General features: G+C 40.3%; 4 protein-coding genes across 7 annotated transcripts in view; 3 read left to right on the top strand and 1 right to left on the bottom strand.

Moving 5' to 3' along the window:
* PIK3CG (phosphatidylinositol-4,5-bisphosphate 3-kinase catalytic subunit gamma) overlaps positions 1-4,314 on the top strand; it is a 36,694-nt gene extending 32,380 nt beyond the window's left edge. For all 3 annotated transcript variants that reach the window (XM_035334939.1, XM_035334930.1, XM_035334942.1), the window contains exon 11: positions 2,291-4,314. In XM_035334939.1, coding sequence (XP_035190830.1) covers positions 2,291-2,572 — 282 coding nt within the window. In that variant the 3' untranslated portion in view covers positions 2,573-4,314. The remainder of the gene's footprint in view (positions 1-2,290) is intronic.
* Positions 4,315-27,933: 23,619 nt separating this feature from the next.
* Positions 27,934-111,743, top strand: PRKAR2B (protein kinase cAMP-dependent type II regulatory subunit beta). Of its 2 annotated transcripts, XM_035332423.1 has the most exons (12): positions 27,934-28,598; positions 45,495-45,545; positions 56,716-56,751; positions 91,325-91,377; positions 92,458-92,541; positions 103,044-103,150; positions 103,981-104,134; positions 105,523-105,624; positions 106,775-106,849; positions 107,685-107,750; positions 107,904-108,042; positions 109,484-111,743. In XM_035332423.1, the coding sequence occupies exons 1-12, from the start codon at positions 28,283-28,285 to the stop codon at positions 109,615-109,617; spliced, it is 1,317 nt and encodes a 438-aa protein (XP_035188314.1). In that variant the 5' UTR covers positions 27,934-28,282; the 3' UTR covers positions 109,618-111,743. The 2 variants fall into 2 exon arrangements, with proteins under 2 accessions (XP_035188314.1, XP_035188322.1); XM_035332431.1 differs by lacking the exon at positions 45,495-45,545 and having other exon boundaries at positions 27,936-28,598.
* Positions 111,744-118,427: 6,684 nt separating this feature from the next.
* On the top strand, positions 118,428-136,291 carry HBP1 (HMG-box transcription factor 1). The gene is made up of 11 exons (XM_035332413.1): positions 118,428-118,573; positions 122,164-122,356; positions 123,509-123,743; positions 124,925-125,057; positions 125,829-125,940; positions 126,068-126,180; positions 126,515-126,671; positions 127,237-127,381; positions 129,749-130,078; positions 133,390-133,531; positions 135,185-136,291. The coding sequence occupies exons 1-11, from the start codon at positions 118,559-118,561 to the stop codon at positions 135,200-135,202; spliced, it is 1,593 nt and encodes a 530-aa protein (XP_035188304.1). The 5' UTR covers positions 118,428-118,558; the 3' UTR covers positions 135,203-136,291.
* Positions 136,292-136,442: 151 nt separating this feature from the next.
* The window catches only part of COG5 (component of oligomeric golgi complex 5), a 183,528-nt gene continuing 175,791 nt past the window's right edge, over positions 136,443-144,179 (bottom strand). Inside the window, exon 22 of the mRNA XM_035332406.1 lies at positions 136,443-137,148. Coding sequence (XP_035188297.1) covers positions 137,034-137,148 — 115 coding nt within the window. The 3' untranslated portion in view covers positions 136,443-137,033. The remainder of the gene's footprint in view (positions 137,149-144,179) is intronic.

Genomic DNA, 144,179 nt, shown 5'->3' on the forward strand with positions numbered 1-144,179 from the left:
TTTCATTGCTAATCTAATAATCTCTTCTGGATGGACCATTTGTTTCCAAAATCACGTGTATTTGATTGTCAAGTAAAGGTGACAGAAAGAAGGAAGATGTACAGTTCATCACTGAAAAATACTTGTTTTGTAGTATACGGTACAGGAAGGAAAGAGATGACCTATATAACAGAACTTGGACGGTTTATATTATAAAAGTGCTTGACCTTTAGGATACTAACACTTATGGCAGTTTCAGGCTGTGAAATTAATCAATTGTTCTTTGTTGTCTGTTGGATAAGGGGGGTTGGTTTCTCCTCAGCTCCTCTCATTTTGCCTGCGGCTTTATATTAGTCAACAGTTTTTTTCCTAATCCCATGGTATTCAGATAGCCTTGACACACGCATCTGTGTTACTTCTGATTCTCTCTGCCTTTCTCAGAAGTACAAAAATGACTTTTCTTGAAAGATGTTAATTCAAACCTCCATTCAGTTCCTGCCTGTATAAATAACTGTAACAAGCAGATGCAGATTTTTTAAAATCTTTTGAATTCTTACAAGGACTGCATTTGAGATGTAGTGATGCCAGTTTCTTGACTGCATAATTGTTTCTCTGTCTTCAGACACCTTCAGTAGCGAGATATATCATCCATAGAGAAATGCTAAACCTTCTTTGATATAACTATAAAGAGCTTTCATTTCTTTCAAGAGGAACAAAACACACGCTAACTCTTGTGACACAATTTCCCTGTTTGAAGTTGATACACAGAAGTAGATTTTTTTTTCCTAGTGTCACGGAGAGAAACTAATCCCTGTGAAAAGATGGTTGTGTTTTCTATTGTAAATTGTGCTTTGACCATTGCAATTCATCTTCTGCTTTGCAAGAACTGAACTGACATTAGAGTTTGTAAGTTCTTGTCTTATTTCAGGACAGGATTTATTTGGAAATTTAGAGTGAAAGATTTAAGGGCCCAGGCAATACAGGAGGGAAAAAAAAAAAAAAAAAAAGGAAGGAAAAAAACCCTACAGACAGGTCTTCAAAGTATCATCTCTCTCCCTTTGTATCTTCCTAACCTGTCTGGTTGTTTGTCCTGATTTTGCTGATGTGAACTCTGATAGATGCTAAGATTATTTGTGCAATTCTTACTGTTTCTAAGGAAAAAAAATATATATACCATGTGAAAAATAAACAGTTCTAGAGAACTAATGAGATTTGGTAGAATTTATGTTAAAACACTTACATTTCATATATTTTTAAAATAAGTTCATATAAATTTCTGGAAACATTAATATGAATATTGAGTAAAAATCAGCATTGTTCAGCTTAGGTTTTAACAGCAGCAGCCTTCCTGGAAATATTTCTCATCTTTTTACATGTCTGCATTGCAGATCCAATTTAACTTTGTAATGTTTGATTGATTTCTGCTTTGCATTGTTTTCCTTAAAATGTTATTTCTAAAAGTAAATGAGTAATAAATTTAATATAAGAAAATAATCATTTCAATGTATGTATTAGTCACTTATCATTAAGTATTCTTCTAAAAGACATTTTATGTTTCTCCAAGCTGCAGAAATGTCATTCTTCTGAAGTTTATGCTGTTAAGCACAAATTATTTATATATGGAAGTGAAAATGCAATTCAGAAAAACCACCAAGAACAATATCTATTGAATCCAGTATGGCAGTACATAAACATAGCAGTCCTAAGGCCAGGCAATGTGCCTGAGTTTAAACTAGAGCTGTCAGCTTGAAAAATTTCTAAAAACACTAAGCTTGAAAAATCTTCTCCATTAGCAAGCCAGCACCTCTGCAAACTTTACAGACGTATATATAAAATGAAGAATAGACCCCTGGAGGTGCTGCTTTGTTCAGTATCACTTGCTGTCCCATGGTCTTTAAATGGGAACATACCAGCTGTAGAGGAAGACAATGAATGACTGCTGTCTCTTTAACAGTCACAGAAAGGGATTATACAACAGGGAAATTAATCTGAAATCTTGATGAAGCTAAGGCTTTATGCTTTAGCAATTAATATAGTCTTATTAAAAAGCACCTTCTGTTTGTATACCAGAAGAGGACTTACTGGCCTAAGGTGTGTTCATGAATGAGGTAACAACGAGCAAGGGATGCAGACATCAGTTTCATGTTTCTGCTCTGATGAACAGCCCCCTTGGGTCTCCTCTGTCTGATGTGCGCCAGTAATTGAATAGTGTTGGTCAGTGAGAGCACTTCATACCTGGGTTCCTGTGAAAATCCTGAGCTATCCCTTCCAGCTGACCTCATCAATTAACAACAGTTCTTCTCTTTTGTAGGATGTATGTGTGAAGGCTTATTTAGCTCTTCGACATCACACAAACCTGCTGATCATCCTGTTCTCCATGATGCTAATGACTGGAATGCCCCAATTAACCAGCAAAGAGGATATCGAATATATCCGGGATGCACTGACAGTAGGGAAAAGCGAAGAAGATGCCAAAAAGCATTTTCTTGATCAGATAGAGGTTTGCAGAGATAAGGGCTGGACTGTGCAATTTAACTGGTTTTTACATCTTGTGCTTGGAATCAAGCAAGGAGTAGAAAAGCATTCTGCTTAACGTTTTATGTAAATTAGCTGTAGGTGTGAATAGGAAGTTAGCGAATCTACATGTTATTATTTATGCATTCCGAATAAATGAGCAGTCGAAACTGCCTTTACTTTGCTGGCAGCTTAAATGGATCTTCAAAAAGGCAAGGGCTTTTGCTTTGCTGCTCCAGAAGATCTTCGTGCAGTGAAGATCTTTTTTTTTTTTTTTTTTTTTTTTTTTTTTTCCTGAATGCCTAATGACGTTTCAAGTTGCTGGATTCTGTTACCTAGCTGCTTTGCTGATGTGGCCTGCAATTTTTTGTTCTTTATTAATAATGAAGGAGAAGCTTGAGTAAGATGATAACCTGCAAACTCCAATAGAAATGTTCTGTGTCATTACCTTAATTGTTCATGACGGTCAAGCCCTTCAAACGGGGAAAAAGAGTCTATTTAAAATATATTGAAATGCCTGTAGGAAATGTATTTCTTTCTCAGGATGGTTTACACTCAAGTGTTCTTCACCCACATCACTCCCTTTTGTCTCTTTCCTAACATTTGTTCTTTTTGGATTTTTGATGTGTCATCAGTAGGTAACAGTTTTGATTCTACTTCTAGAAGAAATTCCCTTACTGTTATTTTAGCCTCCTGGCATACACAACTGAACGTGACTGTCTCTCCAGGAGAACTTCAGAGTTCCCTGGAAGCTCCTCAGGTTTGAACCTGAAATTTTGAAGGTTTATTTTTGGAAGTTTTTTTACTGTATTTTTTTTTTAATGGGGAAGGTCCGTATTATATTACAGATCATATTCTTACTGTAAATTTACTAAAATTCCCCCTGTATAGTAAAAGAGTTATAGAAAAAGCAGTGGTACTTCCTTACTCCTCAGAGAAAAGTCCTTACATAAGAGTAATTGATATTTTACCAAATATTCGAGAAACCCAAAGTTATTTATTCTTTGGAGATATATTTTCAGGATATACCCATAAGGAATTAAATATAATCTTTGAAATTGTGTATATTTTGCTATTTATTTTTAAATTCTTGAAGAGACTATACTACTGAAAAGCTATTTATGAAAGAAAAAGAATAGTTATCTTTAATTTCAATATTTAAACTTTAAAAAGGAAAAAATGGGCAGTGTTAAGTAGAATTTTAACTTCTGTACCTGCAAATCATGTGGTCTGCCTATGGTAGGAAAAAAAAATAGCATGAGTTAGTCTTTGACTCCAATTATTACAGTATACTTCCTCCTAATTGATTTTTACCAAAGAGAGAAGATGGCTTACAATATTGCTTTTTTGCACTTGTGCCTGTGTAATTTCTTCTTTCATAGTAGTTTTACATGGGTTTTACATTACATGTACATGATTAACTGAATTTTGTAATTCTGTTATCATTTGCTTTGGTAATTTCACAGAACTGTTAAGATTTTAACTACTGCTGCCACTGTTACTACTGAGTGTATTCTGGAAGGATTTTTAATAAATGTACTGTAATTGCTGTCTCTGTCATGAGACACAGGCAACCTATTTTTGAAATATAAATGTTTAGTTGGCTACTGTGCACAGCAGTATTTTTGATGTATATGATACACTTAGTTAAGGAAATCTAAAAAGTTAAAATGTAGAATATTTTGTTGTTCTATTATCATTCTGTACAAGATAGGCTTAAGAACATACTAAAATATAAACTAATGGGTGAATATTGTCTGTAAAATGATATTTTTAGATTTGTATTTTGTAGATCTGAAATAAATTGACATGTTCTCTTCATTTGATTATCCTTCATGAATAAGCACTTTTTCCCAAAGAATCGGTAAATATTGTCACCCAGCCGTTTCAAGACTGTGTAGTCTCAGTAAGAAACCATATTCAAAGTCCCACTCAGAGGAATTGTTTTAGTTCCATATTAATAACTTTGTAGAATATCAAATATTTTCAGTTTTAAGAGTCTATAGTGTTAGAATTCCTAATACTATAATGGTAAAGTGTGAAGAGAATATGACCACTTTATAGGAGCACTTAATTCATTCCTGTTTTGTTCTTTAAAGAAAAATTTAAATATTTTAGAAAGTTCCTGGTCTTAAAAGGACAAGTTAATCTACTGTTAAACACAAATGCAACGTGGTCAAGTAAATGCTAATCACAACTTCAAGGGAAAAGGCATCCCTAAATCCGCCTCCATATGGGATGAAGGTCTACAAGAAACCTGCACCCAGAGGAAAACTGTTTAGTCCTACACTAAGCTTACACCAGTCATTTTTATCAACAGTTTACAATGTGCTACACTGAACTAGGTACAGTATTTGTTACTGACATCTCAAACATCTCTGTGCTGAACTAATTAGCAAGCTTCTTCATCTTGCCCATGAAGCGTGTGGCTGGGCTGCCAGGCAGCGGAGAGCACCCCCTCTGCAGCGTGTTGGGTGTTTGCCCAGCTTCTGGGAGATCAACAGTAGCTGCTCAGTCTCCTTTTTACCTACAGAACAAGCTATTGGCTTGCTGCCACTTTGTTTATAAGTAGCCATGCATTCATGTGGCTGATGAGCTGTTGGCTGTGGTGTGCCTCTCTTAACCTCCACTCCGCGTGTGTCTTGAGGCAGCCTGGCCTGAAAGTTGCTCTGCAGGTGAGGAGGTGGCTGGGGCATACTGGAGGCTGGGCACAAGTACGGGTCTTCTCTTCCCTGGCCAGGTTCTGCAGCTGCTGGTACCAGGAGGGAGAGTGCAGTATCTGGCTGTTGCCTTGTGCAGTGGTGGCTGTATACCCAAGACCTTGAAAGGTGTTTTTTTTTTTTTTTTTTTTACAACAGCTGCTGCTGCCCAAGCAGGGAGTTCGACCACAATTTGCTGAGTTTGGGCCTGATGTCTTTCAACGCCTAAGCACACTCTAAATAGACCAGCCCTTCAAAATAGCCTTTTCATAAGGGCTATAAAGCAGGAAATGTAAATTAATCACTAAACACATTTTTCACAGGCTCTAGCACAGCATGCAGAGAGAGAAAATTACTAATTTTTCTGAGTAGGTCTCAATTATCATCCTTTCCTGCTGTTATCCCAAAGATTTTTTTAATTATTTTTAAAGTTATTTTTAAGGTCTATATTTTTTTTTCTTTTAAGATGCATTATATTTTTCCAGTAGCGTAAATTCACGTCATTGCCGCACCTAACAGTGGCAATTTGATTCTATTCTTAGAGGCAGTGCCTCAGACTCCGTTGTGACTTCACGTACGCTTTGGCTCCAGCAGGATTGTAAAGATGTTGGTTAGCAAGGAGTGTGTCTCCAAGGCTCCAGCCTAAATATATCCTGGGAGAGGAAGAGAGGTTGTAAGGCAGAGGTGTACAACGTTATGATATTTAGATCTCCTTGAATACAATGGTTGCACTTGTTAGAGGTATTTAATAAGTAGCAGAATATTTAGCCTTAATTAATACGTACTTAGCAGAATTTCCTGTAAAATGTATCTGGTGATAACAGAAATACAGAACAGAACAACTGACTTGAGAAAAATACAAATGGGAATTGTAACTTTTGGGGTATTTTTCATGATAAACCGTTATTACTATCTGTTCTGCAAATCCACATGAGTAGTGCCAAAGATTATGTATACTGCAAACTGTGCCAATGAGTTCCTCACTCTGTGTCATGTAGTCTTGAAAATAATACCTAGAGTGAAAATGTGCCAAAATGTCTACAAGGTCTAGTGAGCCTTTTGAATATCCTGTTAACAATGAAGTACCTGAAAAAAACACGTGTTTTTATGAATCTTCTGGCTGCAAATTATACAGTGCATTGGAAATAGCAGCCCAGAAATCAACTGTTCTCCTGGACAGAAGTCTGCAGGAAGAGGTTCAGCCACACTCAACCCAGTCTGGATTTTGGAGGCAAAGTACAGAAAATGTACTGATATGAAACTTTGTGGCAGGTTTACAGGAAGCAAAACTGATGCTAGAGAGGCAGCTTGCCTGCACCTACACCATTAATAATAAAGACTAATCAAAAGATACAAACGCCGGGGCTATAACCATTTAAGGTTCTTGCATCACTGTGTCAGAGAGGAACAGGGCATTGGCAGCTGGTCCTAATATGATACAGGAGGAGACAATCAGAAAAGCATGTTTTTTTCCTAGCTTCTGACAACAGTCAATTAAAAAAAAACAAAAAAAAAAAAAAGAGGCTTTGAAAGCCGCCTAGCACCAATGAGTCTTTTATCCAGGAAAAGAAAGGTTGGTGTCCTGTCTGGTGATAATGAGCAGGTGGGCACTTGACAGGAGAACCTTGTCCCTGCCTACCCCTGGAATAGGGGTTTGTAATTTCAGAGCATGCAAGGTAGCGTCAGACAAGAGCCCTCCACAATACAAGTAGGCGATGTTTAGAAAAAGGTGTACCATTACTCAGGTGATCTCCTGGGGATGCAAAAGAAGAGGCTGTCACTTTGGAAACAGCAGCAGCGCCGTGCCAGAAACACAGTTAATTTTAGATAACAAAAGAGCCCCGTGTATGGCAGAAGTGCTATATCTAGTAAGTACGAGCACATCCCACACTTTGTTGCAATCTCCCTGGCGTTCAGCTTTACAAGTCAGTTCGCAAATGCTGGTCATGCTTCCCAAGCTGTATTGTCTATGGTCAGAATTTGCTGACACTCTGCATAAGTGCATGAAGAAATAAATGGAAAAGGCAAACTGTACCTAGCAGCATTGCTGGAAAAGATGAAACACTGAGAGGCACAAAGAAAGAAGGTAAAATCTGGTGTACTAAATGTGGGATAACCAGGCAAGATGCCCAAAAGGAGAGAGGAAAAGAAAACAGAAATGTGTTAATGGCCCATAGTGCAAAACAGTCTTAAAACCACAGCTCAGACTTTGTACCGGATCCTCCTTTGCCTCTGAATACATCTCCTTTTATCTAGACTAAACTAATTACCCCACAAAAGGCTACCAGGGCTACAACTGTCTACTAACAGTCAGAGAGAAATCTGAGAAATCTGGTGCTGCAATGCAGTTTCTTGACAAAGTGGTCATTAACAATTCAAGATAGGGCCAGAGCTGAATTTTGCCAAGAATACTTACTGTTAAATTACCTGAGATTTAGAATAATAAATTGTAAAGGAACAGTCAGTCTTGTGCCTCCACCCCAAATCAACCGGCAGGTGTCTGGGATTGGCACTGAGCTCATTGCATGGGGACGTTATTTCCCATCATGATGGAAATGTATTTTTCCCCGAAGCATTTGAAGCTGGCCTCTGTCAGAGACAGGAGACCGCGCTGGACAGGCTCTGGCTCTGATGCAGGGTGGCAGCTCTTCTGCTCTGCTGTCAAATGTCTCCGCAGAAAAGAATCTCGGCGAGATAAGCAGATCTCTCCAGGAAATGCTCTCCCTCCAGTCAAGGTATCCTTCATTTTGATGAAGTTCATGACAGCATCTCTGTTTCACAAACCTCTTTCTTTCCCACGGAATATGATGTGTTTCCCAAACTTTACAAAACAGTAATTCTGACTGCCTAGAGGGAAAACTACCCAGACAGCTCTGTAACTTTAAAGGCGTCTGAAACAGAAACGCTCCGGGCAGGGGCCTTGCAGTTCAGGATGATGCCTCACACAGAGGCAGGCAGTTCGTAATGCCACAGCAGGCCTTGTGTTCTGGGGAGGTGTCAATGAGCCAAACGTTCATTTCTCAGGGGAACATCTCTGGGCATCTGATACCGTAAGGGCACACCGATTGAGGGTGAAGAGTGGTTTCCAACTAGGCCGGAGACTTGAAGGTCCTGTGGGGTCTGGCACCAGCTTCGTGGGGAGTCGGTGGCCATTGGGTGCGGCTGCATCTTCCCAGGCCCACAGGAACCCTGTGGCAGCAACACTGGCAAAAACCTGGGCAAAACAGGACAAAAGTGGGTCTAGAAGTCATTAATTAAATGGGCTTCAAGTGCCAGGATGAGCTGTGTGCTCTGGGTCTTTGAGGTAAGGGCGTGTTGCACCAAAGGCCAGACCAAAGCCATTTTATAACACCAGGCACGCAGCTTTTCCGAAAAGAAAGGCAGAATCCTGAGCCTCGAGAGGCACCATGCACACCCCTCGAGGGCTCCCAGCACAACACCAGCAGAGTTCAAACCAATTCCCTCATCAGAGAAGGTACATTACTGAAAGGACTGCTTCACAGGATCCCTACAACCGTAGTTAGTTAACTGAATGTTAGTTAAATGTCCCTCTGAGGGATTTGCAGAGTGCATCTCTTGGAAGACTTATTTCCTGAAGTCTCATTTATTCCTGCTGTTCTCCTTTTCTTATTCTCCCTCTGCTTTCTTCTGTAAATGGTACCATGAGCACTTCAGAGATCCGTGTGCGCTCAAAAATCCTTATTTATCCTTACATAAAAGCTTGTTTAGTTTACCCTGTCCTCTGGAGATCTGTATTCCCACAAGCCATCTGAACAGTCAACAATGTATAGCATTAGGATTAAAAAAGAGAGAGAGAGAGAGAGAGAAAGAAAAAGGCACTGTTTTCACAGAGTTAGCACCAGAAGAAAAGAACCAGCTGTCTTCAAGGGAGCTCAGTCCCAAGCCCTGCACCCCAGACTCGGGAGGGACATGGTTTACTGAGTGACATTGGTGGTAGGGGGATGGTTGGACCAACCAGATGATCTTGAAGGCCTTTTCCAACCCTAATTATTCTATGATTCTATGATTAAAAAAGGCAAAACTAACTCATCAATATATTTTTAGTGCATTGTCTGTTTTAACTCCCTTTTATTTCTCCATCCCTGTGTGTTCCTTCAAGTATTTTCCTCCGAAAAGCCGGCCATGGATGCACACAGAGGCACACACATCCTCCAGCCCTCCACCACCCCTCCAAGAAGCCGACCACCAACCACTCCCTGCTCTCTTAGTTCTCCACTCGACTGCTTTCCCACATGACCCCTGTTCCTTTTCTATACCAGGCCTATGAAGTGCACTGAAAGAAAGAACCGTGAGCATCCAAGAAAAGTTGTGTGTTATTCTGCTACCTCACGTGTCTCAGTAAAGATTTATATGAGCTGCAAATATCTGTGTGTGGAGGAATATTTTTATGGAATCAGCCACCCACATAAATGCTGGGAAAAAGCAAACCTATGCAGAACGGTCTTTAGTTTACTGCAAAACTTTCCCGTCGCAAAGAAAAGGACTTTTGCACAAAGCAATCCTTAATTACTTGTATTACCAGGACTATACAATGAGAATAAATACACTTCATAAAATATAAATTTGTTTTTTTTTTTTGTTTGTTTGTTTGTTTGTTTGCTTGTTTTATCAGTAGAAAAAGCCATAATGTGAATGATTGTTCCCTGCTGCAGCTCAGGATCTTTGCCCCAGTTCTCAGCTCTTGTTGCTTTTGCTTGGCGCTCTAAAACTGAAACCAGACTACACTGACCACTTTTAGCAGCCAGGAAACGCACCACAAAATGGTAGCAAGAGAACCAAGTGCCAAAAGTGCAGGAAGCTGCAGACACCAGCAACACCTGCACTCGGACAGACCTGCTAAAAATTCTCTTGACTGTGAATCCCTTCAGAAAAGGAATCTGACAGCAAAAGAAAGCGGGAAAAGATGTCTCTGTATGCCTCAGGGTACAAAGCACTGGAAGACCCAGCATAACGCTCCGTATTCTCCCTCACGAGTACGGGTATCAACAGGCTCAAGGTGGAGAGGGAACTTTGTAATAAATACACATCTGACTGGAAATGCGACATCTTAATGCACTAGTGCAGTAGTAACAGAAATAAACCAAGCAAACAAGAGGGACATGGAAACAAACCAAAAAAAGTCCTTTTGTCGGATGACTAAGGCTTGAAGAAAGTAACACTGCAAGACCACCACAGTGTAGTTAACATATATGAATCCATCCAAAACAAGCCAGTCTAGCTCGTGGCATCAGTGACTGGACCTGCTGAAAAGCAAGTTACCTACCTTCAGTACCGCTTGTTAAGCAGACTTCAGAGAGATCCCTTTTATGTACCATCTTCACAAGAAAGAGGCCAATAAGGAGATTCGTGGAAAAGGCTTTACTATAATCACAATACCCTAATTTGCAACATCATCAATGTTAAAGCACACAAAATACCTATCAGTGTTATTTACAAGATCAAGAGAATAAAACCTGAGACTGAATCACAGGAAAGCAATTAAAAATAATTACATCTCAAAAAGAAATGGAAACCATGCTACAGATGGGAACTGCCTGCCAGGATTTGTTTAAATACAGCAAATAACATGTAGTTTACAGCAAGACCTCCCAAAAAACTTAATGGATACCACAACCCCTGGAACAATTTAAACACCACTAGAAGTAGATGACTTGCTGGCCTTGGTTAGGACAGCACTGTTACGGGGAGAAGCTTCATGGGAGCAGACAAGGGCACAAATGTCCATACCACAACATTTCTGCTCCAGGAGGAAAGGAAGTACTTGTGGATGTCCAAAATTTCACAAATCTATAATGTGTGTGGTTTAAAAACAAACAAACAAACAAAACAAACATGAAAGTATGGCATTAAAATAAATATAAGTCCAGAAGAAAAAAAAAAAAAAAATATTTTAAGAAGGCTGAAAAAAAGAATGACATCTGGAGAGACACAAACAGATAATTCCCCCAAACTTTTCAGTGCCTAGCAGAAATAAAAAGAGATCAATGAGACAATGAATCCCTTATGACAATCAGACCTTCAGGGGAATTTAGATCTGTTTAACTTGCAGAACAGACCAGTTTTCTTGCCTACCAAAGATTTTTGGGAAGAAGAAACAAAGCTGACTCTCGAGTATGGATTACAGAAATGGAGAACATCGTCATTGCGACTCAAATACCTCAGTAATGCTGAAAAAAATACTCGAGAGACCTCTTGGAATGGTACACAAAGGGAAAGATGGGCCATGTTCTTCCCCAGCAAGAATGATCAAAAATAGCTAGAGATCGTTTCCGTCATTCAAAATACCAGAAGCTGGAACCCAAGGAGCCTGATGATGATGCCCAATGCATCCAACAGAGCATAGCAGGAGTTGGCGGCTGCTCTTTCTTAACTCTGAGGAAACCATTACCCGCTGATAGCTGATTATTACAGCAATTTTTCAAACTCAGTCACACAACATGGGAGCCAGCAATACAGCAAATCAGGCTGTGACAGAATCCCACAAAGCTCCCAGGTTGTGAGGGGGAGAGGTGTACAACACGAGAACCTTCAATCTTAAGTAGATGTTCACGTCCATCTATCCCATTTAGTCTCTACAATTTGCTCAGAGCAAGATGTTTCCTGTTAATTGGCTGCGTGCTTTTTCCTAAAATCTGTGGTTAACAGAGCCTTGAGTTTAGGAAGCTCAATGGGAGTAGCAAGGCCCATGGAAGAGTCCAGCCCATGCACACATGCTGCATTTGGTACCACTCAAGCCCAGGATGCCTGATTGAGAAACCAACTTGCAAAATGCTTCTCTAACACTTCTACCAACACCTAAAACTAACACATGGTGGCTTGCTGAACTGGATGTAAGTGCAAAAAAATAAAAGGAAGGTGCTAACTGTCACTAGTCAGGATCTAGTCTGGGAATCCATCCCTGCTCAGTGGTTTTCTTGATCAAAAAGGCCTTAAAGAAGGGATGGCTGGCAGAGGAGATGCAACAGGACAAGTTCTTACTACAGTCTGATTTCAGACCAAATGACAGCAAGGCCCCGAAAGCTGAGAGCTGGGCTCAATGTCCCTTACTGTAACTTGGCTGTTTTGCCCAAATAAAAACATTCTTTTCAATAATTCTTAAGTCTGCAAGGAAAACAGCACAACTATTCCTGTAAAAGTAGGAGCAATCAATACTCTTGAGTGCCTACTCTCCAGCAATTGGTTTGCAGCCTGCACTATTCTCTACTTTATTTGTGGAAAAAAGACTCTTTTGGAAGAAGCAAGCAAGTATCTTTCTGGCAGATCAGTGGACAAGAGATGGCTTATGACTTGGAGAATGTGCATACGCACAAGTCATTATGTGGCAGTGTTTGCTAGATAAGGAGTTTGCAATGAATTTATTCAAGGCAACACAACAAACATCCGAGGGGATTTGCACAGGATGGATGTTTCAGACATGCACAAGCAGTTCTCCACGTTATTCTTGGCCCAATGGACAGAAAGCTGAGAAAGATACAAAAACAGTCAATCAGCTACTAATCAAAGCAAATGAAGATTGTCAAGACCTTCCCTCAGTTTACTAAACTGCTGAAAATAAGCAAAAGCTGTGAGTTATTTCTGATGCCAAGAGTTATTAATCAACATTTGTTCACTGGAAGAGGAGCTAGAAATAGTGCTATAACAAAAAATGTCAAATCACTGAAAACTTCCACAAGAAATGTCAGTGATGACCTGTCTTCATAGTAATTAAATCAGTTGACCAATCTAATTTTTATGTACAGGGAATGGACACACAGGGATAACAGCAGAGTCCATGCTCTTAGCTGTGCAAGATGCTGCCAGCAATGCTGCAACAGCAAAAGCAGAGAACACACCTGCAATGTTAGCAAGTCCTGGGAACCTCCTGCTTAGCATATAGAAGAGAAAATACCGATAGAGCCAACCCAAGCACAGCTGACCTTTCATGCTTTGCTGTAGCTACAAGACCCAAAACAACGCTTGCTTCAGATGAAAGAAGATTTAAATGAAGTATTATGGTACATCTTGACAATACTTTAAAAAATACCTCCAAAATTCCTTTGCATATGAGAATATGTGGCAAGACACAAGCAAGTATTCTGATGTATAGATTTTTCAAGCAAGGAAGAAAAATGTAGAGTCCTCCTTAATCTTGACTTGAGCTGAGTTGCTGAGCAGAGTGTGCTTGAAAAGTTTTGTTAATAAAAGGACTGTTTAGTTTAGTTCATCCCATAAGGATCTCCATTCCTTTGCACAGCTTAAACAAAGACAATAAAATCATGTTTACATTGGGATATTTGCTTCTTTTTCTCCTCAAGAGGTAATTTCTTTCATACTTTTGCTAAACACTGTTATATGTGCAAAGCTTAAGTACAGATTAAATTTCCAGCTGAAAATGTAACTTAAATGCAAACAGTACATATCCAAGACTGAAGCAATCTTTGAGAACAGTACGAATGTTCCTCTCAGTATGATGATCATTCCCACAGGAATGGCTTCTGGAAGAAAACACGTTGGATGCTCTGCTTGAATACTGGATGTCCCTGTGGCCAATTCTGGGTGGGAATTAAATATATAAAAGAAGCCTATGGTATCTCTCCACTTCTCTGCGAGGTTCCTGGTGTTGCTTTTCACAAGGGGAAAGAACAGTGAGCATCAGCGCTTACATTGCCTCCGATATCAGGAGCTTTTTGAGTGGTACGTAGGATACGTGCCCATGGCAGATGACAGGCTAAGAGGGTTTAGATAAGGAAAATTGTTGCTGCTCTCTGGATCTCTGCTCACAGCACATCTGGGAGCACACATGCTTTGGGTAGCCAGGGAACCACGTGCTACCAGAGTAGCAGAGAAGGAGGAAGCTGCAGCTGGATCTCAACAGAAAAACGAGAGCAAAGTTTTGGGTGCCAAGCTGTATATCAAAATAACCAGCTTTGTAGGAATTCCAGCAATACAAAACTGGAATGATCTCTAGTTCTGGCTGCAGCCTGGGCTTGGGAGCGGGATGTACTGTACCCAAAGAAAATGGGAACATAAAGATTCAGATCTGGAAATTCAAAGCCCATTTCTACCATGTCTTCTTCAGCTCTTGGAAAACAGCCTCAGTAAATCTCTAGTTGCATCATCATGACAATTTTCCCAGCTTGTTGGCTAAACAGGACCAGTACTAAATATAGGCCTCGTTGGCCTGCCAGCAGGAGCTTGCCAAACATGAAGGAGAGCAATTTGTCCTTCCTGAGAAGACACATGCCATCATCAGGCATATGATACCAAGCCAGAAACAATTCACCCAGAATGGCAAACTGCCCGCTACCTGCCTCAGCCTGCTGTATTCCCACACTGCCATGTTATCGTACCTATAATGTAGAGAATAATCAGGAAATTTTTTTTTTTTTTTTTTTTTTTTTTTTTTTCCAGATAAGCGTCATTCCTCCAAGAGAACTCATTGAAATGCAAAGTTAAAGAGAAATTTCTTAACACTTCATTTTAAAAAACAGAGAGTAATCTGGTAAATCTTCACACCACGTTTAAGGTCCTAAACCCACAAATGAGAATGCTCCACAGACAGTTACTTCTAACATATAAATTTGGATGCACTAACGTCTGTGACAAACAGATTGTCACAGCTGTCAGAGTGGGTCACAGAAAAATGAGCAGCATTTAAGAGGCAATTGGCTTCTACAAAGAACAGGCCTTCTAATAAATAACAAACTGTGAAAGATCTACTTAATGTACTGTGAAGGCTTACTTTGCTCAGGAAATGAGCTAATCATGGGAAAAGAAGCAACTTCTTCATGGATCCATGAGAAGATCATGGATTATGTCCCCCCAAACTGAGCCAGACCAGTCTAGTTACTAGTAGCTTAGGCATCAACAAGTTCCAAGAACAAACTTTAAAATGACAGAAAAATATGAGATGTCCATGTTTTTTTCAAGACCTTTCCCCCAGAAAATTAATAAGTTGTGGTTTTGCACAGTTTACAAAACAATTCTGAGAAATAAAATGTCAGACTTTGATCCAACAGCAAAAGCAGGTCAGACACAGAGACCCATGTGCACACATCTACTTACAACATCAAGACCTACAACAACAGAGGAAAACACTGAGATCTGGAGAAGGTAATTGTTTTGTAATTCCAAATGCAACAAATACTTTAGGGGATAATCCCAGTGGAAAAGGTTGAGGAGAAAGAAAATCAGTTGCATTGTAACAACTGAAAGGATTTGTGTATTGCCCATTAACTTCTCCAAGAGAGAACCACCAAGATGTCCTAATGAAGGAATTTCGTGCTGGAGAAATTTTCCATTTCTAACCTTCAGCTAGGGAGTATCTACCACAAACTACAGATAAGAAGCAAATTATGAAGTTACATAATTATTCATGAAATCATTATATCTCAGAGGGAAATTCATAAATGTCAAAAAAAGGAGCAAAGGGTGATGGGACCAGCAATTCAAAAGATTATGTGCCCTTTCAGGGGCTAAGAACTACACATTGCTACTACATTAACTATAATGTTTTGAAGGATTCAGAATTAGGGATCTTCTCCTCTTGAAAATGCATTTTGATACAAATGGCTTTGAAGCCGGTCATGTGTGGCAGAGTCCTCATGCAGGATCTGGGCACACCATCTGGACAGTCCTTGAATCCTGGAAGTGGGGCTGCCTCTTCTAGCAAATGTAAATTGAAAATCAGCACAGAGGTGTTCAGCATCAGGGTTTGTGGTGCTCCAGGTAAGAAAGGTCTGGAGGAGAAAAAGGTTGAGGGATATTTTTTCCTTCACTTGGATCACTGAAAGAAGAGAGGGTTTTGCAGCTTATTTCAATATTCTTTAATCACTGTTGAGCTGTGAGCTATGTTCCTCTTTAAAACCTTCTTGACACGTACCCTGGTCCTTAGCTGAGTACTCTTTGTCTGGAAAGCAGCTATTAGGCACTTAGCCTTATCTCAAGAGTCAGACAGTCGGTATGGTGCTGTCCTGATGTGTTCATTCTCTCTGGTTTCATATGTACAAGCTGGACTGCTTGCAATAAATATAAGTTTTCTGTCCTGTGTCAGGACCCCTGTTTGTGATAGAAATAAAGACATTTCTGCCACATAATACATTCCTGCCATGTAGTACATTTTTTCAAGGATAAGGTCATCTTACTGTGCCAAGGAAACTCTTTTTAAGGTCACAGAATGAAGTCATTCCAAAAATCCACTGATTTTTATTTATGTTAATACATAGTTTTCAAGCTTTCTGTCTAGCCTAAAGCATTGTTAATATTGACATGAATATATTTTTTGGCTTCAAAACTCTTCTGCAGTCACTGTAGCTCATCTATATTAAACATAAAAACAAAAACAAAAACAAAACAAACAAATAAAACCACAGCAATTTCTTTTTAAGATAACACTGCAGTCTAAGCACTTAGTAGGATGTTCTCATCTGTTTTGAAAACATATCCAGTGGTTTTCAGACGTGGTCACTTCTCTAAAAATCACAGATTTTTACATTCCTGCTTGCCTTGTTTCAGCAGAATGATTAAGCTTTTCCATGTTTGAGCCATTACCATTTTAGTCGAGGAGCTCAGCCTCATTTTGCAATTGCTGTAGGGTGACTAATTTCTCCTCACCCTAGTAGTCCCATTGAGTTTCCATTTGAGCAAGAACTTGCAAGATCAGGACCTTTCACCCTCAGCACCGCCTCTTTTTGGAGTGTAACTATTTTTATTCTCCAGCTTCCAGGCATAAGAATGTTGACATCTGAACTGAAGTATGCCAATGGTTGGGACACAAAGAGAAAATTAATGCTATCAATTAAAATATGTCAAAATTTTTTGTAGAAGTCTTTTTCAAGACATCACCCTTCTAAACAAAGATTTGTTTATACAACAGAATAATTTTTAAATGTTTATATGTTCTAAAGGTTAAAATATCAAATGCTGCACTTTTAAAATGAAATAATGTTTAATACTTTACTAAATCATAGATATTTAAAAATAATAGATATTCCTCTGCATTTGGAAGGGGCAAGAAAGAAATAGTAGAGACTCACAGAGAAGAGTCTCATTGCTGGAAGTGCACACCAGATTTGCAGATGGGCCTGGTCTGGACCACCTCGGACAGGTAAGGAGAGCAGTGCAATCCCAGATCCTTCCCTCCCACCTGCAGCTGCAGTCATGACCGGGCTTCTCCAGATATCCTAATCCATGCAAAACTGAATCCCAGGGGAGGCCCATAGAACCAGGCTAGCGCTTTCAGGATTAAGGAAAAGATCTCAGCCTGGTGAGTATCATATTGGGAGCCGGCCAAGGCAGCAGTGTGGGCACTGATCACACACTGAGAATCTTTCTGTCCTCTCATTATCCCACTCTGTATTAAGGATACAACTGGCTGGACCTTGCTGCCAGCTCCCGCAGGACAATCTGGCAGACTGATGGTGGTAAAACAGGATATCTACTGACTGCATCTTCTTCCTATTCAGGGAACCAGGCTATGTTTTGAAGACCCTGTTGGTGATTCCACCCCAGTGGCCTCTCCTTTAGAGGGGGTCTACCACGAGAGATTTGGACCTTCTGAACACCTGCACTTAGAAGGAGATAGTATGATTTTGAGAAGCATGCTGAGCCAAAAGGTCTTTTGAAGCTGTGCTGTCTGCCAAGACCCATTTCCCACTCAGAGGTGCTGAGGTGATTGCTCATGACAGTCTACAAAATATTTGTGAAGATAAGCCTCATCTCATTTTCAAAGCCAGGTCTCTAATGGGCACCATTTTTTGAGGTGTTCAGAGCCCACATCTTAGAAATACCTGACAGGCCAGAGACATTACCAGGACAAGCCTACAAGTCCTTGGGGCTCTTGGTTACACTGTGGATTTTGTTTTGCTTGTTTTTTATTTTCCCTCTTTTTGTTCTTTTGGGAGGAAGAAAGCCTTCCGCATTATGTACCTAATGTGGATTTTCCTTGGCCAATTGAATCAGTAGACAGTTTTTGAAAACAATTATTTTGGATGCTGACCTGGAAGGACAAGAGCATACTTCCTGCAGTGGGAGTTCTTGGCTCTTCAGGGAAAGATGCTTTTGGCACAATGAATTCTGTGGATGGTCCTGGCATTCTCCTCCCGGAGGCTCCTCTTGATGTTGCCAGCTTGAGAGTCTCCACTTCTGTGCCAGTTCATGGAGATCTGGCTCCACATTGGTGCCAGATTTTAAAATGTTTCTTCTCCTTCCTTCATAAGTTTATCTTCATATCAAACTCAGCTGCTTGTGGTCCAAGTCCATGAGGGACAGAGAGGCTGTGCCATCACCTAGATGGGTGATGGAGAAATCCATAGGGCAAGAGGAATATCCTGGACCTGTATCGTTGCTATATGTGTTGTGGGGGGAACTGTGTAACTGTGTCCTCAAGCAATCAGATAGGCCAAACTTCTGGAAACAAGCTTATGCTTGAGCTACAAGATATAAAGTGAGGCAGGCAAATGAAGTAGAAAAGACTACCAACCTACACATCTGGTCTTGAGACCACATTTCTTCCTTTTCCTATTTCTTTGAAGGTTCTGCTGGATAATGCTGTGAGAAAAGAGAGGAACATTTACGCAGGATATCATGGTGCAGGTGCTGTGGGGCTCACACTGCAGATAAATTGGGGTTGGGGCCAGTAATGTCTTTTACAGGGCATGGTGTAAGAGAGCTTGGGAGATGTCTTCTCCAGTGGTGCCCCATTTATATGCTGCCTGGACATGCCTAGGGCACTTCAGAAAGGACTGCACTGGGACTGCAATTATGTGTTCAAACACAAAAGACATTGACCAGGTTCTGTGGTAATGACATAACAGCATGGGTTGTATGGCTGTAAGGGCATTGTCAGATTTATTTTAACACACAAAGAAACCCTTAAGGTAAATGAGAAAAAAGGCCATCAAGTGAAAGTGATCTTAGGGCAGAAAATGATGCTGACCTGAAAAGCACCATGTAGATTTGAGTGGATATGCTGACTAAGAACCATGTCCTTATTTCATTAAATTGTCCTTTTGGGGCAGGTTCCACAGCCAAATCCGCTCTCTTGTACAACAAATTCATTATCAGCTTTAACCTCTCCATAGCTCCTTATGCAACTGCTGTGTTGTAAATCAGTCTGAAGCCTGACGTGCTTTGGCTAGCCTCAGCTCGTGGATGGTTCCTACGGATTAATCTGCTGTGAATTTGGGCAGCCTCCAAATAGCCCTGCAACGTAGGCCCAGAGAGAGGGATTTCAGCAAAACGTGACCATCGCCCCAACAACCACCCGGGTCTGTTACACTCAGCCGAATCTGAACAAAGCAAAGATTCTGTCCCACTGGCTCCCAACGGAGCTATGTGTACACAGCCTCTAGGTGGACTGAGCACGAATAATGACAGACCCTGAAAAAGGAAGAAGAACCAACTGTTACTGTCAGGGTGGGACTTCGGTTAACTCACGTGGCTGACCTTTCAGCTTCACATATGTAACTGTTGTCCTCAGCAAATGGGTTCAGCATGAGCAAGGATTAGTTACACGATAAAACATGAAAAAGTGCTTTTGCAAACGGGCTTGAATCTGAAAAAAAAGCACACTTGGAAATAAAGAGGGGGCATTGGGAAATCACATTCTGGCAACTGCACAAATTGTGTGCATTTCCCATAGAATTGAACGAAAATAGATCATGCTGAAAACAACGATAAAAAACTCATGGGAATGCATCTCTGGCAAAGTTCGTATTCCACTCCTGGGGCTAAAGCTGGAATATTGAAAGGGTGGTGCAATTATGAATTTTACTTAAAAATGTAAATATTTCTTTTTCTTATAAAAGTATCAAAAATAATCCCATCTCTTTTTTTGATGATCCATAAGTCTACACTGAACAGACAGCTTTAACTTACTGCAAGTCAACTAAGCTAAAATACCTACATTGCATTTGTAGAGTGATTAATATGCTGGGGTCTCTAGGTTCTGCTAAAATAGAAATAGTAATGTCGTATACAGGCATATATGTATGTTATATGCCTGTATTTTTTCACATGTGCACACACATGCACTCATATGACAGAGACAGAGAGAAAGGCAGTCCTTCTGTTCCAGAATCTGTAAAGGTCATTACATTTGGATTGTTTTTTAATCAAATGCACATTTACCAGTTCTTATAAACAAACCATCCTGAGATAAACTGGAGACTTGGCACTCCAGTGCACAGCTCTGAAGTGTCCACATTTGTCCTTTAAAACCTGCTGTTTTGAATTAAGGTTTTTCTCTCAAATGTAGCATTTCCAGCTACATGCCTTCCTTCACAGACTCAGCAATACCTGAATTCCCGTGGTCTGATGTCCACTAATGCCTGATAGCATGCCTGTCATATGGCCTAGTGTGTCCACCCACCCAATTCAAGCTTGGTGTAGATGTGCAGAGACACACAAATTGAGAAAGGAACACATCCTTGCTGGGGTCATAATAAAACCATTCTTAGTGTTCACAGGATGAATGTTTGCAGGAATATTGCCACTGCATTAAGGTCCAAACTCAGGAAAATATTTCAGCTGGTGTTTATATGTCTTGTTGCACTGATATTTATGCAGAAGCATTATTCTTCCTGCCAAGAATAAATACTAAATTATTCAAGAAAATAATAAATAGCGGTTAAATCTATCAGGGAAAAAAAAAAAATGAAAACACACAAACAAACAAACAATAAAAACACCTCCCCTCCTCCCCTTCTCCCCCCTTCCCCCCACCAAAAATAAATAAATAAATAAATAAATTAATGCCTACTAAAAAGGTTGCCTCTTCCCTAGGGGACAACATCACTTAGAACCACAGACTGCAGCTCTGAGTCCCTCCTTTAAGAAGTTAGGTCCCGATAAATGTATAAATATTCTCATATTAGATTTTTTGGAGGAAAGCTGGCAGTTATTGAGCAAGGCAAGGCATGGAATTGTAGGGTTTGGATTTTTTTTTCCATCCAACTACCATTTCTACTCCTTTGGACCTTGTTTTTTGCCACACAGCAGATGACCTGAAGATTTCAGAGCTAAACTCAGTGCAAGTAAAAGGGAAAAAGCTTTGTAGCAAGAAGGTTCATTTTTTTCACAAATCATTAGATTTCCCAGCTCCCTCAAGGAAAGTGAAAAGCAAAATTATCCATTCAGTACAGCTATTTTGGATTTAAAAAATACCAAAGCATCCACAGTGGTGACTGTAGGTTTTTAAAAATATATTCATACCATGAATTTCTCACTATTACTTCATATTTCATAAGAGCTAAGAAATACTGCACCATTTTAGGATATTTGTGTTTCATTTCACCTCAGAGATATCAATAATTTGCTGTGTGGTACAGCAGCTCCTGTGTCATATATCAATTACTGCACCATTTTTATTTGCATTAAGAGTAGAAGAGTTTTTTACACTGAATTTTTCAAACTACCAACATAATCTTCACCGAATTATTGGTTACTTCAAGTGCTCCTCTAGAGACAGTAAACAGATTTACTTTCTAAGAGAAGACGTTGAACCATTTCTGACAAATGAGACCTGTGCTATTCTTTACCTTAAAGGGGCTAGTAGGAACCACTGGACTATCTAGACGGTGTTCATATGTTCAAAACAGCTTTGTCACTTGGATCATCTTGTATAAGCCTCTTCTACTGAGCAAAATAGCATTTTTTTGGATAAAGGCTGTTATTCAAGAAGGAATACAGAGCTACCATCAAGGGACAAAGACTACCACTTCTCTTCTACCTTGGATTCCAGCTGTTTGATCTTTGCTGTTAAATATGCACAACTCATTGACTATGGTTGGAAGGCAATACTTCAATTTCAAACTGTTGTTTCCTCGTTGTCTTTCTTGGTTCCTTTGAAAAACCTTCAGTACCTTGTGTTTTCCTCTTCTGGAGGCATTTATAATTAAGTCAAATTTCAGTCTTCCTTTTGATAATAATATGGAACTCTCCCAGTCTTTTCACCTTAAGGCATTTTCTTCAGCTTATGAATAATTCTGATGTCTCTTCAGCACAGCTCCCATTTTTCAACATTCTTTTGAACATACGAACACGAAAACTATAGGCTGTACACTTGTACATTGGTACTGGTCTCAAGAGCTGCACAAAGGGAAAATCTCCCCCTTCCTATTCACTGTTTCCCTCCTGAAACACCCAAGAAACCCCTTATCTCATTTCACTACAGATTTATACTAGGCGTTCAAGTTGAGCTGTTTCTCCGTTTGGATCCCTAAACCCTTTCAGAAGCAGTGTTTTCCAAAATAAAGTCCTCCCATTCTGCAGAAACATCTTGCGCTCTTTGTTCTCAAGTCAATGACTTAATATGTAGCTGAATAAAGAAAGATTTCATTTAAATGGACAAGCGATCCAGACTGCTCTGCACCTGCCTGAGCTCCCTGATACCACCATTCAAATGGGTTTTGTGTCACCTGGAAATTATACCAGCAACATTTGTATTTACTTCCAAATGAACGTGGGAGATGTTGAATAGAATCAGCCTACTGTCAGTTCCTGGGGAACATCTCCATTTGATGACTTTCTGTTGTCAGCTAGTTTGAGTGATGTCTCTGTTAGCCATTTAACAGGTTGTGTTGACAATGTAGAATGCCATTTTTGTGAACAGAGTAGGACACCGTATGAACATAAGATACTTAAACAGCTTGTCTACTGCATGTACTCTGTCATTTTATCTCTTGACTTTTAAAACAAGGTTTACTTTTAATGGCAAATTCAGCACTCGCTATACTGACTAAAAATTCTGCTCAATTTTTGTGAAATTACAGGTGATTGCTAGTGCCCAAAGTGAGGTACATAAAATGATGGATTTTGTAAGAGAGGGTATTCAGCAGTTTCTGAATACCAAGGACTACAAAACAAGAGATTTAAAAGAAAATCAACAGCCGTTCATTCACTGAATAAATAACCATTGTATGCAGTGTTCACAAAAAGTCGCAAAGCTCTTAGTTCCTGGAAAGCCCAGGTTTGGTTAAAAAGGGTTAGGGTGAGTGAAAAAGTAAGAGATTTAAGAAAATATGATATTCTGCAATTCTTCTGACCTTATTAGCGTAGACATTTGGTTGGTTGAAGATTCAGTTTTATGGCAAGTGTAAGCCAAACTAAATTTGAACTGCTGATAAAAGGATGGTCTGATACTACTCCTGCTGCTCTCTGTCACCATGATGATTCAGATCTTGATGTCACCATGATGATCAGAATTTGATTGACCACATACCCCTGCAAGTGCTGAAAGGTGATACAAGGGAGAGGGCAGAAAACCTCACTCAAGGTTAGCAGACATGCCATTTTGGTGGACCCAAACCCTTTGAGCCTTTGGTCAGGTTAAGCTGATCAGGAATTGCTACTGAAAATGGCAGGGGCTATTTCATTTACAACACTTCACTGCTATTCTCTTTTCTAAGGTGGATTCCTCCCATCCCACATTTTAATCTTGTCCTTTCTACTGGCTCATGGAAAACCCTCATCGACATAAGTAAGAATTTTGCTTGAGTGTGTAAATGGCTACTTGGTCCTTTGTATTCTAGATAAACGTAGGCACAGGAGGAGTTACACATTTCAAATCCACAGAACAATAAGAACATGCAGAACAAAACATACAAGAAGGAGAACAGAAGAATCCAGTAAAAGAAAGAGTTGTGAGAAATGTGTTTAAATTTGATTGATGAACTACAGGTCCTAGTTTTTTATGTTGTTGATAGAACTGAACATTCTTCTGACAAATGGATTTGGTTTCAGTGATGTATTTGGTAGAATAATAATAGTGATATATCATTCTAATCAGAACAACAGAAAAACAGGAAACTATGAACCTGCACAGCTGCATATTTGTTTTTGCTGAAAGAATCCACGGCTGAATGATTACCATTAAAATCTGTTAATAAGAACATTCTGTAAGTAAGATTTGCCCAGTAAGCCAGCGTGAGCTGGTTTGTAAACTAAGAAGAAAAAAAAAGAAAAAGAAAAAAAAAAGAAAAAGAAAAAGAAAATATATGTGACATTTTAAAGGCATTTCAGAAGATCAGAAATTGATGTGTAATTATTGTTACAAACTGTGGTTGTTCAAAACTTGCAAACCAGCTATTGCAAGATCAAGAGCCTGCAAAGGCATATAGATAAAGAGATCTGGAAGTAAACAGAAAACATGAAGGGATTCAAGTTTCTTGTCAGAAGCAGCTTTTAATCATGCAGTACACAGTTTGTCTGCATTTAAAATTTCAGAACTCGGGACAAAAGGTTTAGGATAGCACAAAGCAAAAATCTTAAAAAATATATAATAATAATAATAATAATAATAATAATAATAAACAGGAACTGCACGCAAATGTCAGTCTTCTAATACATTGCAATAGGCATAGGGCCAGTTTTTACCCTGTTTTCTCGAGAACCATACAAACTATCTCCATTGAGAACTACCAGGGGGAGCTGTTAGGTTGCCATCATAAGGCAGAGACTACTACGGGTGAAGAGATCAGGGTCTCTTATTTCTGGGCTAGCTGTGCAGCTGGTCCAAGCAGATGATAATGATAGTCTGTCTTACCTCCAAGGTGACAAAGTGGGTTTCTTTAGAAGCCTGTTCTCTGGTAGTGTGATTACTTTCTGCTCTAGAGAAAAGCACGTCTGACCTGTATGGCGCATGTTCTGTATGTATTGCTTTGCAGGGTTTAGGCAGGGTTAATCAGAAGATAGGTGCTTGAGAGAACAGTTTTGGAAAAACTGGCAGGAAACTGGCAGGAAACTGGCTATTGGATGTTGGATGGACTTTGTTAGCTCAAGTTTATTAAATTTACTAAATCTTCATTTATCCTGGTAAAGACAAGCCTTGGAAGTCTGTCCTCCCTTCTGTGCTCTGTTCATTATCCTCTGCATGCTCAGAAAAGATCTTTCTCTGATCTCTGACAGGAGCAGTCCCAGCCAGTTTTCGAAAGCATGCTGTCTAGAAAAGTCATGTAGCAAGAGCTGTGTCTCAACTGCTACCTGTATTCTCCTAGTTTTTCCATTACCTCAGATTGTCAGATTGTCAGAAAGGACAGATTGGCAAAGCTGGTAAGCACTGTGTTATGAAGAGTGCATCTACTGGCAAGGAGGGAAGGAGACAACAGAATTCTTTACTTCATTTTCTCAGTGATTGTCAAGGTAAAGTTCTGCCCAATGTCTTTTCAATACAGAAGGATTTTTAAAGTTTTTATTTTCTCTTTCATTTCAAGATGATGTTCACTGCTGAATGACATATGAAAACTAGTACAAACTAATCAAACTCATCAGAGAGGTGTGATCTGATTCTCTCATTACCTAATTGCTCACTATGCTAGACTGTAGCACATTTTGAGACAGCTGTCCCCCTTACAATGATTTAAAAGCAGTTTTAAAGTCAAGGCAAGCTCCTTGGAATAGAAAGTATCTATGGAAAACAAGTGACACCAATTGCAACATTAACTGCCATTCTTTGAGATACACCAAATCTCAAGCTAAGTCTCACTTGACACATATATTTTGGGCTGTTTTTTGTTGTTGTTGTTGTTCGTTTGCTTGTTTGCTTTAAAAAACAAAAAAACCAAACAAACAAACAAAAAAAAGTAATGAGTAATCCTTCAGGGTGCCACCAATTAGGAATCTCTTATTCAAGTTGTCCCAGTTTTGCATAAAAACATCAAATAATGGCTCCTGATGATGTCCTCAGAGAAGGAATTTCCTTTCACTTGAATGAAGTCTGGGCATATGGGAAGCTCTAGCAAGCTAGGGAGGTTCTTGAATACATGGTGAAAAACTCCCCTGCACTGCTGATAAATTCCTAGATTAATAGACAGCCTTGTCTGGCTGTGACAAGACCTCAGAGATGGCAATCCATTTAGACCTGGAAGACTCCAGTAAATGAAATGTTGTATGCTCATGGAACATAGGCACCGAGTGGATAGTTGGACTAAGCGTCAACGTTTCCTGGAGGTTTCCTCAGAGTCCTGAGGTTTCCTCTCAACCTGATCACAAACAGGTCAGCCCTCTCAATGGTGTGAGAGGGCTTTTAAGCTCCTCAAATTTTAAATGAATCACTGTGGCATTTCTAGCTAAAACACCTTTTAGACTGACCAATGTATGCGTCTGTCCATAATGTACAGGTGTCAGCCCTCCTGCTGCACTTGATTCTTGGCCATAGCAGTATATGTGTCTACACGGTATGCTGGCAGTGCTTTGTAGGGGCAGATGTGGTCAGGACGTCTCGGCACTGGGGCATGGCATGAAAGCATGGGTGTGCTGGCCAGCCTGGCCAACAGCAGGAAATGGCAGCGATTCTTAGGGCCTGCTGGTAGAGCAACCTTCTGCAGCCCAGAGTGCACTTGTAGTTGAAGTATCACAGAGATACTTCTCAGGGTGGACACTGCTAAAAAGCAGTGAATTTCACTTCAGATAAGTATTCCATAATGGCTTGCTGTAGGTTTTTCCTGCAGAGACAAATGAAGCCACAAGACATTGCTGAGCAGCATTCCACAAGTCCATTGGTAGAGGTGTTTCCTACCTGTTATGGAGCAGTAATATCACCCATACATGTATGAATCACTCACTTTACTAATTTGCCAGGTTTATAGCAATTTGAAGATCTAACTTGTGAACCAAATTCCATTTGAAAATACTTCTACAGGGAGCATTGGCTTCCATTTGGAAATGAATTAAACTAAAAATAGCTTTGAAATCCAGATTCACATGAAAAGCATCACAGGGATTTCTGCATTTTGTTGTCACATTACTTGCTTGAGCACAGGTCTTTTAGAATCTCCTTTCTCTTGCAAACTCAAATTTTGGCTGTTTATCTCACCCAAAGCCCTTAAGAAGTATATTTCAAGGCAGTTTAGGTAATCGTGGATGCCTAGTGAAATCAATTATCAAACACCAATGTAGTCCCAACCTCTGACTTTTTAGCACTTAATTCACTTGGCTCTAACACAAATTTCAGGACCTGCAACAAGGTGGCCACACTTGCAGAGGTGATAACAAATCCGGGGGCGGTTCAGTTTTCTTGCTTTCCAAGGACCTCACTTGTCAAGAAGTGTTTAGCAAAACCTTAGGAAAAACTCTGGACCCCTAGCTGTTCCTTACGACATGTAAGCGCACAGCTGATGACAAGCTGCACCTACTTACCGGCACGCTAAGCAGTCCCTGCATCACAACTTATGAAGGGTGTTTGTGCCAAGCATTGGCGCTTGGCAATGTTTAAACTGAACTTTTTTTTTTTTTTTTTTTTTTCTTTTAAGTTTTTTTTTTTAAGATTTTTTATTTCTCTGGCTGTGTTTTTCATGGACATTAAGGCAATCAGCTGACAAACAGGATGCGTTTCCTGGCACCATGTCGTCCCTCCAATCCTAAATTATATGAATATGTGGCATATCTATGCATATGAACGATGCGGGAGGTATCTTTTATGCCTGTACGTGGCCCACCGGGCTTCCACGACAGCAATTAGCTGCCAAACGCCTCAGGGACACCCTCTGTAGGGCTTGGCTGAGGGGAGGACACCCAAAAACCCCACAGGAGCACCCTGCATTGACTCCTCAGTGGGGAAGCACCCAAATCCCTGCGGGAACGGGGGTTCGGGGGAAAAGGGGAGAGGAGAAGGAACACAGGAGGGGCAGGGCCGCCGAGGAGAGATCGGCGGCGGGGGGGAGCAGCCCCCTGCGGGGCGCGGGGCTCGGTGCCGTGACGGGCCGGGCCGCCCTCCCTCATCCCGCGGCGGCACGGGCGGGGGCGCTCGGCGGGCCGCAGTCCCCGGCGGGAGGTTGTCATGGTTTCCCGGGTCACATGTGTGCGAGGTTCCCCCGGCACGGAGCGGGGGGGAAGGCAGGCGGCAGGCGGCGGGGGCGGGGAGGTTTCAGTCACGGACGGGGACGGGGCCGCCGCCGCCGCCGTGCCGGGTGTGGGGCGAAGCGGAGCCGGAGGCTGCGGCCGCCGCCTGGCACCGAGCCGCGGGCGGCACCGCGGGTCCGCCCCCACCTGCGCCGCCGCCCGCCCCCTTCCCGCTGCTGCCTAGGATCCCCCACCTTTTTTTCCTTTTTCCCCCCCTTTTCTTTTCCCCCCCTTCCCCCCCGGCCGGCCCCGGCATGAGCATCTCCATCCCGGCGGGGCTGACGGAGCTGCTTCAGGGCTTCACGGTGGAGGTGCTGCGGAGCCAGCCCGGGGACCTGCTGGAGTTCGCCCTCCAGTACTTCGGGCGCCTCAAGGAGGAGGAGGCGGCGGCGAAGAAGGAGAAGGAGAAGAAGGAGGCGAGCGGCCGCAAGGCGGGCACCCCCGTGCCCGGCCATGACAGGGGCAGCCAGCCGCCGCGCCGGGCCCCCCCGGACGCCCGCGGGGTCAACTTCGCCGAGGAGCCCATGCAGACCGACTCGGAGAGCGGCGAGGAAGAGGAGAAGTTCCCAGGTAGGGGTCGTTTTCCCCCTTAATCCCCCTTCCCCGGGCTCCAGGGGGTGTCCCCAGGTGGGCGGCGGGGCCGCGGCCCCATCCCCGCAGCGCCCGTTTGTGTGAGGGGGGCGAGCGGCGGCGGAGGAGGAGGAGGATGAGGAAGATGAGGAAGGGGATGGAGGGGTACTAGGGCAGATTGCCGGCTGCCCGGCGGCCGGGGAGCAGGGGGCATGAGGCACGTATTGCCCTCTGTAGCTGGGGGGTGGTTGGGGTCACCTCGCACCCCGCTTCGGCAGCAAGCAGCGGTGCTGGGGACAGCGCTGTCCCCAAACTTCAACCTCCCCGGCTTGTCCCTTTTGTTCAGGTGTGCAGGGTGGGGTGCCCATGTGCAGCACCCAGTTCTGGGTGCTATTTGGGGCTGTTCGCTTCTTACGCATAGGCCTGAGTACTCCTGATAAACGGCATCCTCCTAGGGGCCATCTATACGTTTCCCTTCTGGAGGAGCACGACAGAGCTAGTCTGCATTTTGTAATTAGTCCAGTAACACATTGGTGTATCTACACCTCTCAGGGGCGAGGTGCTGTATTTATACGCTTGATTAAGCATCGTACATAGCTGTGCTTCTGTGCTCTGCTTTATGAAACACATATTTTAAACCCTAATTTCTTCTTAGAAGTCAGGCTGAAATTTTCTGCGTGGCAGGAGGGCCTGTGGAGCAAACGTAGCTGTGGGGACAGCAGAGAACGAATGTCTGCAGCATCTCCCCTTTCGTTTGAGGGTAACACCTATCTGCACACAGCTAAAAGCGTGTCGCCTTTGTGTGGCTGACAGGCTTTATTTAGAGACAATGCCGATCTATCTAATCGGTGTGATTCGCGGGACAAGAAGCAGCTGTCTCCGAAGGGTGTGTAGCACTCGGTCTTTGTGTTGCGGGAAGGCTGACTGAAAGGTCAGTCAGTGAGGCTAGGTGGAGAAGAGGAAGTGTCAGAGCATCTTTATCGTTGGTGTGTTTTTTTCTGAGAGCAGCTTGAAATTGAAGTATACCTCATCAGACCATGAAGCATTCAGCCTCCCAGGTCATACTGAAGGGAGATTTATGTAGCAGAGTACAGAGGCCAGCTGTTTGCTATATGAGTATCAGTGCAATTTTTAAAATAATGCCTTGTGTGCATTTTATCAGGATAAAAACATAGATGTTTAAGAACTGGGTAAGTTTTCCTTATGTTACACTGTAAAGTAGTTGACATTCCTTTCATCTGTTCTTTGCAGCCATACCATGTGTGTTTAGTGAGAATTTGAATCTGTCAATCAGGTTCTGCAGATTTACATGGTAATTGAACTCTAATGCTGATTATATCATCTGTGAGATTGCTAAAAATCTGGAAATTTGCTGTATTTGAAAACTGAAGCAGAGATAATGTGGAAGAATAAAATTAATACCTTCATTCATTAACACTAGGCATGGTTTTCAAACATGAGGTTTGTAAACGCTAAATGAACAGGCTCTTCATCATTGGTGAATGGAGAGCTGGAAGTGCAGAAAAGGAGCTCAGATTTATTAGCCTATGCATGTTACATATGTAAAAGAATACAGGGCATTTTAAGAAGATTTTGAAGCATACTGAATACCCATAATCAAGATTTTCTCAATAGTCACTCTTTTGTGATCTTTTCAAGATCACAAACAAAATATTGATTATTATCAATATTTTAATTAAGGGATATACTAGAATGACTTAGTTTAACTAATTGACCGAAGAGTTTTCTTGAAACTCATAAAAATATCACATTTTTAAGCCTAATATATTTAGAATTTTTAATTATATTTTGGCTTGTAATTCATGGCAGTTGGAATAATTAATAATTAAAAGTAACGAACCCAAAAATATTTGTGAAGCCACCTGGAAGGTGAATTAATGAGTAAGTTATAGCAAGTGATTACTAATCGTGTCCTTGTGTATGGGCACGTTGTGCAGTAGTGTGTATTTTAAATTCCAGTTTTATGTCTGCCCTGAATATGTATGCTTTTAAGGTGACACAACAGTGCATCCATTCAGCCTTTTGTTAATAACCAGAGGCATAAAGCCTTGTATTTAAATCATTGTTAAGGGTTTAAATACCAATTTTAAAGCATATTTCTTTTATGCTTTTAATTTCTGTTTCTGTAAGTAGCAATTCTTGAATGTAAGTTAGGGGAGTAGGTCTTTCTTTTCTTTCTTTGCGTTTTCTTCATTTGCTTTTGTGAATAATCAAACTGCTTCTGTACAGTCAATTTGCCTCTGTGTTGTATACTGCCTTCATACAGCAGAGGAAAACAAAATTGAAAAGTTTATAACTAAATGTAAAATAAATAATAATAATAAAAAAACCTCTGGCAAGGAGCTCAGACCTGGTGGCAGTACCTTTTTTAGCTAAGGCAGTGCGTTCAAAATGTCAAGTTGACAGTGTTCCTTAATTTGGCAATTCAAACAGGATGTTGGTGGAATTGCTGTTGTGTCCAACTCCTTTATTTATTTTTTGTCTTTCAATATATGTTTCTAAAAACCTACAAGCACTGCAGCTGAACACTTTGTCAGTATTAATTTTGCCCTTGAATTGCATTTCAGAAGGTCCTTAAGCATTATTCCATTTTAGAAATGACGAGCTGAGGCATAAGCTGTTTAGAAAAAAAAAAAATACTAATGTTTAAGAGTCCTATATGAACCACAGATTGAACTACATTCAGGTCCTGTGCTGTGTCTGTTACATCACTCCCCCAAATCATTTGATTTGATGTAATTAAAAAACAGCTACCTTGTCTGATGGAGGGAACCTTGTAGTATTGGTGTTGTAGTTCTGAGCTGGCACCTGGAGTTAATGTGACCTCTGAAGTGACATTCTTTAAGTTCAGGGCATTCAGATTTCCCCTTCCTGAACGCGCTGCTTAATTTGGAAGTGATGTTTAGGTCTTCAGGTATATATTTTTTCTATATTAGATTGCCCTACATGAGTGTAGTAGGGTTAGTCAGTGAACACAACTAATTCCTATTAATATGAATAGCAATTACTTAAATTGAATAGGACTTACTTACATTGCACATGTAAAAATGAGCCCCCTTTTAGCAAATTCTTCTAAATTTTTGAAAGTTTAAAGTGCATATTAAAAGGTGTTGTACCATGTCTATGCAAATTTGAAAATACTCAATAAGTTAATTGTTCCTTTACAAATCACTATACTTTTCTCTTTGTATTGCCACTTACATGTCAGTGTGTACCTTGTTTTGATGGGTAATAACCCACATTATTTGTAGCAGCTGTGTTTAAATATTGGCTCATATCCACAATTCCTATTTTGTCAAGACATGATACCAATTATTAGATGTTTTTAGGACAAACGTTGTTCTTTAAATTCAAAATCTGCAAGGTTGAATGTACCGTTTGGTGTTGTGTAGCCTTTGTTTACTTTTTCTTTTGTTTTACTATGTTGCTTTTTCCCCAGATAGTAATGTATTTTAAGAGGAAAATACTTCATCTGTCCCTCTCCTCCCCCGTGTCATTCTGTTGGTGTGTTGGTGGCTTTGAGCTCCTTCCCTGGAAACTCAAGCTTAAAATGCATCAATAAATCTCAGTTTTACCCACTGATAAGCAGCAAAATCTTATTTGAACATTAGGTAAAGCACACGTATTGTGGCTTACAGTATCAGTGTTAGAGGCTTGTCTTTTCTTTTAGTTTCTTTGTTCAGTCTGAATTGTATACGGACATGATGTATGTGAAACATTTAGAAATAATAGGCAAACTGTAGAAGCCAGAGCACTGGAAAAAAAGTTTGCATGTGTCCATGACAACTTTGTGATGATCTGTGGTACTTCATCAGCTCTGTGAACCTGCTGCTTTCTTCCCAAAATTAAACAGAACCAGAAAGCACTGAACAGTTTGTAACCTTCTTCCAGGACTGTCGTGCAATGATGAGGAAGATTAGAGTAATGGAAGGGGTCAATATGAGCAAGTAGGCAATACAAAAATGTATAAGTTGTAGTAGGATATTAAGTCATAGGCCATATAGAAAGACACATTTCTTAAAAATGTGTATTTTCAAATTGAAATTGGGGTTATTAAGGGTGGTGGCTGAAAGCATTGCTATCTAAGCTTGGCTTAGCCAAGGAATGATGTTTTAATCATTTCTGCACTCTCTAAGCTGAAATATAGCCATACAAGTAATGCCTTCTTTCTTTCTTACAAGGAGAGACCTAGTCAGACCCAGGCTGGAGCAGCCTTACTGAAGATGCAGTTTAGAGAAGTTTCCAGTTGCAGGCGAATCCCTGTTGCAAGTGTACGAGCATGGGCGCTGTTGACATACTCCTTGGCATGATTTTAGGTTTCACCTACTTGGGCATTTCCAGATTGTGTCTGGTATGGTTCAGAACACAGCGCACATCAGAGACCATTCACAACAAGCATTTGGGGTGCAGAGAGCTTCTGTGAAGGAGAATTTTAGCTATGTGGATGGGTGCCTGGCTGTTTCAGGGGGCCATGGTGGTCAGCGGTTGGCCGCTGGCTGCTCTTACTCAGTACGCAGAGTCACAAAAACACAAAGCTTTAATTCCTTGCTATAAATCATAAGAATGATGGAGCTTTTTGAAATAATGCTCTCCAGTATTTTTGAGGGGAGCAAACTAAAATATCTTCTTTCTGCCAATAGTTATTTCACAAAGCAAGTCTGAACAAGTTGGCAGTTTAGTCCTTTTTCCCCCTTCTTCTCTCTTCCTCCTTCCCTTAATCTGACCCAGGTGTTTTCTTCAGCCTGGGAGCATGAAATTCCAAAAACTTAGTTTGACAAAATTATAAGCAACTGGAAATGTGATCTTGTAATGGGAAGCATTTAGCAGCCTTCATAGTAAGGAGCATGGCTCCACCTCCTATGTGCGTATGTGTCTAACTGCAGATGAAAAGCATGCTTTTGCTATAACAACTTTTTTTAAAGTAAATGTTTTTAATAAGACTTGAGTTGAAATAATAGCAACCTCCACTCAAGTGCACCTGTGTGTCCCTCCATGCATGCAAAAGCATGCATGAGTGAAGGTGTATCTACTAGCTATTATTTTATTAAAGTTTCTCTGTGCATTTAAGAAAAACAGGGAAACAATTAAGACATAAAGACAGAAAATAAGTAAAACAATAGCAACAATATTTTAATGCATTTCCAGCTTCTTTTTCTCTGAAGGAAACAATTTGAAACCACCTCTGGCTGACTGCTCAGCTCAAAAAAAGAGAACAGTATTAATTCAGGAAGTATAGGAAGACAAAATTCTGTTGGCGTGAGTTTAATATGATTGCTTTATGAATGATAAAGTGTAAATTGAGTCAGCATGAACACTTGCATACCACCATTCAGCTTCTTGCACGCATCATGTATGTTCTAAAGGAAAACTGGCTCACTCGATCTTCCAGGAGTTTTGTGTCGGTCACTGACTTTGGTTCAGTTTCCCAGAGAAACCTTACGGTTTGTTCCCCATGTGTACTCCTGGTTATGCTTTCGGATGAATGGAAAAGCAATTTATTTTTTCTTTAAGTAAGCAGAATAAACATATCCATGGGTATTAAGAAAGTATCTATTTTTGGAATGTACTCTTGTTGAAGTTATAAAAACAAAACAACAAGAAAAAAAAAAACCAAGGTAGGAGCCTAGTGTTTATAACCTGCACAGACTGGTGCTTTGCGTATCTATCGATAAGTTAAGCTTGGTTTAATACATGCGCATTTCAGGGTTTATCCCCAGTCTGTTATGCAAGTGTATGGCATTCTGTTCAGCAGAACTGTTTTCCTCAGTTTGAGGGAAATCTACCTTAAATAGTGAAATCTCTGCAGACTCATTGGCCTTAGCTGCTCCTGTAAATCTGGAGCATATGGTTTGGAAACCGCACATTTAGGTCACAAGGTACAGATTAATCAAGGTACAATACTGGCAGCTGCCCCTTTTCTGTTCTTCGAGTATCAAAGATGACCTCTAGGTTGGGAGATTTCATTTATCAGGACACTGATGAGAGAAACAAGAAGGCAAAGAAGAAGGCAAAGCACAGAGGCAAAAAAGGAGTCTGTGTGTGGTAAGGAAAATGCAAAGTTGAAGACAAGAAGAAGAAGGAGGCACAGAAGTGAAGTAAGGGGAAGAAGATGGAAGAAAAGAGAGCACTCACAGAGAAAGAGAATTTAATGGTCTGCTCTTATGTCCTTTACCCAGATGTAACCCTTCTCTCCTCATGTATACACCCTAAACTTGTGTCCTGATTTTCCTATTGAGATTCTGGTTGCCTTGTAAATATAGTTTTGAAAAGAAAAAACACAAACTTAAAAGACATAGACCATTAATTTTAGTTGATGAATATAAACTTGGTCATTTGATTGTGGAAGATCTTTAAAATATTTTGGCATATTTATCTGTCCTCTTACTACCATATCTGGAGACTTCTAACACTTATGGGATAATGGAATATCCTTACTTGGAGGGGACCCACAAGGATCATGGAGTCCAGCTCCTGGCTCCACACAGGAACACCCCAAAATCAGACTGTGTGTCTGAGGGTGTTGTCCAAACGCTTCTTGAACTCTGTCAGGCTCAGTGCTGTGACCACTGCCCTGGGGAGCCTGTCCCAGTGCACTTACATTCTAACAAACATGAAAATTCTGTCAAATTCAACAAACATGGAACAGCTGAAGGAAAGTTTTAACTTGAGTTTGTCATGTGGAATTCAGATTGTTCTCAGCCATTTTCTGTTTGAAAAAATAATAGTTAATGGCCATCATCAAGAAAGTGAAAATGATTTAGAGTAAAAATTATATATTGAATTATATATGTAATACAGCCCCTTTTTGAAACATCCCTTTCATTAGTGCTTAATAAAAATCACAGTGGTTATTTCACCGACTACACTGATAATGAGAATGCCTTAAAGTCATGCCCTAGAAGAACTATTCTTTCTCCAGGTTTGAGCTCTTCATTTGAGCTTTGAGTGAGTGTATTTATGGGGAAATTTGGTACTTCAAAAAGGTGAATGATTTTAGGAAGGTGAAAGGAGGAGGGAGAAGGCTTTGTGGAGAAGGCTCTGCTGCTAGAATAGGTCTTGACATACATGAAGTAGAAGAAAATGAGGATTTTTGTTTGTTTTCTTTTTACTATAGAGGTATTATTTAATATAAAAGTACATTTATCACACGGACTTTTATATTTTAGGTTGCTATATGGATATGGGTGCATAAAACCGGTGAGGTCCATGTATGCATGAGTTACTGCATGCCAGGTAAATGTGTTAGAAGGAGCATGCGTATCGATAAGTAGGTATTACTACCATGAACATGTGTTTGGGTATTGCTTGATAACAGTCATATGATAAGTCTAAGGGATGTGTATATATATATATTTTTTTCTTTGACATTTGATGATGGAACAGATGATTCCAGACAGCTCTTTGTAGGGGTTTTATACTGACAGCCCCTTTTCTTTCAGGGAACCCTTTGGTAAACCCTTTTACTTGCTGGAAGAGAATGATAACCTCTTTACTTTGTGGAACCAGACAAGAATTTTTTATTGTGAATTTCAGTCATGAGAAGTAATTACAAACTTTGCGTTTTATTTAATATTTTTCTATATAGAGTACATTTTTGTTCTATGGATCAATTTTCAGTCATAGTCCTAAATGAGATGTTGTTAAGCTAGATTGTTTGTCGTCGACTGTCGTTTGTTTTCTCCTTTATTTTCTACTTTGCTAATTGACTGGTGTCAATTACATTTCTCTTCGAAGAAAGGCTTCATACTTGTCAATTCTATTTTTTACTAAAGAATTTCTAAGAGCTCTATTCCAAGATTTTTGTGCATTTTATGGTAAAAATAGAAAAAGTATTCACACAGAATTTCTATTTGCAGTCACTGGGGAGTGTAATACATTAATCCAGATATAGATTGATATAGCAAGTAGGCTAGAAGTGCAGTTTCTGAGCTACATCAATGATATGATGTTGATGAAATGTCTGCTGTTAATCAAATGTCCAGCTGAGCATTTTAAAGGATTCCATGTCACACAAGGAAGTGTGAGATCTGAAATGAAGGGGCATATAGCCGGGCAAAGGCGTCTGAAGTGTATGGGAGGTAAAATGCAGGTTGAAGGCCCAATGGAGTGCCCTGAACAACGGCCATGTGACAGTTTCCCGTCCTTCCCATAAGACGCATCCTATTAACATCACTGCTCGGAAAAGTAATTTACAGACCACAGGTAAAATGAGGAAATGGTAATGAATGAAATGATGCAAAAATTTAAGTTTAGTCAGCCTTGCCTTATTATAACACTCTGGATGGTGAAAGGTAGCATGGTAAAAACAGGCTGTAACAACAAAGTGTTTTCACTTGTGTTTGCCTCTTAAATTTCTCTGCTTAATGATATTAATATTAAAAAAATCATCAGAGCAAGAATTTGAAGCTGAGAGTTTGAGAAGGTAAAAACTAATAATGAGAACAGCTTTCTTACCCATACTGTTCCAGTTATTTGACTAAAATGTTTTTTTTTTTGTTGTTGTTTTTTTTTTTTCAAAGATGGGCTAAAAGGGTCAATTAGTAAATATTATGAAGACTTTTTTTAATGGAGGGACTAGAAAATTGCTGCATAAAATAGATTCTGAAAGGAAATTAAGTAACATGATCTTTCCTGCTCAGAGTTGTTCCAGAGACCATTCTGCTTTTATAGAGGTCTTTTTAACTGCATCGACCCTTTCTGAATCTGTGAGATTCAGCTGTAAAATGTGTTTTTATAAATATTGGTAGTCTTTTCATAGCATAATTTTTAACATGACATGTCTGCTGTAATACATACCAGACAGGAAGAAAAGAAATCCTTGCCCAACACTGGAGACAAAACATTCCTTGCAAAGCCTCAGTATAGGCTATAAATAAAAGATGTACAGAATCTTCACTGTCAGGATGGCTACAAGCTGGAATCCAGTGTAAACACTCAGACCTGCGAGCCTGACAGTGCAGGCTGCAAAGTGTAGTATTTTGTTGTTTTTTTTTTCCATTCTGATTTTAATGATGGATTTGTAATGCTAGTGCGAAACATAAAATCAATTGCTGCGAGTTACCAGGCATTTGTAACTGTTGCAGTGTATGGATTAACTCGAACTCAAGCTGTCCATGACAGCATTGTGGTGGCCTCTTCCTGATAACCCCACAAATCTGTCAGTGTTGTCAATGCAGTCATCTTGTCCTTCTGGTTCCCACTATTTCCACCACTGACCCTGTTCCCTTTTAGATCCTCTCAGTGCAGCTGTAACACTTCTTTTCATTGAAGCTTAAGGAACTCCAACGATTACACCAGTAATCACCCTTGGTAGAAATTGTTGACCTGTGTCCCAAGTCCTTGAAATAGGTGTCGGTCAAGAAATGTTTGCTTTGTAAGGTTCTGGAAATGAATGTCTAGAATCTAGTGAACACATTGAAGCAGCATTCCTAGATTAACAACCGTGAAGAACTACAAAGACCAAAAACATTGTCTAATTCAAAGCTGGGATTGTACAGAGATTTCTTGTTCTTTTCCAGAACAATGTTTTGTGAAACTCATCACATATACAGTAAAAAAAAAAAAAAAAAAAAAAAGTGTACTATAGACATATCTTAATTTTCTCAAGGCTTTGAACATGTTTTCTACTGTTCTAATAAAACCATTTTTTGGTCATGAATAGGTATTTTAAAATGTAGGTTTTCAATAATAGACCACTATAATTAGAAGAATAAATTTTTATTTTATGTTTTTTCCCTGTCCTGCCTCATTTCTATTGACATCAAGGAATTAGGATCGAGGTACCTTTACAGATCTGCTTCTTCATGCGTCTCTAGTACCAGTCTTAGAGATAAACTTATCTCGGGTTCTGTTTTTTTTCTTCCTTCTTTCTGTTTTTCTTCTCTCTTTTTAATGCGTAGTGTTTTCTCTTTTCAGCCATTTCGTTCAATACCTTTGAGTAATGCTCAGGCATCTTTCTCTAAAAGCTATCATTTAGTTGATAATCTGACTGTCTCTATTGGTTTTTAATAGGTACTCAAAACATGAGAAGCACCGATCTAGCCTTCACCACTACATTACTTAAGCATTTAGGAGGGAATTTAAATATAGAGATAAGTCTTTCTCCCTTCCTGTTGCTTCAGCCTACAGGAAATATTATTTAATGGCTAATGCATGTATAAAAAAAACTATTCTGAAAGTAGATAAACGGTTATTTATTCTGAGATACCACAAGCTTTAATTCTTGGGGAAAATCTGCAGTATTTATCTGCACGTCTCCCTTGCTAATCTGTCAGTTTTGTCCTTCTGCTGGAACGTAGCTGCTGCTGGCGGTAGAGGTGGGAGTACACATATTCATTTCCATTATCCACCTTCCAAAAAGAAGTACTTTTCTATTCTCGTTTTGCTTTCTTAGAACACTTACAAAATGGAGCTGCTCTTCTAAGTGGGCCCCAGTTTGCTGTCTGTACGTTGTCATATGCACGTGGCCTGTCTGTCATTATTCCCAGTTGTGGTCTCGAAAAAGTAAAAATCAAAGGAAAACAATTATCAGGCTTTCTCTAACTCTGTTGTTCAAGTCTTTGCATCCTGTGCACTTGCAGACTTTATGGTGCTTACAGTGACTGGGAAGTCCAGGGATCTGGGGAAGTCTCAGTCAGAACAGTTTGAGCTCCTGAGACTCTTTTCCATCCATACAGCTAGTAGAAGTTTGTCTTCTCTGACTGCGTTTTCAGGGAGTTTTGGTACCATGTCATAGCCTCTAAAGGGAAGTTCTGTAATGTGAACTTCTCTAAATACAGCTAGAAAGGCCAACTTCCATCTTAATGCAGAAATGGGATGCCATTGATCCATTTCCACCACAGAAAGGGTTTTTTCTGGGGAGTTTATACAGAGCATAAGAATAAAGCAGTGGGTTGCAACCTACTGCCTCCATCTCAGCTTTATTTTTTGTTTAAGGAACCTTCTTGGGCACTAGAAGGGCAGAGGGGAAAGAAACAAACTGTAGTAAGAGACAGGGAAATACAGCAACAGACTAAAATACAGTAACACTCCTGCTTGCTGTTACCAGCGTGTCAAGTATTGTGTTTTCCTTCTTTTGCTTTTTGCAACATGGGAAATGAAGAAGATTTCTTGACCAGCTTTTTTAACTGAAACTCAATCAGTGGCTGACTACAATTTTCCTTACTTTGAGGTAAAAGCTGATTTACAGTTTTCCTTGACAGCAGTGGAGGATAAATCACAGAAACGTGCATGATCACACTTCTCAGCCCAAAGGAGCAGGGTGAGCTTTACACTTCTCACACGACACTTGCTGTCATTGCAGCTGGCACCAGATAGTGGAAGACGACCCAGGAGTAAGTGAGGCCTGGGTTCCTCTGTGCTTTCTGAGATGTTTTACTTCTGAGGAAGGAATTATCCTGTGTGGCTGTGGGAGAAATCGGTACATTACAATCCAATGGCTCAACTTAAGCATTAACTGCAAACTCCTCTTAAATGGGATTTTTTGAAATTTCAACGCTTTATTTGCTGAAGGTGATGCACAGTTGCCTGTGAAGAACTAATGAATCTGAACATCCGAAGTGGCACATAGTTCTTGTTTCTTTAAATCAGTCTTCGTGCAAAGCTGTACCAGCCAGTATGGTGCTGGGATATGTTCAGTCCAGTTGTGCAAGGGAAACTAGAGAAGTGTTTCATGGCTGGAAAGAGCCAGCTGGCGTATGACACGGAGCGTGCATCGTGCACTTGCAATGTTTAGGTTTATTTAGGTTTATTATTTATTGTAACATTACTAAAGGTAAATTACAGCGTGCAGGCAGGGACAGCACCTTAGTGCCTGATGCAGAGATGTGCAGTCCTGCCATTCAGGGTTGTCTCGTACTGCTGAGCTGGCTGGGAGGCCAAACGAGGCAGAGCGGTACTGAATTTGGGACTTTTCCTTCGTGGTGAATAGTGGTTTGGTGTCAGATGTTAATATTCACATATTTGTAACATCTTCTTTTCTTTGGGTCTTTGGGTTGTAAAATTCAATTGAAATTGTTCAGCTAGTTCAGAAGATAACGGGAACAAGCAGATGGATGATATCATGGTACAAAGTTTTCCTTGAACCAAGGCTACAGAAATGAAGCAGGAAGCAGTTTTCTCGAAATGAGGTAGTTATTACAAACCCTGATTAATAGCAGCAGATTATGCAGTAGCCCTTATTTGTTGCTCCTTTTTATCAGTTTGTCTGTCATTTACAAAATGAAATGACATTTGCTTGTTCCCATTGTTTCAGTGGTTTGTGCTGAAACTAATTTAAACTTGACACACCAGTTTTAGCAGAAGGGCAGTCTTTCTTCTCAAATATAAAGAAAAGAAACACAATTGCTGTTACACTTCAGAGCACTTACATGTTACCGTAACCCGCACTGGGAAGGTAAGATGAGTCTGGTTATTGCTGAGTAAAAGTATTTCTTTGTGATTTTGTTTTGTTTTGCTTTAATTTGGAAGAGATACAAAGGTCAGAATATAAACACAAGCACTGTTTTGAAAATGTAAAGGCAGAGCCAAGAAGATTTACGCATTCATTCCGGAAACTCTTCTTTATATTTACTTCTGGCTAGGAACTGACATTGTTTAACTTGTGTTCTGCGTTCCAGGACAAAATAGTTTATAGAGCTCTAGAATTACCCCTTTTTTTTTCTTTTTTTTTTTTTTTTTTGGATGAAGGGGTGAATTTAGCTTTAGTCTCAGTGTTAGTTTGTTATGGATTACATTTGAGGTAATAAAGATTTTCTGTTTAAAACTAACCTAGGTATTCTTACACAAATTGCATATCAGAGATTCTATAGTTGCAATGTTTTATAAAGATAACTCCTCTGAGTGTAGTTTATGTTTGACATCGGTTTCTGTGTTTACGTAGTGAGGAACCGAATGCATATAACTGATTGCGCTTCGGGGAGTGGAAAGAAGGTTTAAGTTTTGTAGTCTAAAAAGTCATGCAGATTCCAGTGAGGCTGAGAGATGAAACTCGCTGGTGGAGTTAAAACTGTCACTTTTAATGAATTTATTGAAAGGAAACATGTTTAATCATAATTTTCAGTTCAAAAATACTGGTTTTGGTGATCAGCAGTTTTGATTTTTTTAAATAATATATATGTCACGATGTTTTCTAGTGGTCAACCACATATTTTATGATATGGCTTGCTTTCCGAGTAACCTCTTGTCTTAATATCAAAATGAGAATTTGGCTCCGTAACTGTGAAACAAATGGAAGAGATGTGTTAATCAGAATTATTGGCATATCTGTAAAATTAGATGTCTTTCCTGTATAATACTTCTAAGCATTTTAAGTTTGTAATACAGGGACTCCTGCAGGGCCTAGGGACCGTATGCTTTAGAAAATGCATATATGTCTATTTTTACAGGCCAGCTTGATGAAGCTCTTATGGTCTGTCAAGTTAGTTATACATTCATTTAAAAATGTGTTTATATGACACAATATAGTAGCTGAGGGCAACTTTTCCCATATTCTACCAGTCTTAAAAGATGCTTCAAAAATGTGCTACAGAATTGTATTTAAATTTTCTGTTGGTCTGGATGAAATCCACAAGACAAAGGAATTTGGACTGAAGGCTAAGGTCTGGTCTCTTCTAATCTCATGCTTTGATAATCATCCTTTACGGAAGAAAAATGATCCAGCAATTAAAAATCTTTGAGACAAATTGGGTTAAATCTCCATGTGTGTCACAGACTTGCTGTGTGCCTTTGAGTAGCTTGCGCTGTGTGCCCGAGCGTAACACAGTAATGCAGTAACTCAGTAAAGTGGAATATTTGCCATCCACTTCTTTCAGGGACCTTGATACATGCATGGAGAGTTGCAAGGGGCTTGTGTAGCATCGCTTCACTGCAGTACTTGAAAGAACTAATACCTAGAGGCCAGGGCCTGGCTGATGCTAGAATTTAAGATTATTTTTTTGTCTGGTGCATCACTTTTTCTGCTCAACGTTTTTCTGGAAATGTATAGGAATACCTAAATAATCAGCAAAACTTGCAAACAGATGAAACCTATATGATGCTAAGATAGCAGACTTCTTCAAATAAAAAGGCTGCTGTATCATCCTTTACCTTTCCTGAAGTCTGTTTTCACTATTTTTTTCCTCCCCAGAACAACTTCCAAGGGGGCAAGCTGAAAACTTAAGACTTCTTAAAAAAATCAAGTATTAAAAAATACCTCCCAAAGCCACATGTTTAGACTACAAAGGTTGCCTATAAAAGCAATATCAAAACTGTGACAAGCTTCAGCATATTTTATCATTGTCTTTAGGTAAGATTATATCTAGGCCAGCTTGCCATTTTCCAGAGCCTATCATAGGAGAGTGCCAGTAAGGTTGTTAAAAACCATAATGTTGTGGAGGGTGCATTCCCCAATGAACTCCTGCCAGGCCAGCAGCTGCCCCACAGGGATGTGCTGCTGTGGGATCGGAAAGGGCTGGAGGTGGCCTTGGGTAGCTGCTGCCCCAGCAGCCGGCTCTTCCCGGCTGGAGCAGACTGCCCCAAGCATAACCTCACGGAGCAAATGCAGGGCTATTTAGACCCAGATTGTAAAGGATGAATAAATTTGTCCTGTGTCTGATTTTTGTGTTTTAAGTTGTCTTTGTTTTAAACATTTTTTTTTCTAAATCCACTAATAGAATGAATTATTTTTTCCTTCCAAAATCATTTTAAAAAGAAAAAGTAGCAGCAGTATTCCTCATGGTCACTTCTATTAACCCAATGTGAGTACCTGGAACATAAGATAAACATTACTTTTAATTAAGTTTACAAAGTTTTGTATCCTTTAATTTCAGAAACTTTTTGAAGAAGTCCGTATTTTCTAAAAAGTTGTTGAGAAAACAAGGAAGAAATGTTAGAAAGTTACAAGTAATTTACAGAAATTGATTGATTTATTTTTTTTTCTGTTGAGGGCATAATGTAAAACATACTTATTCCAAAAACTCTAGCCTTTCTTCTTTGTGGGTACTTGCATCCTGAGATCACTAGGTCAGAGTCAGGCTTCTTACTTGCTTTTTTTTTTAGCATGCCTGTATGGATTCAAGAGACAAGCTTTCAGTGCTTGTCCTGGGTAGCATGGCCTGGGGGATAGGGCATGTTTTAGGGAGTGTGGCTTGCCAGTCTGACATGTAACCAAGCAAGCTCATCCCTTAGTTTTTTGTCTCTCCCTTTCTAATGCAGAGTCTTGACCTTTTCTGTTTACAGACTAAAAATTTCTTCAAAGACAGTAGAGGCTGGGGGCGGACACGAGAGAGGACAAGTAGCACTTCACCAGACACAGTTTCTGTCACGTCCCCAAAGTGGAGTCATTTCACTCTTTAAAGATTTGTGCCGGAGCAAGGCTCCAGATTGCCAGCTGCACCTCTTGGTCTGCCTTTATTCTGTGTATTTCCTCGGTTAATATCTGAATCTGAGCCCAAGTAGGTAGCTGCAAATAGACAACATGAAGTGTGTGTTGACTTTTTGGCTGGGTCGGGAGGGACGGGATCTTTGCCGTATGACCACATACATTGGTTTCAATTGGGTTTAGCAGTATTTCAGGCAGCGGTGTCGTTATCAATTGTAATTTTGGTATCAAATCCAAACTGGGAGCGTAGTATGTTATTTTTTTGAAAAGCTCTCTGGTGGCAGACCGTTATGTGTGCCAAGATCTATTTCATTGCCTGATGACTAATCGGCCCGTGGCTGGTTGGAGGGTGTTGTTATCAAGAGTCATGGAAAGTTGGCCCCTCGCAGGAATCTCACAGATAGTTACAGAAGGAAGTCAGGACAACATTCTCAAGCTTTGCTAGCCAGGAGCAGAACGAAATGGGAGTGAAAGTGACTGTGATGCTGAAGTTTACTTCCAGCAGATGCAACTTCTCAAATGCTGCCCAAAGCGTTGAGCAAAATGGAGCGGTACTGAAATATCCATTGCTGGTCATCACTAGAAATTTCTAAATGTGATCCCAAGGCAATGCAGCCATAAAACATGAGATTTAATGTTTTCAGTCATCTCATAGAATGCTTTTACTGGTACTGCAGCATAAGAAGAAAGCAAATGGTGGTAGAGAGAGATCTGTGTGCTTTGAACAGACCTCTGCTGGCAGGCGTTGTTCGGCTGTTACCAACAGTCCCCGTTTCACAAGCACACCATAGAAAGTGGTGAAGTAAACTGGCATCTGAAGCTTCCATTGGGCCCATCTCACCTCTTTTGCATGAGTCTGTTGGTTTGGGACAGACAAGGTGTATCCTATTAACCTGTCTGTAAGGTCTGTTCACACTGTGGGCTCTGTTTGACCTCTTCATTCTCTAGGGAAATGAGTTTCAAAGGCTTCGTAGTCAAGGCACAGGTACTGACTCATGGTAAGGGGCAGCTTGAGAATAAAGACTGGATCTATAAAGAGCCTCAAGTGACAATGGTTGGTATCATTGTGCATAAATTTACATTCAGGACACAAAAATCTCCACACCAAGTTAGGGAACTGATCTGTAATCCTGGGGTGTTCTGGGGATGTTCTGAATTGTTCCCATGGAGGAGAAAAACAGTTCGCAGGCTGTGGAAAAAGAACCTAAAAAAAAGAGGCATTATACTCTATCTATGCAAAGTTATTTGCTGCTGTTTGTGTCTCGGCACCGTGACAGTAACGTGCAGTAGCATGGGTCTGTGTTTGGTCGTGGCCATACACATGCTGGCCCAGCTGTAGCCAGGCTGGGAATGCAAGACAAGCTGTGCCTGGCTGCGTGCGCTGCCGGGAGCTGCAGCGGGTTCTGCATGCCTGTGCTTGGGAGAAGGGGGATAGCTGTTGGGGGAGAATTTCGGCATAAGGACAGTGGTGATGGAGATGGGATCTGCCTTACATTTGCCCTTTATTTTTTCAACAGCTCGCTGGCATGAGCCAAAGAATACAAGGATGAGTGCTGCCCCGGTCACCTGTAAGTGGTCATCCCTAGTTTCCACTATTCTTTACCCACTCAGTTCAGGGGAAATGATGGCCAGTTATTTGTAAGAGCCTCAGTCCATATACTTCTGGCTAATGAAAATGCGCTAGATAATGAGCTCTGCTTACATAAATTTCTGCAGCTCTTTTAGCATTACTGACAGGATGATGTCTCTGTGTGGTTCTGCATCAATAGGAAGGACAATAATTTGTGTTATTGTGAGCTCATTGATGATGCATTTTTTGCCATTGCCTGCAGTCCTCCTGCTGTTTTGCATGTTGTGTGTTGTCTTCAGTGGCTCCTGAATTGCTGGTGCAATGTCGACAGGCCAGCATGCAGCTAGTTTGTGGTTAGGTGTGTGGGCTCACTAAAGTATTCACCATCACTTTGGTGACCTTCTTTAACCCTTTCCTTGACTCACAAAGCCATTTGTGGTCAATGCGAATCATGCCTGAGGTCTCTTTAGTTACTGCATCAGTAGTCCTGTGGATAGTGGCTTTGACTATCTGAAAGGGAGGTAGGTGGTTCTTATTACTGAACCTGAGTCCGAGTCCCACCTTCTCCCTGGGCTCATGTTTGCATGCTGTCCTGCATGTCTGCGAGAGTAAAGGAGTGCAGATATCACAGGGGTACGTAAAGTCCATGCTGGAGTGAGGACAGGGAAAAGTGCTTTGCTTCATGCTCTGAAAACTAACAAAATTGTCTATGTTAGTCCTGGCCAGCTGTGAATGGGTATCATGAATACAAGAGAAACTCCTTTTAAATATGTAATGTTCTTAAATAAGCAAACTTTAAAATACGCATGAAATCCAAAATCTTAAATTTTGCTAGGAAATGAATATGCAAGTAATGCAGGTTGCAGATCATACATATTCATATACTTTTTCATCGAGGTACTTTGGTAGTTTTAGTCTTAGCAAGCAGGCAGAGACTCTGTATAAGACTTCATAAAGTTTTAATGGTGTTTGCCCATGTAGGATTTGTTGTAATAACCCAGTGGCAAAGTGACAAAAACATGAATAATAGTAGGAGAGCCTGAGTCTTAAAAAGTTTGAGATTTTGGTTTAAACATAGGTAGTATAAATGTGTATGGAGAGAAATCAGTGATGTTCACAGTCGTTAAACTATATAAAAGAGATGAGATAATTATAAACTCCACACAAAGGTGTACTCCCTCGGAGAAGAATCCTGACAGCCATGACATCTTCTCCAACCCACTACCATCAACGAGGTTGCAACTGGATTCCTTTGTAATAAATATAACTTGCAGGTATTGTCAAGAGATTTAAAAAAAAAAAAAAAAAGTGGGCCAAATTTTTGTAAAAATGAAGGCCTAAAGCACAGTTGTGTAATAGTTAAGGGATACTCTTAGATACTCAAGAATTAACAAGAATGGGTCACTTTTGTAAAAATTGTTATGCAGTTTGATAGAAACATTGATTCAAAGACAGGTGCAAGTTTTTCTTTGTCTCTTGCAGTGTTGATCCTGAAGCCCGATGACATATAAATGTCAATTTGTTATCTTTACAGAGGAGCAGAGCTATCCAACTGTTTTGGGGATTGCTGGTAGATCTTTGGCAGGATGACCAGTTTTGCTCCCATCCTGATTGGAAACTTGCATACATTAGTAAATACGCTTCAGGCAGCAAAATTAGAAAGCAGAAAAGAACATGAAATTGGATCTGAACGCCTACACTACAGTGTTAGAAAGCAAATAACCATAATATTCTTAAAATAGCTTATGAAATTTGAAGTGGAAAGAAGCCATTTACAGATGGTAAGAAGATAAAAGCATTACTGACATTTTGTATCAGATGGGCTTTAGTGGCAATTGTAAACTATGTTATGGCTATGGCAGAATATTTCTTGAAGGTTATGATAAATTGCTTAGGCAGCAAAGGGGGATGTTGCCACAAGTTGTGTGGGGTGTGGTGATAAAAGAAAATAAAATAATCCTTCAGAGTCTGTTCAGCAGAAATAGGGAGTTTGGTAAATTCTACAAAAGCAGAGGGTGGAAGAAAAAAAGGGGTCTATGGATGGTGTTCAAGCTAAAGCAGCACTCTGTGTCTTAGGTTTAGGCTCTGTAAGAAGACTGAAATCCCTTGTACATTTATTCCATTGGTATTTTTAGGTTTAATTTCACACTTCTTTTCTTCTTTCTAAATATATCATCTCTGCTGGGCATACATTTTCTCATATACACATTATTAGCTTTTGTCATATATACTGAGTAACGTGGGATTGAGGGCAGCAAGTACGCCAAGCCAGAGCTTCCTCGCAGGTTCAAGTTTTCAGCCTGAGTCTGGGTAATTTCTGGAGCAAATTAACTTGTTGCATCCTTTGGCTTAACTAAGGATTAGAAATATTGCTGCGAATATTGCTTTAGTTATTTATTCTCTTTTATCTAGATGACTGATTAGTTTTAATGTGGTAATGACTAAGTGTACTGGTCACAAGCCATAACGAGGATGAATTTCTGAGGGAAGACATGCTGTGCGTAGCATGCAGCTCTATGTAACAGGATGTGTATTTCAGATAAGGAGAATTCAATACGGCAATATATTCACTTATACGTTTATGTCCTAGAATAGGACATTAATCTGAAATATATTTTTTTAAAGAAAAAGCCCAAATCTCAAAAGAGGAGGTTGTTTGGGAAGAGTAACTGTTCTTTCCAAGCAGCATTTCATCCCCATTAGTGGGCTGTGACAGCCCCTTTCACGATATCGTGTTGTTGGTCTAACACATCAGACAGGCATTTCATCTTTTTATTTTCAGTGTTAGTAATTACGTACAGCGTCAAATATTCGTAACAGCTGAAATCTCTTAACTGATAAAGCAGGAGAGATTTCTTTGCCTCTTGCTCAAGGTTTGTGTTATGACAGGCTAAGTAACTAGCCAGCTCGCAGTGTAGCAAATGGCTGTATGCATATGTCAAAACGTGGCCATGAGAGTGAGCTGCTCAGTAGCAGCATTTTAAAAACAAATAAATTTAAAACCAACACTAATTATATCCTGGGAATAACGTAAAAAAAATACTAGAACAATGTATTAGACTCTCTGTTTATTAAATATGTTCAGGGACCATTCAAAATGTTGCTGCATTCCTGATACCACAGTGATCCATTTAAATAGATATACAGAATGAGTTTTCATGCCCACCAATGCAAAAACTGATGTATTTATCTACATATTTAATCCATGTTCTTTTGCGGTGACATCTTAATAATCCATTAGATCAATTTTCAAAAATTGTATTGAGCTTTTTTGACATGAGTCCTCAAGTCAGGCTTGAGGCTCGTAAAAAAGTAATTTGTGGGTTGATGCTATGTAGTGACAAGAGAGAGATGAGGTAGGAGAGTTTGCTGTTTGGTTTTGGTTTGAAGGAGCAACTCATGTATTGCTTGGGAGACACATGTATGTGGACTGAAGCATGGAAAAAAGAGCAACTTTCTTCCATGATCCCTTCCCTTCCCTTCCCTTCCCTTCCCTTCCCTTCCCTTCATCTGTAATAATAATAATAAAATTTGCCTAGATTCTTCACCTCAGTTTCCTTTAAGGGTTATCCTGACTACAGATTCCTGTGCAACCCTTGGAAATGCATGGCATTGGGTTTGAAATGGACAATCTTACTGTAATAGCACTTAATTCTGGAAATACAAGCTCCAGAGCTATATCACAATGAGCATACGGCAAATTATTCAGTGTAGTTTTCAACTTATTTTGACTATGAAATTTCCCCAGTTTCTTGAGAAGCTATTCTACAGTAAAATAGAATTTATTTTCCAGACTGAAAAATTCCAAGAGGTTAAGTCATCTGTAGAGCTAATAACAATTTCAAATTTCATTTTAGGACTGCAACCTTTTGTAAGGTTCTTGCATATTACAAAAATGGGGATAATGTGATATTCTGGTTTTGTATGTATACATATAGATATTTACAGATGTGTTGTTGTCTTCAGAGAGGAATAATTGTACCTGTATTATGTTATGGTGTAGATGGTTTTCAAATATGTAGATGTCATTAAAAAAAAAAAAAAAAAAAAAAAAAGCAACCAATTATCTTGGGGTATCCCCTCGGATGTAGCTATTTTCCACTATCAACATCTCTTTCTCTTACAATGGCAAAAATATTAATTCTCTCAGTTTTTCTTCGAGTAGCACATAAATACTGATATCGTGGCATCGTTTCAACCTCATCTTGGCTTCTTGGTCTCTGCCTACAGGACTCCCTGAAAGCAGGCACTTAATACTTTGTGTCTTACAGCTTGCCTTCTGCCTGTGTACACGTATGCCCGTATATGCCTGCACTCTGCCTCCTTTGGTATGCAGCAGCTCTAGCTCCTTAGGGGGCACGCCCTCCTGGAGAGCATGTACTGGTATTGCCTTCCAGCAAAGCACCCTTCTTTGTGTGGAGCCAGACACCTCCATGTGCACATCTTGCTCTTTAAGGAACTGTGGATGTTCCTCCCAGGGGAAAATTAGTGTTTTGGAGTGGACTTAAATTCTCCTTAGCTGCTCAGGTTTGGTTATTGGGAAGTGTGGTGGCAGTGCTACCGCCCTGACTTCCAGTTTCTGTGGCAGAAGGCTATTAGGCTGGGCACCCGTGTGGATGGGGTTTACCTTTTCACGTTGTGTAAAGGCACAGATGATTAGTTTTGTTTCTAGATAAAAAAAATAATAATAATCTTTTTAGATGGACTTACTTGGTGAGGGAAATAATAAAATAGATCTTAAAACATTGCTGTTGCTGTGAAGTTACTCTTAGAAAGCTGTACTGTATCTAACTACCCTACTGCAAAGGCTGTTTGTCTTCTGAATAAAACTTGCGTGTTCCCTGGACTCATCCCCTCTCCTCATTCCTGTCACAGACGTCATGGCCTTTCACAGAGAAAAGATGAGAACCACTCTCCGAAGACCTAACAACTCCCTCCTTTGTCACAGTCACTTTTTCAAACTGTCACTGAACGTACCAGCCACAGTCTGAAGCGAGAAGGAAGAACAGCTCTTCAGAGTAAAGCAGACCATTTCGGAAGTTATTCCAACTCTAACAAATTTCATAGTGCATATAGGGATCTATGTTATACAGTTTTATTGCCTATTTGCTGTAATTCAGTTTAACATTAACAGCTTGATTTTTATCATCGTCCTAAAACGATATTCTGGTAAAAAAAAATTATGAGATTTTGGAGATTCTAAGCAAGAAATGACTGTACCGTGACCTCTGATGCAGGTAGCTCTTACTTATCCAATGGTAAATGGTCTGATGTGGATTGTCTATGCCCTTGGGTCTGTGGGTGATCTGTGCCCTTGCTATTCATGCTGGCGGTGCTGCTCAAGCACAGCTTTCACAACCAGCTCCGTGCTGAGCTGGAGAAAAAAAGAGCTGTGTTGCCTCGTAGCTGCTCTGGGACAATGCAGGTGCCTCCATTATGTGCTTGTAGTACTCAACATACTCCACCAGCACCTCCCCAGCGCTGGTTTTGGAGGCCTGTTTAATTACCTGGGGCTTGGCACCAGCCGTGTTGAACTTACAGCAGTGCTGGAAGAGGAAGACTTGGCCAAGCTGAGGCTGGTTGCAGGGACAAAGTGGGTGAGAGCACCCAAGGTGGTGGGGCTGCAGTGCATGTCCTGCCTGCCTTGAGATTTCAAGAGGTCTTATAAACATCCACTAACATCATCATATTCTCTTATGGCCATCTCAACCTGGAAGTACTCTGAAATAATCAATCTGGCTGGAATATCTAGAAATTAAGTGATGGAGAGAAATAGGAGTGGCTCCAAATTAGTTCCGTTATTGTTATCCATGGCGCCCAGTCTATCAATGTTCTGGGTGCTAGAGAGTTATTGTATTTCATTCATTTGGGCTGTTAAAACCAAAGTCTCGCTAAAGCATGTATTTTAGAAAGGCATGCAGTCTACACGTGATTTTTTTCTTGCTCTAATTAGTTCATTCTAATTAATAAAATCTTTATGGAAGAAGACAAGCTAATCTTTACTTGCATAATATAGGAATGTGATTACAATAGGCATAATTCAAAGTATTTATGAAAGTTGCTGGGCATCTGAGAAATGGTTGAGCTTGGAACTGAAAAGGTAGAGTCTGAAGCGTATGTAAGGCTTATCAGCTGAAACTTGGCGGGGGATTTTGGGAAATGTAGCAAAGCATATGTAAAACAGGAATAAGTCACTGAAATTGGGCTGCCAGGGAGGTGGTGGAGTCACCGTCCCTGGGAGTGTTCAAGGAAAGGCTGGACGTGGTGCTTAGGGACATGGGTTAGTGAGTGACATTGGCAGTAGGGAGGTGGTTGGACCAAATGATCTTGGAGGGCTTTTCCAACCTTAATGATTCTATGAAATCACTGGTATTGGACTGTACAAAACGATGAAATGTGTTTAGAGCAGGTTCTCAAACTCTTCTTGAAATTTTGGCTATGTTTGACCCACTGATCTCAGTGACATCTGTGAGTTTTAAGTGTTTTACCTTCAAGAGGATAGAAAAACTGTATGGTTTGGTTACGACTTTGTTTCATAACCTATCTCAGGGCATCTGTGCCTCTCACATAAGCATGTCAAGCTATGGCGCAGATACTTCTGTTTGTATCTACCCTTTAAGATAGATTAGCAATACTCCTGTTTTGTAAATACAGCTGGCTTTTGGGGTTATGGCCTGCCAAATCTGAGGGCTTTAGAAATGTAATGGCTGAATTATATTTTTATTTTTTCCCGATGAAGATATTACAGGAGCTAATTGAAAGCAAGGCTGCTGGAAAGTGTTCTAATGTTCATTAATACCAAAGGTTAGCCACTAATCTCCTGTCAGCCCTCATCACTCAGAGCAGTCATTTTTGCTTTGTTTTGCTGGAAACGAGCACTGACTGGCGCTGCGCAGACACGGCCTGAGGAGGCTCCCGTGGCCTCCACCACCGGAGCAGGCCGCAGGAAGCCGGGTGCACTCAGCCCGTGGGCTGGGGTCCTGTGGCACAACCCACATTGGGTGTTCAGCCTTGTTGGCAGAAGGCACGGCGTGCAGGGCAGGTTGGCAAGGTGCTCGAGCACATCACTAGCAGCCACTGTGTAGCCGCCTGTTAAATCCCTGTCTGACAGACCCTGGCTTCTTAGGAAGGCCGCATGTCTGGAGTCTGCGATGTGTTTAGCTTCTTATTCCAGCTGACACTCATGGCACATCCACGACAGCTTCTGAAGCGAACTTGACTTTGAGGGCTTAAATTGTGAGCCTGGAAAAAGGGACAGCTCAGCGCTATCAGAACGAGTTAACTGCAGGAAGGACGCCCAGCTAGGGGCACCGAGCTTCATCCTGGTGCTCTGCGAACAGCCCCATCGAGCCCCATCTCCATCTCCTCTGCCTGCAGAATTAAGCTACTTCTATTATCTATCTCACAGGGCTGCTGTGATGAATGCTTAACACTCTTAAAGAATAGTATGAATAGTAAAATACACAATGGGGAGAAGAGCGATGGTTAGACAGTTTTTGAGTGATGGAAATATTTTTAGTGCATGCTTCGTGTGAGTTGAAGTTTTCATAGTGTATATTCAAAGTGAATATGTTAAACTACCTTAGCTTCTTAGGTTTTTCATTTATCAATTATTTGTTTGTGTAGTTGATTTGTATTGCCAAAATACTTCAAAAACTGTAATTTTTGTACAGCCATCCAAACAAGGATTGGCAAATGTGAATTTCAGTTACCAGCAGGTAACATCTTAGATGATGCGCTTCTCTCATTGTGTAGCACTAACAGCAAAACCGCTGTAGTATGTCACATAAGGACTGATAACTGAGACAATTTAGTCAAAGCTCTGTCAAGAAAAAGATCCCTGACACTTTTTTTTTTCTTTTTTCATTTTCCTCTATGAAAGTTTGTAAAGAATTGTAGCTGAGATAAAGTAGAATATGAAGAATCACGTTCAATATTGGAGGGACATCGTGTGTAAACAAGGTCCTCCATGCACAGAAATGCACTTCTCGGTCATGGTGCAGCACTCTCTCTTAGTCAAATAAAAGATCAAATGTCCCTGGACATGTTCTGAATTTATCTGCATGCCAGTTTATCCTTTATTGGAAAAAAAAAAAAAAAAAAAAAAAAACTAGATTTTGCAGCTGTGAGGTTTTGCAGTCCATGTTTTATTGTTCACTTTACGTTTTGTACAAAGCAGTGGCGGGGGTGTGTAACTGTAAGTTACTGTAAGCAGGGTTTTTCCTTCCAGTCAGTTGTTTATTGAGTCATTCTGAGCAACCAACTCCCAGAACAATGTCACTGTAACCTTTAAGGTAAAGTATATTTTCACTATAGAGTTAATTTCAATGGCTTTGTAGGTATTGCCTCAAGTCTGTTCCCTTCCCGAGTTTAGCTTCTCTGGAATATTTTGCTGCTGTGCACCAGCTACGTTGCAATCAGGGCACTGCCAGGGATGGGATAGCCACCAACAGAGCTGCCTGCAATTCCCATGGGACAGCTAGCAGTCCTGAGGGCAGCCTGCAGAGCCCAACAGCCAGGTTGGTAGAAGTCCTGAGAAGCCACTCACAGACGGCTCATGGAATATTTCTGATATTGATTTGTCAGTTGGCTTTCTGAGCCAAGGCTTCCAGCTCCTGACACATCGGAAAGATAATTTAAGACTATTTTTTTATGTCTGCAGCAAAATGCTTGTTAATCTATCTTTTGCCCACCTTATTATGTTTATCCTGCCAGCCATTGTACCATCTGGTTGCTCACGTGTCTACTTTGTAGTGAAAATATCAGCTAAATTTCTTCAGGCTGATGATTTTCTGAGACCTCCTGGTAAGCTTCTGTTTCCATCTTTCTGGGCAGCAAAAGTATATTGCAATTTGCTGCGCAAGAAACAGGGAGGAGTTCAGCGTGGTAAACAGCAAAGAGCTGTGGGTGCTGCTTCTGATGCTCCCAGTAACACAATTGGATGACCCTCACGAAATCCCAGTCTGGGGAGAAAGGCTTTGTCTGCTTGCTGTTCAGACATTGAATATTCAAAAATAGTTGCTTATCGGGGTCCTGAGATTCTGGTTAATAAAATAAATAAAAAAATAAAATTCTTGCTCTTTTTTTCCCTTCACTCCTAACAGTAAATAAATTCTAAAATGTATTGTAAAAGAAATTGTAAAGCTCCTTGCAGCCAAAAAAAAGAGTGATTTTAAACATTTATGTGGCTGGAAGTAGCTGAAATAGGAATTGTTCCTTTGGCAGTCCCAGTAGGTTGTTTCAAGCAGGAGTGGTCTCCAAAGTGTGTGAGTTTTGTGTTAGGTGTTATTTTTTTTTAAGTTGAATTATTTGATGTGTTGGTAAAATGTGCTGAGGTGGCTGTCGAGAGGAGTTACAGCTTTATATCTACAGATGATGTGTGGAACTGGCAGCCAAACCAAAATACTCTCCCTGAGTTTGGGGAAAGCTTTTTAATGGGAGCAGAGCACAATTTTATGTTTTCTTGGTGGAAATATGTCAGATTCCAACTGTATTTTTTTATCAGCACATCTGCTGAGAACTGCTGCTCGTGTACAGTCATGACCAGTGTCCTGAAATGAATTTGGCCTGTAACCCTAGAGACAAAATGAACCGTATTCTTTTTGCAGTTTGAGGAATTATATGGCTCCCTCTATTGCAAAACAGTAGTTGCATAAAATCTGATGTTTTCTCCAGCAAAAGATGTCTAAATATCTTTTCTCTTTAAAAAAAAAAAAAAAAAAAAAAGTGGGGGGGAATTGGAAATTGAGGTTAAAAATAACCTTGCTGGTTACGTTAATTGTTAATCCCTTGTTTACTTATATACGTGTTTGGGGTTTGTGATAGCTTATTCGCAGGGGATTTCCTCGCTCCCGAATAGCACTTTGAACCACTGCGGTTAGGTTTCCCAGTGTATTTCTTGCCACTTGGACCTGTCACTGCGGTATGTGCTTGCACAGACCATCTGCGGCTGTGGCTCAGAATTTGTATCTTTGCTCTGCTTTCTCCTGCCCAAAGGAATAAAAAGTCACTTTGCATCTCAGGCTGTTGCTCTCTCCTGTTTTCTCAGCATTTATTTCCTTTATCTTGGCTTAGACATTTGAGAAAGGCTGTATAACTCCCATGTAAAATTAATAGAGATGAAATAAAGAAGTTCAATATTTTTCACTTTTCAGTTCCATGTAAACATTCAGAGTAATTTTTTAAAGCTGAATATTAATAAGCACTGTAAGAGCATACATTTTTAATGTAGCCGTTGCCCATGTTCGAAATTAGGTCATTCAGATCTTTTTTTACTCTTTATTCCAGCTCTCTTTATCACATGCAAGTAGAGTTCAAGACCAGTGTTTTATACTGATTATAAGCAGACCACAGGTTGTATTTAGAAGGCAAAACATACGAAGCTTCATCGTTTTCTCTCTGGTAGCCCTTGAAGAAAGAGGCAAAACTTAGAGCTGTGTGCTCTAAGATGTATTTTGTGATCTCTCCCAGTTGGAATCAAGATAGGAATCTGATTCCAAATGTTTGCAGCAAGTATTTGGAGATGTTCCAAGATGGCGCTATAAAACAATAATTTTCATTGTAAAACAGATTTTTTTTTTCTGAGGGACTGGGGGAGGAGGTGGCTGGTGGGGGTGGTTAGGGCTGGCATTGTTGATTTACCCAAAGAGCTTTAAAGTTTACTCAGTGCAGAAGTTCATCTTTCAGATAGAAGTGCAAATTAGTGTTTTTTAATGTGTGGGAGATCTTTGTTGCCAGATTTCTTATAGGTATATTTGTAGAAATAAAGTTGTTTTTTACATCTTTTTAGTCCATGTCTGCATCACTGTTTGCAAGATGCCAATTTCTGTGCTCTCAATAAATAATGGAAGTACAGAACTAAATATTTCACAGCCAGTCATGAACAACAATAAGTGCTTGCATACGGTAACTTATAAGAAGCTGAAAATGGTCTTGAAGGTTTACTGGTTACTTGCTACCATATCTCTTGCAAACCTGCTTAAAGGTTTGACTGTGTATGAAGTTAACCTGGGTTTCTATAAATACAAAAAATTGATTAACATTTATTCGTTAATCTGAAATAACAAGGTTGTTGTCACACTTTGAATAAAGTCTAACATTGTTATGTGTGAACTACATTAGATTACTACAAAAAAAAAGTCTAATTGAAATGTCATGTTTTCTTTCAGCTCCAGCGATAAATCGATTCACAAGACGGGCATCAGGTAAGTTGGAAAAAATGCATGTTTCATTGGTCTACATAATAACTGAAACAAAATGCTAATTGTAATTGTCAAGTAAAATATAATTACATTAATCAGATTTCTTCAAAAATGTTGATTTGCCTCAAATTCACTCTCTGGTTCACTGAAAAATGTAGCCAATCCGATCATAGAGCTTGCTTGAAGCCGCCTTCTTGGTGTGAAATTTATGAAAATTGTATGCTTTTCCTTTTTCCTTCAATATAATTCCCTTCAAAATAATTTTATTCCTAACAGGACTGAATTTTGAAAGCATGAACTGATTGTAATCCGGTAGTGTTGTCTTGCTTACTTAGACAACCTGAAACAGCAATTTGGTGGTCATCTGTGCATGAGAAAATATACAACCATGCTAGAAATCTCTATTTTTTTATTTTTATTTTTATTTTTTTTCCAAAACTGAGCTGGTTTGTGTATGTGGTTCATTGTTCTGCTCTGGAGAGCCGGCAGACTGGGTCCTAAAAGCAGTACTGCTGTGGTGGTGCTGTGTTGTGCTGTAAGAGTATGCCTGCCTAGCTTGTCTGTTCTGAAAATTAATTTGGTTAGTGCCAGTTCAGAGGACCATTTACCTTCACCTAGTGGATGTTACAACACGTAACAGGTCCTTCCAAATTATGTATCATTAAAAACTGAGGTTCTTGCTCTTTCCTTATTGTCTCCCTACAATATAGCCATGAGGTCTCATATTTTTGAGCTTGCTCTCCTGAAGCATGAGGCCTGGAACTTAACTCTTACTTGTTTGCTTGTGAAATCCTGCAAATGTGAAAGTGGGGTGTACAAGCCACCACTGAATGTCATGAGACTCGTGACAGACTCGTAAGAGTCAGCAGACCAGGAGATGTGATCTGTTCCTGTTCAACTCAGTATGCTAAGCATACAATCTAACTGTAAAGCCCTTTCTATTTTCAACTGCAGGTCACTGTGAGTAAATGTAATCAACTTTGTGTTTCACAATCCAGAAAGTCTAGACAGACTTCCAACATTTCTTCTTGCAGTGTCAGTCAGACAGTTCCTTCTTTCAGTATAAAATTACTGAGTTGCTAAGGATAACTATAGAACTGTATAGAAAAATGGAGGTTTACATTTGCAGGCTTGGTGCATAGTGTATGTAGCACACAGTAAGAAAGAGTAATTCATTCCAAATATACTCGTGCTAACAGTTTTAAGGAATGATAAGACTTCATAAGGTACTGCGGCATGAAACAAAAGGAATGGTTGGTACATAGCACTCAGTAACAATGAGCGGGGCTTTATGCAAATTGCACGTTTTAAGCATGGTCTTACTGTGAGTGATTGATAGCTGACTTTAATGAATTCAGCCTTTGTAACAGATGTGTGATAAGCTTTTGCATTTCAGTAGGAGATTTTTTATGAAAAGCTAATATGTGCTCGGAAAAAAAATCGTTATTCTTAATGTATTTTAAAACTAAAAGTGTGTGAGAATTCTGATTTTTTTGCACAGTTACTCAGAAAACATATAAATAACTTCCTTTGGCAATTAGTATTTAATGTGTATTGATTTTTTTTGTGGAGAGATAGAGTTATCTTATTCAGAATAATAGGTCAAATTGTATTAGATGGTCCAGATGTAAATCATTTGAGTCAGCTTCAAGTTGCATCAAGGTAATACTGAAGTCTATTATATGTACTGTTTTATTAAGTCTCTGGCAGCTTTAATTGTCAAAATAATTATTTTTCAAAGAAGAAAGCCCATGGAAAGAGATAGCTCCTACTTTTCTTCTTAAATACTAAATGACTATCAGAGAGATCTGGTGGTATATTTAGGAAGCTTGATTGATAAAATAGAAAATGTGAAACAAACTATGCTGATAACACAAATATTTTACAGGAATGTTGTTGCAATCATAGCCACAACCATAGTCACAATCATATTTTTATATGGTTACCTTTTTTAGTTTGATTACTGTTGGGATACATTAAGATACTCAAGATTACTTTGCAAATAGAAAACCCAGATAGTATTTGTGTTTTGATACTTTGTAGCTCAATAGCATTCCGTGATCTAAATTGATTCTTATACTTAGGAAATGAGAGGCAGACCCAGTGAAAAGAAGGGTTTTTCCTCAAATATGCATGTGTCTTAATTTTAGGCTTTTGGGCTAGGAACTATTTGAAAATTTGAAATGTGCAAGCTTGTTGATTCTGGAGTGTTTTTGAAGATTTGCTTCTGATGAACATTTCTCCAAATTAACTACAAGTAGCTGGAGAGTTAGCTGTAGCGCGTGGTGTTGTTTTGTCTGGTCTAGTGGTATCACAGGCTGATACTGAGAGTGACTTTTAGGGCCCCTGCCTTTGTAATACTTCTGTCCATAGGCTGTCTCTCCTTCCTCCGCACAGATCTAGGAGTTGTGCTGCCTGAGAGTGCATTGATTAAATGAAAGTAGAAACACAGCTGTTCTTGGTGTGTTGATATTCATTTGACCTCCAGCTGACCAATGCTGTGGGTCCCAAATAACCACATCCACAACAGTGGCAGCAGTGGCTGCATTTAACCAGGAATGGAGAAAGAGTCGAGCTGCCACTACTGGCGGCAGCCACAGTGACACCAGGTGAGGATAAACACCCGGAGATACCTGCAGCAAAGACTCCTAGACTGCTCTGCTATAAGCTGCTTTTCAGGTTCTTGCAATGATAAGCAAGGAGGAAAGCCAGGTGACACCAATTTCTTCACCAAGAACAATAATTCTCTACAGTGGGTGTCTTTATTTTGATGTTTCTGCTATTCCTTGGATAATCCCTACTGTTTGACTTGGTGGCATAAGATATGGTTATTTTTCCAAACAGCCAGAAATTAAGCAGCCGGAGATTAATTGCTGAAGCACCTGCTGAAAACAGCATAGTAAGGCATTCATTATTTAACAGCTGTTCCTGTTAACATGCTGTGAGTGTACTAATGTACTGTCATTGGTATATGGAGGATAAAGGAATAAGTAAGCTAGGATCAATTAATTGTTCTTGAATTTCATTTCTCAAGATTTGAACTGCATAATTATGTCTCTTTTGTGTGTTTTGCATATGTGTTTGCATATATGCAATGTGTCTTCTATACATAAAATACTCATATCTGTATACCGTAGTGCTGATGACGTAGCTACTTGCAGGCTGGTTAATAGTGCACCCCATTGTTTTAGATTATGCACAAAGGATAATAGATAGCATGGTCTTAAATAGATAATTTTTGCAAGGAGAGGAGATTAATGATACATTCTATAGCTAGAATGAACAATGAAACAGCTGGAAGTTAGTTAATTTTTCTTTTAAAATCTTTTCTTTTAAAATCTGGTGGGACTGAGTTGAAGAGATAGAAAAATTGTTGAGGTGTTCAGTGGACTTGGATGGGAAGAAAGGGGAACATGGAGCTAGTAGAGGCAGCATGAAGGGGAAGAGAAAACTCTTGAGGTTCATGAGGTACAAAACAATGTGGAAATTTCTGAACAAGCAGAGGTAGCCAAGAGGTGCAGTTTCTGAATACAGACAGATACTTCCCTTCTATGGATTAAATTAGTTTTTATCCATGCATCTGAATATGAGATACTTATGGGTGGAAAGCTAATGAGGTTCTGTATGCTAGCAGAGTCACTGGGTTTGTGCTTTCCAGCATCTTGACAGACAGATAAACAGATAAATTCGCTCATTAAATATTGGCACATGAGAATAATGCAGCAAAACCAGCGAGGATTTGCTACAAACTGAGCTTAAATTGATAGATAGTAATACCATTTACTAAGGCTGATTATTCCCATTTACTAATATTATTATACAAATGTATAGTATCATTTTAATTAAGAAATAGGTAGGTCTATGAAGTTACTTCAGTTATGTACCTGCTTTAGCTTCTGAAAGACTGAAGAGAACCTAAACAAGGCTGCTACGAGTTAGCCTGCTTAAGCTAAGAAGAACTGGTAGGTAGGCTCCAGGGCATCTGTGGAGCATCAACAACGGAGAGAACCTCCCCATCGCTCTCCTCTGAACAACAGCTAACTTCAAAATTCTATTTTAGCCCCGTGGAAAGGAAATAAATGATGTTTTAAGTATTGTTCTCTCGACCAAGCTGGAAGGAGAAGTAGTTTATTGATTTATTTATACCAGCTTCTCCACAAAGCTCTAAACCAAAATTACCTAAATATAGTCGTCAATGCTGAAGCTATCAGGAGAAACTGCCCAAGGTATAGTTGGAGTCAATTTGTTATCAAGCAAATAACACTGTCATGGAGGATGAGGGGGAGAAAACAAACAAAAAAACAAAAGAGAAGGGAGCAGAGAAGGTAAAAACTTTCAGGCTCCTTCTCCATGGATGTCAGCAAGGACCTCTCCAAAGAAAAGACGGAAGCACCTAAATAAATTGAGGCTCCTACACTTCCTGGTCAGCCATCAGCCTGGGAGGGGGGAAGGAGAGAGAAGAGAATCTCACATGGCACTAGAGATCTCTGTGCAACAAGTAACATTCTAGTTTTGACTTTCTGAAACTTTATTTATTTTTACTTTGTGGTAGTTGAAAATGGGAAACATTTTTTGCATTTCCACGCACTCCTAGGAACTGCCACTTGTAAGCACACAGCTGACTAACCGAAGATGAAAGGCTGAGAAAGAAGGAAGCATTTTTTTACTCCTTTTTAAAAGGGTGTGTTTAATTCATTTAGCAAGCACTCAAATTCTAGGTAATTTGGTATGAAAGGCAAATTGTTTTTGTACCGTGGTGGTTTCTAACAAAGTCAGGGCTGTGTTTAGTGGCCTTTTTTTTTTTTTTTTTTTCCCCAGATACTCCTACAGCACACAAGTTTCTCTAAGATTCAAAACTCATTTTATTTGACTCTACAAATTTTGTCCTTACAAAATCTTACAATGGTTTGTAAAGAAAGGAGGAGATGTGACATTCTCACAGTTCCAAGTTGTCTGATACGTCCCAAAGCTGTGATAATGGAATTGTGTCCACCAGTAATTTACTTGAATTTGTGGAGCAAGTTATTTTAGTTGATTTCTTCTCAGGCCTGGCAATTATTTAAATGCAGCAAAAGTTTCTGCAGATCAGAAATATTTTCTAGTAACCTCAGTAGGTAGAAAATGCTCAAAAGGAAGCTGATGAAACTGTTTCAGTTCTTTTACCATTTTTCAGAAATAAAAAATTTTAATGAGAACACACTGATTAATTACTGAGCCCCTCAAGCTATCTGTTTCTACTGCACTGCTGCATACACACGCCCACACGCAGACATGGTGAAATGCTTCACAAACCAGCTAGTTGCGGTGAGTACCTTACAGCACCATCGGTTATAATGATGATGTGGTGATGTGTGCGGTGCCGGGTCACCTGTTGGATCTCCTAGCCACCAGCTGCCAACGATGAGCAGGACGGTGTCACCACATCACAGACCAGACACATGCATGCACACCGTGTCACGCATGGGTCACGTTACGTGGTTTTGCCCTGTCGTATGACCAAAATGCAGCCCTTCCTGCCCGTCGTTCACGGGTTGCTGGCATCCTCATCACGCGCCTGCAGAGATGGGTGTTCTCAGCTGCTATGGGCTGACGCACAGGACTCACGCCTCTGCGTGTCATATGATAGAAGCCTGCATTTTAGCACACATTCAGATAGGAGGAGGAAGGTTTTGTGCAGCCTTCATAAAAGAGAAAATCTGGGAGCAGGTTTGCCAGAACAATTTAATCTCTCCTTTATCTCATATTACATCTTTGCATAAGGTGCCATTGGGAAGAAAGTGACAAGATAAAAGTTTGGGGCCTCATTATTCTGAGCAGATCTGCGGACTGTGGATTAGTCATGCCCACAGCAGCATTTACATATATCGCTGCTAGTTTTCAGCTGAATGATTTCTACAGAAAATGTGACAACCTACTTAGGGAACACAGAGGAATTTTACTGAATTTAGACCATGTGAGGCTTATTAGTGAGGGAATGGTTAATTGCTTTCTGCAATTATAAGCTTGAGAGAACATAGGTGATACTAAATTCCATCGTTAAATATAAACTAGCATTTAGGAAGAGCAAATTGATACTGTTAGCCAAGAATAGAATATGCCTCTAGGAAAGAATGTAAAGTTCTGAACTTAAAAACCAGATTTTCCATTTGTAATCTCAATCTTCTTGAATCATCCTGAGATTGTGTTAAGGAGATCAGCACCCACTGTCCTGTGGCATGTGAGAAATGTCAGAGAAAGAATGCTAACTAGAGTGAAATGATATTCCCTTTTATAAAATAAGGCAGAGGCAGAGGTTGAAGTAGTACCAAAAATGATGGTTAGGAATGCAGTAACTGTAACCCCCCTTTAAATGCTCAGGTAGGAGAAAGCGCTGCTGTGGAAGCACATCAAGTAACAGCCATGGAAGAAGAATTAAGAACTTTATTGATGTAGTTCTTCGAGCCTGGTGTAGGTGCCTGCAGAAAGCACAGGTTACCCTCAAGAAGGAAGAGCTGATTTGGGTGGCCTGTCTCACACACTATGTATGCTCTGTGAAATGTTAGGATAGCTTTTTCCCACCCAGTCCAAAAGAAGATCAAATTCTCTCTTTTAGTTTCTCTTATGTGCCTTGTTTATGGTGTACTTCACAAATTACTGTAGCAAATGAAACGCTCACAGTAGCAAGAGTTCAATTTGCTGTCTGGCCACATCTAATAAATTCTAGGAATTTGAGAAAAGTTCCTGTAGAAAAACAATGTACTAACAGAGGCATGGAGAGCATCCACATTTAGTCCCAAATGCTGCCCATTGTTCTCATTCAGAAAATTGAATGAATTAAGATAATGAAGTTAAACTTATAACGCTTGTTCCTGACCTGTTGTTACCTTGAGATTTGTTCCTTTTGGTTCTGATCTTAAGAAGAGCTTGCGTGCTTGGAAGGTTGTTTGTCTTCTTGGTGCAGGTGTTTTAGCTGCTCTAATGGAAGATCCTCCCTGCAAAACTTTATCCTCTCTAGATCATTGCGTCAGTGCCTTTACTCTTCTGTACTACAGCATATAGTTGGGCAGTGATGTTCTTTTTCAGAAGAAAAGCAACCTGGTCTAGTGGGTGGCATCCCTGCCCATGGAACTAGGTGATCTCTAAGATCCCTTCCAACCCAACCCATTCTATGAAAACAAAACTTACACTATCTGTGCACTTCTGGAACTTTTTAACTTCTAAGTGGTCCACTTTCAACATTCATTAAATTGTAGGTTTGTTTGTTTGTTCAGGATTTCTTTTATAAAACCAATGAAGTCCGGAACAGATCTGAGCAGGTTGTATCAGTGTTTCCCTGTACAGATCCTCAGCAGAGACTGAATACAAAATTTTTGGAGCCTATTGTAGCAGAGTAATGGGAATAGGCCAACAGTTGCAAATGAATGTAATGCTAGATTTTATGTATGGTTATGCTTAGACTGGCTTGTCATAACACTTTAGGACTAAATAAAACCTGAAGAGATTTATTTGGTGCATGCTATAAGGCAGAGCTTGAATGGGGTGAAGGAAGGTGAAGGAAGGGAGGAGAAAAGACAAGGACAGACAATAACAGATGATTTCTTCAGGTTTCGTCCGTATTTCTGTGACTGTTTAAATATCTTTGAGAGCACATTCTAGATTTCACTTCATAGACTGATAAAAATGTACGGAACAATTATTTTAAAATTGCACAATTTTTGTAGAGATAGATAGCAACCTCTTTAGAATATTGGGGTGTTATAAATATGTTTTAAGTTCAGAATTTACTGCATACACAACTCTATGGGAAGTGGTAGTTTTTCCTGCTGTTTTCCTATTATCTTTGGAAGATACTCTACATATAGTTTTGTATCAGCAGAATGAAGAACCGTATTTTTTCTGCTTTTTGGGATGATCTTGTTTCAGTTATAGGGAACGTAAACCAGAGGTTGCAGCTGAAATATGAAATTTATCTTAATGGATTCCTGTCCAGTCCATGTGATAAAGAGCTCAGGTATCCCAGTCAGGTATGGAGCCTTTAGACTGACACACCAATTCCTTTAAACTAATCATAAGTGTGTAACTGGTAAACAAGGTAGGCTAAGGGAAAGTGCCGCAGCATAGCTTGTGTCTATATGCCAAAGCCTTCCCGCGTGAGCCTGCACTCCCTCTGCTTTCCGGCGTGCAAAATCACTGTCGTCTTGTGTTCCACTTGACATGTGAAGCCCAGGCAGGGGACCATCGAAGGAGCTAATTTTTTTTTCCTCTTATTTTAGGCAGAACAGTATTTTACACACTTGTCGTTGGAATTCATTAATGTAATATCTAATCTTTCTTTTGTGACATAACAAATGCAATATGGACAACGAGGATATCTTCTTGTTATATAACTAAGTAGTAGTGAATAAATTCCAGAGAAAACAGGTTTTCCAGACAAAACAGACTTTCTATCAAAATAAATATAGAAATGATGCCAAATGTTCATATTATTAATAAATATGGCTGTTAATTATCTGCAAGCAGTAGTTAGCAAATGTTGATGATTATTGAATAAAAATGTGCTAAGATTTCTTAATGGATGCTCTCAGACAGTGGTGAATGCTGTAAACTAGTTGATATAAAACACAGATTTTTCTCTCTTGTATTTTAAATTCTCATTATAAGTAGGTTTTTCAGGTTAATCATTCTACTCTTGCATTCAGTTATAATCTGACAGGCAACAAATCCCTCCTATGTCTGGCAACCCGTAGCTCATACTGTGTTTTCTGTTTTAACATGCTTCCAAGTTCACTTTCACCATTGATAATCTCAGCAATTCCAATAACACACCAGAATCTAAACATGAGCAGAAAAGCTAATAACCACCTGGTGAAATTATCAGCTTGCTCATAACTCATGATTTTGAAAGAAATAAAAAATTGATACTGTATGTATGCACATTACTGAAATAAGTAGGAAGTATTTTTAAAATGATTTTGGAGCAGGGCTTTATAGATGGTCATTATTTAATCATTCTGATTTTTAATTCTCTAAAATATTTCAGTATCTGTTTCTATGATAAACTCAGCTTTGGTTTGCCTCGCTGTTTTGTTCTTTAACATTTCTATTTAGACTGGGGGGGTATGCCAACGCCACTAGAGGTAATAGAGTATGAATTATAATGTTTGGCTGTAATATCTGCCTGCCATCTGCTAAAGCAAATCTATTCCATCTCTGATTTTGTGTGGTGTGACTTTCATGCTGTAGCATATATCTTCTGGAGGATAAGAGGTGAATAGGGCAAGGTATATTTTCCGTATTAAGTTGCACAAAATGGAATAACAGTACTCGAGGAACATGTTGCTTAGCACGTTTTCTGGTAGAACACCATAACACAAATGGCTTGGCTTTTAACCTTTAAGTTTGGATTAATATTTGGCAGACACCACTTCTTTTAAATGCTGTGGAGTCAACGAAAGGGGAAAATTAAATATCTTTGTATATAATGTGCATAAACTGGCAACGTACAGCAGCCTGATGTCTTGCTTCCTAAATGTTCTGTGTCAGTTCCGCATGTTTCATAGGAAGCATGATGTTTTGAACAGCATGGTGTATTTTTCAGTTATTTAAACAAAATGTCTTTTGTCGAAGCATGAGCCCAAAGCTTTCTCACCATCAGTCTTTGCTTCATACATCTTTATTATATATCTCTCAGACCTACTTCTCCAACCTTTAGTTTGGAGGAGGATATAGACAAGTTTAAAGCCTGGGAGAAAATACAGCTTAATGGATAAAGCATCTCAGAAACTGCTATTTGTTTTGTTGTCAATGGGTTCCACAAATGCCCCCAAAGTAGTTCATATTTCTGTGTAGAGCATCTATATCATTTTACCAGCCAAGCAGATTGGTAATGTCCCAGTAATGGTTTTGTTGTATCCACTTGATGTTTTGGCCTTATGAACATTTTCTGACTTTAGATAGAGTTTCTGTAGGAGATGGAGTTATTCACAAAAGAATTTAACCCAAATTTATTAGCTTAGAATCATCCTTTCTTTAGCCATAGGCAAGGCCCCTTTTGTCATTCCAGATCTTGCTTTCTCTTTTAGATAGATTGTGAAAAGTCTTGTCTTAAAAGCTCATTGGAGATCTAATTTTTAAGCCTATGATAAATTCTTTCAAATGAAGTCACTATTACTACTATGTATACAGTCTGTTAACACTTTCAGGTCCTTGCTCGTTGCTCTTTGTGCAAAAAATTAGTTTTGTTTTGCTGTTGTATATAGAAAATAACAGAAACTGTTTTGTGACCCTTACATACAAAGAGCTGGGGCAGAGCAAAGCATGAATAACTAGATTTAGTGCTTAGCACAATTGTGTTTTAGCAGCATTAAACTACAATGGATCATTCCAAGGCATATTCCTGCAAGGGATGAAAACCATCCTTCTGCGTGGACCTTTTCTACTCCCAGTTGTGCAATATGATTATTTGCTTACCCATTAAGGGGTTTCCTTAGTAGATTTTGAACTCAGGATTTCTCACTCTGGTCCCGTCTTACATTCACTGTGTAAGGACGGGAAGAGTCCTGCGCCTTCCCGTGGGTGCTTGATCACGTGGCAGACGGAGAATAACCTGCAGTGGTGTTTGTGTGTGCATAAACAGCATATACGTAGCTTTTAGTATAAGAAAAGTATGGAAATTATAGAGGGACTGAACATGAATTTGAGCATCTCAGTTTGTTTCAGAAATTTCGCTGAACAAATATTACCAATATTTTTCTTCTTTACATATGTCTCACTCAAATTCTTTTTCTCCTTTAGAGGAAAATGAAAATCATAAAATTTTGTTGTATTAATGCAATGCACCTTAAGGTTTTGTTTTTGTTGTGCTAATGATGTGGATCCATAACAAAAGAGTGAGGAACTCCTATCCCTGTTCTGCTCACTGTTTTGTGAAAAAGTCAGAGAGGCCCTTTTCTGGTGCCTGACATTACTGTGGAGAATTATTAGGAGAATGCCAGAGTTAAATACTGCCAGGTGCCACAATCTACTAGTGCAGAAAATTGTATGTATGTATTTGCTACATATTTGAAATAGGAAACAGAACTCGATTTGAGAATAAAGAAGAATGAACTAGTCAGAAGAATACATTTTAAGTGCAAATGTTAAAGCCTTTTTACTTTAACTTTACTTTTCTTGTCACATGTCAGGGCATATAGAAGCACACCTCTCCACACACCATGAAATGTTGAAAATGTAGAGATTGTTTCAAATAATCAGTTACACGAGACGGACCCCATCAGCCTTATCTCAAAGTTTAATTCAGCCTCTGAAACAATATTTTATACTCAGTGTCAACTAAAAGCTGCCACAAAACTGGTAAAGACTCTTACAGTTTCTGTGCATGCAGTTTATTAAATGGAGAGTGCATCTTCTAAGGAAAAAATTCAACGCTTACTTGCCAGCCTTCATTTTTCCTGCCATCTCAGACTGTAGTTTGGAAATATACCTTTGGAGTGAGACAATATTTTAGCAGAAGAGTTCTCTGAGAAATGCCAAGTTAAAACACTGAAAGGGAAGAGTCCTGAATCAAGAGTTACTTTCTGTTTCATAATATTCTTGTCAGGAAGCAGCAGGGAAAGACATCTTTCCACCTTTTTCTCCTGCTAGCATTGATTTGTGAATGGTTTTCACACCAATTTTGGATGGCTCCACAGCAGCATACATTTACTCTTCTCTTTTTGTCTATCCCACCATAGGAATGTAGTTCAGTATTGTGCAAAGATAGTCATCTGCTGTCCTGTAGGATTTTTAGGCACATCAAATGGAGTCAATTGCATTTTCTCATGGTCATTATGGAGGAATGCTTCAGATGCAAAACAGATAAGAAAGGAGAGAAGAAATACTTGTACCTACTGCTCAGCATAATTACTTTGTAATAGGATCCTAATCTAGAAGATCCTCATGTGCTCCTGAGGTCAGCTTGTTGGTGAGTAGTTATAGGGTAGAATCTAAATTGTCATCAGAGTTCAGCAGTGCCTAAAGACCCCAATATATGATTGCATGTTGATGAAGACCACACATTTTGCTAATTAAATTTCCTACTTGAACAAGTCAAACCATGTGAGAAGGACAAGTAAGGAGTGCCCTGAACTTCATTTTATTAAGCCCCATATGTATTAATCAGCTGGTTTCTTGCATATATAATTCAAGAAACTTGTCTGCTGGAAGAACGAGGAAGGGTAAGTAGTACTTTTTCTATGGATCAATTCAAGAAATGCCATCCACTTGTCAATGATAGGAAAATACACGGGAGAATAGAAGAGGTTGTTGAACTGTAGTCAGTCGCCTGTCACAGCAGCAAAGCAGAGACAGAGGAGTGATGTGGTGTGACAGTAGCTGATACACCAGCCTAGGAAAGGACTGGAAGAGGAGAATAGGAAGCCTCCACTTGATGGAGTCAAAAAGAAAGGATTTAGGGGGGGTTCAAATCCTTCGTGGAGCACCAGCACCAAATGCACAGCAGCAGCTCTTGCTCAGTGTAAAACATTCTTGTTTCCTGCACTGGGCAAATTCCTGTCTCTGCGGAGAACCTGGGAAGGGTAATTAAAATGTGTCATGACATAAAAGCTGGGCTGCACAGGGCAGACAAAGCATGCCTACTATTACAGAGTGATGTGCTGCAGCGTGGCAGAAGTGTTAACTAGGTTTATTGCTCTGATCATACTGTGTTTTTGCTGATGCAGTTGTGCAGCTTGTGTTATCCTCACTGCCAGCAGCCGTGACTCAGGATACCATTTGCTTAAAACCTCCTGAATACAGCTTGGCTGTGAAAGGGTCAAGAAACTGTAGATTTGAGGTTGAAAATAACTGTAATAAATTCATTCTTATAGATGCTCTGGCCTCCACAAAGCTGGAACATTACTTTCCCCTTGCACAGAACAAAAAGCTGCCCTGACAAATTTACTCGAGAAGCAGTTAATCGAATTGACAAGTACATTTAGCTGATCTTGACACACCGAGATCATAAACAAATGTGTGTGTGACTGTACCACACATCTCTGGAAATTGCAGCTCAGGCTGTTTAGATGTTATAGTGCAGAATTGTAAATGGTGTCTTGAGTAAATAAAAAGTAAGAAATTAAATAATCTCTGTAGTTGTTCTTTAAAAGATTGTGAATGATGTGCCTTGAATGACCTAGAAGAGTGGCCTCTCAGGGACAAGAAAAAAATATCTCAGATTTGCAGAATGGTGGCATTATGCCCTTCTAGTGTAAGAACTTGAACTGGGATTGTGGTGAGAGGAGAGGCAGAAGCACCGTGGCAGTCTTAGAATGCTCCAGTGAGTGTCTGAATGGAGGAGAGCATCTGGAATAGAAGGAGGATTAACATGCGTGCACATGCATGTGCTCACACATGCAGCTTTTGGCATGTATATGTCTCTATTCTAACTGTGTAATACTAAATTTTTCAGTATATATGGTGATGTGCCCTTTCATACCTGGTGCACAACCTGATATTTTACATTTTCTAGGATTTGTAGTTATTTAAATCCAGTGGAATATGTACAGTGTGTTACCATTAGTGTAGAGAGATACTTGAACATGGGGCATGCTTACTATTTTGTCAAAAAAAATAAATTCATATGAGAAAAATAATAGAAGCAACACACTAAGTAATATTGTTTGCTAAATTATCTTAAAAGCTGTACTACATTTTCCCCTATGCTGTTGTTCTTTTATGTATTCTTACTTTATAAGTAGAATTACATGTTTTTTCTCAACACTTCTTGTGGAGTCCTAATTTTGTTGTTCTTAAGGTAGTGCTCCATTTCATCATCTATGGCAGGTAGAAATTTATTGATTTTATTTATTTATTTATTTATTTTTACTCAGTTTCTTTTATTTGTTTTACATCTTAAGTTTATTTCATTCTGGAAGGACTGCCAAGGTTTCAGGGGTGCTAACTGGTTTTCTTTCAGAACACTTGAAACCATGATATAGTGCACTGATGTTTATTTGAAGTGCTTGGTTTGAATTGCAGATTCTTCTAAAGTGAATGTACTAGGTTTAGTTTTCATAAAAATTGGGGGTTTACTGAATTTCAAAAATAATTTGCTTTATTCAACAACTCCTGAAGAAGAGTAACTGGACTTTTATAATTATAGTTATGAAAAGTGCCAGTGATATCCATAGTTCTAACATACCCATAAATTTCTGGCACATCATTTTTAGGTTGTAATATTTTGCGGTTTGTCTCTGAACATAATGTAGTTCTTGTTTGAAGTTTGAGCAAATTTCTTTCAATATCTGTGACATTTCCAAGGCTGGAGCAAAATCAATATCTGAGTAATGGGATTTTAGTTTAACGACCATATGTGTGACAGAATAGCTTTTCAAGTGTATGGTTAGAAGTTCCCCATTAAAAACAAATTATTCAATGTAAAAAAAAAAAAAAAAAATCTTATTTGCCAAAAGCTAGAACTGACTGATTTTGAGTTATATTTTCTATCATGAATTTATTAAACCTATACATTTGGAATTAGACCTTATTTTTAAAAAGTGCTAAATATCTCCCACCAGTTTTAATGAGAAAAAAGGCATTCGGTTGGATGGAGAGTGAGGCAGCACGTAGTTGTATTGTGCAAGAGAGGAAGGAAGTTTTCAGGTTTCTGTTCAGTATACACTTTTCATGAAGGACTCCTTAATCAGAGCACAATGTGAGTGATGGATCATTTTCAAAGACATTATTTATACAAGCAATGGGAATTGTTTCTATTTATGTCCTGGTTGTGATCACATCTGACTACTGGATTTCTTAGAGCATTCATCATACAAGTGGTACCAGCAGGAGCTTTGCATTTACATCCCTAGGTTGCCATTTTTTAATGAGTACTCCTTTTTAATGAAACTTCTCCATTTTGATTTCTTGTCTTGATTTGATGACTGTGAAGTTAAAACTACTGCTGCCCTGGCTTCTGAGGACAAAACCAACATGCTTTAATGAGTAGGTTATGAAATTGCACATTGATGCAAGTGGGTAGAACATACGTAAGTGGCTTACCAGACAGGAGTATAATGTGACTCTGGGCTGTCTGGAGTGATGGAAGCTCTTTGTTCTAGCCATCTGCAATATAAGTGTACATTTCTTTCTCTATTAAATAAATGTTTAGCATCTGAACTTTTTTTTTCAACCTATGCTTTTATTTTGTGTTCTACACAAAATGAAGTGAGAGCAGCATGGCTATTTGCTTCTTCATATTGTCCTGTTTATCTGCAGGAGCATGGCTAGTTAGTACTTACAGTTCTGTATTCTAGTTGAGTCATTGGGCTTTAGTTGATGCAGCCACAGGACATGTTTCAGGAACTGCATGCTGTTTCCCTTCACCTCTGGCATAGATTTGGGGAAATAAAAGCTAGAAATTTACTTTGCTTTTTTTCTAGTCACTGGTTTCATTGCCTGCAAGCTATCCCTTATCAGAACACATAATTACAGTGATAAACTTTACAAAACAGATTGGAACAAGAGCCTGTAACTGCTAAACTCTACGCAGTGGTCCTCTGCCTTCTGAAAACTGTATTAAACACAAGCATTTTGTGCTTGTGGCCATTAAACTTGAGAAGATTGTCCTCCATGACGAAGAGCTGAAGGCCCAGAGTTGTTGGCTGGTACCGAGGTGAGGGGGTGGAGGCCCTGATCCGTGTGCTCCCATCTTCTCTCAGGTCTGGAAGCACCCTGTTACGCCTTCTCTTTCTATTATATTCTTACAGATGTAAGGAATGGCTGGGGACTACGGGGGACAGATGCACCAGTATGGGGGAGCAGAGGCTCTGTACATGGTGTATCCGCCATTCTCTGGATCCCACAGGCTACACATGCTGTATGTACAGTGCTTTTATCTGGTGTCTCTAATTCTTATATAGTCCTGTAGTTATTATCTAGCTTCATCCTTATGGGTCTATTATGTTAGTAATACTTAACTTCATGAGGGCCTAAAAATATTCTGAGGACCTTCTGTACTGCCCCCCGAAACCAGCAGTAATACTTAACTTTTTTTTTTTTTTTTAAACCAAGTTTTGACAAATTTTTTAATTTATCATTTTCAAAGGTCAGTGCAGTATCCTGATGAGTTGCATTATAGTGGTGAAGAAAACTTAATAATGTGATAAAATCAAGTAATAATAACAGCAAATATTTCCAATTAATTAAAAAAGTAGTATCAAAATAAATTTATTGATCAGTAACATAATAGGCAGGTGGCTGCTTCTTAAAATTCAAAAATTCAGGGCCTCAAGGATGATCAAGGTGTTGGAGCACCTCTTCTGTGAGGACAGGCTGAGGGAGCTGGGGTTGTTCAGCCTGGAGAAGAGAAGGCCACAGGGAGACCTTACAGTGGCCTTGCAGTGCCTAAAGGGGGCCTGCAGAAAAGCTGGGGAGGGACTCTGTCAGGGGGTGTAGGGATAGGACAAGGGGGAATGGCTTTAAATAAAAAAGGGGAGATTTAGATTAGATGTAAGGAAGAAATTCTTTACTCTGAGGGTGGTGAGGCCCTGGCACAGGCTGCCCAGAGAAGCTGTGGCTGCCCCATCCCTGGAGGTGTTCAAGGCCAGGCTGGATGGGGCTTTGGGCAACCTGGTCTGGTGGGAGGTGTCCCTGCCCATGGCAGGGGGTTAGAACTGGGTGGGCTTTAACGTCCCTTCCAACCCAAACCATTCTGTGATTCTATGAATTCCTTTGCAGTTAAAATATTGTAGGCTGAACTTGTGATCTCAATGAAATTTACCTCGAGATAACTTAAGGCACTCGGTGTGTCAGACATTAAACCACCACTCAGTCATAATTCCCCTCCACTATTTTTATATTTGTCAGAAGATAGCTTCTTTTCTTTTTTCATGTTGTATGGAAGCATAAGCTTCAGTTGTGAGTTTGCATGCATGTTTGTACAAATAAGCACACAGGTGCTGTTTTGTGGGAACGTCTGCACTTTGCTGGGCACCACAATTACTTGAAACTGATGAATGGGTTGGTGTGATCTGGAGGTTCCTAGAGTTTGCCTTTGTTAGCAGCTCACTGAATTTATTTAATCTTCCCTCTTGTTCGGTGCCTTTCCTATGTCATTAGGTTTTCAGTGATGGCATCATAACAGTGAACACTTTATTCTGAACTGGCCTTGAAAAAGAGTAGAAGAAAATACAAAAAGGCCTTTTTCCTACTGGGTGGAGGAGTAGCAGTAGGAGTCTGTGTCTATTTTAATTAGTTTTGTTATCCTTAGTAAATAATTGTGTCTTTATTTGAGTGATACTCTACATGTACATTAGTGACGAGTATGTATACTGACAGCATCAAAGACCACATCATTATTTTCCCTTGGCAGTACCTGTAGGGACTCAATGCCCAACCTTCCCTCACTCTCAGAGGCAAGAGTGTGTTACAGCGTGAGCTGTATCATGCTCAGGGAAGTGGCCATTCCTCCATCTACTCTGCTGAGATGAAGCACTTTCTGCTTAGGCACATTTTCTTCTGCATGGTTGATTATCCCGTATCCAATTCTTTTTGTTTAGAGCAGTCATGTCTTTATAATCTGAGTTCATTAATGTGAAACTTGGGAGGTTTTAATTCCACCTTTGATCCATATTTTTTTGTAAAAGTTTTTTTTTTTTTTTTTTTTTGCTTAGTAAGTGATACATGCCTAATAAGTGCTCTATTTGCTGTTATTTTAAATTCAGTAAGTGAAGGGACTGAGTACCTGTTTTGCACAAAAGTGGGTCTGAAAAAGCCACAAAAGCCTCACCTGCCTCAGGCGTCTGAGGTTGCAGTGAGCCTCCTGGTCACTGCCAGGGACCAGCGCCTGGGACTAGGCTGGGATGCCATTCCCGAGGTGACTCCCTCAAGGAGGTGCCTGTCTCTTTCCCCATACTTGTCATGATAAAGACAAGATCTGTGGGACCAGTGGAGTTACCACAGAGTCTTGTGACATGGTGTGGTGGTTTTACCGTGCTAGGCAGTTGAACACCACAACCGCTCTCTCACTCCCCCTCCTCAGATGAGGAGGGGAAGAAGTAAAGGAAAGAACAACTCACGGGTTGAGATAAGGATGGTTTAATTAAAAAGGGGAAATATATATATATATATATAATTAAGGAAATATTATTATTAATTAAACAATTCAACTAAAGGGAAAAAAGGGAAAGGGGAAAAGGGAGGGGGAAAGGGAATAACTAAACAAAACAAGTAAAGGCTATGTGGAAGTGCAGAGGAAAGAAATTACTCTCTACTTCCCACAAATGAGCGATGCTTGACCACGTCCTTGAAGCAGGGCCTCAATGCACGTAGCCGGTGTTCGGGAGGAGGACAGACGTTTTCGCAACGAGAGCCCACCCCTCCCCTCTTCTTCCTTTTTCCACCTTTTATTGCTGAGTGTGACATCATATGGTATGGAATATCCCTTTGGTTGGTTTAGGTCAGCTGCCCTGCTGATGCTTCTTTCTCACTTTTTGCCCACCCCCTAGGAGGGTCAGAGAGAGTCCTGATGCTGTGCCAGCACTTCTCAGCAGCAGACACAACACTGGTGTGATACCACTGCTGTTCTAGCTCCAAGTGCAGAGCGCAGCACTGCATGGGCTGCTGCAGGGAAAGTTAACATCCCAGCCAGACCCAGTACACATGGGTGAGGTGTGTATGTTGGCACTGACTCTGTAGCCGTGGCTTACTGAAACTACATCAAGACATGAGACATATGTTGGGTTTCTCCAGTTCAGCAACTGTGACTTACAGCTCTTTCAGATCCCCTGACACCAACTGGTGGACACCTCTGTAGAAATGACGCTTTGTTCTCAGTAGTAACACAAAGCACTGTGGAATCTCAGGAGAATGAGTTTAACTTGTTATACGACTGTATTTTCTTATCTTTTTCCTACATTCTCTTGAGACAGTAGGACATTGCGAGTTCAGAGTTCTGGCCTGTATAGAAACATGCTCATGTTTGTCAATAATTTTTCATCTGATGAGTTCTCTTTTTTCAGTCACCAGGAAAATGTCCTGTTTTCCTTCAAAAATTTGCAGCTCATTGCTGGATATGTTGAATATTTTTTACTTTGGCTTTGTTCTGTGCCTTTTTCACAGTAAGGAGCCTGAGATGAGGCTTCAGGTGGTTAAATTTAAGGTAAATCTGTAAAATATCAAATAAACCACTCAGAAGCAGAAATTTCTTTACTGAAAAAGTAATGAACTTTGGTCTTTCTAATCTGGTAGGAGCACTGGGACATAAATACCAGTAAGTATGCTCAGGGCTAAAATCAATACCCTTTTTGTCTTCTATGCATTTCTCTTTGTGCATCTCTGTTCTCAAGCATTTGAAAGTCAGATCTTGTATCATCATAGATTATGAAGTTCACTTGACTACTTGTTGAATCCAGAACCATAAATTCTAGTCTGTATTAACTGTTAATCAACAATTGCCTCCTGGTCAACTGCTCAGCATCGTCTCCTGTGATAAGTGGTGTGCTGAATTTTTGTGCTATTTCATCCTGGATTTTACTTCCAGATCTGCTGCTGGCACTGTAGTCTTCTGTGATAAACCTATGGAACAAGCAGGCCACTATTCTTCAGCTTCTGCAAAACTTGTTTTGTGACAGGACCAGGGTAAATCTGCGAGGGAAGGTCTCCAATTATTTCACCTGTCTTCTAGAACAGTGACATCATGTGTCCTTTATGTAGTGATGATAGAAAAGCCTTGAGCTTTCTTACGGCACTTTCTAAATTGGTTCTGCCGTTGCTCTTTTTATAACCATTCAGATACCCTTTGCCAGGTAATTCAATAACATCAGGGAAAAAAACTTGGAGCTACAGATAATACGAATAAACTCAAAGTTTCTCATTGACTAGATTCTTCTGGATCTTAGGATAATTCAGGTTGGAAGATACCGTTGGAGTTTCTAGCCCAACTTCCAGCTCAAAGCAAGTCAGGTCTTAGATCAAGCCAGGTTGCTCAGGGATGGGTTCTTAAAAACAATCTCTCTGAGCAACCTGCTTCACCACCCAACTAGCCTCATGGTGAAAACGCCTTTCTTGTAACCAATCTGAACCTCTTTTGTTTCAGATCATGCCCTTGTCTATCATCTTTCCATCATCCACCAGTGTGCAGAGCCTCAGTGATCTCCCCATTGGTGCTGCCTGGTTCCTCAAAGCCATCTCTTCTCCAAGTTCCTTCAGCCTCTGAAGTGCTTAACTACCCTGGTGGCCCTCCGCTGAGTTCATTCTAGTTCATTCTAAATGTAGTACATTCAAATTCATTTATCACAGTATTCCAAGTCTGGCACTTTTTATTTTTTACATGTGCAGCTTTTATTTTTTATTGCTTTTTATTGTTTTCTCTTTCTTTAGAATTAGGAGTGCTTTATTTTAATGTGCTAGCATTGGGTACCTCAGTCAGCAAATAGTCTGGTTCATTCCACTAGAATATTTTGCTGTCTCCCAGCTGTGCTGCTGTCTTGGTAACTTTTCACTGAATGATTACTTAATCATTAAACCTGAAATGCCTAGAACTGTCAAGGGAACTGTATACAAATTAAATCAAGTTCTTTAACACTGCTGCTTAAACACAGGACATTTATAAGGGAATACAATTTCCTTGGGGTTCCTTCAGCTTCCACTGCGGCCTTGATTATTCCATCTAAGTTTCCTGTCTATAAGAACATTCTGTTACAAATGATGGTTTTGGTTGAAGAAGCTAGATGCAGCTTTGTCTTACCCTAGAGGTTCATTTATTCTCCTTTGATATTTAACAGAGTTGTTGCTGAAGAGCATCTGTAGGTAATTCCTTTCCTGGGAGAAAAAGACAAAACTGTAAGCTTGAATTCTAACACCATACAAAGCCAGATGTTAACCCTACATTTAACTTCTTCTGTAATTTTAAGAGATTTTCTTAAATATAATATGATCACCTGACACAAATTATTTCCTAGGATACTGGTTTCCATTAGTCACTAGTTGTCAGGAAATATAAAGTGTCTGGCTTGGGCTATATTTTATTTTATTTTATTTTATTTTATTTTTTTACTTCCACATTTGAAAGAATCATAATTTAGAGAGGGGGTATATGTTATCTCTCATCTCATCAAGTAAAAATAAGAATAGCTGCTCCCTTCCATTCAGTAAGATCAAGTTCATTTATATAATATTTCCCTGAAAGTAAAGGTCTGTTTTGCACATAGAACTGACCAATACGAAACTGAGTTAAAAGCCTGAATTTTGTTTAGTTTTCAAACTGGCAGGTCCACTTCTCTTCTACTCTTTGTATGCCAGTGTTTGCTGGTGTAGATTCAGTTTTTGAGAAAGTTGCTACACGGACACTCATGAGCTTTCCCCTGCTGCCTAACAGTTTCATCTCCTGCTGAAATAGCGTAAGGTTGTGGTTGTGCCAGGGACACGAGCCAGTGCCAGAGAAGATGCTGTATCAAGACAAGAGATTGTGAGTTGATGTTTGCATAAAAGGAGGAACTGTACACAAAGTGGAGAATGCCAGAACAGGGACTGGAATACAGCAGCAAGGTATTTGTGGTGATGTCATCAGCTTGGTCCAAGATAATATAGCTTAATTAGTAGGGATTAGTTGCAGGAGTCTGGAGGTCATACATGCATGGATCACTGGTCATTTTTTTATTAAGTGGGAAGAATGCACTCTTTCTTGGTCAGTTGCAGGTGGGGATGAGCTTATTTCTGTCATCGCAACTACTTGGGTATGGAGAGCCTGGGAAGCCCAAAACAGCTGTCTTGACAGTCTGAGGCTGTTTGAGGTCACATTGCCAGGTATTTGTCTCCTGCAGGCATGTCAGTTTTCTGGTTTCACCTTTAGCTAGCTTCTCTTCAAGTGCAATGCGATTTTAAGTAGGTATCGAGAAAATGGAGCTAGGTGGTGGTGGCTACATGAAAGAGTGATATGACTTGGAGTGTCCTCTGTAGGTCTATGGCACTTCTTCCAGCCTTTCTGCATCTTCTTGTAATGCTAGAAGATGAGAGGAGGAGAAACTGAGCACTGTGGAAATCTGTAGGATCCACAGATAGAAGAGATGAAGCTGTTTTGTAGTATGCAGGAAAAAGCTAGATTCACACCGGTGTGTTTGTGCACCCAGTAAGTCTTTTGAAGTAGAGCAGTATTTAGTTAATGGTACCAAATGTGTATGTGTGGGAGGGGGTGGGGGTGTTCAGAAAGTTGGCCATATAGACGTATTTATATTAAGACATATTTTTTCATTCATCAAGGTACACTGTCTGTATTTACCTTTGGCTGGGGACTTTCTGAGAAATGATAGCTCCAGGTACTGACTGCTCATGGTCCGTGTGAGTGGAGGCTACTTTTTTTTTTTTTCTTCTCTTTTAGAAAAAGATTAACTAGTTCTGTGAGACCTTGGTGTCTTCTTTCTTGTTCTGAGTGGTAAGTAGTCGCACAGGTATGGACATCTTCTGCTACTAGAGCATGTCAGTGAGGTAGTTGGTGTTTTTAGGATGATTACAGACCTTGTTCGTGGAAGAATAATATTTGTAGTCCATCTTTTGGCTTGTTACTGTTGTCTGCACTATTACAGATGTAGACAAGCACATAGTGATCGCTATGTCAGGTGCTTACTTTCTTACCTTAGTAAGTAGTGCCAAAACTATTTCCTAATAACAGTTTATGTTTTGGTTGTGGAAACAGTAAAGCGGCATATCTTATCTTATAGTTGTGATTTGTCTGCTACACTTCCTTTGGCTATCTAAAGAAAATCCCATCAGCAAAAAGTCTTAAATGGATTTTCTGGAAACACTGAGAAACCAGATGTTCAAAATCAACCTTTTCAAAACTTGGCAGAAGTATTTTTCAGAATCTGTTTTTGTCTACCTGTCTTCCTGTTTGATCTGGAACCTTTTTAATAAATTTGGTTTATCAGAGTTCTGAGAGAGAGGATTATGTGAGCATGACATTTCAAGCAAAATTCATTGTGTTAAAATTCTAGGAGACAAGCTCCTTTAGCTTATTATTGTGTTTCATCTTGCTTAACAGCCTGGCCTCAGGAGGAATGAAGTGCATCTCATTACGGATTATTTTGTAATGTAGTATGTAGGGCACTTTCCTGGAAAAGAGGGAAGGGTGGATTTGAGCTTCCTTCCCTCAGTCCCATAGCTGTGAAAAGTGAAGGCAAATTTCAAAGGATGACTCCTCATCTTTCTCTGGGTGCCTGTCCTCAGCTTGCTATTCTAAATGTCATATGGGTATAGGGTTTTCTGTGAAGCCTGCTCAGATTGAACTTTACATTCCCTCAGGTGCCCAAGACAAGTCTACCCCACTTTTTGCCATGTGCCTCTGAGGAGCTCAGACTCACCCTTCAGGGATGAGGAATCCACATTCCGAAGTGTTTCTGCACCTGAGTTCAGGAGTTCAAACAGTTAATCTGAATATGGACCTACAGAAACGGACTTTGCAAGGCAAAGCATTTATTAAGAGGTTTGCACACAGCAATAAAGAACAGTTTTAAACCAGTCACCTATGGGCTTGTTTATTATATTTAAAGTTCTACCATTTCGTAATTATGACTTAATTACACATCATTCCAAAGGTTCTTATGAGTATTCTAGGTTTAGTATTATCTGTGCCTTCCTCATTTTTTCTGGATGGTTGCACTGCTTTTGGCAGACTTTTCACTTAATCTTGATCAAATTCGTCCAATCTGCTGGCAGGACACTGGGACATGCTTGTCAGAGCTCATAGTTCGGGCTTTGTCCCTAATGTCCCTACAATCCCTTGCACGACTCTGTGGCTTACAGGCCACCTTCTCCTGTGTGCCATTGTTTTGTTTTTTCTCCTTTCTTGAATCTTTTTATATTTTTACATGTCCTGCCATCAGCAGTGCTTTTCCTTGTGTTACTTCCAAGCATTTTCTTGCTCTCACTACATCTTTTCTTTAGCTATCAAGTTGATTCTTGTATTACTTTTTATAATACCAGCATGGAAGATAGCCATAAATACATGGTTTCATAAACTAATCATCTTATTTTAGGTTCGTTAGCCTTTGTAACTTCTTGCAGGTATGTAACATGAGTCACTCTCCTTTCCCCTCTCCCTGCCCCAGTCTAGTCAAATAAAGGTGGGTGCTTAATTTAACCTCGTGACCTGTTGGCAGAGTTGAGTTCTGCTGTTCATTTTGCCCTCTTGAATTCTGTGATTCTTATATCTTTTTGGTTCTTCTTCTACTTTTGCAAGTGCTCCTTTGCTCAGCAATGAGGAGGTGCTCCCCCTCCTTCTCCAGTAAGGTTGTGGGCCTTGGAATTCTGTTTTACACTGCTTCCTCTGCTGTCTGTTCTTAACTACCTTATTTTATATGATTTTAGCATTTTCTTTTTTTTGCAAATAATCCCCAATTTTGCTTTGTTTTCAGTTTTTTCCACCCACCTTGTCCTACGGCTGACTGATTCACGCATTTCACCTTCAGTGTCTTCTTACTATTCCAAAATTTGAGTATTTCCTTTTTCAGCATTTCTCGACTCGTGTTTTTCTCCTGGTTTCTGTTTTTTTTAATTCTGTTCTATTAATAGTTTCATGGTTTACTCTACTGGATTTGTAAATTCAGTAGTGTTTTCCTTCATGCCTCTATCATATTTAACCCATTGTTAAAAAACAATTATTTTTAATAATTAAGCACCAAGTGTGCCAACTTAGTTATCAAAATTAACGCCTCCTTTTCAGATATTTTACAACAGTGAGGATAAGACATGACTGGAGAAACTAAGGAGAGACTAGAAGGGATGAATGAGTAATAAACTCATTTGAGTGTCTATTTCTATGTTCTCTTTAAGGTGTATGTATATAATTTCGCAATCAATTTTGAAAAATATGGCGAAGGTAGTTAGTATGCTATTGACTCACCTTGATGTGTATTGAAGTGTCTTAGAACTCATCTCTGTAGTTTCTTGTTGAAGTTTACATAGTTCAGTCAGAATCAACAGCAAGGATTTTATTGTTTGGGGCTGTGTTACTATGAAACCTGACATGGTGAGTAGCGTAAGTTACAAACCCTGTCAGACTGGACAGAGAACTCATTTTGGGTAAAATTAAGTTGCTGTGGTGGTTTTCTGTATTGTATTAGTTCCTTAAAGTGTACTACTTACAGTGTTGCTATTTTAAAAACATGAATGTGTACATTCTTGGGATGTAGGCTCCAGAGATAAAAAACACTTATAGCTACCATCTTTTAAACTTTTGCAGCACATTCTATGTAAGAGGTGAGCTTTCTAGTGGGAAAATAAGGTGTGTTCTCTGAGTGCACTGCTGACTTTTCAATAAGAAAAATCTGTAGTTAATGGCTGTGAAGCGCTAAATAATATGGGAGGAAGAGCTGTGTGCAGGTCTGTTTTTTTGTTTTGTTTTTGCTTTGGAATTAGCAAATATAAAGTTGAAATGTATGCAAAGAGCTCTGTGTCTGCTCAGAACTTGTCAAATATTTATACATAGTTCAGTTCTGTCCCAAATAGCACACTGTTGAGTTATGAACTGCTTGGACCCATACGAGAATGGGAACAGAAGGTTATACAAGTCAACATCAGAGTACAGTATGTTGTTGTATGGTATGCTGCTATAGCTGGGAGAGCTTACAGAATAAGCACTGTAGTGTATCGTATATACTGGCAAGCTCTTCTAGTGGAAGTGCATCTTAGTTTTGTAATGATTTTATTGTTTAATAACTACCTGCAGTGATCTGGAAACTGTAACGCGTTTCTGTGCTCGCTTTCACTACCCAGACAGATGAAGTCAGGCACTTCCTGAGAAGCCCCACAAAGCTGTCTCCTCACCATAAGCCTGCTTTTTTTTAGCTCCATCTTGACAAATTACACAATCATAGAATCGTACAATTATGGAAAGAGCTGCAATAGGACTGTAAATAGGACTAAGGACTATGCAAGTCCTTGGGGAGAATCTACTAAAGCCTTTTTCTGTGTCCATGTTTAAAAATAGGGAAGTCTTTTCAGCTGCTTGTGGTGAAGTTCAAACATTCTGCTTCTGTGGAAGAGCCAGCGATTCAAACCAGTATGATTTCAGGGAAGAGTGCACAACTTTGCCCCAGTGATGAGTGTGCTATCTTTGATGCAGAGTGCCTTGCCCTTTGGAGTACAGGAAGGTATTGCAGTCCAACACGTCACAATTTTCCATGTTATATTCCAAAGTATTAAGGAACTTGCAGTGCAAAGGCACCCACACATGAATAGCTCAGCTAGTTATCTAAAAATGCCTTGTGTGGGCCATCAGGTTTCTTCAGATGGGCTTTAATGGTGTTCGGTGTGATCTTGATGAAATCCTTGCTTTGGTGTGAGGATTGACGTAACACGAATAAACTTCACGTGGACTTCTGAATGGAGGCTCCTTGGGAGGATCTATGACTCACTGTTGGTGTGGATCTCATTCAAGATGCTACATCTTATTATTAGGCACCTCATGTTATTTAGCATTGCTGGAGGAAATTTACTGAAGTTTGACTAATTTAAAATAGCAGTAGCAGCAGATGGACAACAGAAAATAGAATGGAAAAATTGATTGAATGAACTACTTCTTCTAAAGTGTTTGATTCCTTGCAGGCACGTAGCATAGGCTGAGCATGTCTTCCAACTGAGCAGAGTCTTTAACTCTGGCAAAAAAAAATTGCTGTTAGGATGTGTAGCTGAGAACAAACCATGTGTTTGGTATGTATTTACAACTGCCATACAGTCTTTGGAGAGTCTCAGCCTATTCACTGAACGGCAGAGCAGGTAACAGTCCTTCATGAGCAGTCCATCCTGAAACGGACTTTGTTGGCAGTGTTCCCAGTGCTCCAGTTCAGTTCCCACCTAATGACCTGAAGGCCACCTTCCTAAAATCAGGCCACTGATTTTACCTAGCTTCAAATTTTTGAGTCATGTGTCCTGAGCATTTAGCCATTTGTGTTAAGTAATGGACCACTCAAAAGTAGTTATCTCATAAATCTGGTAGATTGGAGGGGAAATTCTTTTTTTGTCCATTTGTTTGTTTTTTCTTTCACGTGAGGAAATCTCAAAAATACCCATGACTCTATCTATCATTGATAGAGCTTTTTTCTGAGCATGCATACTTTCACTCCAGTTTGGATAGCATTTTTAATGTGAATGCTGTATGTCTAATACAGTAATAACACAATTACAATGTCTCAGGCATTGTGTTTAATTCACCTAATTGTGCCTAGATAAAGTTTCAAGTTAGTCAGTTGTTGGCATTTCTCAGATGCTTTGGTTTTGACAGTATCATAGGAAACAATAGCCCTAGTGATCATGCTTTGTTCCAAATTAGCTTACATTTAAAGAAAACATAAATCCTTGAGATAGTTTCAGTGTTTTGCACAAATGGAGGATGTCAGCGGTAGAGCCAGTTGGTGTTACCTCGCTATGTGCAGTGTGGAACCAGGTAAAATTTCTCTCATCTCATTGTGCACTCAGAGAAGAAAGTTGTTTTTCTTTCAGTGGGTTGTTCTTTAGTCTTTATGTTTATGTACAGCTCTGCAATCTTGTCTTCCATGTGGTCCCAACAAAACCATCTCTAGAAATAATATAGGGCTTGGTAGTCATGACCGTCAGAGACCATGACCAGTTATTTCTTTTTGCTACCATCACACGGGGTTGTGGTTGTTTCAATAAAAACTGTGAAATGCGGGTTTTGGAGCGAAGAGTTCGCTTGCTAGGTCTTCCTGAATTGGTAGGAACTGGTGAGATGTTTAAAAAATGGATTTATTTGGTAAATAGCGTCAGAAACTTTGATGAAGGTGCAGCGGTATTCGCAGTCCAGTCTGGTACTAGCATCTGCTGTGCCAGGAGTCTCTGTGCACCGTGTTTCTGTTCTATGTTTAGGAGATGAAGAGAAGTACATCCTGACAAACTGGGGGGGAATCTCACCCTGCAGCTAAGTCACCTTTGCAACTTCCATCTAGCTAAACCAGTGAAGTGACGTTCTTGCTGTACGAGGGGGTGGGCATCGCTGCTGTAGTTGGGATGTTTGTAGGGGCGTAGGGCATGCTGCCATAGCTACAATGGCAAGAGATGCGTTGTTTTCGTACTCCAGCCTGATAGGCGTGCTGACAAAACTGTGTAGTCTTGATTTGGCCAGAATGGGAAGAAGAAATACTTCCATGGATGTTTTATTGTTGTTGTAAAATTATTTGTAACATGCTTTATTACTAGGGGTTTCTGTGCTTTGGAAACAGTGCACACATTGATTGTTTTCCTGCATGTTTTCATTGTAACACAATATTTTATGATTACATATGAGCTTTCATTCATTTCATTATTGAACAGAAGATGTGTAACATTATTGTTTTTGTGATCTTACAATTACTAACTAAAAGCAATCCAGCTAGATTTCTGTGTGGTTTTCAGTGCACATGTATTTTAATAACGCACTGCCATTGGATAATTTGGGTTTTTCCTACAAATACTTTGTGCTGATGTATTTGGGCTTGTTTGTGCTTGTGTCCATCTTGGTGAATTATGTGAAATAATTATCCACTGGGAAAAAAATGAATAAAAATAGTTTCAATTAGTTAAGCTTAGCAGCCAGAGGAGAAATATGTGCAGTGTTTGTATCACTATTTTTAAAGCTGTACTTATGCATGGGTGAAATGGGTCCCTACGAATTGTATTAGGACTGCTCTTTGAGCAGTGGTAGGATATTAAATTTAGCAGTGACATGTAGCAAACTGTGACAGGGCATTTGAGCATGATAAAGTCAGCCTGTACTGCATACTCTTGGGAATGTGGAATGAGCTGGGGAGGCAGAAAAATGAAACACCAAATATTACGAGTATTGCAGCCACCAGCAGTGGAGTGGTTCAGAATAATTATATCTGTGATTGCCAGTCAGGCCTCAGACAAAAGAGCTGGGGCCACAGACCGTCTCTCTGGAATATACAGAAAGAATAAAGAAGGGGTGCTATTGCGTGAGCAACCTGTCATCATCAGATGAGTTATTTCTTTGTTTTCCAAAGAATATGGACTAAATGGAGAAGTGCAGAAGCCGGTCTAGCAGCTTCCTCTAAATAACAGGACTCATCTCAAGAAGGACAGGGTTTAGCTCAGCCAATTAGTCACATTTGTAATTAATCTTTACTTAATCTGGGGATGTAATACAGGTCAGATGAATCACGTCATAAAAGTGATGGCTTCTCCCCATTAAATGTGATTGGAACCCAGATCACTTCTGCGGGTGTGGATGTCTTCAGAAGAGGCATCTTACTTAGTTCTAGGTGATTTATACCATTGGGGTTCTAATGGGCCAAACCCCAGTTTTCAAGTCCTGAAATTCAGTGGACTGTAGTAATGTGAAAAAACATATTTCAAGAACAGAAGTAAAATGTATCAACTTTTTCCATGACACATCTAATGCTCTCCACCCAGAAATTAACACATTACTGGACTATAAAGTCTGTAGGACAATCTACTGAAATAATGGAGGAAAAGAAATTGCACTTTTAAAACTGCAGAGCTACACCACTTGTATAATCTTTAAGTTGTGACCCAAATGAAAGATGCATGTGTAATCATGGCAAAAAGATAAGCCAAGACAAAAACAGAACTGAAACTAGAAGGGAAGTTTCTCATGGCAGATAAGAATAAATCATTTTAAAATTGGGGAAGATGGACACTAGCCAGAAGAAACTGCAGTTATTAAAGAATATAATGCGCATAATCGGTGATAAAGAAGAAATATTTAATGAAAGTACCTGCTGATAATAGTGTGACTGACTTAAATGAACTTCTAGCAGAGAAAAGTGAATTTAGAGCAGAGACACCAGATGACGCGGAAAACCTCAGGTACATCCTCTCTTTCTCTACTGATCCTGCTTGAGGCTATGAGAAAGGAACTGGTAAGATGGATCAGGATGGCCATGGGTGAGGCTAAATTCAGTTTCTTTTATGTGTTCTGGAAGACTGTTAAATCTTCAGCCATACTTTCTGAGACTATTGATTCTGTGATAACAACACCAATGCTATTAAATTAAATTCCAATTTTGTTTAATTTTTTTTTCTCTTAGAGGTTTTATTTGAGGTAAGGACAGGGTGTCCCTGTACCCCAGGTTGAGACTGACTATTTATACACCCAGCAGCAAGCTGTAATACACATCTGTTGATTCCCATGTACACATGCTTGCACTATAGCACAGAGGCTGATAGCAGTTCAGACAAAGTAGTGATTTACATTATGATGGCTTACAATGCTTAGTTTGCATGTTATTATTGTTGCTATTTAAATAAACACCCTAAAGTTTATTTCAGACAACACAGAAGTACTATAGTTGCTATAAAAAAAGTTGGTAGGAACATTTTGTTTATTTAGAAGTAAAATATTATACTTGTTCAAGATATTTCAAACTTCCTTTTGTGGGCATTTTTATTTCTTTGGAACCAAAACCAGTTCCTAGTAAACTTGGTAGAAAGCATTCAGTTAGTTCCAGAGGGACTCGTATCAAATTTACTGAAGTTTTTGAAGCTGCCAAGTTTTATAAAGTTGACAGTCTAAGATTTTCTGGGTAGATGAGGTGGTGAGATGGTGAAGGCCAAGACTTCCTTGGGGACTGTGCATGATAAGTGCAATAATACAGTGAAATCAGGTTAATTAATAGGGTAACGGGCGGGTTAATGGGTCTATCTGGTGACTACTTTAGAAAATCTTTGTGTAATAATACAGGAAATAGGGGGAATAAACAGAAGGACATGCAATCTTAATCCATGAGGAGCAATGCGACCGAACTAGCATAACAGATGTGGAGCGTCGACAGGGAAGAGAAGTTGCTGCTGTGTACCAGGTTCAGACACTTGTGCTGCAACCCAGGCTGTGGAGGGAGGTGGACATACTGGTGGTCTGTGAGTAATATTGAGAGGGGAGAAGCTCAGGAGCTCTGTCATTATGTCTACATAGCACAGACCACCAAAGAGATCAGGTAGGTGAGGGTTTTTATTAGCTAGCAGGGTCCAGGGGATGGTGGTGATGGGAGATTTGAAATGTTCAGTCATCAGTTGGAAGAGAATAAACAAACTGCCGAACATGTTTTACAATGCACTTTGGACACAGTGCGCTGGGAGAAGCCACTGAAGGGAAGCTGTTCTATTTCATACCAACTCTGGGGGAGAAACTGCTGTAGAATAGGGAGAGAAAAGTCAACGTGAGTGAGAATTCCCGTGGGATGGCAGAGCTCACATTTTAGGAAAGGAAAGAAGTAGACCGAAAGGATTAGGACAACAGATGACACCAAGTTAGGTACGTGTGTCGATCTGCTCGAGGGTAGGAAGGCTCTGCAGGAGGATCTGGAGAGGCTGGACCGATGGGCCGAGGTCAACTGCATGAAGTTCAACAAGGCCAAGTGCCGGGTCCTGCACCTGGGGCGCAATAACCCCAAGCAGAGCTACAGGCTGGGAGATGAGTGGTTGGAGAGCTGCCAGGCAGAGAAGGACCTGGGAGTGATGGTTGATAGTCGGCTGAATATGAGCCAGCAGTGTGCTCAGGTGGCCAAGAAGGCCAACAGCATCCTGGCCTGTATAAGAAACAGTGTGGCCAGCAGGGCCAGGGAGGTGATCGTCCCCCTGTACTCGGCTCTGCTGAGGCCGCACCTCGAGTACTGTGTTCAGTTTTGGGCCCCTCACTACAAGAAGGACATGGAGGTGCTCGAGCGAGTCCGGAGAAGGGCAATGAAGCTGGTGAGGGGCCTGGAGAACAAGTCCTACGAGGAGCGGCTGAGGGAGCTGGGCTTGTTCAGCCTGGAGAAAAGGAGGCTCAGGGGTGACCTTATCGCTCCCTACAGATACCTTAAAGGAGGCTGTAGCGAGGTGGGGGTTGGCCTGTTCTCCCACGTGCCTGGTGACAGGACGAGGGGGAATGGGCTTAAGTTGCGCCAGGGGAGTTTTAGGTTGGATGTTAGGAAGAACTTCTTTACCGAAAGGGTTGTTAGACACTGGAACGGGCTGCCCAGGGAAGTGGTGGAGTCACCATCCCTGGAGGTCTTTAAAAGACGTTTAGATGGAGAGCTTAGGGATATGGTTTAGTGGGGACTGTTAGTGTTAGGTCAGAGGTTGGACCTGATGATCTTGAGGTCTCTTCCAACCTAGAAAATTCTGTGATTCTGTGATTCTGTGAACAGGATCAAGAGAGTGAAAAGGGACCAGAGGCATAAGCTCATGGAAAAGAAGTCGGGAGAAAGGAAAGAAAAGGAATTGGATGTTCCACAAAGATACAATATAAAGGGAACAAATTTGAATTGTGACCACACAAAAGAAGGACAAAGGCATAGTAAAGTAGATCTGTCTCAATTATAAATTCCTTATTTATATCAAGCACAAGAAGGAACCATGTGGAAGATTAAAACTGGTCTGGATTATTAAGAACAAATGTAAAAAAATAGCAAAAGATACGGAGTAAAAAATTCAAAGAAGTCAAGGTAATGAATGTGATCCAGTTACAAGAACAAACATTAGCAATAACAGAAATTGTTCTAGGAGTATATTACCACTAAGAGCATCTTCCAGGAAAGGGTTGCTCTACTGCTTACCAAATTACGTCAGTCTTCGCTAGTGGCATTAATAGCGCATGGAAAACTCAGCGTAGAGCAGAGAAAGGACAAGCCGCAGAGTACTTCACGTAGCAGGGGTCTCCAGGTTAGCTGTGCCTGAGCAGTGCTGGGCTTGGAGACTGGAAGAACTGGTAAAATAAGTCTCAGCCCTGCCAGAAGTTAACATTGCGAAGCTGATCCTTAAAAGGGCAGGGTGGCTACCTAAGGGAAGGGACCTGACACGTGTTTACGGATCATTTTCATCATAGAAATTATGGACAAATGATCAAAAAATGATCAAATGCTTTATATGTACCTAGAGGAAAGGTACAAATAGCACTGGGCATGGATTTGTTGGAACTATTTAATGTCCTGTAACAAGAAAATAGAACTTTAAAAGAAAAGAAGCAGATGCCCTATGTTTTCAGGTTAAGAAACCTGCCTACTGTATGAAGACCCCTCTATAAAAAAATCTAGAGAGCAGCAAGATGTGTCTTTAGTGTAAATGGCATGGGGTAGCTGCAGGACCGGATGGAGGAGGTAATTACCAAGAGGCTACTGTGGTTGGGTGGCCAGATGTCTGATACTATAGATACTATTTCCATTCCCACGGCGGGGGGGGGGGCCCCGGTAATAATCTGGATTATATATTATATGTATTGGAGAGTATGCTTGTTTTGCTGTTTTTACAAAGCTGAGAATGGATTAGAATGTTGGAGATTAGGATTCAAAAGGATCTTGACACGTGGCAGAAATGGTTTGGGGAACAAGGTAATGCTTAACAGGTATAAGTGCTTGGTGCTGTGCTTAGGCAGAATAGCCACATATAGCACAGCTGGTTAATCGGTGGCTTTTGAATATTTTTAAAAAAAATAGTCATGAAAATTACATGAGTAAATATAATCAAGTTGTTATTAAAAAGTTATGTTTGGATGGAAAGACATAAAGACCTATAGTCTACCAAGTGTATGAAGTGGAGTAATTGATCTGGGGGGTTGGAATTAGATGGTGTTTAAGGTCCCTTCCAACTCAAACCATTCTGTGATCTGTTGTACTTGTGTTGTGGGATGGCCCCGGCAGGCAGCTCAGCACCACACAACCGCTTGCTCACTCTCCCGAGGTGGGATGGGGGAGAGAACTGGAAAAGTAAAAGTGCAAGAATTTACGGGTTGAGATAAAGACAATTTATGAGGTAAAGCAAAAGCCACTTGTGCAAGCAAAGCAAAACAAGGAATTAATTTGCTGCTTCCCATTGGCAGGCTGGCGTTCAGCCACTTCCAAGGAAGCAGGGCTCATCACACATAATGGTTTCTTGAGGAAACAAATGTCATCACTCCCTATGTCCCTACCTTCCTCCTTCTTTACCCCAGCTTTTATTGCTGGGCATGACACTACATGGTATGGGACCTCCCTTTGGCCAGCCTGGGCCACCTGTCCAGGTTTTGTCCCTTCCCAGCTCCTTGTGCACCCCCAGGGCAGCACCACCAGCAGCAAAGTTCTTGGCTCTTTGTAAGTAAGCCCTGCTCTGCAACAACTGAAAACATTGGTGTGTTATCACCACTATTTTCATCAAAAATCCAGAAGATAGCATCATACAAGTCTCTACAAAGAAAATTTTAAAAAGTAACAGGTAGGAGAGAAAATTTTTCAACTATATAAAAAACTTGTGCTTACATAGATGGAGGGAAAGATCTAATCTCTGTGTTCAGTAGGGATTGCTTAAGTGCTGAAGGACTGGTTTAGACAGTGGAGAAAGATTTCTCAAAGTAAGGTCAAATCTCTTCCAGCAGGTTACTTGGACAGCTGAGGAGTATACTGGATGTCTTTCAAAACACAGAAAACATGTCCAAAAATTACATAAATGTAGTTTTTTTCACCAGCAGTTTGGAGATGACCTACTATGGACCTTACCAGCAATATTTTCTGTGATTCTCTGTAGAGCGTGTTACAGCGCTGTGTATTATTAGTATGCCACACAAAGCATTTGTAAGTATAAGACTTGTGAAACAATATTTTACTCTTAATTAAGATTGTACTTTTTTTTTTTTTTTTTCCAGTGTGTGCAGAAGCTTACGATCCTGATGAGGAAGAAGATGACGCAGAATCTAGGGTATTTAATGCTTTGAGTTAAACACTTATTTTTTCACTTCCCAGGCATTGAATTTAGGAAGAAAATAGGGTTGATTATTTAAATTATGTAACCAACATTACCATTCCTTTCCAAAAGCATCCTTATTAAAATATTCTTTAATAATTTGTAGGGTTTTCACACTAAAGGAGCATTTAAAAATTCTCTGTAGTAGTCACCCATGTAGGACACAGTTAAATATTATTTTACTCTACCTGTGATCCATGGTTTGTTATGGAACCTTTTTTATGCAATTATGTTTGCCCAGAGAGTGCCTGCTATTAAAATGAATTCAATAGTGTCCTTGCAACCTTGCAGTATTTTAATCAGTATTAAAGTATGTACATAAGGCAGAGAAAAGATAAATGATAAAATCACTAAGATTATCAGATGTGGAATGCTAATGAGATAGATTTGCTTATTTTACTGAAGTCACCATTTTAAAGGCATTTTATTGATTTTTAATGTGAAATAACGTGACTTTTAAGACTGGTCTATGTTTTTGTATTCTACCTACTTTCTGGCTAATAGAAGTGTAAAAGGTTATCAAAAGCTTATGAGTTAACCTAATAACTTGACTGATAGTCATGGGTAATTCAGTAAATCTCTGCTCAGTCATATGATGTGAAGTCTGTCATTTACACTATTAAACTTCTCATATCAATTTATCACAGATTATTTCACAAATATTCTTTAGGAAGAAGCCATGGTAAATGGATAACAGCGGTGCTTTTTTTTTTTTTTTTCTTTTATAGAACATATATGCTTAGGCAGTAGTAGAATGTTTATGCAAAAATTGGTGAAATAATGGCTTGTGAAATGTACTGGATTCTACAAATGTGAAGATCCTGCTAGTTAAAATACAGACATGCTTCATTTGTTCATGCTGTGGTGATACAGTGTTATCACTATTTACTTAAATCCTGAAGGTTTTGGAAGGAAAATGTTACGAAGCATTAAAAAAAAATACTGTGCAAAATACTTAGGTGAATTAGCTCAGCCCTTCAATTAATTGCTGCTGTAAGATAACCACTTCAAAGGTTTTTCTATTCTATCCCTCAGATTATTCACCCTAAAACAGACGATCAAAGAAACAGGCTGCAAGAGGCTTGCAAAGACATTCTTCTTTTTAAGAACCTAGATCCGGTAAGAGATTCTTTATAATGAACAAGGTATGGCAATGTTGATGAGAATTAATTCTCATGAAGTTTTGAATTGAACCTACGGTTTTGAATTTTATAAGCTCATATTTATGCTTTTTTGACCATTTCGTAATCTCCAGAAGTGTCATTTTGATAACTGTTGTCAGTTTTAGTATATATATGTCTTGAAGTACGTTAATTTGAATGTATGTATTAATATGATTATGCTGTATCTTATTTTCTTATTTTAAAACTATTTTGCTTTACATTAATTTATATAAAGCCATTGGTTAATCAGAACCTTTAAATGGTTTTATTAGTTACTTTATATCATCCCAAAGTGTACTGAGTGCACCATCAAAACCTAAAATTACGTTTTAGCTATAGATGTAATTGAATGAGCAACTTAAGAAATAGAGGGAGAAAGGCAATAGCAAAATGTTTACATTATTACTCCACTTAATATAGACACTGTAAAAATGCTATGGATAATTTTCATCTGTGCAGATAATTTCTTTCTATTGTCTATAAAAACAATTCTAGGCTTTTAAGAAAGCTTAAATACAGTGTATGAGTGACCTGGATCAGACAAAGGTGCTCATACTACAAAAACGCACTGGGTTGTTTCAGGGAAAGGTGAGCGTATCAATCAAAACATGCATACTGAGGCTGGGATGACTCACAGCACACCAAATGCTTTCTTGGGAGAACTGATTCAGCGCTGTCAGGGGAGCAGGGGGAATAATTATGTAGAGTTTTAAGCATGAGAATGAAAAGTTTTAAATTTAATTCAAGAGGGAGCTAATGGAAAGACCAGCCTGCGGCTCTGTTTGAAAGCCAGGTGCAGTTACAGAGAATGCAGTTTAATTCATGCCGCGAGTTCCCAGCTCCTGCTTCTGTCTGCACAAAAGCCGAGCTCTGACCCAGGGTAGCCATCCCCACAGGGGCCCCGAGGAGCAGTGAGCCACAGACCCCAACAGGGCTTTGCAAAGCCATAGAGTTAGAAGTTAGAGCTGTAGGAGGGCATGAGGAGTCCTGACACAGAAAGACAAATGTGTGCATTCTTGGGACTTCAGGGAACCTGTTGTAGGATCTCCTAACTCTCCTGTTCTCTATTTAATGGGTAGTTCTGTTCCACTTATAGCTCTTCCGCTATACTGGTTTGACCTAAATTACCCAAATATTTGTCCCTTGCACCATTGAACTTTTTTTTTTTTTTTTTTTTTTTTTGCATAACTTCAGGGACACAAAGAGGTTTGGAGACATCTGCTCTGGATGTGAAATTGCTTTATTTTATATTTTCCTTGTTATTGCTGTGTCCTGGCTTCCACTTGGCTGGACACGTGTTACATTAGCTTGCCAATGACATGTTGGCAGATCCCTCCTGTTTAGTCTCGGAGCATTTCTGTCCTACAAGCCCTGAGACCTAACAGATTATCATGTGATCCTAAACTCTGTTGTGATGTTAATCTGGGGCTACTGCTTTCCTGAGCTGGGTTTTACCCAGTTTCTCGGTGGAATCTGCTTATTATATCGTCCTGTGGATGAGAAGTAGTTTATTTTCCAATGCAAACTATATCTTCTGCCTAAATGTTCACCAGCCACTTGGTCTGCAGGACAGGGATCTATTGGCTTCATACCAGCTATGTGGTAATGTTGACACTCCTGACATAAATGCAGTTGTAGATGTAGAATATGGAGCTGTTCCAGTGCAGGCACTTCATATGGCTTCTCTAAGGAGTTGTAAGGGATGACCACCACGTTGCTGAGATGTTCTAAGAACTGTGGTGCTGTACTGATGATACATTGTCCCCTTGAAGTTTTCTTTTTGCTTCTGAATCAGTTACTGTTGAAAGTTCCTGTGGTCAGTTCCTGGTATCTGGCAGAAGACTTCTTAGCTGAGCCCTCCCCTTGTGGGGTTCTGCCTTGAAATCCATTCCTGGGATTCCCCAACTCTTTTCTTGTTTACCCACCTTTGCTCAGGTTTGTGTCTAATGGATTGTGAACACTTTCTTCTAGTTTAAATCCTTCAAAGACAGCATTCTGGGAAGTCAAGATCATTTTTGTAAAGGCATTTTTTATTATAATAACTTTACTCATAAAAAGCATTGGAAAGCTGCTGGGCTCTGAAGATAGCAAGGATATTAAAATGTAGCCTTCTTTAGTCTGGCTTGCTTCTTCTGTTGAGCCAAGATCCGCAGTCCCCAGGGGAGTTCTCCCACTCCTCCTGCTTGTTCTGCTTCTAGGCAGTGACTCAAGAGCTCTGTGACTGTGGTTGCAACAATTTAAATTTTTCTTATCCCAGATCTCTTCATCACCTCTGCCTCTCCACCCCACAGCACAAGTGCGTGCAATGCCAGCTGATGAAATTTACTGTCTGGCATATTAGCAAAAGAAAAAAAACAATCCTCTTTCATCTTAGAAAGATAGTATCTTCAGCTGCTAAGGCTAAAGTCTCTGGAACAGAAGTCAGGCCATGTATCTAGGGTCTCACGCTCCCACTTTTTTGGGGGGGGGTTGTTTTTATTGCCTTGAACTTCAGCTTCTTCCTGCTATAGTTACATGTATGAAAAACATGGTTGCAGAGGTCAATGAGTAGAAGGGAAGAGAGAATGTGAAGTGCTTAACGGCTTTTCCCTGACGGCCTTTTAGCAAGGTGTCAAACACCATTCCTAGGTAGGCAGCACTCCGAAATGCAGCGTAACAGCATGTCCTGAGGCACGATCAGAATTGTGTTTGGTACATGGTGCTAGATGGAGTTCACATTTTGTTAAAAGTTTATCCTACCCTAACACACTGTATTTTAATGTGAATGACAAGATAAGATAAAGGTATCAAAAAAGCAGAAGGAGAAGCTGCAGTAGTTAGGAGGTGACTTACAGCACTGCTCGGCATTTTAATTAAAGAGCCCATTTGAAAAGACAGGAGGCCTCACATAAAAGTAAAAAACAACCACTTGAATGTGAGACAAAAGAGAGAGAGGACACAAAGATAACCTTCAGGCTCTGAGACAGTTTAGGACTTTCTAAACACATAACATTGTCTTAAGCCTGCATTTACTTGATAGCAGAGTTTAAATATTAGATAGGTAAACTTACTGACAAGTATGTATAAATACCAGTATTTCACATAATGGCTCTGACGGAAAATGCAGCGTAGTATAAAGGAGCATTAGGCTCTGGTACAGCTCCCTAAGCAGCAATCTCTGCTTTAAAGACCAACTCCTATAAATTCCTTGTAAAGTTCCTTGAGTTATCTTGGAACTTTCTTTAACTTTGTGGGTTGCTGAGGATGTGACTGGTCAGTTAATATCAGTTTGGCAAAGCACTCCTGAGTTAACTCCCTTAAATAAAAAACACTTTTAAAAAACAGTATTTTAGCCTTTTTTTTTTTCACCTTTCCCTGGGCTTAATCTCTTCCCATCTAGTTGGAGTCAATATCACCTTTAGCTAGCATGTAACAGTACTGAAAAAGTTCCTGGAAGAAGAATATATATTGAAACGTGTGTGCAACAAGATGAGGGAAGGAGGTTTTTCAGGGTTCTTCAGCTACTTTTTGGAGAACTAAATCAGGAAAGAATCGAGAAATTCCAGGAGCAGAACTGTGTGGATGAATGAAGAAAATGGGAGAAAGGTGCATGTCTGTTTCCCTGTCCCCACACTATTATTCTACCCTAGTTAGTGTAGAATAAATAGGTTAGTTTAACCTATTCCTCTTCTAAACATCTCTTCTGTTCTTCTTACCAGAAAGCCTCTTTCTACCAGACCACATTGTTATTTATTGTTTATTAGTCTTTGTTGTGTGCCACACCATTGCCCAGAAATCCTAGCATTAGTTTTGTTCTCCCAGGACTGCCACATTGTGCTAGACTGCTTGCTCTTCATGCATGCCCAAGGCATATTCCCACACCTTCGTAGTACTTGGTAGTACTGAGACTGGAGGTTACTGGCAGTGGAGTCGCAAGCTGCATGCCTCTTGCTGTTAGGGTCCTCTTTTCTTCCTCTTTGTTTCATGCCCCTTCCCCTTCCCTTTCACTTTGCATAAACCAGCAAGCAGAAAATAAGAAGACCAGACGCCTTGGGCCATTATTGAGGATGAGCCCCAAGTTGCTGTTACTAGATTCTGTTTCTGTGCATGCACGCCAACAGTTGTTTTATCACTGAGAGGAAGAGCAGCAGCCCATCTGCTGGCCAACACAGCCTTCTAGAAGTTATTCTTTTGGTTTTGTCTCTTAAGAGGAAACTTGGCTGAGGCTGATTAATAACAAGCTATGTGGCTTGTCTGGTATGGGCTAGATATGGCCCATAGACTAGCAGTTTAATAAATAAAAAATAAAAAATAATAATAAAAAAAAAACAAGTGATGAATCAACGTATTATCAGAGTTAGTGGGAGGCTGAAGGGACTGATACCATTGAATTTGTGCTGTACCTTTGCGCTTTAAGTTTGAACCCTTTCTTTAGCAAAAATCCACAGTTTTAGATCTCTTTTGTTTCAGATAAATTTTATTTTGGAGATCTTTGCCCTGCTAATGCTTGTAGAGAATATTTCAAATATGATCTGACCCTTAAAAGGTAATAAATTATACAGATTCTCCACAAATATGCAAGAGCAATTTCTGGGCATATTGCCAGTCATTCACCTGGGGAATTATTATAAGAGAGCACAAATAATGATTAATCAATTAGAATTGATTAACTCGAGGGAGGATGAAAGCAAGTATGATGCGGCCATGTTTTATGAATAGTGGACTCTTATGCTTAAGGCCAAAGCATTCATTGAAAAGTGCCACTAACAAAAGGTTCTCATAATGTTTTTGCATTCTTTTTTTTGTGTGTGTGTGTGAAAAATTAGGACTACAGATGTTGGAGCAATTAAAGTGAATATGTATATATGAGTGAGAGAGCCCAGAATGCCTGAACACATTAATACTCTGCTTTCCTAGATGACACAAAACTCTTTGCAAACTAATGGGTTCCCAAACAAACAGAATTGCCCTTAATCCTCTCTTCTTTCCCTAAGGCAAAGTTAACGTTCACATCATATCTGGTGAACGGGGATTCTCTCCACCTGGCCTATGATCAGTTACTGAAAATGCTCTATAACAGAACTGCCCAGTATAAGGTGCCTTCATCACAAGGATTTTGAAACTGCTTGCAACTTGATATTACTTCTCCTTGTGTTTTTTTAAGCAAACTGCTAAAAAGAATAAGCCAACTTACTCAGATGGGCTAGTTACAAAATACAAAAAGCGTATTAAAAATAAAGTAAATAAATATAAATAAATAAATATAAAAGCCTAACTTGACAGGCATGTGTGGGATATGTCAGAGGCAGAATATAACACCTATATATTAATGTGTGTGTTATATATTAAATATAACTACAGAAGAAGTTTAGGGTAAATTCTTAAGGAAAATACTGATTAATACTCAAAAATATTTATCATACATCTAAATATAAAATAGATTCTTTGATAGTGAAGAAATAAATGCCTTTTGATTAGTTTACAAGTAGATATCACAGAAGGGAGCTATAGTTGGATCAATAGTGCTGCTAACATTTATATCAGGGTTGCAGGGGAGTATATGTCCATGGTTTTTGTTCTGAAAAACAAACATAGAGAGCTGGAGACATGATTTCTGTAATTTACTCTACATCTCCAAGATCCTGGCTTATTGATTTACTGTTTTTTTCTTCTCATGGTTTTCCTGCCTATGTTTTGCTGAATTCTTCTGTCTCTTCTTTTTCTCCCTGTTCTGGTACTCTGTCTGTTTCATTGCATTTGTCATCCCAATTTCCAGTGGTGATCATGTCCTACTTTCCGTTTTATCTGCAGTGACTTGATTGATTTGGAATTGGTGGCACTTTCTCAGACAGCAAGAATTCGTATCAGCAATTTAAACATTGATGCTCCTTGGAAGCCTCAGAGTTTAAGAGCTCTTGAATTGAGTGTGGAAAACTTTGTTCTTTTCCCTTTACAAAATAGCTCACAGTAAATCTGTAAGCTGATATTCAGAAGACACACAGCTGGCACAGTGGTAGCAAATCACTTGGTAGTCTGGCAGTTAAAAGCTATTGGCATTTGGAAAGGACGTGTCGTGGTCGGTCAGCTCTCCAGACGGAATCAGCAGCTCTTTTTCAAGGGCACACTAACGACTGGATGAAGTTTAAGTTGTGCTCAATGTCCGTTATCTAACTGATATTTTTTCAAGGAATTGTGTTGAGATGTAATTGTCATATTTGTTTTCTTGACTTAAAAGAAGTTGAGGCTAAAATACTATTTTTGAATAACGTAACATTCATCTGGAGGGCTCTAGTTACTTTATGCGATACAGAATGAAAGTCAGGAGATGCGGGAGTGATTATTTGTAGTTTTTCACGTGATCTTGCAAGAAGGATGGAACCTGACACTGTTGCAGGGGGATTTCCTTAGTGAACCAGCTATCATGGTTTTGTTCTTCTGAGTCTCGTGCTGTGTCTTGTGTTTGTAACTGATTTTAATATTTACACAATTTTTTACATTTCAGATATGAAAAGACAATACATCAGGCTTACACACGTTATTTTTATATATCACCACAAGCCTAGATTCATAAAGGTACTTGGCACCTAAGTTTCACTTTAGGCACAGTAAAATAATTCCTAATTCATAAAAACTCTGCTTATGTGCTGTGCTGTTCAAAGGCACCATGATAACTACCAGACATGTTTTTGACATTAAAATTCTGCTCCTATGCTAGAGTCTCATGTGGCCACCATGGGATAAAAAGGAAGAGGGGGCAATTACTTTTTGCCACAGGTGTAGTGTTTAGAGTACTGTCGCACATGAAGACTATCAGAGAGCATCAGGCTCCTGCTGAAATGTTGCTGAAGATCACCTCTGTAACTGCCAGTGAGGAGAGAGCTCCCTGGAGCACAGTAAAGAGGACAAACTATCAGAGATGTTACAATTGGGGCAGTTTGTGCAGATGGGAGGTTGAAGGCGGCCTGGAAACAGTGCATGAGAGACTGTGAGACTGTCAGAGTTAGCAATAACAGTGATGATGAGCCACAGGCAGTGCTCCCCCACAGCAGCTGCACCAGCCAACCATGGCACATCAGAGGTTTCAACCCAGATCCACAGGTAGGATACAGCCATCTATGTCTCGGGCTCCTGAGAGTGTCTGGCATCTCTCGAAGGCTGGGGGGCAATGTGGGAGACGTGCTGTGGTCAGAGTGCTGAGCTGCCAGGTGAAGGGTGTGAGGACTGCATAGCATCAGGCAGGACAAACAGGAGCTTGACAGGATCTTTGAAAAGTCCACTACAGAGACGAGAATACCCTTCTACAGCAGATGGAGGCATCAATCTGTTGACCAGACTAGTTCTCACTTGAAGATTCTTACTTACAAGAGATTCAGATCAAGGATGATGCAAAAGCCATTAAGACTCATGCTGCTGCTCATCCACGTTGACAGTGATACTGCCGACAATATGTCGTACCGGCTGATGCTGGTGAGGGAGCTGATGCTCCTTGACATTCCTCTTTCCAAATGGTTAGGGACTTGAGGGAACAGCACGGAACTGGGACAGGGAGGGTCAGGCTGGGAGTTAGGGAAAGGTTCTGCACCCAGAGACAGCCTCCCCAGGGCAGTGGGCACAGCACCGAGCTGCTGGAGTTCAAGGAGTATTTGGACAGTGCTCTCAGATGCATGGTCTCTGTGGAGCCAGGAGTTGGACTCGATGATCCTTGTGGGTTGCTTCTAACTCAGGATATTGTATGGTGGTTATGATTTTAAATCCACACCTGAAAGCAAGGGTGATTGAGACAGTAACTATGGCTTCTTTATTCACTTGTTTAGTTAATTATTTTGTGAAATCATAGAATAATGACACTGTCTTTCTAACAATTGAACTTAATGATGTTTAGACAGAAGGGCAGTAACTACTACATTTCAAAAAAAGAAAAGTATCTTTAAAAAGAAAATCTTGATACATTAACTTGGTTTGCATTGTGAATGCATCTTTCAGAAAATCTGATTTCTTACTCAGCCTCTTCATTCTTAAGGAAGTTAAAGTATTTTCTCTTTCACAAAGGATGGTGTTAAAAGTGTACTTTCATGGCAACAGTACAAGATCCCCATAATTTTCTACAGAAGGTTCCATTTTTGACTTTTACATGCTTCATCATTCAGAATGCAGCTATTAATCAGGGTATATAAATAAATATTACAGAGAATCAAATCTCAAATACTTTAAACTTCAGTTTTGGCACTTCATATTTGTAGACTACATTGTCCTTAAGAAAAAGAGATACTTCGTTATGTTTGAATAAGCTGTATTAAGACAATGAAATGCTGTCAGAAGTCACAGCTAGCACAACATACATGTTCAATACTTCCGTTTCTCTATAAATCTTGTTTCTGTTAAAATTTTATCATTTCAGTAAAGTATCATTCTTTGAATATGGATCACCAGATTGACACAGCATTACACATAACAGATCTAAACATTTCTATAAAAATCTCCTGGTTTTATTTTATAAGTTATCTTATAAACCAGAAGTGCTTTAAAAAAGTAATGCTTTCAGACTGAGTCATTTTACAAAATACTGGAATTAATTTTGCATATGATAACAGATCTAATTTTTAATTTTGAAATTACCCGGCTTTATCCTTTCAGAACAGCTACAGAGAGTGCCAGTAAGCTGAGCCTCAGTTTAGCAGGGAATCAAGAGGATTCACATAGAAGCAAGCTAGGCAAGCAGCTTTTCTGATTCTTACGGTGAGAGCAAGAACCATGTGCCTGGTTTGGCTGTTGCAGTCTGCTCTATCGTTACTCTGCGTAGAAAGTTTTAGGTTTAGGCCCAGTCACCTTGAAGTTAGTTGCAGTTTACTGAGAAACTTAAAATGTGTGTCATACTTCAGCAGATAATAGGCAGTTATTTTAGCTCTCAAGGGTATTAACTTCAAGTGGTTAGAACAGTTTTTAAAGGGGAGTTGTATTTGTGAATTCTAATTGGCTGTCTAAAAAGTCATAGATTTACCTGCCAGAAAAATCGTTGGTGAGCTTGGCTCATACTTACAAAACTGAAAAGGTTCTTAGTACCAAGAAAGGTACTAAGGAGAGACATAGTTAAAAGATTTCTTTCTGGCCTAGGTACTCCGCATGACATCTCACTCTAGTTTACCATGATCCATACTGAGGATGGATGCTGCCCATCTGTTGTTCTTTGTGCTCACACACGATAAATTAATTCTGTAAAGTAAATGTATTTGGCCGCTTCCATTTTTAAATAGGATCTGATAATGCAGTGCTACTGATATTTTTAAAAGCTTTGTGGAAGTGAAGAAATTCAATAGATTAAAGATGGAATTAATTCCATCTAACCTTATCTATCTAAAAATCAAGTATCTAACTTTGAGGTATAGTAGCTATCTCTGTCATCGATGGGAAGAAGGAAGAATCTCTAGAGAATGATTCTGAGATATATGGTATGGTTATCTCCGCCCATGGACTGCAGAAGGGCTCTAGAGGACTGACTTAGGCTGGTTTTGTTTGGAAAGGTAAATGCCATTTTGCAGTGGTTGGAAATGCCAAGAAAGGAACCATTGTAAAATGCATGAGGATCTCAATCTACAGGCTTTTCTATATTGTGTTTTTCAGTAGAATCTGTTTGTTCCAGTGCAATACGTACTTAATAAGCTTCAGAAAGTGGATGATAACTTAGTGCTTGTTCTCAGTGTTTTAAGTATATTGCTGAATAAACAGACAATAAAACATGATATATTGAGTTACCTTTTAGGATTCATGTCAGTTCACAGAAGAGTTGTGTTTGTTTTTTTTTTACATGAATAATTAAGTTCTAGCAGGTTTACAACATACAAGACAAATTCTATAATTAGTGGTTTGTTTTTGTTAACAGACAGTCATTCGGAAGGTGACATTTTGTTAATCTGTTAACATTTCCCTCTAGACATTCATACTCCATTCAGTTTAATAAAGTATTTTTATAACCATGTGTACATTCCTTCTTCCCAACAAGTCTAGCATTTACTCGACCAAAGTGCTGCAGGTGTTGTATAATTTAGATTTTCAAAGTACTTTGCAATCGTTTTGAAACTTTTGATTCTATAAAATATTTCTGAAGACAAAACCAGGTAAGTGTATCGTTTGCAATAACGGACAAAAATATGTAATTATGAAAGGTGAAATTCTGTTTCTGTGAAAAGTGAAATCACCTTTGGATGCTCATGAGCAATTTTTTTCACAGTCAAGATCTCTGTTGTCGTTGGTAGAGATAAGGAAGGAAGATGGGGTCTGAACAATGGAAGAAGAAAAAGCTAACTCTAAACAGTAAATAAAAATTATCTTTCTGATTGATCCACAGATTTCTGTAGCATGAACATTTCTATGTCCCTAAGGATTTTCTGCACATCTGGGAGGTGGAGCAGTTAGTTAATTTGAAGAGTAGAATTTGGAAAGCAGATAATAATTACTTGTCTTGCTCCATGTTCTTTTAAACAGGAACAGATGTCTCAGGTGTTGGATGCGATGTTTGAAAAGCTGGTTGAAGGAGGGGAACATGTCATTGATCAAGGGGATGACGGTGACAACTTCTACGTCATTGATAGGTGAATGCTGTCTTATAGCACAAAGTATTATGCAAAAAGTCTGCTGAGAAAGATCTGTTTCTCAATGTACTTGTACTTGATTCTTACTCATTTGCATGGAAGAAAGAAAACAGAACAAATGTGAACCAGCAGAACAGTATCTGAGTTTTGGAAAGTGGTGTTTGGAAATCATTCACGTGATTTATCAGCATGTACTGTAGAGATACTCAGCACTGAACAAAGAAGTGGCTGAGCATCAGTCACTGAGGATGGCTGTATCATGTTTTACGAGATACCAGATTTTGTTGCTTTCCCAAAACAAAAAGTTATTAGTTTATATTACACTATCTCTTCATATCAGAATCTTACATTGCTTTTCATATGGATTAATTGTGTCCTGATCTCCTCTAATTGTTACCTTATAAATTACTATTTTGAAAGTTTAAAAAATTGTATTATTCCTTTAATGGTCATATCATAGCAACATGTTACATTCATATGTAGTACGGTTAAAATGAAATTAAGAAACATGGGTAATGTGTTTGATCTTCATTTTTAATAAATACAATTCTGGTGATCAATAGATCATTGTAAATCTAGTCTATTTCTACAAATAGTTACTGTCAAAACTAGTAATGTTATCCTTCTCTTTAAAGAGGAACTACTTTTATTACTTATTGAAGTGATTGAGATGTCTCTGCAAGGTGCTTAATATAATTCAAGCAAGCAAAATTATATTTGCCTGAATTTCAAATGCTTTATTTTTTGAATTCATATAAAAACATAGGGAGAGTACTTAGCAAAGAACAGACCTCGATTCTACTCACTGTATCTATATATTTTATTAACAGAGGGACGTACGATATTTATGTAAAATGTGATGGTGTTGGGAGGTGTGTTGGCACCTATGATAACCGAGGAAGTTTTGGTGAGTTGGCCTTAATGTACAATACACCCAGAGCAGCTACAATTATAGCTACCTCTCCTGGTGCCATCTGGGGTTTGGTAAGTGAAATGTATTTGCTTGTATAATGTATTATTCATTAGTTTTAAATATATTATATAAATTGCACTGATGTGCTACCACAGCATCAAAAAAAGATTTTAGAAAGTTTTAATATTAAAACTTCTGAGAACTCCTGACACTGTCTTTTCCAGAAACTGCAGAAGCAAACCTGAGGCTCAAGAAAACACTGACCATTTTTTATTTTTTTGTTTTTAAAAATGTTGTTTTATTCTATTTTAATGGTAATTTCCTAAATTGCAAAATGGTGTCCCACACCTTGATAGGAAATGCCTTTGGTTTCAGAGTAAATATGAATATTATTTATCAATGTTACAGTATTTGGATCTTTGCTCACAGTAACAGAATGTACAAAAAGAGTAAAATTGGTGTCTTCAAGACTTGCATATCAGTTTAATGACTGTTCCCAAAACACCATTTTCCCTGTTGAAGCAAAATGCATATTTATTCATGCAAAAAAAAAATATTTCTTTTTTAATTTGTATGACTTCTGGGATCATTGCAGAGTTTAGGACACTGTGAGAATAGCTTTAAATTGGACTGGGTTGTGTTGGCCAGCAAGACTCACCTGTTGCAGTGAAGACTTGCAAAGCATTTCACCTCTCTCTCCAGGACATAGTCACACGAATTTAAGAGAAGACAACAGCATACATGTAGTTTTCTATCTGCCCATTTCACTTCAATTGCCAAATACTAAGAAATGCTCAGTTAGCAGTTTAGAGCAGCAATGAGTCTTGCTCTCCTGAAACAGCAGAAAGTGGACTTACTGTGACCTAAGACCCAGCCTCATGTATTTTGTTTCCATAAAATAAACTCTTTGTTTACATATCAATATATGTGAGACTTCAGGATGTTGAAGGAACTTTGCAAATTAAATATTTAAATATTGAGGACTTCTTAAAGACCCAAAATTGTTCATAAACCATTAAAAACTAACTTGTTACACAGAGAGTAATAAATACACAATTGACCCCCAAAAGATTAGATTTTTTTTCCTGTTTTGAATGATATGGTTTATATTTGAGATAGCCGTTGTTCACACCACTCAGTGCTCCTCCTGTAGGCAACCTGTTTAAGCAGATCTGTCTACTGTCTATAAGTAAACTCTATTTATATGTTCTGCCAAAAGGCAGAGAAGCTTTTCACAACCTGAATGAGATAAGGAGCTTAATTTTAGGAGCTCTTGAATGACCTCTAGAGGAGTCTCTCTTTCTCAACTGACTCGAAGAAGAGTCTAGAAAGCTAGTATTATGGCTAAACTGAGTGACTAAAAACGGGTAATTTGAACATCTTCAGCCATTTCTAAAGCATTTTCTACCACACATAAATTTTCTGTTACTAAACTCTCTTTTTCTCTTTGTGTTTACAGGACAGGGTAACGTTCCGAAGAATCATTGTAAAAAATAATGCCAAAAAGAGAAGAATGTATGAAAATTTTATTGAGTCATTGCCATTCCTTAAATCGTTAGAAGTAAGCTTTGTATTGCATTACTTTAATGGCTGTATCAGAGGTACTTGATAAGATTCTGCTTCTGCAGTCTTAAAATACGGAAATAAAATTTATCACCAATAACATTTGGCATTTTTCAGAAAAGTATATAAATACCATACTTTGAAAAAGTCTTTGAAAAGACCATAATTTTTATATTTCTGCATTTTCATGATAAAGAACAGTTGTTAACATTGTATTAAAAATTGATTTTTTTTAATTCTACTTTTACCTTCAATTTCTTGAGCTTAATTTTACTTGAGGTTAGTCAATAAAATTAAAGAATGACTTAGGGAATTTCAAAATATTTTCATTTAACAACTATAGTTTTCACATGCATACTTTTCTGAAATAACTTCAACTTGGTGTGTAGACTTCTTACAAAAATGGAAGCTCTGTCAACACATCTAGCTGTTAAAACTGTAACATACACTCAGAAATGCTATACAGTAGCTCTTCCTTTTTTAATGATTATCAAAAGTGGAGAATAAAGATAGGCTGTTCTGTGGAAAGGTTCATGGAAAGAAGTATGCCCTTGTGAGACTCCATGTGGAGCCCTGCATCCAGGTCTGAGGCCCCCAGCACAAGAAAGATGGGGGGCTGTTAGAGTGGGTCCAGAGGAGGGCCATGAGGATGATGAAAGAGCTGTGTTGAAAGGCTGAGGGAGCTGGGGATGTTCAGCCTGGAGAAGAGAAGGCTGTGGGGTGATCTTATTACAGCTTTTCAATACTTTAAGGGGGGCTTATAAAAAAGATGGAGAGCAACTTTTTGCTTAGGCAGATAATGACAGGGCAAGGGGGAATGGTTTTAAACTAAAAGAATGGAGATTTACATTAGATACAAGGAATAAATTCTTTACTCTGAGGGTGGTGAGGCCCTGGCACAGGCAGCCCAGAGAAGCTGTGGCTGCCCTATCCCTGGAGGTGTCCAAGGCCAGGCTGGATGGGGCTTTGGGCTACCTGGCCTGGTGGGAGGTGTCCCTGCCCATGGCAGGGGGTTCGAATGAGATGATCTTTAAGATTCCTTCCAGCCCAAACCATTCTATGATTCTATGAAGAACAAAGAGACTTTCTAAGTACAGTATTGTCATGTTAATCAAATGTTTCTTATGTTTTCTTTTTTAAAAATGAAGGTATCCGAGCGTTTGAAAGTGGTTGATGTAATTGGCACCAAAGTGTACAAAGACGGGGAACAAATCATTGCTCAGGTATAGTTGCTTGTTTCTTGGTTTAGTTCTTCTCTTCCAAAAGAGAACAATTGCCATAGTATTTATAGTTTAAAACCATGTACTGTTTATGTTGTTCTTTGTCAAAAGAAACAACGTGAATCTGGCATCTAATCTGATGGCCTGAATCTGGCAGAGGTGATTCTATTTCATAAGCTAATTTTTTACTTACACGGTACTCTGAAAAACATCCCTTTTTGTTGGCATCAATAAACAAGTCAATATTTTTAGAAATTCTAACTACATAAAGGAATGATTATTTGCACCAAAGAGTACTAAAGACCTACCTTATTTTTGTTCTGTATGCTCTCAGACATAAAGCTTAATTTTTAGGTAGTCCTGTATTGAGCCAGGAGTTGGACCCTCTGATGATTCTTGTGGGTCCCTTCCAACTCACGATATTCTGAGGAAAATCTTTAGGATAGGCTACTAAGATTGTCTCAACCAAAAATATTTATTAGATACCAGATACAGCCCTTGGAGGTTTATTTATACTGGAAAACTCCATAAGGGAAATTATTTGGAAGTTATGCAGAGGTGGAGAAACGGAAATAAGGATCTTAAAATCTTTCATTTTTTTTCTCCCTGCTTTTTGTATAGGCTGTGTCTTTTCATGGAAAGGACTTACTGTCGGTTCTGTATCATTGTTTTGATTGTTTTGGGCCTTGAGTGTGGATTTCACATTAAAATGGTTTCTTCGGCAGTACATATCAAAAAGGTTAACTTCAAGGCACTGACTGCCAATATTTTAATGTTGTCATGAAACTATAGTTAAATTTCACATTTCCTTTACCCACTTTATTTTTTTCTTCTACAGGGTGACATGGCTGATTCTTTCTTCATTGTGGAATCTGGGGAAGTAAGGATTATAATGACAAGGAAGGTAAAACATCCATAAAACACATATAATTTTATTTTTTTAAGTCTTGATGTATTCTAAGTGTTACTGTTGTTGTTAATTTTGCTTATACAACTCTGAGTTCAGCAAATCTTGCACTCAGTCTTTCTCTCTCTCTTTTTTTACCTGATATTTCAGGGTAAACCAGATGTAGAAGAGAATGGAGCGGTTGAAATAGCTCGATGCTCAAGAGGACAGTATTTTGGAGAACTTGCTCTTGTAACTAACAAACCACGAGCTGCTTCTGCATTTGCTCTTGGCACCGTAAAATGTTTAGGTACTGTTCAATAATATTTTATATCTAATATAAAATTAGATATGATTTATCTGATTGTTTTAATTGTGAACTCTATCTTTCTCCAGAATTTAAGATTTAATTACTGTTGCCCACGTTATACTTTTTAAGCACGTCACCTATTACTATGCATTCCCATTTATTTATACACAAAAATTATTTGTAATTAATAATTGGTATTGAACACAATTCTCCGACATTTTTCTGATTACATGGAAGTAAAAATTGCTTCAAGATAGTGCAGAGAGTATTGCTCCAAACCTTTTATAGCTGTCAGAGAAATCAGCCACATAAAGAATTTATCTTCTCAGTATACTATCACCCAAGAAACAACTTTTTGGTAAAACTTCTGTCCCATTTTATCACCATGACTTAAGCTTTAACAAATTCTTTGTCTTCACCAGCTGTCAATTTAATAATTCTGTCACACTGTAGCCTGCTTACAGATAACCTCTTCTCACCCATTACTTTTCATAGTCTAATGTTTAGTTTCTACATACCTGCATCCAGTCATGGGATGACTGTAAAGACAAATCTGGCTTCCCTGAAATGACGGTTTGATTACCAAGCCAGTAACCAAAAAGTTTCTTTCTTTCTTATGAAGTTATTATTTTTTAAAATCCTTCTCTCCAAACACACACAGATGCACAGGCAATACAAATTAAAAATCATAGAGAGAAAAGAATGAGAGGCAGTGATGAGGCAGAGTGTCATCACCCAGCATTGGTGAGTCACTAAGATCTCTGGCACTTCCAGAATATCAGAGATCTGAACTTTTCTCAGGAGCCGAGAGACTACAGGCCACCAGGTGGGAAGCTGATTGAAGTATGAAGTTTCCGTCCTGACCTGTTGGCTAGATCTACAGAGGATAACATTATGCAATCAGGGAGGGAAAACATTCTGGTTGGCTAGAGCACATTGACATGACATATGAATTACTGTTTCCAACTTTTCCCATGCTTGCTGGGAAATAAATATCTGTTAGTCTCCACTGTGAGTGGAAACAAGTGAAAAACAGCAAGGAAATATGCTAAGCTAGACCCCAAATATAGCCAACAACATCAGCAAGGGATGCATTTTTTAAAAAATCTCAAGGACCTTAAGACAGTATTCTGTGGAGGAGTCCAGGCCCCTCCGACTTCTCCAGGAGCTCTTGCCTTGCATAAATCTTAATTCAAAAATATTTTCAAAATGAGAAACCCAGCAAATTCTGAGTTTATTTATGACGTTTCAAGACAGCAGTACGTTAGCTGATCTTGTTTCTGGTACGGTAAGTGGTTCTCCTCTGTGTAAACAAAGTGTCTGCCTCAATACTATTTTTCCTGTTACCATTAAAAATTTATATTGGAATGTCATCTAAGATTGATGCCAGCAACTGACAAGCACATTGTATTCTTTCTCTTTCTCTCTCCTTTTATCTTAGTCATGGATGTGCAGGCATTTGAAAGGCTTTTGGGACCTTGTATGGAAATTCTGAAAAGAAACATTGCAAACTATGAAGAGCAGCTAGTTGCTCTGTTTGGAACAAACATGGACATTGCTGATACCAGTGCATGAACTAAACATTGGAGCAACAAGATCTGTTATGATAATATAGCACAGTAGTGGTTAGTCCACTGAGAAATTGTCTCTCTTCCTATAGATGCCAAGCATTTTCTGTGATTTTAGGAGCGGGTTTGGGGGTATTTTTGGACTTATTACAGTGGAAATACTAGTAAACAAAATAGGAATTTAATAAATTGTGGGCTTGATTTTTGAAAGTGTTCGGCACTGGTGGTTCCACCTGACATTAAGAAGACCTGCAAGTGGCACAGCACCTTTGAAAATCAAGTCCTTTAATACAACATTTCCATAAAAAGTAGATTTCAAAGAACCCACATGTGATGAACTTGTTAAACCAGCTTCTGTTCTTCAAAATGGTTACAATTTTTCTGGGAAGACTGTTAGTTTGAATGTGATATGTTGAAAGTATTAGTGCACACAAAGTGTTTATATGTATTAATACAGAAGATATACAGTAGATATTACTTTCTGACTATTACAGTTGTCATGATTTTATGTTGCATTTATCACGAGTGTAGTGAATCACAAGACTAATCGTAAGATAAAGCATGACAATGCATTTTGTGTAACGCTCATGACCCAAATCTGATTTTTAACATTTTGTAATTTGTCTTAAAGTCCTCTTTGTTTAATATGTCATGTTTCAGCACGACATTGTAATATCTTATGCAATTTAGAGGACTTGTATATTTTTGCAATAAACTGCATTTTTTATTAGTTACATGTATTCTGTACAGTCTAGAGTGAGAACAGCTGACAAATTAACCTTAATGCTTTAAAAGCAAAGGCATAGGTTGTTGTCATGTTCTGCCTAATCATGCATAACCTATATTGTTTTACTTCTCCCTTGTTTTATATTTATGCATTTTGTCTTCTCTATCTATGCTTGTTCTCTAGTTAGTTGGTTTTTTAGATCTCACCTTTTTTATCTGTTAAATCTTTTACCTATTTCAATCAATCTCTGTATATCTCTCTTCTTGCAGTCTACTCTTAGCTATCAAAGACCAAATCCAATTACTGATGTGACTGATACTGAAAGCCATGCTAAACTAAGCTTGTTCTTGAAAAATCCTTATCAGCAAGTACAAAAGTATTATTGAATTTTAAAGATCAATAGTTTAAAAGCTTTGTACGAGTCTGGAAATTATGCTGTTGTTAAAGCTAACATGTCCTGCTTTCAAAACCTGTAGGTCATCGTAAAATAATACCTTTTTAGCCATAATAGCATGGGATACCTTCTGAGACTGAGGAGAGAGACTATCATCTTAAATATGAGCACAGGGCTCATTGCTTACAAAGGTCTGTGGCTGGAAATTTCAGGCACAGGCCAGTTTTAATACTGCTTACTGACCTATCTGTTGATGTCCGTGGAAAGCTAGTGCACATAATGGCAACTGGCAGTGGTTCTGCCAAAATGGTACTACAGGAATCGCAGGAAGGGAGGCTGCTTGTGCCCTGGTTTGAATACCTGAATGATAACATTTTTCCTTCTTAGATAATGACTTTTCTAATGTCATATATTTGTGTATGTTGATGTAATTATTACCCCATAGTTAGTGATACATTCTGACAATTTATATAATCATACCTGCATATGAAATTATGATTATAAATTATAATATATAATTTATATCATACAGTATGATGTAAATTATAAGGCAAATTATTAACAAAACAGAATCTGAGCAAAATTTACAAGTGTCATGTTTTTTAACCTAGAAACCTGGTATGAATAATTACACATATAAGTTGCCTTTGTACTTTTGATTTATGGAAAAAAGAGAAGCCTGTTATACTAGAAGGAAATATCAGGTAACCAAAATCTGCACACTTGTCATTCTGTATGCTTAATCTCTAAAAGCTACCTATATTTTGCACTAGCTTAATGTGATTAAAAGAAATGCTAGAAATTACTTGTATGGCAGTAAACTACAATCAAGGCCATAAATGCCAGTCACGATATTTTCAATATTGTTGGTTATATTTAAAGTTTCCTTACAATAAACGACACTTTTATATATATAAATATGTTTATTGATATTGTTGTGTTTTAATTCCATTATTATAAAGCTGCAAGTGAACTATTTATATTCATTTATTAAAACATTCCTAATTCTTAACTCTTTCATGTCGATTTTCATAAATGAAGTAATTCAGATACTCTAGCTACTCAGTAGAGACAAAATGTTGGTGTGGTATTTGTCATAGCTGCTTTGTAGCTGACAATTTGCTTGTAGTTTATATCTGGGAAGAAGATGTGCTAGTGGGGAGTGACAAATTTAAGATAATTAGACACTTTGGATGTTCTGGGTCACAAAGTCTGGCTTACTGTTATGGCAATTTTATTGTGTTGCTCTTGGGGACTGGATGGTTTCTGGAATTTTCTTTGTTGGTGAATTACCAACAGTAATAAATTGTCACTTTGTAAGTTTTGTACAAATCCGTATATCCTTCATCAGTCAGCATTTGGGATTTCTTCTAGATCTAGTCATGTGCACACTTCAGACATGGCAGCCTTAGAGCCATAAATGTGATGTGTTCATCCTAAGAAGGGAATCCTGGCAAGTCACTGATTTTTAATCATTTGAGCATTAAAAAAAAACAGTACATAGTTCTCATAGTTTTGAGAACTTTTGAGATTTTTTTTTCATATTTACCTAATGAGAGTATCTATATCCATGTTTAGATTACCTGAAACTTGCAGTATTAAAGATTTTATCATCTTTGTTTGCAGTCAGGTTGCTTGGTGTCTGCATGTTAGTCTGCTCTCTCCTCTCTCCCCACCCTCCCCAGCGATTTGTAATTCTTCAGATGATTTAAACAAATTTGACAATAGTTCTAAAGAGGAAAACCAACTAAATAAATGCTTCAATGAGTTTGTTGAAAATATGTCCTGCTGTGTAAGGAGAACGAAGACTGAGAGAAATTCTGTATGAAACAGGCAGTCATGGGCTCACATGTTGTTAAGCACAAAGAGAATCCACAAGGCACTGAATGTTTACAAATGTCTTAACCATGGGAAAAAAAATTTCAGCCATAGGCCTCAGTCAATCACAAGACAGAAACCCCGAGGAAACTAAGCTTCCTTGGTCCTAGTGCTGATGCCACTGCTTTTTAAATGTCATTTGTTTGTGCTTCATGAGATTTTGTTTAAGTTCATCTGGGATAAAAGCTTGTGAAATCGCTCCCTTCTACACCTCCTGTTTGAGGTCCAGAAGTGACTTGATTGTAAAAGTCCTGGAGCAAAGCTATGAAGAGCACTGTGAAACCACCTGCAACGTAAACCGTTGTGACGCCATCTTCTTTCCTTGGCTTGTCCTTGGTATTCAGTGAAGATTACTCTGGCCCTTGCTAGAATGGTACAGTTTCGTTGAAATGTTTGGTGCTCTAAGCTTCATATAAGGTGACTCTGGAATTGGTTACATCACAGTTTGTGTCATGTTGTAGTTTACGGCACACTCGCCATGGGAGGTTTTATTATTTTTCAGTGTTGAGGGTTCCCAGATGTGCACAGTGAGTATCTACTGGTCATCCTTCACAGAATTGGCACATGGAATTCCTGGTCTTTTTGTCACTGACTGCATATGATAGCTTCTGCTGAACAAAGTGCTTTGCTGAAAGTCAGTTTACCACTGCACAACACATTCTTACATGTTATTGCTAAAGTTATGTTAGTTTAATCCTCTTTATCCATGCATACACGTGATGGTTATAGCTGTTTTCAGAGTTTCTAAGATACCTTCCTCTCCTGTGTCTGTAGTTCTCAAATACATATTACTGCAGTTTTCCCTGTGAGGAACTGCTTCTTTGTGTGCCAAATATGTAGAGATCTGTGCTGTTGACTGTCTTACGAAATTTAGGATCATTTTCAAATCAATGAGAGTTGGATATTCCTTCAAATATATACCTAGACTGTTTTGAAATTCTTCATCCACATTTTGACTTAGAAGGCTGCTTAACAGTGGCGGACTGAAGGGGAGCAGAAAAACCTTGAAATTATATTAGGGGAAAAAAAAAAAAAAAAAAAAAAAAAAAAAAAAAAAAGGATTTTTAACATTGTCATCTCATGTGCCCCCCACAAATCCAGTGGAGCTGGAGAGCAGTAATGGTGGTGCCACTGGCTGTATTTCCTCCTTGGAACTGGTGGAGGCGTATGTATGCTGTATAGGGAAGAGTGGAAAGCCAAACAATTACATAAAGGAAAAACAAAACAGTGTGAAAAACCCCAACACAAGTTATGCTAGGACATTTTCACAGTATGTGCTGTCTCAAACTCTTCTGATTGAGATAAATGAAATTAGGACAGAGTAAAAATAGCATCATGGCATGGTATGAATACTTTGTCCTTTCTTATTTGAAAGTATTGGATTATTTTAGCTGAGCAGCTATGAAGTTTTGGGCAAGGATGACACTCTGTGTGTAGGTCTCACTGTGTGGAGGAGGAATTCCCTTGTGACCAAGTGAGCTTCTCAGTGCTGCTCCCCCACATCTCTGAAGATGCTGGAAACTGTTTTGGTAAATGATAAATGTCATATTTGGAAAAGGCTACGTGACTTTCACCAAGCTGTATCCTATTTTTCTCCTAGTTGCTTTGTCCTTGTCAGATGGTGTGTGACTATTTCAAGCAACCTTAGCTTCACTGCCCCTTTAGTTCCTCTTACTTTTCGCTGTATTATATCTGCAGTAGGAAATTATGTGCCTGACACAATTTGCTAGTACCGAGGCATGGAATGGCCAACATTCATACCATTTTCTAGTATTTGTGTAGGCTCATTTATAAGCTGTCTTACAAACTTTTTTCTGGCTTCCCATATGGGATGGCCGTATGGAGATGGCCAGCTGAGAATAGTCCTTGGCCCACGCTAGCTCTCAAACCATATCTGAAAATTATTTGCTATTGGCCCCCACAAAAACTATGCCAGAACTATTCTTTAAAAAAATAATAATAGTAATAAAAAAATCAGTACAGATGCTTGTATTTGAGTGCCCAGGAACACTCCCTCACACTTAAATTTACTGGCATACAGAGAATTTACAGATCATCTGTCGTCTCTTCTTGATTTGTTTTTCTGCAAGCTTTGAGCTGGGATAGAGGGGTGGGTTTTTTTTGTTTGTTTGTTTGTTTGTTAATTTCCTTTCCTTCTGGATTGTTTCTTGATCTGTTAGATCTTTATTTTTTTTTTTCTTGATACCATTGTCATTTTTTGTCTTGCTCTATCTCGGTAGATAGTTTAACAGTTTAACTAAAACTGGAATCTATGCCATAATGACATGAAATAAATTTCTCATTCATTCCTGACCTATCTGGGTTGTGGTTTGTTCTCTTCTCCCCAGCTTGAACCACTGTAGGATGTAAGCAAGGATTCCCTTCCAGCAGGCAAATGAATTGCACAAAATTAACTTGTTCCTCTCAAAAAAAGAAGTTAGCAGCAAGGAGCAGGAAAAAGTTTTTGTGGCTCTGATCTTTCCTGGAAGCCCCAAGTCCTCTGTCCTGTGCTCTGCCTTCCCAACAGATCTGCTGTGAGGAGATGAAAGAGGTGGGCATGCCTCAGGGGAGCCCTTAGGAAGGTGGAGCAAGTCAACCACCGTTGCAGTTAGTTATAAAGGGCTGTGAGAAGAGGGATGGAGTAGGAATAGTTGCAGAAGATACTGAAGTCATTGTGGAAGGATAAAAACGGCGTGCAAGGGTCAGGCAGTATGGCAGCAGAACAGAGGCTGGCACGTTGGGTGAAAGTGGAAGCTCTGGTGAAAAGGGTTGATCTGAAGTCTAGGGAGTATTTCATTAATTACTGAGGGTGAATAACTATCTACATGTGGATGTAAAGGCATCTGTGTAGCAGAATTAAAATAATGATATGCTGTATTTCAGAGTCAGCGGTAGTTATGTCATAAAAGCAAGACAGGACATTGTCTTTTGACAAGAGAAAAGTAAAGATAGGCACGAACCCAGTATAAAATATTTATTTTACTAGTATGACTTAAAAAAAAAAAAAATCTACCTTGTGGTAGTGTCAACACAATTGAGGCTGGCAATTTTAAGAAATAAATAGCTAGGATAAGTATTTATCTGTATCATTATTTTCTGTCTGTGTAGAGCCTCTCCTGGTAATTTTGTGCTTCTTGGTAGCCATCCATACATAAAGTGATGAGAATTCACAATCAACACTTCCCACCTTGTCTACCTCTCTGAAAACAGAAAAAGCAACTAAATCAGCAAAGCTGCCGACAGTGTTGATTCATTCTCAGAGCACGCATTCATTTTGAGAATGGTGTAAGGCGAGGTAGGGTGTGTGTGTGTGGAGTAATGATTTAATTAGAGAGTAGACATGCAGAGCAAGGAGTATGGGATTGACATAATCTTAATTCTAAAATTTAGAGATACATACTTGACTTCAACCAGGGAGTTTGTAAGTAATCTTTGATACGGTTTTGTGTGTTCTACTGCCATCTACTGTATGGCATATGTGTCCTCTTATTCATTTTCTCATCTCACCGAATAAATTTTAATTTACACTATGCAAAGAAGAAGAGGTTAATTTGAAAATAAGAAAGATGCTATGTTTCTGGTTTTAGACTCTTAAAAAAAAATTCTGACATCCATATTTATGAGATTTTAATCTAAGTCCTAAGTAGGCTTCATATTTATGTGCTTTTTCTGTATCTTATAGATGGTAAGTGTGATATCAAGGCTCTAATTCAGCTGTGGTATTTACTTGTCTAGACCAGTACCTGGAGTCTGGGACAATGGATCTGAGAGGACTGGGCTTCACATGCAACATTTATGCACAAGTTTTTGTAAAGAATTGGGAACCTTCCTAGCACGTGTGTTTTCCCAAAGTAGTTGTAAAATACTTTTCCATTTGGGTATTAAGGTATTAACCTTTAGACTGACAGTGTTTTTCTGAAGAATCCAGTGGGCCTGGAAACAGGATTTTGTATCTTCCACAGCCACTTGATCTGGCCTGTGTATGTTTCTCCTTTCCCACTGTGGTAGAAAGGGATTTCTTGAGGAGTAAACAGGGAGTTTTACCTTCCAAGTGGCTGTACCACAATCTTAGTAGCCTGTTGGCAGAGTGGAGACATCTGTTTATACAGGTCTTCTGCCAAACCTCGATCTGGAAATGCAGGGTCCATGGTAAATTTTATGGGAAATAAAAAATCAGCAGCTTGGGCCTCTCCCCAAAGAGCCTAAAGGTTGTTTAGACTTATACAGGAGATCAAAAGAGAAAAGGGAAGGGGGTGAAGGAAAACAGCTTTAAAGTTAATTTTATTGTAGAGTGGTGTAAAGATGATTCCTGATCTACCACTTTTCAGTTTATTAAAACATATATATTAGAGAGAGAATGCTGTAAAAGTTTTCTTGTATAAAGATCTACCAGTTACTAAGGAAAAGCCTTAATTCTAAACACAGGGAAAACCTGAGCTTGTGGAATGTCGAGTTAGACAGTCGGTATTATAAAAAGCAGCCTCATTTCTTCATCGTTGAAATTCAACGTTAATTTTCAGATTTTTCCAGAGGCATTTGTTCCAATTGTGGTGTTTTCAAATTGGGGAAATGGTCTGTAAAGGGCTGTTTTGTTAGGTAATTAAGCACCAAAGATTTTTTAGTTATATTCCCTGGGACTGATTTCCCAATGACTTGTTGTTGTTGTTAGCTAAACTAGCATTTATAAGAAGTGATCGCCTCCAATTCGCACTGCAGAAGATGCTGGGTGTTTTTAAAAGTGATGTCTCTTCAGTGCCTTAAGATTGGAAGGACTTTACTAACAGGCTTATTGCGTCCTGGGGAAACCGAATCTCGGAGTGCCCAGAAATCTGCGCGCTGTGTGCGCTCTGGTACTGAATGCAATGTCCGTAGGTGACTTTGATGTTCTTACTCCGTGGCATAGCCCCTCTGGACGTGTGGTGACACCAACAGCGTTCCCCTGGCAGCCACCACCAGCACGTTGCTCAGGGCTCAAAGCTGGTGGGGAACTTAGATGCGTCATTATTATTCACATTGGAATAGCTAACTTTTTATACTATATGAAATTGCAACAACAGCTCTAATGGATGGTTTAAGGTACCTTTATGTGACTGGGATGATGTTGGAATCAGCACGGCAAGTTATTTTCTCGGGAAGTCCCCAAGTTATGAAGTCTCAGCTATCTCCACGGGTTGTTTTAAACACTACGGTTTATTTCTGAACTCTGCACGGATGTGTCGTGCCGTGACGTCCTTTCTGCTGGGGCCGGGCCCCAGGAGGCCATTACTTGGCCGCTTGCTGTGTAAACACGGGCACGGCTCCTCAGCCAGCCTGTGGCAGCAAGCCCAGTGGCGGTGTCACAGCGATCCGGGCTGCTAGTTTTGTTAATTTCACTGTAAACGCACGGGAAACGTCAGGGGGCAGAGGAACACGAGGGGCTGTGGAGCCGGGTGCCCGCCCCGCGCTGCGGTAACGCGCTGGGAGCGCTGTCCCCGTGTCCCCGCCGCGGACAGGCCCTGAGGGACCCGGCGGCCATCTCGGGGCCCGGCCCGGCGCGGGCGGCTGGCGGCGCGGTACACGTGTCCCTCAGCCCCTTGTTTACTATCGGCCGGGCGCCGCGCGGGGCACCCTGGGGGCTGTCGTTCTTAACCTGCCCAACTTGGCAGGCGGCGGCCGTGGCGAAGACTACAGCTCCCAGAGTGCCTGGCAGCGAGGAGAGGATGGATTTAGCCAATCGTGGAGCTGTCTGCGCGTGATTGACGCGCGGCGCGGCGCAATCAGCTGTGCAGGATAGTCAAAACATGTCCGCCCTCCGGGCGGATTCCTGATGGGCAGGCCTGTCAGCCAATAGGAAGCGGCGAAACGTTGAGCAACGTCGCTTCCACCCAATAAACGACCGAGTCTAGGCAGCAGGGGGTAGGACTCCGAGGGAACGACTCCGCGGGGGGGGAAGCTGAGGGGAATTCGGTAATGGCGACGGGTCTGGTAAGTACCGCCAAGTTCGGGGCTGCGTCTGCGGGCAGCCAGCGGGGCCCGGCGGGGGGCGGCCGGGGCCTGCAGGGCTGTGGAGGGTGGTGGCGGCCGCGGGCCGCGCTGAGGAGCCCGTGGAGCCCTCTCCTCGGCAGCCGCGGGCGGGCGGCCCGATGTTGTTTACCCCGCTCCGTCCCTCGGCCGCCCGGCGGTGCCGGGCCGGTTCCGCGGCGCCGGGCCGAGCCCCGCGGGACGCTTTTGCGGCGCTAGCTGTCCGTCGGGGTGCTCCAGCAGCGGCGCCAGGCTGAAAAAGCGCCCGAAGCCCCTTCCCCGGCCCCTTTTCCCTTTCCTCAGGGGCCGGCGGCTCGGCACGAACTGTGGGAGGGAGAGCAGCCGGCCCCTCGGCCGGGGGGGGGAGGCGGCTGCGCGGGGAGAGGGGCGGTGGGGAGGGGAGAGAAAAGGGGGAGAGGGGCGAAAGGAGGGGGGGAGCGCCCCCCCCCCTCGGGCGGGCTGGGCTGTTACGCAGTTGTGAATGAATGGGGCCTTGCGCGCATGCGCGCTGCCGGCGGGGAGTTTATAAACAAGGGCAGCGGCCAGGCGGGGTCACGTGGTGTGTGTGCGGGGGGGGGGGAGGGGGGGTTTGCGGAGTTGCTCGGCAGGGCTCGGCAACGTTCGGTAGGGCTCGGAAAGGTTCGGCCGGGCTCGGCTCGGTAACGCTCAGCAAAGTTCGGAAGGGTTCGGCCGGGCTCGGCTCGGTGACGCTCGGCAGAGTCCGGTGGGACTCGGAGGGGCTCGGCTCTCCTCACGAAGCCGTCGTGGCCCCAGCCACCCCCGCTCCCCTCCTGACCGAGAATTAATTTACCTTTGGCCCTTCCGAAATGGAAGTAACTCCGCGTAGCCAATGGGTCTTTGTTAATATTGCCTTTTTATTCTTCTTAACGTGAGAAATTGACTCGTTTTACAGCGCGGGTTCTATGTTAATAAACTCGTTGGGCTCTGTGGAAAACTTTCTGCCAGTGATCACAGCCCTGCGTAGCGCGCCCCCACCAAGCACATTTCACAAGTCTCTGAACATGAATCTGAACCAAAAAAAGTCCGTGCAAGCTAATTCATGACTGTTCCCTTGACGTTTCAAAACATTGAAAGGCCAAGGCCCAGGCAGGAAGCACACGCTGTTCAAAACAGGCTTTAATTGGGTAGGAAAAAAAAAAGTGCCCAACTTCAGTTTTCTTCCCTTTAATTCATTTGCTTGAGTTTTTTTGGCTCTTACATATGGGTGGCTTTGGTTTAGAAAAGTCCTGGAGACTTGGAAGCGCAATTCATTCCTCAAGTGGAGCAAGCAGCTTTCCTGTCACGCCCAGCATGCTGTCCCTGTACCTTACCGCTGACCTTCGCTGTGCTGTGGTGCCAGCACAGGTATTTTCAAACCTGGCAGGCCCCAAGGAGAGGGTACCGTTCCCTAAACAAACCAGCTCCTTCGTTTTGGCAGGAGGAGGAGAAAGGAAGGGAGAAAAAATAGAAGGAAAAGCAAGGCAGATGTTGGGGGTGGGGGGAGAAGGACACGGACAAGCCAGAAAAACAAGGAGTGGCTTTGTGGAGCTGATTGCTTGGAGATGATCGGCAATGACCTGGCCTGCGTTACTGAGGTTTGGTTTTTCTGTGCAGAAATGACTTTCCACTCTTTATTCTCTATTTTTACGGGTGGATGATAGAAGAACAAACTGCATTTGAGATGCTGCTTAGAGGTGCAACCCACAAACCATTGCTAGTTTATTAGAAAGCACTCTCATTTCTCTTACCTCTCTTTTCCACCTCTTTCAAATCAGAATTGTACCACTGTGACTTTATAGTAGTGACATTTCAGTAGTATCAACCATCTCTCTTATGCTTGGAATGCGAGTTTATGTGAGTTTTGTGTGTATACAGGAGAAGAGCAGACAAGAAGGTTAGAAATTACCAGTGAGAGCCTTGATACTGTTGCTCACAAACCGTCCTTGACAGTGTTGTGGCTATTTGGAGTAGCACATGCAGTTGCTGTTTTCTGAGTCAGGCTCATGTTGCCTTTTGTACCTTTGAATTTTCCCCAGCATCTCCCTGACTGTGCTGGGATGGTCCAGAGAAGGACCAGGTATGTCAGGCAGGGCCAGGATGTAAGGCAGGGGTGGCACCCAAACCGAGTCATGTACGTGATAGGCTGCAAAATGAGCAGAACCGATTCTTGGATCCAGCAAAAAGAGAATGTTGTTAGTGCTGGCAATACACACACAGTACTTTACAACCATTTATTAAAATAAAGTGGTTTTTATTAATTGTTATCTCAGGGCCTTTATGCATTACAGCAGGGGAACTTGTAGGGTGGTAGGCTTACTGTTTTGCATGAAATGGCTAGATTTTAGCTGTTGCTAGATGTTTATGTTTCTCTAATGGGGTGCACGATAGTGTACTTAGGGGTCATGATAGGCCACTGAGCTTTTCTTTGTTACTAGGCTGCATTTTTTGCTATTTTGTGAGGGACTATTACTTTTCCAATGACACTTTGTTATGGTAGAAAGTAATAGTGTTATGGTAGCTTTAATTCATCATCATCTGTAAAAAAAAAAAAAAAAAAAAAAAACACACCAGTATATAACCAAATTAATACAGAGCGGATAACCTTGTTTTCCAACTTTACAAGCCAGTAGTGGTAGTATGGAATACTCACAGTTCTGTGGCTGTTGAAGATAAGTTAAAGTCTTGCTTTGGGTGTAAGTGTTACAGTACTGAGATTTGGGGAAATGAAACTGCAAAAAAAGCTTTTAGTGGTGGCTTTCTTTTGTTTCCTTTTGCAACCCACTTTGCAACGTTAGCAGTTAAATGTGTTTGAGGCTACAGCTAGAGCTGCAGGGCACGAAGGGCGGTGGAAAGGCTGCTGCAGATACTCCAGCGGGGAGAAGGGGGACTGGATGCTAAATGACAGAGGAGACCTGCTGGCAGAAGGCTGAGTCAAGCAGCCTCTTTGCTTTGGTCTTTGCTTGCGAGGGCTGTGTCCCGGCTGCCCAAGTCCTGAGGTGCATCTTGCCTGTAGCAGAGCTTGAGCTCGAGCAGTCTGGGGCAGGTCAGCCACCTGAGTCAGGCACCCGGGGCCTTTGGGGCCAGCGTCTGGCTCTGAAGGAGCGGCCCCAGCATCAGCAGGGCAATCTCGGAGGGGCCGGAGGGCTGTCAGGAACTGGGGAAAGCAAGCGTCACGCCTGGCTTGCAGGAGGAGGATGCAGGGAAGCTGCCGGCTGGGCACCCGAACCCTGGCCGGCAGGAAGGCGGGGGAGCAAAGCCTCCTGAAAATCATGAGCCCCTGCTTACAAGAGGGTGACTGGGAAGAGCCAGCATGGGCTAGCCAAAGGCAGATCGCATCTGGGTGCCTTCTGTGGGGGGCTGAGTGGCTCAGTGTGCAGTGAGTGCTGTTTACGTGGGCTGTGGGAGGGTTGAGGAGGCTGGGACGCAGCAGTCACAGGCTGTGTGTGGCAAGGCAAGTTCAGCCACATGCAAGCAAACAGGCTCCTTACAGCAGGAGCAGTGCTGTAGCACTTAATTTAGGTGTACACAAGTATTTAACCTCTGTCTCTTTGAAGTCAGATACTTTGGAGCATCCTAACATGGTGTGGGAAGTGAAGACAAATCAGATGCCTAATGCAGTTCAGAAGCTGCTCTTGGTAGTGGACAAGAGAACTTCAGGAATGAATGACTCACTGGAGTTGCTGAAGTGTAATGAAAACCTGCCCTCTTCTCCGGGATACGCATCCTGTGATGAGCACATGGAACTCGGTAAATGATGTGGCTCTCGGAAGAAGCCAATTCTGAAGCTTTTTTGGTTGCAGTTTTCCTATAGTGTGGTTACTGGGAGCCGACTGAATGAGGTTTCTAACCGATCTTTGGCTTAGGTAGGGCAGGGAATGTGACAGCGAAGTGTGACGTCGGAAAGTTTACTATCACTTTTCCCTGTAACCTATTTCCAGCTCTGACACACTGGCTTGTTGACTTAAATGTGTTCTTTGAACTTCATGCTGCAAGTTTCTGCCCCTGATTTCCAGAGAAGTCTTTTTTTGGCACAAGAATAACAAAGAGAAAGCTCAAGAGCTCCTCCTAAAGGGGAATTATGCTCCTTTAGATCAACTCCAAATAGAGATTCTGGGGTAGTGGAACATTTAACTTCAGTTCTTACCTACTGGAGAAAAATAGTATGCACATTAGAAAGGATTGATATGATCCATGAAATATTAACACATTTAATTGAAGTCATAAAGTAATCAAGAATAATGATACTAAGTCATGTGACAGTATGTGACAGACTTCTGCCATTAAGCTGGGTTCCCCTCTGTTATCCTATATGGCATGTGAACTATGTAGATTATTGATAGGAATTCACCCCTACCAGGCTGCATACCCAGCTTTCACCGTTTCTGAGCTTTTAGATTCCATTCGACTGGTGGAAGCCTGGGAAGTCTCACCCTTTGCAACCTCTAATGTTGATTTTTTTTTTTTTTTTTTTTAGCGACATACCTGCAAGAACAGAGTAATTTAGTTGCCTTTTGCTGAAACTTTTAGTATTTTATTGAAGCGTGTTGCCACGTGTGCAGAATTCTGACTAGTAGTTCTAGTAGAATTCTAGTAAACTAGTCAGTCTAGTAAAAGAGTTTATTTCCATGTTACTTAAGCTGTATTTTTATCTAGAGCTGCTCGATATTTCTCTTCTAATGATTGTTTGAATGTATAGTAGACAAGAGATACGATGATTTCTGTGCCTGTATTTCTGTAAGCTTTACGAACAGGGTTTGTAAAACATTGGCAATTGTGAGATGAGAAAAGACAAATTATTTACTTCCTTGAAGTTTGGTTTTGATCTTTATTTGCAAGGTTCAGCATCAACTAGTACTTACCGGTGGGTATAATTATGTCAATTTGTGCTTTTGTTTGCAGACGATCTTCCTGAGCTACAGGCTGTGCAGACAGATTCTACCCCACCTGCACTTTTCCAGCTTGGTGCCGATGTTTCACATCAGGAATGTTCAAGGCCTTCATGGAACCAACATACCTCAAGCAGCGATTCGGAGAGCGCTTACTCTTGTGAGAATGGGGTGAACTGGTTGACAGAACTAGCAAATATAGCCACAAGTCCTCAGAGTCCTTTGATGCAGTGCTCTTTTTATAACAGGTACTGACATTCGTTTCAAGTTTTAGCTCCAGGATTTGTAATACTGAATCTCCAGAAATATTTCCTTCACTCTTCACACCCTCTGCTCTCTGACTTTGAACTGCAGACCTGTTTTTTATCTTCCTATGCAGTAATCTCATTCCTTTTACAGACGATTGCACAGGACTAGTTTCAGAGCCTGTTGCAAAAATTTCTTAATTGCCAGCCCTGAATGAGGTAGGACAGTACAAGGACGTTCCCTAACCACAGGAAGCTCAGAAATTATTGGCATTTACCTCATGTGAAGCAGCAATTGAAAAATGAAGATGAATTTTTTGTGTTAATCTCTTAATACTTACTAGTACTAAGTAGTCAGTAATACTTACTAGTGTGCTGACTTCAGCTGCTTTTTAACGAGCTAATTGGAAATCTAATGCAATGTTGTTATTTACTGTTACTGTTTCAGATGTGTAATCTGTACCTTTTGTAAGGCTGGGAGAAGTGTTGTGGGATCTTAGAATTTTCTGGGCTTCACCTTTTGTCATACAGCCTTGCTCTTAGGTTTATAATAAGAAAATGAAATGCAATATTGTGAACAGTAATGCGCTTGGGATTTATTCATCATAACAGAGCAGATGTCTTTGAGAATGGGGTATTCAGTTCAAGATATTTGTTAAAACTTAAGCATTGTGACAAGGAGGTGCTGCTGAGGAACTAGTACTGTCATTTGGGTGGTAGACAGAAGCTATGCAGCAATTATGCTAAACATTTGCCTGAGGTTGCACCCTTCAGTCATCCGGTTTGAGTATTGTTGTAGGGGTGTTTATTTGGTGTTTGGCTCATGCAAACAGCAATATTTGTTTAAGTAAATTTCTTGTTCCTAACTCCATTAATGCTGTCTTCTTGCTCTTTCCTAAGACTGCAGTGTAGATACAGCCATAGATGTACACAGTGTCACATGCAGTGAACTGTGACTACAGGATATCTGCTGCTTTGGAATGAAATAATTTTCTGTACTTACCTGAATTATTAAGAGTTTTCTGTAGATACTCAAAATCTGGCAGGATATTTATATATACGGTGATTGTGGTTTAAAATTCCATATATGAAATCTCACTAAATAAAAACAGTTTAGAATAATGGTAGCTAAGTCTTGCATAGCCTTAATCTGAAATATTTTAAAATATATTTTTCTATTGTAGATCATCTCCTGTTCACATAATAGCTACAAGCAAAAGTTTACATTCCTATGCACGTCCTCCGCCAGGATCCTCAAAGAATGATCCCAACTTCTCCAAGAATGATTTGGATGAAACACCAGTCAGACATGAAAGGGTGAGTTGTCATGAAAGATACCTAAAGTAAAGATGAATGAGAAATGAGTTAAGCTTTTCAAAAAGAGAAACTTGTTTTTAAAAGAGCTGTTAAGTTTAAGCTAGATTCTCTGTTAGTTTTCATTTTAGTAAACTCTGTAGGCTCGTTGTACTACGAGATAGAATGCATAGTTTTGTAGAGAAGACATTCTGAGAAAGCTCTGCTTCTCTTGCTGTTCCTTCTATAGCAAGCTTCTCACAATCCTATTACCTTGTTTGCTATCTTGAGAAGCAAGGATGTGGAACCATATCCTTTTAAACACAAAAATTGTCAGTCGTGTTTTTCCCTTTCCTGTGTATTAATTCGTGTCTGAAATTTGTCTGCTAATGACATTGTGTTTTTCCCAGCTATTTATCTAGAACAAACTTGCAGCTTTCCACTAATCTTACTGCAGAATAACATGTGCTTTGAGTGTTTCTGTGGATGACTAAGGAATGATAGGTTGTAAACTGCTAGTACTTTAGCCTAAGATGATCCAGAGGGGCTCAGATGAGTTTCAGGGGATGAAAAATGAAAAGTTCAGGACAGCACCTGCCAAGTACAGGACATGAGAACGTTCCATTCACATTTACTGCATTCCTTGAGTCTTTTTCTTCCTGTTACATTCCTATTCGTGTTTAAGGTAGAATTACGACACAGATGCAAATTAGACAATGTGCCTAAATATGTATAGGACCAGCCCTAAAATCTCACACCTTAATATATCGACACCATTTTTGCTTTTACTGATAGGCGAATAGTGAATCAGAATCTGGCATTTTCTGCATGTCGTCACTTTCAGATGATGATGATCTAGGATGGTGCCATTCTTGGCCCTCGACTGTTTGGCACTGTTTCCTAAAAGGTAAAATACCACGCGTTGTTGAATAAGCATTTGTTTTTTTCCCTTTTTTTGTTTTTGTAAAACTGTCTTTTTTACATGCCATTAATCTTTTTTTTTTTTTTCTCTTTTCCTTGAAAAAATGTATTAGGTTCTCGTTTGTGCTTTCATAAAGGCCGCAATAAAGAATGGCAAGATGTTGAAGATTTTGCAAGATCTGAAAGCTGTGGAAAAGAGGAAAATGTCTCAGCAAGTGCCTACAAGGTAGCTGTTAGTTCGAACAAATGCATTTCAATAGCTGTAGCACAATACTTACCTTGCAATGTTACCTCTACACCTTTAATTGCTATCTCTGGAAGAGTTTTACGCTGAGCTTGTCTAGTGCTGATGACTGTACTGTTTGATTATCTTGCCATGCAGTTGAACTGAATTCATTGAGGTATGTTTTGAATGTTTTATCATTTTACTAATTTCAACGAGAAAACCTAGAATGCTGATATTTTGTAATATACATTAAGATGATAAATATTTACTTGCAGTATACAAAGGTGTATGCTTTTTCTGGGGGGGAAATTCTGACCTGTATGCGTGTTTACAGGGCTATGGTTCTGATGGTTTGAAGTTGATTTCTCATGAAGAAAGTATTTCCTTTGGTGAGTCAGTGCTGAAGCTGACTTTTGATCCTGGCACAGTGGAAGATGGTTTGCTTACAGTAGAATGCAGACTTGATCACCCTTTTTATGTTAAAAACAAAGGTATGTAATTCTATAAGTACACTTGGTTTTATATTAAAACATTCTTAGAAAGTAGTTGCAGATTTTACTACTGCCCCATGTTGCTCGAGAAATCGATAAAAGCAATGTTGTAGAATCAATTTACTATCTTTATAAGCAAAACCAGAATCTGAACAAACTAAAACTACAGAAATACTGTACATCTCCTCAGGCAAGATTTGGTCAAGTATACGAGTGGAGTGCAGGAAAACGGATAGACTGGGGGGAGAAAGGAAAGCTGCAAAAAAGGGAGGCTTTTCTCTCCAACTAAACATTGAACTTCTGACGATAAAAGTTCCCAGGTTTTGATTGTTGTTTTTTTGTTTGTTTGTTTGTTTTGCTAGAGTGAGACTTTACTTGAGATAAACATAAACTATTCGCAGTAAGAATTCTCTGAGTTAAGTGTTTCTGATTTTTCTTTTGGGTGAAAGAAACTACATCAGAACACTTCTATGAAATGGTGTCATTTAGGCATATAGGATTGCTCCGGTTAAGAACTAGAGAGATTGTCTGGCCTTCTGTCTAATTTAACTCTTTACCACTTCAGGTTGGTCATCTTTTTATCCAAGCTTGACTGTGGTACAGCATGGCATTCCATGCTGTGAAATGCATCTTGGAGATCTGTGTCTACCTCCTGGACACCCTGATGCCATTAACTTTGATGATTCAGGTGTTTTTGATACATTTAAAAGGTAATTTTTGAATAAAGTGGCCTCAGCGGTTTTTGTATTTAATGAGTAGGCACCTTAAGTCTACGAGAATTTGAAGCATTACGTAGAGCAAAGAGAGAATACTTCTGGTTATAGAAGGTAAACGAGAGGGGGAAAATGAAGTCCGAATGATCAGGAAAGCTGTGTAGTTTTGTGCTGTGCTAAACTGCAAAGTAATTCCTTGGGGTAAAATAACTTTGCAGACCCTGCTTCTGATAGTCTAAGACACGTTAGATAAAACAACAAAGAATACATAATTGTACGAATCCTTTGGGTGAGGTGGGTTAGGTTTCAAAAACCTTGTAGTTTTTCCGCAATAGTTTGTGTTTGCCAGCTATTAGTGTGTGCTTCAGCTGCATACCTGAAATTGCCTGAGTAGTTCCTTAGTAACTAACGCATGTATGGCTTTAGAGTACAGTGCTTTCATAATTTGTTCTTCTATTTGTAGATTCTGCTATTTGTGGTTCTTTCCTAAGAGAGCAATTACAACTAACTTGAAAGTTTGATTGAGGTTTGCCTTGATTTGAGCAAGAGATTTGCCCAGATGACCTTCAGAAGTCCAGTCCAACAGAATAATTCTAGGTTTCTGAGAAAGGAAATAGGAGTACTCATAAAGGATTTTTCCATGCTATTTTGAGTTTTCAAAGTTTAGTAGAACCCATCTTTTCCTATGATGTTAGCTTCTTTTTAGCATCCAATTTTAGTCCAATTGCTTTTTGTTATTTTTTACAAGAAAAAGAATTTAAAATGCTGTTTGCAGTTCAAGTTCTATGAGCTCTTCAAAGTTTTCAGTGGGGAATAACAGAGCGGGTTCAAATTGTTTGTCTTCACTCATTTGCTGCCTAGGCTTTTTCTTCTTACTAACTCCTGTTCTGAACTTTCAGAGTAGAGAGCTGATAGAATCATGTTTATGTCTTACTGAAGACATTGGACTTCTGTCTCTTTACTCACCCTGCAGCCCAGCTGAATACTGTCTGGACACTTCAAATTCCTTATCTCTGTTTTTTTTGGGGGCAGAAGAGAGTAAGTGTCAGAAAGGAGCATGCAGCACCAGCTGCGGTTAACAGGACAGAATTAAATAACAAAATCCTGTTGCTGTGGTAGGAGGAGATTAGGAAAGCTGCTGGACTGTTTGGAGAACAGGGAGGTCCTTTCTCATTATCTTCTAAGCTGGGCTGCAGGGTTGTCAGCGTTGTCCCTTCTTTGTTGCATTTTCCTTCTCCAGGAGATTTTGGAGACAGTCTTTCAGTCTCCACTCGTGCTTTTGGTTCCATCCCACAGAAAGGGTCTGTCTGCACAGATGGGTCTGAGCTGTAACTTGCAGCATTTCCCTGCTAGTAGTTCTGGTCTGTGCTTGGAAATAAACGATTGATGGCAAAATATTCAACTATAGCCTCATTCAGCAGTGGGTGAGAGGAGCCTTGGAGTTACACGTGTTTGTTTGTTCTGTGGTGGTAATGTAGTGTCTAAAAGTTACAGTTGAGTAGCACCTTTACAGGTGTGTTTTCCCCATAAAGCATGCTAAAGTTTAGCCTGTTTCCCAGAATAATCTGCTCCCACCCAGTAGTTCCTGAGGTGATAACAAATAGTCTGTGGTGTTATGCATCTTCTGTAGTGGTTGGAGTTTATTGCAGTTTTTGGTCAGAAAAATAACAGTTTGTAATATTGCAGGTCTGAATGCTATGGAAACGACTTGTTAAGGTGTTGAAATAGTTGAAATACAGAGGGATTCTCACATTTTTGTCACTAGAGGGCAGACATTTGCCAGCGTTTAATTCAATAGTGCGCAGTGTCACAGGCTTTTCAACATACTAATCTTAGTGGATGGTTTGTCTGTAAAACAATTCAAATTGAACAGTCTAGAGCAGTTACTTGTACAAGGGTGTGTATTATATTGTTTATTTTAATGCAATTGTTTCATATTTGCTACTAACATTTATACACAAGTGAACTCAACTCGCGTTCTCTACAGAGCAGTTGTCACTTTCAGTACCTATCGTGCACTGACCCGACGTGGACTGCAGTCAGGACAGTTGCAGAAAGAAAAGAACTTAACTTCAAGAGATTGTGAAATCTGAAGACAGTGTATAACTAATTGTTAGAGAGTTGGGTAGTTGGTAGTAGCCAGCAAATCTTGCAAAACAGCAGTCCAGTGTCACTTGGAAAAAGCATTAGTTCATCTGCCAGACTCTTTTTCTTCACTTACATCTGCATCAGGCACAAACTCAAAACACAAATCTGCACAAAAGATCCCAGACTACTAGATAGCACAGCTGAAGAACGAACAGCTCTCTAGGGCTTGTACCTATGAAGTACTGGATCATTTCATAATATGTCTTTTTCTTCTAGTTACGATTTTACACCCATGGATTCCTCTGCAGTTTATGTGCTCAGCAGCATGGCTCGCCAGCGTCGCGCTTCTCTATCTTGCGGAGGATCAAACAATCAAGATGCTGAGAGATCAGAGTGCAGTACTAAAAACTGTGTGTCTACTGCATCAGCACATCTTTCCTCCAGTTCTTTGTACAGCAAAGCTGGCAAAAGCCACAGCTCAGGGACTGCAAGTACTGTGAGTGCCACTTCTCCAAACAAGTGCAAAAGACCAATGAATGCCTTCATGCTTTTTGCCAAAAAATACAGAGTTGAATATACTCAGATGTATCCAGGGAAAGACAACAGGTAATGGTATAAAAGTGGGGTTTTATTGTTACTGGTGAGCTAGCAGAATCCAATCTTAATCCTGACAGCACTTTGGTAAATTTTCCGTGCCGTAAAAGCACTGAATCATCTGCTGAAACTTGCAGGAAGTCATATGTCTTTGTGTTTGGGGGGAGGGCTCTTGGTTTGTTCCATTTTCACAAATATTTTTATTATATAGATATTTAATCTGAGTGATTTGTGGTAGTTGCGCATATATAAATGTAAACTAAAACACTTGAATGTGCACCCATCTTAAAATCAGACTTTTAAAAATGTATATAATGTGAAAACTGTTACCATAAACGTTGCATTTCATATAAAAATCCTAGTGCTGAATCTGGCTGAAGTTACAAGCTGGCAGGGCTTTGAGAGGGCTTTGGGTATTTCATCCCGTTCTGGTGGGGAGGCTGTAAGTGCTGCTGAGAAATAAAACCCTGCCGTACAAAGAACCCTTCCCTAAATTCCAGTTGGTCTCGTGTGTCCTGACTGCGATGTTCTGCAGTGTTTATAGTAACTTCAGTGAGGCAGATCTGTTATCCTCAAATTCATTGCGACTGTAAGCAAGAAATTGGATAGAAAGACAGCCAGGAAAGTTGATGATTACTGAATTAAAAATGCCGATTTTAAATGGGCGCAGTGAACTGGAGCTGCAGCTGGATGGATGTGGAAATAGTTGGAATATTTCAGTGAGAACATCTAGGTTTATGAAGGAGAGTGGTGAGTGTTACAAGTAAACTTCAGAGTACACTGCTTCCTTTTCCCTTTGAAAGCACTTTCTTGGCATCCATGAAGCACAAAATAAATCACTGAGTTTGATAATTGATTTTATAGGCATTCAGCTACTGTTGCTTACGTGTTGCTGGGGCATTCATTAATTGGGCTGTTCAGAGGCAACTCTCATGCTTTTAAAATGCACGTGTGTGTGTTTTCTAAATTACTGAGTAGATCTTAGAGTTGGTTTTATGTAGTCCCCACTTCATACACTGGAATTCTTACATTTATTACAGCGTTTTATGTTGTCTGTGGATATGAGAAAGGACAAAACTCGAGCTGTTCTGAGTTAAACTGGCTGTTCAGAGATAAAGAGGCTCGAGACGCGTCACGAAGATAGTGAGCCGCAAGCATTCAAAACACATTCACATCATGCTATTGCCCGTAAGGGCCGTACTTCAGGGCCTTCAGCTGTTGTTATGCTATTCCAGATATTCCTGTTTTTTCTCCAGATACTCTTTAACTGTAGCCATAGTTGGACCTAATTGTGTGTTCAGAAATACTTCAGTAATTTGAGGCAGGGTACATATTAAAGATAAAGCAAATCCCCTAAACTGTGTTTTAACAGCCTTTGTTAATGCTGAACATAATTACTGAGTGAACTTGAGGCGTTCTCCAATTCTGTTCTACAATTTCTTGTGAGTTAACTGCAATATGAGGGCTTGCATCCCCCATGGTAGTGCATTGCTAAAATGTTGGGCTCCTTCCTAGCCTTGTAAGAGGAAAGACAGTGTACAGAGTGTGATGAAGTTCTGATGAGGTGTAAGTAGGGTCAGTTCTTTTTTCCTTGTTTCAGGTCAGGACAAATAGGTCTCAGTTATGTCAGTAAAATTTCTCTGTATGCATCTTTCTTCGGTCTCAGCAGTTCACTCATAGAAACATTTCCTTGGAGAAATGAAGTTTTTTGTTTCTGCGTTAGATTCTGCAAGCTTTTTAAAATACACAGATCTGCACTCACTTTCAGCGCCTCGATGCAGCTTGGCTCTGGAGGTACGATTTTATTGTGCATTTGAAATACAGAGATTTCAGATGCTGCACATTTATTTGGAAACACAGTGCCTTTTTCAGCCAACCTCGCTCTGGGTCCCAGTGTTCTTTCCTGGGAGTCTGAGTGGCCCACTACAAAATGTTGACAAAACGAGATGCTGGTGCTGTTGATGTGCCTCCGGATACTGCCAAAACGTGAAAGCCTGCTAATTAAACTGAGCATGTTTGCTTCTAATAGCAGACCAAAGATACTGGTTCTTACTTTGTATAGAAAAGCTGAAATTCCGCAGCTGAAGAGACAGGCTGTGCACATGGATTTGGTGTCTAGGGGGTCTGGTTGCTGCTGGAGGGATTTGCTCTGAGGAGTCACAAGAGCATTTGACAGCCCGGGCTTAGCGGCAGCCCTGGTGGCGTCCTCACCGTGCTCCCTTAGGGCTCTGGGCTCATAAAAGCCTGACCAGTACCACGCAGTATTTCAGGATTAAAATGCGTTTTCTTGCAGGTGTGGTGCAGAACAGCCTTCTTCAGACGTGCCATATGTGGAACGCTGTGCAAGAGGCTGGTGGCACTGCTGGATTGTTAGAAGGCTGTGAATAGCTTCGCTGCCAGCAAGGAAATGTAGATAGGAAATAGCAGATTGCTTTTAGTTGTATACCCCTTTTTCTTAAAAGTGGTCATGCAGCCTGCATTATTGTAAGCTGAAGCCAAACCATACCTACCTGGTAGCTTCAGAATTCTTTTTAAAGCAGCTGTGGCTTATAGAGGTCTTCCTTCAGCCAAGGGATGGCATTCACATCTTAATAGAATATTGATCCAACAGTTGGGAGCGCAGTTAGGCAATATGGCGTGATAATGTGGGGAAATACTGTCCAAAGGTCGTCAAGTCTATAAGGGGGAAAAAATTCATTGAGCTTTTGGAAGGAACGATGGGTGTGTTAGAACAAGCGGTTCTTTCTGCGTAGGAACGTTAGCGTGGGAACTTACCAGTATGTTCTGCCCACTCGTGTTCTCCCCAGCACGGATTAAAAGGGGAGAAAGCTCCACGGATCTATTAAATAGACGCGAGGATTTGCAGTTAATCAAATCTTTGTTTGGCTGAGGTCATGTTCAGATCATTGCCCTAATTATTAGAGAACATACTTTCAGCAAAGCTGCCAGATAATTGTATAACATGAAAGTAGAGCAAAGCAAATGTGAACTACCATTTGGTGGTGGTTTGCATCAAGCTGATTTTTTAACATTCCTATTCTGCTGGCTTGTGCAAGCTGCTGTGTACTCGGATATACGCCCTTTGAAATTGTAGAAAGTGCATTGACCCATGCTCAGCTAACACACAAGTCTCAGCTGTTTAACTGGAAAAAAAAGTAGGAGAAGATGATCGGAAACATGATTGTTTAAAAAAAGTTTTTCTTCCGCGTTGTTTTTTTTACACTTAACTTTTGCTTTTTAAAAGGGCTGTGATGAAAAGAAAGGAAAACGAGGGTATTTCTACAATCCTGTCCTGACCACAGTCTAAAACCTTTCTCTTGCAGAGCCATAAGTGTGATACTTGGTGACAGGTGGAAGAAAATGAAAAATGAAGAAAGACGGATGTACACACTAGAAGCCAAGGCCTTGGCGGAAGAACAGAAACGTTTAAATCCTGATTGTTGGAAACGAAAACGAACAAATTCTGTATGTTCTCTCAAGCTGTTTTTTTTTCATTATGCAGTTACATCTGTTCGTATGGTAGCTACAGATTTTTCTACTTGTTCAAGATATACTCTGCTGTCTCCTCCTTCTCTTGGTAGACCAAACCTTCATTTTTATTCCCACGTTGTGTAACCTGCTCTGGGGCACTTGGCAGGAGACAGAGAGGACACGGTCTGTCTCTAGGATCTTGTGAGTTCTCTGAACTCTCTTGGCCTGAAAGCGAGCATCCTTGTGAAACGCAGAGGAAGGGTGTGACCTCTTGGTTGAAGTAACTGAGTTTGAGGTTGTACATAAAATAAATCTGTCAATTTCTCCCAAACCACTAAAACTTTTACAGAGACCTTCTCTGTTGTGATTCAGGCATATCACATTCTCCTTTTTCTTCAGTAAAAGTTTTTTTATATATATATATATTTTAACTTTTTTAAACTCTTAATTTATATCAGCACGGATGAAATTGAGAGAAAAAATCTGTTATTTTTTCTTTAATCACTTTCATTGGTTATGCTTTAATTGTAAAATACAGTAGATAATTCTTGTGTAGGGCAGTAAGTTTTTTCCACTTGTAAGAAGACCATCAATTTAAGAGTTTGCAGCAGTGTTGTTAGTAGGTGGTGGGCGCATTAAGTAAGATGAGGGCTTTCAGGCTAACCTGCAAGTTCAAACAGGCGAGTGGGTTGGAAGGAAAGGTCCTGTGAGGCGCACTGAATGCTGTTCAGCAGCCCTTTTGTATATATTTTTGGAATTTATGGCATTTTTTGGAAGCATCACGTTTGTTGTGGGCTTGACAGGTCTAAGATTTGATCCTCAAATTACCACCTTTATTTACACATGAAAAAATCAAGACCATGTGCAAATGTTGCTCTAAGACTGAATAGGAAATGCTCCAACACCAAGTTCCTTCTTCACTGCTGTACGTAATTTGTGCTGAGCTTTCAGTCCCTTGTTGCAGAAGGTTTTACCGAATCCCAGCTGCCAGGAACAAGCTGTTTTTCTCTTCAATATATCGTTCCAGATGTTGCACTGCAACTTATTTTCATCCAGTGACAGCCCTGTTAGCTTTCATGTGGTTTTAGTTAGAATAACTATTTATTAATACTCTTTTTACACTTCCGGAGTCTTGGGCATCGGTCTGTGAGCTCAAGTTTACTTCACACTTGCACCTCTGAGCTTCAGGGAATGCGGTGGCTGTGCTGGTGTATAATTGAGAGGAATATTTGGGTTGGCCTCAGTGAGAAGAATGTGTTTCTTACCCAATATCGTAGGATTTTCCCTGTTGTCGCAGGGCCTTCGGGCCGAGATAATGGGATCTGTGGAACCTATTACTTCGGTGTTACAACAGCAACAGCAGGAAATAAGTTAATTGTTTTTCGTGAACTAAGCATTTCATTCACAGCTTGGTTCCTTTTCCAAATAACCATAGTTGACTCCACACTGCAGCAATGTAGTCTGCTTGGTCTTCTGATGACCAGGGGATGAAATGATCTGGTTTGGCCTTTTGTTTTCTTCTGAGTAACTGACCAATGATTATAAGTACTTGTGGCTCTCAAAAATAAGTGTTTGCTACCTTTAAGGTAATGGCTATTTCCCTTTGATTGGTAATGGCTAACTTGTTTTTCTCTTCTCTGTTCTCAGGGCTCACAACAGCATTAAGCCAGGATTTTGCTGTTAACTCTGTATTTACAAAATGGCTGTTGCTTGATGGCAAGAAGACGCAAGATCAAGGTCTTACTATTTGTTGTGAGTTTGTGTGACCATAAAATATTGGCACCATCAAGTCAGAAATGAGGTAGTATGAGTGCGGATTTGCTTTTTACAATAGAACATTAAGTAAGCGAAAACTAGCAACATTTTAAACCAAATTGCCTTATTTTTCTTCCAAACTTCATATATGTATCAGGTAATATAGGCTTGAAAATGGATATCCTGTGGTGCTAAAGTACTTTAGAAAGAGGCGAAGGAGATGTGTATAAATGTTTATTTTTAAAAGAAAATGTACAAAAAGGGGAATTTTAAAATATGTAACAGCTGTTTATATACATTGATTCTTATTGCTGATTCCTATGTATTGCACAACCATATTATTAATTACGATTCTCGGATCTGGGAGTTTCTGAAATAGCAAAACGTAGCGTCAGCCTCTCGCCTTCCCAGTCCACCCAGACACCAACACGTTACCGGGATGTGGTAAATGGAGAGCGTAGTGTGATGTAGCACGGGAGCCGCTTCTTGGGTTGCCATGTATAAACTTCGAGTCCACAAGTGAGATGTTTTTGCACCCGCTGGCAATAGCAGGAGCTGTTCTTTCCAATGGAAGCAATGGCCCAGACCAGGATGAAATGAACGAATAGCATTATCTCAAGAAAAATGGTGCTGTCGATATTGTCACCATCATAGTTTTAACTTTGTGTTTTGTCTTTGCCACATATTCTCCAATATTTTATTTTGCCATAAGACATCTTTGTGGTGGGGGCAAACTTTGCACTTAACTATACGTGCAACACTTGCACTTTACTTTTTTTCCTCCAACTGTCTAAAATTAGAGCAGCTGCAGTAGGATTACAATTGCTTCTGCTGTGAACTTTTACAATCATGGCTTTTCATGTACTAAACAGCTGTGTGTTTCTTTTTTTAAAATCACAACTGTAAATTTCAGTTTATGACACGTCTACAAGATGTTGCCCCTAAGATTTTGCACACTATATTCTTGTATATTATTTCAAATAAATTCATTTAAAACTGGGTGTTGTGTATTTTGTAAAACGAAGACTAGTTGTTAAGTCAGCCCTACACAGATAAGCAAATTCTGCGTGAAAGTCTTCACAAGGACCCATCCTAAGTATATTTTGATGCCTTGCAGTTAGGAAGCTGCTGAAGAATTTCAAATACTAAATTCACGATTGGATAGTCAATGTTCTTTATTACGGTTTGAGCCAGAAGAGAGTTGAAATCAATATAAATTATTCTGAAGTGACAGCAGTGCAATAGCAAATGATTCTATGTTACTTGTAAGTATTTTTCCTTGTGTTAAAATTAGTAATTTTTAGATAGAAACTGATGATTCCAGCATTTCAAAAGCACAGTTTTCTGAATAAGGCTAAAATGTATCCAACTCCTTAAAACTATGCTTATAGGAAAAGAGCTACTTCCTTATTTGACATATTCAGCAATTACACTGTAATATTTGAGTATGTTCTAATTTTAAACCTTTCTAAATTCAAATGGAATGCTGGAGTATGATTCATTTTTATTAGATGTACAGCACATAAAAATGGTACAGTTTCATAACATTTGTGTATAAATAAGTTCCTATAATGAGAAGGTAAAGCAAGAAGATGAAGTTTCACAGGAAATAGGTAAACATGTCTCATTGTAAAGCTTGTGATCTGTGGAAGTAATTCGCATTAACCCCAAGTATCCATCCCTGTGGCACCATGACTGCGGTACTGTCCAACCTCTTGCTTTGAGAGTTGTCCGGATACAGTCACTGGAGGGTTGACATTGCTTTCTGCAGCAGCTGAACCATGATGGGATAGACGGGGGCAAACTCCTTGCCTTCTCGCGTTCTTACTGATTGAACGTACGCTTCCAGTGCACCTCTACAAAGAGAAAAAAACAGCAAAGTAGTTAATTGAACTGTGTACTATTAAAGTAAGTTGAAGAGCTGAAATTAAATAAAAAACTTTTTTTTTTTTTCCCTACTAAAGTATTTTACATGTCTGTGCGGAAGGTAGCAGTGAAGAAAGCCTTTACAGAGCTCTACATAATTGTTTCATGATCTTTCTTTCCTTTCTTGCATGTTTTGAGGAGTGAACAAGTTAACATTTAAATAATCAGCAGCAGCATGTTGCAGATGGCTTGAAATGACAGCTCTGACGCACAGACTCAGGCACATTGCTGTACTGGTAACCTTTAGAAATGAAAAGAATAGACTCCAGCTGCTGCAGACGCTGAGAGTGCAACTCAGAAAATGAAAACTGGGACACTGGTGAACAACTGAAATGCCTTTAGGTGATTTCCTGGCTAAGTCTTTTGAACTACTGTCCTTTGGGAAATACTGGTCTAAACCGGAGACAAATTGCATGTGTGCGGTTGTTGTGTAGCTTTGTGCTGTTTTTCCTACATGTTGTAGGATGTCACACGTAAAAGTGGTGTGCAAGTTACACAAATACAGAAATTTCACAGCTAAAAGGGGCAACAGCGAGCATGTACGTGTCTGTAAGTAGTTTAACCTGCTTTACAAGTACATGGCCACCTTTCAACCAACTCTATTGTATTGTTGAATTACACTGTGTCTGTAAAGGAAAGACTTTGTAAAGCCCAATGTCAGCTTTTGATTTAATCGTGCATGACATAGGCCAAATTAGTTCTGCCATATTTGAATGCTGTGTCTCATTTAGTTGATTTTTTTCCCTAGCCTTTTTTTCCTTCCATTTCTTCTTGCACAACAGTGAACTTGGGGAGGTCGCTTCAAGAACTTGTTCACATTACGGTTCATGGCGCTATTTACAGCAAGATTGTGACAGGAAAAAACCTACACAGCAGACTTTCAGGTGGGGACTCTGACAACTCCTGGGACACACCTACCCCACTTCTGCGTGGGAATGGCTCATACGAAGCTCGTACAGCATCCCATCGCAGACCTTTCTGGGTGTCGGGTTGGTTGTCTGTGTGCCGGAGGTGCAGGGCACGCCAGCACGGCTGCTTGGCCTGTGATGGGCACTGGGTTTGGGTGAGGCAGCAGGAATGTGCCCAGGCCACCAGGGGCAGGTGGCTGCGTGTCGGGCACATCGAGGTCAGGTGAACAGGGCCGAGGGAGGTGGCACCAAGAGAACTGCAGCGGTGTGCCTGTGAGGAAGCAGCAGCAGCTGTAACATCCTGGGCAGGGCCAAGGGGGCCATGGCTCCATCTTGTCACTGCTGCTCCACCAGAGAAGCCCACAGTGAGATCACGCAGAATTGCTGAAATTGTTCAGGGGACCTAAAGGAACATTGCAAACCCGTGTGCGCCTGTGGCAACTGAAGCTGATGGGAGGTAAGCAGGCCCTCAGGTAGGCAAGGCTAGGGAAAGTAGAGACCAAACGGACTCGGCCTGTGCCTCTCACCATAGGGGTTGGGGGTAAGGTGAGTGATGTGGGACGAGAGAGTCCCGTACCCCTGTACGATCCTACCACAGTGGGATGTTACACGTGAGCCCAGCAAACCTGGCAAAGCAGAGGAGAGGTTGGGAGGATGCAGCTGTGTCATAACACACTCCATTGCCTCTGTGAGACAGCATCACTAAAGCAGCAACCAGCAAGGAATCCAAACTGCCTGAGCAAACGTCAGAGCTTTGCTGGAAATCTTCAGCAAAGTTCATTCAACAACCGGGCTGCGTTCCTGAGGCCGAGAGCCTGTACTCCGTTTGGGGGAGAGACGAGTCTGAGCTTTGGGTTCTGAGAAGCCGGTGGGCGCGATGAGAGCCCGGCCCTGCAGGCTGATCCCGGGCTGCACCCACGTCAACACCACACCGGGACTTGAGCACGGCGCACAGGGTGCACGCAAGTGGCTCACAAATGCACACATTTCCAGCCAGACTGCCTGGCCTGTCACACTACAGGAGTCTGACACACAGGGAGAGCCAAGCATTCAAATGTGTGTGCAAGGAACTGGGGCCTGGCCTCTGCTGCTGAGCACAGGCTGGGAAGGCAGCAGCAGGGCACCAGGCGCTGCCACCACCCGCTGCAGCCCTGTCAGGTGGAGCCGCTGGGCTGCAGGTCCCTGTGCTGAAGCCCAGGGCTCATTGTCCAAGACCGAGGTGATGGAACAAGAGGATGGACTGGATTACTGGAGAGAGTCGCGAGGTTTCAGAAGGCTGCAGTGACTGAGTGAAGAACCAGGCCCTGCTGTTGGCCTGCATGCACTTGAGAGCTCTTCACCTGTACTAACAGTTTACTAGTGAGTTACCACTGCGTGGTCCACACCCAGTACCAACCCACTCTGAAGAGTTGCTTTGCATTTCTGTACATAACATACACCAAGAGAAAAGTTACCCCCCCCGTCACAATCAGAAAGGCAGGGAAATAATATTTTCTCTAGCCAAAATAAAGCATTCTGCCCTCGGTCAGCTCACTGAAAACTTCCAGCCCGCTCTTCCCGCTGGCCTCCTGGGGCATCGCAGGCTCTGCAGGGACAGCAGCAACTGCAGTACCGCTAGCTGCAGCCCACCAGTGCTCCACATGGAGCTAGCCTCACTCCCAGCAAAGGCCAGACTGACTGCAGAGATCAGCCACGTCCTCAGGTAAGCTTTAAATCCCAAGAGAAGACAAGACTGGGGGAAGGGACAGCAGGCTAAGTGCTTTTTAGATAAATGGGCCTCTGGTGGCACTGAGGGGCACAGGCAGGGCACGTAAGGTGCAGGCTTGAACAGCAAGTGGGAGACACAGGCAGGGAAGGCTCCAGGATCCTACCGTGATGAAGGGAGATGCTTCAGAAGAGCCAGACGCGTATCACAGTTCTGCTCAGGTCAGCACTCAAGTGCTCAAGTCAGCAGTAATCATGAAACACGTTAGATTTTAGTTGCTTTCTACAAAGAATAGTCCCCATACTTAAGTTGAGAAACTTCTGTGACAATTTTCTTACCGTAGCTGTCAGTTATTCATCTTGCAGCTCTTCCTCCCCTCCCACTCACCAGTGCCCCTGTCTTTGCCTCTATACACTCCCCAGAGTTTGTTGGTCCCAAACAGTTTTTAAGTCACCAAAAGCTGCAAATCGGGAAAAGAAAACATATTGACCTGCTTAACTTAGAACGCTCTGACACCTCTTGGTGAAGCTGTGGGATGGCATCACTGTCCAGATGGTAACACTGCTGCCCCTTTCTGACTTTGATTAGCTCCTTGCTTGAAAAAAAAAAAAAAAAAAAAAAAAAAAAAAAAAAAAAACAGCCAAACCTTGAAAAAGATGACAGAGCTAACCAGATACTTCAGATGAAAGGGAGAAGCAGCTCTACCCTAAAAGCAGTGCCCAAAACCACTCACTGTCAGCCCTTGATAATCCTTAGCCAGACTGTTGTTCCCATCAGCTCAAACAGGAGGGGATGAGATTTAGGCTACTCCAAGTGCCAAACACCAGCACGAGCCTTGCCGTCACCCCCTCCAGCAGCTTTGGCCTTTTTTCTCTCTCTTGTCTCAACAGAATCTGATTCACCCGGCAGAATGAACGCCAGCACTGGCAGGTGCTGTCACTTCAGAGCTCAGAAAGTGGCTTAAAGGAACTGGTTGTGAATTGTTTCCTGGAGGTTGGTCAGGCCCCGGACCTGCCCAGCCCCTTCTCTTCCCCAGCAGACAAACAGCTGACAGAAGCTGATCTCTGTCAGCTCTCTTGTTGGGCTTTCTCTTTTACTGGGGCTTTGCTGCCTTGTTTCAAAGACAAAGTCACACTCCATCAATATCACCAGTGCAGGAACAGCTTTAATTCTTTTCCACCCAAAGACAAGAACTACCACTATGATGTAAATCCCCAGGCGTTTTCCTAAAGCATACCTGGTACAGTGCTACATTAAATAGTGAAGGTGAAAGCCTTCTCCATACACTGAGGCTACGCGTTCATTATTTCCACGTGTCCCGTGTTTGCAGCTCCAACAGAAGTATTTAAATGCTCTAGAGCAGTTAAAGTGCAGTTCAGAACTAGTGTTTGGGTGGACCTCTAGAACAAAAGCTGTCCCCAGAAAGTTTTGTTAATGGCCCAATCCAAGACAAAGGCATGGTCAGCACCAGCTTTTCACCAAATCTAACATTTATGTCAGACTTCCTTCTTGTCAGCCTTCAGCTTTTGAAGGTTGTTTGGCCACTGCCACATCTCCCATTGGTGGGGACTGCACTGCAACCCTGTGGTGAACAACGGGTGGGACCTGCAGCGCCAAAGGAATTCACAAGTCAAGGAGAGACATCTACAGCCCAACGGAGGACACGGGGACCTCCAGAGCAAAACTGGCCTGGGGAACTACCTGCTTCACGTGTCCGTGGAGGCAGAGCAGCAGGTGCAGGAAGGTGCTCGGGGCAAAGCACCGTGCTGGCTGCAACACAGCCAGACTGCAGCTCAGGCGGGCTGAGGTGGAAACCCTTCAGCAATATGCTTCGCTGAGGCTGCTGAGATGCCTACATGGCCGTCTCATTTCCGAGATAAATGTGTTTAATAGCAATGTTAACACCTGAAATGCATATTTTATATGCTATTTTTGCACACTTTACTGGTCCTAGATCAAACAAGCGTTTGTAAACTATGCTGGCTGCACAGCAGCCAATTCAGACGCACGGTTCTACCATTTAAAGTACCTGTATCTGTGTTATAAAAGAGAGACTTGCTCCTGCAGAGGACACTGTGAAAACGCTTGTGCATAAGTAATGATGGGAAATAAACAGCATGGGTGAAAACGGTATCGTCGAGTCTGCAGCACAGAAGAGATCGCAGCTGTTTTCATGGAAAAAGATGGAATTTATAGTTACGTTACTGATGTTTAAGGAGATGGAAGAAACCCTGTTTATGTAATACACAAAACATACTCTTGAAGGGATTAGACTAAATAATGCCCTAAATTCAGCATCTCCCAGTCTAATAAAGGACATAAAACCTGTTCGGCAATCTGTTTCTATTTTAAAAGACAAGCTCTGGTATACATTACAAACATTGTTTGGAGAAGGGAGCCATGGAAAGCAGCTTGGTGGGCTGTTCTGCATGTATTAATGCTTCATTAAAAATGCCATAAGAAGTACGGAAAAAACCTCTAAGTTTAAGATACCCTCCCACGTACGGAAAAGGATTTTGAAGCACTTATTAAATTACTTCACTTGCTTGAGCAAAAACATGAGCTTTCTTGGAAATCAGGACAAGCTGATTATATAAGACCCAGATAGTTCTTTTTTAAAATGTTATTTCAACGCATGGAGATTTGTATCTACAGCAAAAAAGGGGAAAAAAATGTATGATTTGGGCTGTGGCTCTTAAAGGGATCCTAATGCATATCACTTGGAATTACTCTGATTAATTAGATAACTTCATACGGCATTGTGAATACCGGTGCTGCCCTCCTGGGCTCTGCTTCAGTCGCATGGAGCCTGACGGCAGCTGCACGCCGAGGCAGGGCCCTTCTTCGGGCTCGGCCCTGTGGGCCCCGCTCCCAGCCAGTGGGGCAGCCCTTTCCTTAGCTGCTACAAGCCCATTTGCTCTGCAGAGGGAAGTCAAAGAGGAAAGCGGAAGATGTGCGGTGTGAGAGCACGCCTGTCTGGCACCGCATCTGTTTGATCGGGCACTACAGAAGTTACCGGAAAACCAAAGAGTAAAAGCTGACAGCACCACCTATAGTGCAACAGCAACACCTCTGCTTGTTGGAAACTCCCTAACGAGGAGCTCGGCAGAACTGTGATTTTTGTTTAATGACCAAAAATAACTGACTCTGAGCACCTTTATGGACAGGCAGGTGCTGGCCTGTGGGTGCAGCCCTTTGCAGGCGGCGAGCAAAGCCACACCAAGTGGCTGCCCCTTGCTCGCTGCACATCGACGGGAGCAGAAATGCCGCCTGGTGCTGATGTTTGCAGCAAAGCCATCGTGCCTCTGCACCTAGCAGGGCTGAAAGCAGCCTCCAGGTGCTGATTTCAGGGCAGTCCCCACCCCTGCCCCCGGCAGGTCATTGCTTCTCGGGATACCAGCTCCTTGTGAAATGAACTCCGCTGCTCACTGCAAGGGAAAGAGGTGAGCTCGAAGAAGAATTTACCCATGAGCTGTCCTTCAGGCTGGCTCAAACGCTGCCACGGGTAACAGAAATGTTTCTGTTGTGGGTGACAGGCTGAGTTACAGAGGGAAAGAAGGGAAAGGAAGCAAAAGGAAGCGCCCTGACTGCTTGCAGAAGTGCTCCCTTCAACACCGCCCCAGGCTGTGGGACGCCACCTGCAGCACGGGCATCTCACCTGGCTGTAGATGCCACAGGGCAGCCGTCTGCCCGAGAGGGCTCCTGTGCTCCCGTGCTCCCTCCATTGAGCAGAGAAAATGGAGCTTCCAGGACACAACACAGCTGACCTATTTTAGGCACTTGCTTCAGGAGGAGATGAATCAGCCCTGGCAGTGCCCGTTTCTCTCTGCTGGCTATAAAGGAAGGCGAGCTAATACATCCCTGGCCAGGTAAATCCCACGCTTCATGCTGAACGCGAGCAGGCAGAAATGCACAAAAATGCTCCGAATGCTCCTAATTCACAGCATTAGCACCTTGCTGCATAGCAGGCATTTCAGATCCGCCGAGCAGAAGGAAAACTGCAATTAGCTTTAATATTAAGCTGTAAAGATTCTGATAACACGTGGATTAATATCTGAGAAGCGGGTCCCCAGAGTAATTGCACAGCTGTTATAAACTGAAGCTGCAGAAAATTCCCATTTGCGAGGCTGCACCAAACGTAAGGATAACTTCTTGAAGCAGTGCAGCGATCTGAGAGCCCAGAGCAGACAGGGTCCAAGGCTGAACGACGGCAGTTGGAAAAGGCTTGAGGAGGGCTGAGTGATAAAAGATACCAGAGAGACCAGCAAGACGCCCGCAGTTCAACTTAAGTTCACATGAGGCACAAAGTACAGAATAGCTCAGAAATCTTCTGATGTAATATTAAGGA

This window comes from Oxyura jamaicensis, chromosome 1 (genome assembly GCF_011077185.1).
Source record: "Oxyura jamaicensis isolate SHBP4307 breed ruddy duck chromosome 1, BPBGC_Ojam_1.0, whole genome shotgun sequence".
Taxonomy (NCBI): Eukaryota; Metazoa; Chordata; class Aves; order Anseriformes; family Anatidae; genus Oxyura; species Oxyura jamaicensis.

Bases quoted from the DNA above. Each gene is read 5' to 3' on its own strand.
- PRKAR2B (XM_035332423.1), top strand. From the start codon at position 28,283: ATGAGCATCTCCATCCCGGCGGGGCTGACGGAGCTGCTTCAGGGCTTC. The intron at 56,752-91,324 runs GTAAGTTGGAAA...TTTTTTTTCCAG, and splicing joins ATTCACAAGACGGGCATCAG to TGTGTGCAGAAGCTTACGAT. The intron at 104,135-105,522 runs GTAAGTGAAATG...TTGTGTTTACAG, and splicing joins CTGGTGCCATCTGGGGTTTG to GACAGGGTAACGTTCCGAAG.
- HBP1 (XM_035332413.1), top strand. The intron at 122,357-123,508 runs GTAAATGATGTG...TTTTGTTTGCAG, and splicing joins TGATGAGCACATGGAACTCG to ACGATCTTCCTGAGCTACAG. The intron at 126,672-127,236 runs GTATGTAATTCT...TTACCACTTCAG, and splicing joins TTTTTATGTTAAAAACAAAG to GTTGGTCATCTTTTTATCCA.